Here is a 144179-nt window from a genome sequence, read left to right as displayed (position 1 = left end):
GGAATTAGCAGTGGGTGTGTGTGTGGCATCTTTACACTCTCCAGGTCAGACTCCACCTCTTGTGGTCTGAGCCATGTATCCAGGGTCTGCGTGTACGGTGCTCGCTGAGGTACCAATTTCTTCCCCTTATTTTAATTTGTTTGTGAAAGTATGTAACAGTCCTTTCCTTCAGTACATATTAGCCCCAAATTCTTACTACCTGCCCGGGGTGGGTGTGCAACTTTGCTTTTTTGCCCTGCTCGGCTAGATCTCCACACTGCTTCCTTGCACGCTGTTGCATCTTCTTCTTTTGTCTTTTTCTGTGTTTGGATTTTACTTTATTAATATTCATGTTATTTCACACCTCTGAGTTCTCATATATAACCTCATTTAAGTCCATATTTCTATTAGGCGAACTTGAAGGAAGCATCAGCAGTGTACCAAAATCAGAGAGTACGGATAAATCACAGCCCAGCTCCCCTCTGCTCTGTGGAGCTGTTTGCTAATATAGTATCCACACCCCTAGCCAATATAAGCTTCATATCACGCGGTTCCGGCATGAGTGTAGTACACATGGCAACAGTAGCGTCCAGCGCAGCTGCTCATGCGGACTAATGGGGGATGGCGGGGTCAGAGCCAGCCTCACATGCATCACTATTTCCCTTCGGTGTAGTTCTAGAATCACTAGTGAAGGAATCATCAGAAGTGGAAGACTGAAGTCTTTCCAGACCAGGCCTTACGGAGAGGTTAGTATTTGCAGTCCCAATGGGCGCCATGGAGGCCCGATTTGATGGATTATTCTTTTCTTGTTGTAAATTCATACATAGATCCAACAACAAATTGTTGTTGTCTATGGTAATGGATGCCGCTGGGGACACTAAGACTACGGGAGGGTCCCATGATGTCAGTCCTACGGGTCTCGGGCTCGCCGTTTGTTTTCTAGCTACGGGGGAGAGAAAGCCTGTTATTTTACCCGGTCTTATGTCCTTTACAGAATCAGCCGCTTTCACCTTAGTCTTTGCATTTCGAATCATCACGGAGCGGGGGGCTTTATTTGCAGGAACCCCCCTCACATGCGGCACCCCGATAAAATTGTCATTGATAATTGCAAGAGCAAGGGATTTGTACCACAAAGGCTTTCCTTGCCTTCATTGGGCCAACAGTCAAGGCTTTCCCATACCCAAGCACGGGAGTTCTGTTATGCATTGCAGGCAAAGGCGGCAAGGGAGGTTTGCTGACATTTGTCCTCCTACCCCTTGCTCAGCAGCAATGTGCCCACTTTTTTCACAATCGTTTGTTATAAGTGTTTGTATTGTAGCGGCCAATGTTAAGTAACAGGAAAAGGTTTAGGCTTTACCTTGTACCGTGCGGACCGACTCAACCCGACTCTGCTCCCAATGCTCCCAACACATGCAGATATTACACGGCCTGCGTTAGCGGGCGTGTAGATATGGTTAAGTTGCTCAACTCATAGGAAGAGCACTTTTTGGGTAGCTTATAACTTTGCTCCCTTTGGAATAAATCCTTACCAAACTTTGGGGAAATAAAAGTATATGCCCTGCTCTGAATAATTTTTGGTAAGTTTGTGAGCTGTCATCAAGGGGGGGCAAAGTTATAGGGGGGTTACCGTATTTCTTTTTCCATACAAGCAATGGAAAAAACTTTGCTCACGCCTACAGCCGAAACCGATTTTCACCAAATTTGCGGCAGGAGCCACAGCTTGGTCCCGAAAGCCTGCTTTTGTAAGTTTGGTGGACATCCTTCCAGTCGTTTTTTTTTTAAACAGGCAAAATGTAGGTGCCAACAAATGTGTGATATCTGGCCCCGCTCTGCGGACCTATTTCCCTGTTCGCTATGCGAACAGGACTCTGATTGGACCGGTGGGCCACGTGATGTCAGCGGCCATACGCCGTGTCCGCTGTTGGCTAGACAAAAATGTGATGTGCGTCACATTTTTCTGATATGCCCGCCATGTAGTATCTGTGGATTTTTGTGGATAGCGCTGCAGCGAACCGGGCTGGAAAACGTGTTTTGGGGCATTTGGTGTTGGGAAGAGGGGCTGGAAAGGGTAGAGGAATGAAAGGTGGTTCATATGATGTATTTGTTTAGCTGGAAGAAGGCTGTGTTGTGTCTGGGGCAGTCTGCGGACACCACAGCAGTTTGCGGGTAGGTCCTCAGATGAACACCTTATCTGGTATTGATATTGATGTTGATATTTTACTTATATCGCGCTCATACACAAGTGTTTCAGAGCGCGGCCAGGCAAAGGGACGGGAACAGTGGAGAAACAAAAACAATGCTCTTACTTGGCCCAGTGACATTAAGAGCGTGCAAGTGCATGGGGAAGGGGAAAAAAGGGGGAAGTACATGGAAAGTGGGAGAAGTGGAAAGTGCGGAACAGAGGAGAAAACAGAATAAATAATAATAAGTAAAATAAATAAATAAGGTGATAAACAGTGGTAGTGCAGCCAGCAAGTGGCTAAGTGCTAGGTTAGTCAGATAGGGTGTATCTGATAAGTGCAGAAGAAAAGAGTTACAAGACTGAAGTGACAAGACTGACAAGACTGAAGTGCTTTTCTTCCCTCCCAACACTCTCTCACCTTCCCCTCCCCCCTTCATTCACTTTCCGCCTTCCAATCTCCCCATCTCGACCCACGTCCGCAACCTTGGCCTCTATATTGACTCCTCTCTCTCCTTCTCCAACCACATCTCCCTAACCTCTCGTGCATGTCGGCACGACCTCTTCAACATCCGTAAGATCCGCTCCTCCCTCACCTTTCACGCTTCTAAACTCCTAATATCCTCCCTTATTTCCTCCCATCTCTTCTACTGCTCCTCTCTTCTCTTTGGACTCCCTGTCTCTCACCTCACTCCCCTAAAATCCATCTACCACTCCTCTATGCGCACTCTGTCTTCTTGGCCCTCGAGACTCTATCTCTTCCTCACCCTCTCAACTCGGCTGGCTCCCCTTCCTCTCACAATTGAAATTCCAATTCCTCTGCCTTGTCTACAAATCTCTCCACGACCTCGCCCCCCTATCTTTCCTCCCTCCTCTCATTTTACTCTCCCTCCCGCTCTCTCCGCTCAGCTGATCTCCACCTTCTCTCTGTACCCCCAGCCCCTTGTGCCTCCTCACGATTCCGCTCCTTCCAACTCTTGGCCCCCCTCCACTGGAACTCCCTACCTCTCTCTATCCACTCCACCCCTACCTACCCATCTTTCCGCTCATCCCTGAAAGCCCTTCTTCTCCAATCCCCCCGACTTTCTTTCCCTACCTCTCTCCCCCTCACACCCCTGTCCCCCTTCCCTTCCCCACCCCCGTCCCCCTCCTCCCGATGACCACAATTTGGATACTGTAACCACCTTAGTGCATTGGAGGTCACCCGGGTTCGTCCACCCCTTCCCCTCTCTCCTTCCCCTCCCTCCTCTGTGTAAATTGTTCTAAATACTGTATCACTGGTTTGTTTCATGTTTGTAAATTATGCTTCATTCATTACTATACTTGTTATTCTGTAAAGAGCTTTGGTGTAAAGCGCTACATATAATCCATAAACATAAACATAAACATAAAAGAGAGTAGGGGACTGTATGGGTACAGATACAGTTCCCAGTGCAGGGTGTGGCCCAGAGGCAGTGAACGAGGGAGGCAGGGTGAGCAGGTACCTGGACCCGAAGAACAGAGATGTCCAGGTGCATGGTGCCGAGAGAGAAAGCAGATCAGCAGGAGCGAAAAGGGGCAAAGGCAGAAGCAAAGAGGAAGGTCTTGAACTGCTTACGGAACCAGAGATGGTCCTCCTCAAGTTTCAAGGTGGCAGGGAGGCTGTTCCAAAGGGAGGCCCCAGCCGATGACATAGATCTACCGCCAGTTTGTTTCTTTGAAAAACGACTGACCCTGAGGGAGTTAGAAGAAGAGGTGCAGAGGGCTCGAGAGGGGAGGTATTTACAGAGAGATAGTTGAAAGTATTTTGGACACAGGCCCCAGAAAGCCTTGTGGACAATGCAGGGGTTTTTAAATGTAATCCTTGCAGCCACTGGGAGCCAATGAAGGGATTTCAGAGCTGGAGAGATACGATCCCAGGACTGGAGGCCAAGGACAAGTCTTGCAGTCCTGTTCTGGATTAGTTGTAAAGGGCGGAGAGTGGAGGCAGGTAGATTTAGAAAGAGGCTGTTACAGTAATCTAACCTAGAGAGAACCAGAGCTTGGGAGACAGTGAGCTTCTGAGGGAAAGAGAGGAAAGGCAGAGTACCTCTAAGGTGCAGTAAGAAGTTTGACTTTTGAGAGACGTCGGAGATGTGTGCGGAGAAGGAAAGTGTGGAGTCCAAGATATCCCTGAGGCCCGCAGGTAGGGGTAGGAGGAGAGTCCAGGGAGGCCGGCCAGAGAGTGAGGGGAAAGGATGGTGAAGGTGTACCAATGAGGAGGATCTCAGTCTTGTTGGCATTTAGACAAAGATCGTTGGCGGCACATCAATTTTGAATGGCGATTAGGCAGTCAGAGATGAGGGAAGGAGAGGAGGTGGCTGAAGGAAGCTTGAAAATGAGTTTGGTGTCATCAGCATAGCACTGGACATTTTTGCAGAAAATGGAAATACAGTAGGGAAGGGTTGCCAGGTATTGGTTGAATAGCCAAGGCGAGAGGTTAGACCCCTGGGGCACAAAACAGGGAGAGAGTGCGATAGAAGATAGGAAGGGCCTAAGTTGTAGCTGGGAGGGACGATCAGAGAGGAAAGAGGTCAGCCAGGCCAGAGCCTGTTCGGTGATCCCCACGTTGTTACGCAGACGATTGAGCAGGGTGGTATGGTTGCCTGCAGGCAGGCTTCATTAGCGTAGGGGAGTGGAATGTAAATGATACAAGGATGTTTGTATAGGCTGTATTATGCTGTGTTGGTTGGGGCAAGCCCCCAGATCCTTGGTTGCATGAGTCTGCCCACTGGTTGCAAGTACTGTAATAGTATGTGTACAGAAGTGGACAGGGCCTCAGGCGGCTGGCTTTGTGTGTGTGTGGGTTGTGACCACTGGGCAGATTCTTGGGTGCATGGCTGTATTATGCGGTGGTGATTGTGGCCAGCTACTAGACTCTTGGGTGCATGCACCCAAGAGTCTGCCCACTGGCTGCAAGTGCTGTAATAGTATGTGTACAGAAGTGGACAGGGCATGTGGCAGCTGCCTTATGTGTGTGGGTTGTGGCCACTAGGCAGATTTGTGGGTGCTCGGCTGTATTATGATGTAGTGGTTGTAGGCAGTCACTTGTGTCTTTGGTGCATGGAGTCTGCCTACTGGTCACAGGTTCTGCAATAGTATGTGTACAGAAGTGGACAGGGCATTTGAAAGCTGCTTTAGTGGACTGCCCCGAGATTCTTGGGTGCAGTCTCCCTACTGGCTGTAAGTACTGAAATAGTATGTGGACAGGGTTGGCGGCAGCTTCCTTATTGGACTTCCTTGAGATTCCTGGGTGTATGAGAGTCTGCCCACTGGGTACAAGTACAGTAATAGTATGTGTACAGAAGTGGACAGGGCCTCAGGCGGCTGGCTTATGTGTGTGGGTTGTGGCCACTGGGGAGAGTTTTGGGTGCATGGCTGTATTATGCTGTGGTGGTTGTGGCCAGATATTAGATTCTTGGGTGCATTTGCCTACTGGCTGGAAGTATTGTAATAGTGAGTGTACAGAAGTGGCCAGGGCATGTGGCAGCTGCCTTATTGGACTGCCCTGAGATTCTTGGGTGTATGAGAGGCTGCCCATTGGGTGCAAGTACGATAATGGTATGTGTACAGAAGTGGACAGGCTCTCGGCCGCTTGCCTTGTGTGTGGAGTCTGTACATTGGGTGGAAGCGCTGTCCTAGTAAGTCTACAGAAGTGGAAAGGGTCTTGGGCGCCTGTATTGTGTGTGTGAGTTGTGGGCAGTGGTGAGATTCTTGGGTGCATGGGTGCATTATGCTGCAATGGTTGTGGACTGGCCCTATCGTCTTGGGTGCATAGCTGGATTATGCTGTGATGCTTGTGGGCTGCTCCTAGACTTTTGGGTGCATGACAGTCTGTCCGCTGGTTGCAAGAAGAGTAATACTATGTGTATAGAAGTGGACAGGGACTCGGGTGTCTGGATTATGTGTTTGGGTTGTGGGATCTGGACAGATTTTTGGGTGCATGGCTTTATTATGCTGTGGTGGGTGTGGCCAGGCCCTAGACTCTTGGGTGCATGGCCGGAGGCCTTAGACCGAAAGCCATACATCCAAGAGTCTAGGGGCTGCGCACAACCACTGCTGCATAATACGGCCATGCACCCAAGAATGTGACACTGGCATATGGATTGCACAAACATGTGTATAGAAATGCAATTTGCTGATTACAAAGAAGCATGACACCAATAAGCGTAAACTCACTGTATATAGTGTTGAGGCACTCTATACTTTTTTGGAACTCAGTGACAGAATACTGTTGAAATGGCAATAGCACATTTGACTATTGTGGCACTGTGGGTATATATGTTCTTTGTTGCATGTGGAAATGCACGAGAAATCTTTATTTCATTGTCTGTGATAAAAAAAAATAACATGTTAGGGAAGGTACTTCATAATGTCGTATTGTACTCAATTTCAGACATTTCTGTACTTCGTGGACCCTCATAATTAGTACACTACAAGTACTATGCTTCAAACAAGTGTACTGTGCAATGTGCTCAGTTCATGTGTTTGCATAATCATTGGGTCTGTGGGAAAAAAATCTATGCACGATTAAAAGAAAACCTTCTACATGTATTTGATGTTATGTGGCACACTCTGTTTCATTGACGTGTGCAGTACTTACAGGAATGTTTAAGGTGCACATCTATGTGGTCTTGCTGTTATACGCACTGTTACAGTAGGAGGAATTGAAATGGTGTATGTGTTTTGCTGTTTGGAAGTGTTTTGCTGTTTGGAAGTGGTGGTGCTATGGTTGCCGTTAGATACCAGTTGCCGTATTCTAACTGTTTACAGTTTCACAGTTTTGCAGGGTATGTTTTCAAGCACCTTCATTCTTGTTGGCGGATTTCCATTTTCCACTATTGCCAAGTGCCATTGTAGTATTATATGTGTAGTTACATGCAGTTGTATATGTATTGCAGTGGTGTGGGCATATTTAGGCAGCTGTTGCCTTATACTAACAGTTGGTCATTTTACAGGTCATTTAGGACAGTTTGTAGACCCTCCTACTTAGTACTTTTCTTTTTGAGTATTATGGGTGAAACAATATTAGTGTGTGTTTTCCACAGTTGTTGTTTCTGTGACTATAATCATTGGGTCATTGGGGAAAAAGCTGTATAGCAGTGTAACTGATGCACTCATGAGCCAGTTGGTGTATGGTAAATTGTTCCAGTTTCACAGGGCAGAAGGTTATTTTTGTTTGCAGTTATATATCTGTTGGTCGGTATTGGGCAGTAGGCTATGCTACTTTTGTAGATCGGTGAGTACATTTTGGTTTCAAGAATATTAGGTAGGCATTTGCAAGATTTGCTGGTAATCTCTGCTTCAGAGTAATGGAAGTATCATTGCATTCAAACCACGCACATTTCTTTTTAATGTATGCAGTATAGTGACCTGCATACATTGTATCCAGGTATTATAGTGACCTTGTATAGTGGTTGTGGCACCCATGTGGTACATTATGCCTACTGTTGCGAAGGTTTTCTTGGCAAGGGATGCTTGCCCGTGTGTCAAGCTAGTAAGCTTACAGTTGTTTTTGGTACCATCTGTATTGTATCGTAAAAGCATTACTATTATGTATTAGCTATGCAAGTTTATCTGTAAGGTGGAATGATTGTCTGAATTGTAAGTAGTACATAATATGCCATGATTTGCATTTTGTACCAGCTGTTAAAATGGAATGGATTCACAGTTAGGTATAGATACATACACAAAGCGCTCGCTAGGGACTTGTTTGTGTGCCACATGGCTGCAAAGAGTGCAGGTATGCTTCCACATGTGAAATCTGGAAGATTTCATTTATTGGTATGTTTTTGCTTTCCAGTACTTGCAGTAAGTACATTAGACATTCTTGTGGATCTTCTTGTGTGTTTATAGTGAATTTCACCATTCCCGCACAGTAGTCCAATTTCTGCCTCATTCCTGAGACACTGTAAATGTTGTCAGGATTGTTTGTTGCATTTCTATGAAGGAGTAGCATTTTCAAACACAACTGGTCTGCACCGTTTAAGTAAATGTTTTCAACAATTGGTGGCAACTGGAATAGAACATTGATTGCTACATTTGCTTAGCAATTTACACCAGTTGTGTTAGAAAATTTTAATGGACCAGACAGGTCTGTGTCTGAGTCATTTGATGGAAGTCCACTCGCTTTTTTTGAGGCAATACTTCTCTTTGTTCGTGCAGTAAGATATGCATTTGCCTTTTCACTACATCCTTGTGTGATTGTGCTAATTGATGGAGTAGCAGCTGCTTTCAGTTTCTTTGGTGGTACTGTTGGGAGGTCACATATAAGTTGTGTTTTCACTAGTTTTATTTTACCAAGTTTTTTTTGTTGAGGAACAGGGTACATTTTGAGATGTGGTGTGTAAAATGCATGTAGTCTGTTGTACTATATGATGCGTAGATGTGACAGTGCTACCGTAACTCATGCCTTCTTTAATGACTACTGCCAATGTCAATCAATGCTTGATCTAGGGTTAGACCTAGTGATTTATGAATAGTGACTGCATATGCAAGAGACAGAGAAAACTGTTATCTGCGTACATACATGTCTTTGAAAAGAAGGAATTGGGCTGTTGAGTGTCTTATCCTTTTAACTTCTGAATGTTTGTCAAAGTGGATGTTGACAAACTGAATGCTGTTGTCACGTGGGTATGTCTGGAAGCCAACAACTGTACCAAGTGCTACATTAGCTAAACATTGCTCCACATTACGGTTACGCTTTAGCATTACTGTGCAGTTTAAACAAACATTTTATCCAAACCAGCTGTGTTGGAGATAGAGTTTTCTAAACTATTTAGTCATGCTGTGGCTTGTTGACACATAGGAACTGTCATACCATGCATGTCCAGTTTGTCTGTGGAGTAAATTTACACTATTGGTTGCAAATCTTTTTTCAACATTGTTTCATTTAATTGTGCACAGCTTGCTAGGGCTGGCATTCATGGCATACATTTAAAATGTTTGTGTGATAATTGTTCCATGACATCAGTAGCACATGTGTTATGCCTGTATAACTCATGGACGAGTCTGCTATTTAAGATAGACTGTGCTTCCTTAGAAAGCACACTAATCCGAATGCTTTTCAAAATGTTAGCATTGGTGAGGTCTGCAGACTAATTCATGTTTTCAGTTAGTTCTCTGTATTGGAAATGTTGCCAGAGATTTACATTTCCTATGCTGCCGAGTGTGTTGCGGCACAGTTTGTGTCCTAAGGTTTTAAAAATAGGTTCTCCTTTCACTGGTGTTAATTGAAGAAAATCTCCGAAAACAATAACGTGTTTTCCTTCAAAGAGTTCTTTGTAGTTCGTTTTAAGGACCTCTTGCAATCTTTGGTGAATCAAAGCCAACATTAGGTTGGAGACCATGCTCACCTCATCTATTAGAAGCAGTTTCATGTGTTTCAAAAATATGCGTAGCTCCATGGCAGCTTCAGCTGAAAGTGTGTAGTAGTCTAATTTGCTTTGGTGTTCTACTGGAAGGAGTATCAAACGGTGTAACGTAACACCACCTATGTTGTAGGCAGCTAAACCTGTGGAGGCAGTTGCAACATCTGAAAGCTTGTAGTTTGCTAATTGTTGGAGGAACTTGCTGATGATTTTTATTGAGAATGTTTTGCCTGATCCAGCTTCACCACTTACATACAGGAGTAGAGGTTTATAGTTTTGACAGGTACACATTTTAGTTTTGTGCTTCACACCATGTTTAATTCCTTTAGTTACTTCCAGGAAAATGCTACACTGGTCATCATTCAGTTGTGATTTCAGTAGAGCAAAGTTTTCTTGAGATTCCTCATACTGACACATGGTGTTTTTTACTTCAGTCATGGCTAATTCTGCCTCATTTATTATGAGTGGCGTTCATTGTCCAACATGTTTTTGTACTGTTTAAAATTTGTATCTGTTATGGTCCTTTCACTCGCATTGAAAGCATCTTCATAGGAGGCATGGGTGTCCAATAAATCTTCTATTTTCCATGGTTTAAAAAGTTTCAGTAGGCACATGTAGTAAAGTTCTCTATGTTGAGGAGTTTTAAATGATAGCTTCATATGATTAATGAGGCTGTGTTTGGTAAGTTTAACCAGGCTGCCCCCACAACTTCTTGACTATGTATTTACCTTTTTCTCATCTGGTTTAATATTATTTTTGTATGAGAAGTTTTGGGCTATGTGGTTTAGACGCATGGGGTAATTACAAGTGAGGCGGTAAGGGGTTAACGGTGCTGGTAAAGGTGCCAGAGCCGTCAACCCCTTACCGCCTCATTACGAGTCTGCTCGCGGGAACCCGCTAAGGACGCCTGGTTTTACCAGGCGCCCTTAGCGGGTCCCGTGAGCAGACCAGGGTGCTAACAATGGGCCCGTTATTAACAAGCCTGTTGTTAGCACCCTCCCCATTCCTATTGAGCCCTATGGGGGCTCGAATGGGAATGGGGAAGGGTTCCTCGAATGAGGAATTACCGGGGCCCTCCAAGGTTGAAATGACCTGTTAATTCCTCATTCAAGGAACCCAGACCTGGTACACAGTAAGGGGGTGGCTACCTCCTACCTTGTAATGACCCCCATAGTTTCTAAAGCAGTGTTCCTGTTTGAGTAGTGTGCGTCCAATAAATAGTTTTTCAAAATGCTGTGGCTTTTGGGATTGTTTTTGGCTATCGTTTCTATGTCCTGGTACGCTTTGAGAACACGTTTTCTGGATGCAGCAGGACCAAGGCATAGCCAGACTATGGCCCTCATTATGACCCTGGCGTTAACCAACCGTGCTATTAGCGCCATGGTTAACGCCGGTAATTTACCGGATCCGCCATGGTGACATGGAGAATTACCGCCCCATTCCAAGGTTGGCGGGACGGTAATTCCCCATTTACCATTGGCCCTTCCCCATTCCCATTTTTGTCCCATAGGGCTCAATGGGAATGGGGAAGGCAGTAATTACGGTACCGCAAAATGTGGTACCGTAATCACCTTCAAGGTCCTTACCTTAACGGCTGGTACAGACCAGCCGTTCAGGTCGGGACCCGCAAAGGGACCTCGTAATCAGGCATTAAGGGATTACCGGTACCGGTACCCTTACCGGTACCGGTAATCCCTTAACGCCAGGTTTCGTAATGAGGGCCTATGTTTTCAGATTTCCCATATAAGGCTGTTCCGGTTAAACAGTCTGTGGCTTCATAGCAACCACATTCTCTATGGGAGAGCTGTATAATTTTTGTGACAGTGTTTTATCAGATGATATGTCATCCCAGAGGTCTTTCAGCTCTGTTTTCTCAACTTTGGTTGAGTAGGCTGTGACATATCGTGCACCTGCAGTGTAATTGTCTGCAATGTACTGCACATCTATGTTTGCATTCCACAGGAGGGCAATGATTGCATTGTAATCATTGATGTACTTCGATGCTTCGCTTCTTTTATTGCAGTATGTGTTCTTAGGCGATTTGTCTTTCACTCTGTGTCTAACAGAAGACATGAAGTTGTTTACTTGTCCTTTTGCTGAATCTGGTATAGGGAATCCAAAGCGGCATTTGGTGTAGTGTTTGCCTTTGTTTTTATATCTACATCAACAATACTTGCCACATGTATGTCTTTGAAACCATAATATGTGTGCATGTAGCTCACTATGTGCGCTTTCTGAACGGATTTCGCAAGTGACATATTTGTGAATGAACTGCAAAACAGTGGCATTACTGTCCGGACCATCTTTAATCCACAAAAGCATGTGGATGTGTGGTGCTCCTCTGGATTGATATTCTTTTCTCCAAAAGTAGTGTTGCACTTCTCTGAGGGGAGGAATTATTTTATTAAAGATGAAGTGCAGCATGTCAATAAAGCAGTGATGGAAGTACCTTGACACATCTACAGGGTCAAGAGAGCAGAGTTCTCCTGGTGTTTTCTGTCTATCCCTGCTTTGTTTTCGTTTGCTATGCGTAGGAAATCGTGCAAGTCTTCCCATGCATACTCTGCACAACTTAAAGTGACAAAACATGTGGGTGGGCCAAGGTTATGTAACATACACCGTACATCTTTGTGACGTCGGAACCAGTATTCTTTTGTACCATGCATGTTTGCCAAGAGATTGTAATACTTGACTGTAAAAAAAATCTTTCTCTTGCACCTTTTGAGGTAGCTGCGTAGCAGACATGTTAAAACATTGGAACCTGTTTTCAATGTCTGTGCAACTCACACAGAGTTGCTAGTTCACTTTCAAACAGGAGGTGGAATATGTATTCAACATTTTGTCTGAATCTTGGGTCTTCAGAATACATTCGCAAAGAGCGGTATTCTGATGCTGTTATTTGTGTGCATCTTTCATCATACCTTCCACCTTTTCCAGTAGGAAAGAGTAGAGGAAAGGCTTGTGCTTCTACACTTTTTCCCATATGATGATTGGACATCCATTGGCTTGCCGCATTTGATATGTTTCTAGTACATCGTCTATGCTATCTTTGGAGTGCAGTGGGTGAATTGTATACCGGTCTAAAATATTGGATGCTGTAGTAGGATCTAGAAGTTCAAATTGGCCAGTTGATGAGGATTCCTGAATTATTTCAGAGGTTTCTCTCAGGTTTTCTTCAAGGTTTATTTCATTGTAGTATTCAATGTTCTCTTTAAGATATTGCAGGGCTTCTCTAACTTTCTTTAAGTCTACAAGTTGTTGCCAATTTGTTTTGTCTTTTGTAGGTACACCCTTCACTAGGATAATCAAAGATTGATCTATTGGCTGTGGCACTCCAAGAATGTAGACATTTTCTTTGAGATCTAATGGCAAATAAACTACTTTGCCACAAATGCCTTTCAGTAATTCAGAAGGAGGAAATTTGGGTGTTTTCGGTTGAAGGCATATTATCGCTTGAAATGGGTGTACTGTTTGGATTACAACGCTCTCATACAAATTAAGCTGTTGGAGTGATTTTGGAAGTGGGAATATTTCCAAGTTATTAGTGATAGCTCGTGAAGGCATTTGGTTACTATCAAGCTTTGTAGTGCAGTATGTGCAAAGTATTGAGGGGTTAGTAATGATGTATTTGTTTTCTGCTGTAAGATAGAGAGCTAATTGGAACAATTGGGATTCCTCATTGTCTTCTATTTTGTACTTTATATCTACAGTTTTGGTGCTCTTTGTATAAAAAGTTCTGCGACAACACACACATACTTGTTGTGGTACTTCAGCAGATGTGCTTTTAAACTTGGCTTTTTCTTTTTTGTACGCGTGTAATAGAAGGTTGGCTTCTGCAAGGTTGTCGCTACTCTGTTCTAAAGTTACTGGATTTTGTAAGTGCTCTTCACTTCCAAAATATTTGTTTTGGATGTTTTCTATTTCTTCCAGTCGTTTGGCTGTGCCATGTGGGAGAATGTGATTTAAATGCTCCAGTGCTAAAGCAGGACTTTTTGCATAGTACAGTCTCTGAACGAGATGTTGTATAGTAGAATGGTGTGTTGCTAACATTTTGATGTGGTGGAAGGTGCTTTTGCAAGCAAGCCCGGAAATGCAGGCTAATGAAAGTCCTCAGAGTTCTATGTATTTGCGCACTGGACAGGAGTTCATGGTTTGTAATATTTTAATTTTTAATTTGTCTTTGGCTTTCACATACTGATTGAGAAATTGCCCCAAAGATTTGAAGGATTGTTTTTGTATGTTACACATTGAGATTCACTGCCATTTTTATATGGGACGGATTGGTTCGGTAGAATGGAGAGTTGATTGTAAGTTTCTCCCCTGTTTTTATAAGGTTCTGAAGGATTCTATGGTGGAAATGTCTTTGTCAAACTCATTTTTTGGAATGCTTACCTGTGGTTATGTTAACATTGGTAGATGTAGTGTTAGCACTACTGGTAGTTGCATTCTTCTTAATACATTTACTTTTAGTTTTACATTTTGGAAGCATTCTTTTGTATCTGTTGGAGAAAAAAGGAAAGTGTGGGTTTGGAAGTTGGGCAATGTATTTGTGTGCACTGTGCATGCGTGTCTGAATTTGATGGTAGGCATGCATAGAGGGTTGTGTGATTGTAGAAAGGGCTATTACTTTTGGTTGGGAAGGTTGTACTGGTGTGTGTGTGTGTTCCTGTGTGAACGGTTTGCCTCAGTGTGGATGACAGTGTACTGTGCTTGAAGAAGTAAGGACATTACGATGTTTTCACAAAACTGGTGGGTATTTCCATACTGGTGTTCTGAGGACAATACAAAGAGTGGCTCTGCTAAGGTGCAATGAGTAAGAGTGAAGCAAGTGCTGCAGGGCTGGATAGAATTGTCTAGGCTACAATATAACAACACTACACTGTCTGAGTAACAAGAAGAACACACAGTACTGCACTTACTTTGTAGGATGTGAAGAGTAGGTTTCTTCTGCGTTTTATCTTCCAGCAGAGACGTCACTGCCTTTTACAGTTGGTTCTTCACTGCAATTGCAAAAGAAGGACGTTCGTGGGTATGTGTGCTAATGGTACAGTAATAGCACCAGGTGAACATATTATTTTAGATTGTAGGGGGATTTTTTGGCAGGAAGAGTTAGTGTGTGTGTCAATTGTACAGCACTGCATAGGAGTGGGGGCTTGGAACCATCAGCATTGTTGGTATGGGGATCAGTGCTGCCTTGATAACTGTGCCCTATGGGGCTGCCCTTTTGGAAGTGTGTGAGATATTGTTACACTCTTGCTTTGTAAATGGATTAGTGCAAGTGCTACTAGGGTGAGCCTAAGGGTAGAAAGATGTACAGATTGGAAAGGAGAATGTTACTGTGTGTGGAATTTTGTTAACTTAACTTTCTAACACATAGAGGCTTGCTACATGAGTGTTGAAATAGTCCTGATGAAGGCCATACCACCAGAGCTCAATTCAGCTCACCTTCTGGCCGAAACACTATCGTGTTGACTTGTTTGATTGTGTGTTTTGTCGTTGTTCAACCCTACATTGTTTTGATGCACTTTTTGCTACTTAATATGCTACTACCTTACTAAGTCCACTAGTCTCCTTCCCAAGGACTCCTTAGTGGACGTAGCAGCAAAAGATAGATACTACAAATATTCAATTTGTCTCCTACAAACTGGGTACTACACCATGTAAATGTATAAATGTTGATGTATTTTATGTTTGCACCACGTCAAGTGTATCATAACACTCACTGCAAATTGATTAAAATCCTATTGCAGTGTACAGAATTGTCCTGTCACATATTTGTCAGAAACTATTCACAGTACTTGGGGCCCACTACGTAACTGTGGAACCCACTTAGGAGTGTGTTCACTCTTCTCCCCTCAGCAGTCAGGTACTCATGACCTTGCTCAATCCTGTTCTACATACGATAGTACCCACCTGGGCAGAGCAAGGCATCAACCAGGTACCCGTCCTTGATAATTGCTCCAGTTCTGAAGAAGGCCAAAGGCCGAAACACGTGTCGTCACTGGACACCTGTAAATTAACCAACATTTCCCAATTGGAAATTTTGACCAGTGAATAAAAGTCACATTGGCAAACTGGCGCACACAGAGTGGGGGCATCTATTTCTACTGAGTATAACGAGAGTGCAGTGAGGTAACTCTTTTGCCCACATGCACTGCGACAGACAGGAAGGACTACATAAGAAACCCTATCTCAACATAAGAATCGTGTTGCCCTAAGATCCCTTTCAACCATCACACAAATGTTTCTTCTGTTGGCAATGTACACATGCATTTCTTTGCTTTCCTTGCAATGGTGCATTGTGGTACTATTGCAATGTACGCACTTGTCATGCTTTGCTAACATACATGCAGTTTCCCTTTTCTATGTGCATTCTGGGCATCTAACATAGGATCAGCCACTTGAATTTGTGGTGCAAACGTTCCCAATGTGGTCTTCTTTTTTGTTTTACAACAAGAACAGAGAGAGTGGTCATGAAATTGAAATATGTGGTTTGCAGCTTTTCTGCAAGTGGGCATTAAAAGACACATTTTAAAGCACACAGCATTGTAAGTAACTGCCACTTGATGTCAGGAAATGGGACAAAGGAGAGTATAATTATTTGTTAGGTTATGGGGGTAAGTGACAGGCAGCCTGTTCATATGAATTTGTGACAGAGTATTCTACAAAATATATGCATATCTGTAGTTTGTGTTGATGGATGCAGAGGTGGATGAATCTGGAAGCAGAAATCTTGGAGAGTTTTTCAGTAGTTTCTGATGGGGGTGCTTTTCAATTACAGTAGATCTGTACTCTGAGTGTTCAACAGTACATCTAAAGTGTTGAACTTTGATAACAGAGTTTGATGTACAGTTTTTGCCTGTGATTGGTGGATGATTCTATGACTGCTTAACAGTTGCCAATGAGGGAGTGCTGCAAAGAGTGAAGTGGAAAGGGAAGAAGGGCTACCCCTGTGTTACGGGGTCCACGGACACCGCAGTAGTTCACGGATAGGGCGTGCCACATTCGGGGCTTCTGAGCATGACTGGCATGGAAATGGGACTCTGGGGATCAGCCAATCAGGTGTTTAGGTTGTGCTTTACAGGAAGGGAGAGTAATACTTTTTTTTGCATTGCTTTGTTGGATGTGTAGTGAAGATGGCTGGTGTTGGAGAGAGGTAGAGACTTATTGTATGGTTAGTATGAGAGTCATTTGTGTATGATCTGGAGAGGTATACTCAGGCAAGAGGTGTTTATTGTGATCTTGGGTTTCCAGGCCTGCAGGCTTTGTGGTGCAGTGTGCCTGGCTGCAATTTGCAGGCACCTGGTTGCTTTGTGCAGAGACATGTGTACTTTTGGTAGTCCTGATGTTTTGGTGGTGCACTGTGGAGGAGAACATTTGGGCTACATCAGTGCTCCAAGTTTGGTTCCTGTACTAAAGTTGTTGGTGGAAGAACTGATGCTGCTTTTCCCTACTGCAAAGGTGGTTTTTTTTTTAAAATACCAACTAGAGCACAATGGAACAACCCCAATGTCCTTAATCCCCAGCAAAATGTTGGAAGGTGCCTTGGTAATGGATGCATGGTTATAGTTTTCGACGTGCTGAGATGTCTGTTTTCTCCAATGACAACATTGACTCCCTTAGTGTGCACTATTTATTTTAATAAGCTATTTTTATTTTTTAACACCACAAACAACCAAATAACAAAACAATGCCATTTCTTACAATGCATCAATAACATGACTTCCATTTTATATTGGGTCCCTCCCCACCCCCGAGCTTACACCATATCACCAATTCAACATCTATTCTGAGGGTACAGATTTGTACTTCTCCTGTTGAAGAGTCGTTTTCTCCTGCTCCGTTCTGAGCCGGTTCAAACAGCGTTGCCACTAGATGTCTCCAAGCCATCAGTATCTTTCCCTGGTCATCACCCCCTCTGTTAACTGCCTCACCCCACACTGCTGTCTCAGCCTCTACCCATTTTTGCAGGTCGTACCACCACACCTCTACCCTTGGCCTGCTACTGGCTTTCCAACGCATAGCGATCCTGCGCTTAGCAAGAATACAGGCCAGATCCTTAAGCTTGCATACATGGTTCATCTTACGCAGTCTGGGAAACCCACCTATCATGCACGCCCATATGGATTCTATTTCCGGTTTAATATCTTTCTCCGACAGGTAATGCGCCACCTCACGCCAAAACCTTGCTATTCCCGGGCACCCCCAGAACATGTGTATCATTCCCGCATTCACTTCTCCGCATTTAGGACATGTCTGTATTCCTGCATCTTTAAATCGCGCAATCTTTTGTGGGGTCATATACGTCCTGTGGGTTATATACAACTGAATTTGCTGCAACTTCGCATTTCTAGATACTTTTTAATTATATCTCTGGGCTCTCACCCATAGCCTGTCACTCATAGGTTCCCCGCCTCCTCTTCCCAGTCCCGTCTGACCTGGAGCACTTCTTTGCCAACCCGGCACATAAGCAGCTCGTAAATCCGGGAGATCTCATGACCTCCATCAGACACATCATAAATTGTTTCAATGACTGTGTCGGGCTCACCCTTCAGCACTATATCCGCCCTTGTATTTTTTACTATCCATACCAGTCTTGTGTATGTGATATATTGTCCTCGCTGCAGCCCAGTGTCTTGCACAAGCGCTTCAAATTCCATCACCTTCCCTTCTTGCCACATATCCCCGACCGTTGCAATACCATTCGGCTCCCAATGTCTATGGATTACCTTCCGTAGTTGTTCATCCACTAACCTCAATGTCACTAGCGGTACCTGTGGGGAGCACAGGGTGGGGTTCTCTATAGCCTGGCAAGCTCTCTGCCATATCTTCCCTCCCAGTCCAACATTCCTGTGCATCCCTTCTATTGTGCTTTTGGCAACCAAATCCATTCCTTCAGAAAGAACTGGGCGCATGCTGCCTTTAGTAGTCTAGATTCTGGTGTCGGGTCATCTGAGAGCCACCTTGCAACATATTGCAGTTGGCTGGCTAAGTAATAAGTCTCAAAGTTTGGCAACCTGATGCACCTTCTATTGTATGTGTTTTGCAGTTTCCACAGTGCTATCCTATGTCTTGTGCCATATAAATCCCCTACACAGGCTGTGGAGCTTGTCAAAGAATTGCTTGGGTATCATGTGTGGTATGTTCCCGAAGAAGTGCAACAACCTAGGCAACACCACCATTTTTAGCAATGCCACTCTCACCATCATGGTCAGGGGGTGCTTGGCCCAAAATGTCATGCTGCGTTCAATATTAGCCACCGCCCTCTCCGTATTGTGTTTGTTTAACCTCCAGCGTATGATATATATCGATCCCCAGGTATCTAAAGGTCTCCGTAGTCCATTGTATTTGGAGTGTCGGTAGCTCATTTTGTGGTATGCCCTTATATTTGTCCTGGGGGAACATACATGACTTCTTGGGGTTCAGTTATTCCAGAAAACAATGCATACCTATCCATCACTTATATAATATGTATGCTAGGTTTTCTTCCGGGTATCTCAGGTATAACAACTTGTCCTCCGCAAACATGGAGATCAAATGTAGCCCTCCCTTCGTAGGGATCCCCACTTCCTCATATTGTTGCCTCAAGTATACCACTAAGAGTTCCGAAGCCTGGAGTGCAAAACCCCGAAACCAGAGGCTACTCCTTTTACTCCCCCCCACATAAGGTCCATACCAGGATAGACTGCCTGTTCATTAGCGAAGAGCACGTGGCGGGATTTGAGGACACGCAGTACCTAGCCAGGGTACTTTCAGACCACTCCCCTTTGATGACCTCGTGGGTGACCACGACGCCCAGGCCCCCCATCCCCACGTGGAAATTGAGGAGCGAAGCGCTGTTAGACAAAGCCTTCAGCGAACAAATCAGGGAGGGTTCCACACATTACTGGCAGACCAACATTGATAGCGTCAGATACTTAGGCACAGCCTGGGAAGCCTACAAGGTGGTAACTAGGGGGGAAATGATAGCCGCGGCTGGAGGGGCCCTAAAATCCGTCACGTCCCTGCTAGCGCACGCTGAGACTGAACTCCAAGATCTCGAAGCCACCCTGTCCCCTGATCCCGCCCACCTGCAAAAGATGATTGATCTTAAACAAACATGCCTAACACACTGGGAGACGCTGGGGAAGTTGAGCTATACAAAATTCACGGAGAGGAATCATGCCCTGGGCGATAAACCCGGGAAGCTTCTTGCATGGCTTTATAAACGAGAAACCCCCAAATACCCCATTTGCTCCATTCGTAATACAGACGGCCTGACCCTCCACACGCAAGTGGGTATCAACGCAGTGTTCAAACAATATTACCAAACCCTTTACTCCGATCCAGCCCCGCCCCCTGACCATGCGATCGAAGACGCCCTAGACGCCATCTGGCTCCCACGCCTGGAGGACCACTTGGCAGATCCCCTCGGAGCCCCCGTCACCCCCGACGAGGTCACAGCCACCATTAGGTCATTGCCCTCGGGTAAAACGCCGGGACCGGACGGTCTCCCGAGCGAATTTTATAAGGCCTATGAGGACATACTGGCCCCCCTGTTGTCCAAAGTATATAACGAGGCGTATGACATAGGCCACCTCCCCGACACCATGACTGAAGCCACCATCATCCCCTTACTTAAGCCCGACAAGGACAGCTCTGACTGCGGCTCATACCGCCCACTATCCATGTTGAATGTAGACAACAAAATCCTCACCGCATTACTGGCCAGAAGGCTTCGTGCAGCCGTCCCGTATCTCATACACCAGGATCAGACGGGCTACATGCAGGGTCGCTCTATATCCGAGAACCTGCGAAGGCTGCACCACGTGATACACAGCACAAACGGCATGCCCGGTAAATATGCAGTTGTGTCCCTCGACGCCTCTAAGGCCTTTGATTCGGTCCGATGGACATGGCTTTATGCCACCTTAGCAAAGATGGGGATCGGAACGGCTTTCTTGAACTGGGTCAAACTCATTTACACCAACCCCACCGCCAGAGTGCGTACCAACAACACCTTTTCTGAAAAATGGAGCCTGGCCAGGGGCACTCGGCAAGGGTGCCCCCTATCCCCTCTACTTTACATCTTAGCGATTGAACCAGTGGCAGCATACCTTAGGCAGGAATACGGTGACGGGGGAATAACGATAAATGGTGTGAACCACCTTGTCTCCTTGTATGCGGATGACATGCTCCTCTACCTGAGGGATCCCGAACACCTTCTCCCCTACATCCTGGAAACCCTAGACGGGTTCCACAGATGCACAGGGGTCCAGATTAACCACAGCAAGTCTTGCTTATTCCCCCTGGCTGCACTTAGTGGAACCAAGGAAGAACACCTCCCCCCTCTGGCCCTTAAATGGGAACCCACTACGTTCAAATATCTGGGCGTCGTGATCCACCGGGACCCTGAGACCGAACATGTTCTGAACACGGGCAGGGCTAAGGAGGGACTGGCTAAATCAATCGACCTATGGTGCAAATTGCCCCTTTCGATGGCTGGTAGGGCGGGACTCCTTAAAATGGTAGCACTCCCCCGTCTCCTACATTTCTTCACCAACGTCCCCTACAACATTCCCCAGCGTTTTTTCAAAGACCTGGCCATGCTATGTAGGAAACTCTTATGGCGGGAGGGGAGGCACAGAGTTGCCCTAGACATTACTCAAAGACCGTACGAGAGGGGAGGCCTGAACACCCCTAACTTTGAGCTCTACTACATAGCGGCCCAGCTTAAGCACGTGATCCAGTGGATGGCTGATGATGCCATGACGGATACACGCCTATTGCAGCCCCCAGACGCACCATGGCTGCTCAGGGACCTCCTCTGGATCGGACCAATGCCCAAAACGCTGGACGCGCACCTCATCCGCCTAGGCACTCAAATTTGGAGTCGGGCCTGCAAGTTGGTCAAGCTGTCCGACCCCTACTCCCCACAGATCCCTATAGCCGCCATCATGTCCACTAGGCCGGAAGACCGGAAGGCGATCCGGAACATATGGGAACCCTCCGGCGTCGCCACTCTGGGCGATCTGATGGACGACCAGGGCATCCACACATTTCCCGAGCTGCACGAATTGACTGGGGTCCCACTGGGTCAGTTCCTTCTATACGGGGCGGTGCTGGACAGACTTAGGAGGCGATGGCCGGATGCAGAATCCCAATGCGCCGGACACGAGGCCATAGAGAACCTGATAGGTGTGGCAGAAGGGGGACACGAAACCTCTAGGCTTTATGAGATCCTAATTGACAACACCACACATAGCGAACTCACATGCAAGAGCAAATGGGAGGCCGAGCTGAACACACTATTCGGCGACACGGAGTGGGAAACAATAACACACTATCACAAAAAGGTTTCTAGGAATGCCCGATTCCAGCTTATCCAATTTTACATCATCCATAGGGCCTACCTTACCCCAGCTGTCATCTCGAGATTCAATGGCGCTGGTGTGGTGCGGTGCCCCAAGTGCCAAGAACCCGCGGCCTCCCTGACCCACATGTTTTGGGCCTGCCCGAACATACGAACCTTCTGGTCGCAAATTCAGACCAAGGTAGCAGAGGAGGACATAACGCTAGACGTGCAATCCCCCAAGGCATGTCTATTGGGCTCGTACCCACGAGGGAAAAAAAACAAACCTCTCAACAGGCTCAAAGACTTGATGTACATCCTCGCAAAAAGGCGCATCGCAATGGCCTGGAAGTGTCCCAGGGCCCCTAAACTTGTAACATGGTGGGAGGACCTTCGCAGATGGACTGTGGCTGAAACCGGGGCCTGGGAGCTGGCGCAAAGACAGCAAAAAATAAATGACTCGGAGGACCTCCTGCAGTGGATTGCCCTCACGACGGCCCTGTTCAGTCCTAAGGAAGCCAGCACCTCAGGCGAGGACCCGGACAGCCCGGGCTCACCCTAATGCCAGCAGCAGACTGCGCAACCCCGGTCCGGGTTCACTTGGGGAGGGAGGGAATGGGAAATTATTGTGGATATTTAATTGATTGTCGTGTTGATGATACTGGTTGTATGTTTTCTTGGAAAAAACAATAAAAATATATTTAAAAAAAAAAAAAAAGAGTTCCGAAGCCTGGATAAACAGCATTGGGGACCACGGGCATCCTTATCTGGTGCCCCAGCCAAGTTGCCAGCGCTTAGAGATGATCGCGCCCGTCTTGACCCGAGCGAGAGGTGCACTATATAACAGATGCACCCACCTCAAATATATTGGTCCCATCCCGTAGCTTCTTAGAGCCACCATCAACCAAGGCCATTTGACAGAGTCATTGCATCCAATGATATTATTGCCACCTCTTGTGAGTCCTCCCCTGTTTGTTCTATGATATGATGAAGCCACCTGAGGCTATTTTCTAAAGGTAAGCCCATGCGGGTATCTGCACCTATGCCGGCAACGAATTCCGGCGATGCATACAGTTGAACTACTTTCCACATCTAAATGATCTGATCTGGCTCAGAATCTACTGCGTTAATCTGCCGTCCTTTGAAGATTGCCGTATATGCATTGAGCTCATGCTCTTGCTGTTTTCCTGATCTCACACGGAGTGTATCCCTGACTAAGAATGCACTCCAAAATGGCCGACGGGGTCGCAATAGAGTGCTAACCCACCGCCAACAACACTGCCGCATCTGATTGGGCAGCAGCTGCACTTAAGGCTCTTTTTACCCCTGTTTGCCCGTGGGTGCCGGTGCCGCCTCTACACATTGATCTGCTCAAACACTGCCTATCACATCGCCTGACATCTGAGTACAAGCACTCTACATTCCTCACGTAAGACTGCCTAATAAACTGCTCTTTTCGCTGTCCCACTAGTCCAAATGCGCATCTCCCAAACTATTCATACCAGGCATAAGGTCCTCAGCACCGCAAGCAAACTGATTGTGACCACTCCTCTAGCACTATATACTCGCTTATAGTACTAATGAACACTTTCCAAAGACATTTGTCTATGATTGTGATCATATGTGTACCACGCCCAATCTGTAGCAAAAAGCGAAAGTACCTGTCTATTACATGATCACCACAGCTATATCACCTACTGATCATACCTGTATATCATTCCGTGCTGAACACTCTCATTCCATATGCGCCGCTGCAACGGAGGCAAGATGCAGTCAGCCTGACCCCCTTCCGCCACTGACTTCACCCTTGCGCGATACGCGCTGCATCAGCTGTGGCCCAGCATCCTTGTACTAATTGTGCATTACTAGGCAACACCTCGCACAGATTTGTATTTGTATTTGTTCATTTATAACGCTCAGACCATCAGGCATCAGGGCGCAAATTAAGCAAGGTTACATACAAAGCATAAAGACATACATGAAGATTTACGAGTGTGTGCAGGGTTGCATACAGAGCATATAAACATATAACAGAATAGTACATAAGATAATAAACAAGCAAAGATGCGGCAAGCAAAGATGAAAATACAAAAAATGAACTGCGAAAAACTAAATATGAACTAAATAAGCTCATTTCAAGCCAGGTTGAATATGCACTGTTTAGACAAAAGATTAACTATTTTGAGAATGGTGAGAAAGCGGGGAAGTTACTGGCACATCGGCTGAAGGTGGCTGACAGCGATCGCTTCATTGCCGCAATCAGAGGTCTTGATAACTCACTGGAGACACAACAAAAGTCTATTAACAATTCATTCCGTGGCTTCTATGAAAAACTTTACACCTCTGAACTATCCTGTGCAGATGGAGATATTGACAGCTTCCTTGATTCTCATGTTCTCTCTCGTCTGACGGCGGATGAGGCGGCAGGTTTGGAAGGGAAAGTGGAAATAGATGATGTTCAACATGCAATTTCAAGAATGTCAGTGGGTAAATCACCTGGCACGGATGGTCTCCCTAATGAATTTTATAAAGCCCTCCCTGATTCCGCACTACAGCTTCTGTGTGATGTTCTTAATGATGCATTTGAGTCTGGTTCCTTACCAGATACAATGAGACATGCATTGATTACGGTGCTGAGAAAGAAAGGCAGATCTGCTACAAGGTGCGAGAATTATCGGCCGATCAGTCTGATCAACTGCGACTGCAAAATATTGGCCAAAATCCTGGCTGTTCGCCTGAATAAGATCATTTCAACTCTGGTGCATGAGAACCAGGTAGGTTTTGTCTCTGGTAGGGCAGTGGCGGATAACATGAGACGCCTGCTATTGACAATTGAGAAGGGCCATAGTCAACCAGTTGCCAGTGCGGTCATCTCCCTAGATGCGGAAAAGGCATTTGATCGTGTTGAATGGAACTTTGTGTTCGCATGCTTGGGGAAAATGAACTTTGGACACGATTTCCAGCGTTGGGTTAAACTGTTATACAATAATACCTCTGCAAGTGTGCTGACGAATGGACTTATCTCTGATCCATTTGAGCTTCATCGTGGTACAAGGCAGGGTTGCCCTCTTTCACCTCTCTTATTTATTTTGTCTATGGAACCACTTGCAGTGAGCTTGCGGGCAGATGTAAGTCTTCTACCTGTTATTGGTAATGGTCGGGATAATTTGGTTTGGTTGTATGCTGACGATTTGCTGATTGCCCTGCAAGACCCAGCTGTTGGTATTTCGTATTTAATGCAAGATATTCAATCATTTTCCTTGGTGTCAGGATATAAGATTAATTGGAGCAAATCAGAGATCCTGCCTATCAATGGGTTATGTCAAAGACATACATGTGTTCAGTTTCAATTCAGGTGGTGTGCTGAAAAGTTGAAGTATCTTGGAATATGGATTGGAGCGGATATAGTGAAGTTGCCAGCCATTAATTTTTCTTGGATCCTTCCGATTCTTAGATCGGATTTGGTAAGGTGGAGTCTTTTGAAATTGTCGACCTGGGGCAGAATCAACTGTTTGAAAATGAACCTGGCACCTCGGATAAATTATTTGTTAAGCATGCTCCCCATTAAGATACCTGGAAACATCTTTAAAGAGATCAATAGGATTATGCAGAACTTTATTTGGAATGGGAAACCTCCGAGGCTCCCAATTTGGAAGCTTCAACTCCCATTGAAATTGGGTGGAATGAACTTGCCTAATTTCTCAGACTACCATTTGTCGTTTTCCACTCGTCATTTGTGCAGAGTTATTGACTCTGGAGATGTACAGTCTGAACATTCTGACCTCTTATCCTGGGAATGCAGTGCTGTTTCCCAATTGGACCCGAAAGCGTTGCTGACTACTCAGAAGAACAAATCAAAAAAAGTCAGCTCTCTTACTTCATTCTTGCGAGACTGCTGGTGTGAGCTCTCGAATCGTGTGAGTGCTGACCCATATTTACACCCAGATGCCTCCATATGGAATAATCCAGCCTTGAAATATCAGGGTAAACCTCTGTTTTGGGTTGAGTGGTTTGTGGCTGGCATCAAATATATTGGAGATTTGTTTGAGGGGGACAACTGGTTGACGTACGCTCAGCTTGGCCAGATGTATGACATGTCAGAATGCTCGTTTGCTGAATATAGGAAACTGAAGATTATTATTTCAGCTTGTGTTGAGATGCCACAATTGACTGGTCAGAGTCCTGCTTGGACAGCTCTATCTGTATGCTTGAGTGCCTCACACCCTGCTTCTACCATGTATGGAATTATAAAAGCTGCTAGGAAGGGTGATCCGAGATTGCCTGCAATTTGGGCGGAGGAATTGGGGGAAGATGTTAACTTCAGATGTTGGCGGAGGTGCTGTGAAAACACTCGTTTGGTAAGTTTGGATTGGTCCCTCAGAGCTTCCCAAACTAAGTTGTTGTTCAGGGCCTATTGGACGCCGGAGAAACTATTCAGGAGACGACTTTTAGACAACAATCTTTGCTGGAAGTGTAAATGTTCGAGAGGATCTCTGAGTCATTTAATTTGGTCCTGTCCCAAGACGATGCAATTCTGGGATATGGTTCGGGAGAGGTTGAGTCTGGTCTTAGATGTCACAATCCCCATGAATGCTTCATTACTGGTTTTGGGTGATGACTCTTCTCTGGAGGAAATTGACTTTGGTAAGAGAGTTTGGTTGCTTCGTGCATGCATGGTTGCTAAAAAATTCATATTGAGGTCATGGAAATCAAGTACTTCATTTAACATTGATGACTGGGTGGAGGAGCTACTTACTGTTTCAACATATGAAAAAGCCATTTACAAACTCACTGGTGACATTGAAAAATTTTGGGACATTTGGAGCTGCTTTCTTGATGCATATGGATAAACCTGATCTTTGACCTGGGGTATTATGTACTTACCCTTGAACACTCATAATCTGTATAATATCTATAGTTTGTGTGATGGTTTTTGTAATGCCCTTTTGTCTGAGGTATAGTATTTTGCATTGATATTTTTGGTTTATGTCTTCTACTCCTACGCTCTTATTCTCTTTCTTCCTTTTCTTTTTCTTTTTCTTCTTTTCCTTTCTTCCTTCTTGTTCTATTTTTGATGGTTATATGTTTGGATTGTTTATGGCGAATTGATTACTTTGCTTTCACTTGGTTGATATGTGTGTATCTCATGGACTGCTGTTCATTTATTTATGTTTGCTTAATGTGAAAATAAAAATTTGAATTAAAAAAAAATAAATAAACAAGCAATTCAATGTACATAAATAACAATGCGGGTAAGACACGAGACGTAACAAGTGTCTATGTATGTAAAGTGGAGTGTGGAGGCAGGTATGCAGGACGTGTCTTAGTGCTGATTAAAGGGCCAAGATTTGGTTTTGGCCAAGTTTTGAAAGAGTCTTCAGCTCTGATTGTAACAGGGAGGGTGTTCCAAAGCTTGGAAGCTAAGACAGGGAAGCTTGAACCCCCCGCTCTTTGGAGTTTGAACCTCAGGATCGAAAGACAGTGGGTCTGGGTGGTTCTTAGATGTCGGGATGTCGAGTGGCGGGACAGCCGACTGCAGAGGTAGGGGGGGCCTTATTAGCCAAGCATTTGTGTGTGAGGGCAAGTGTTTTCAGTGAGATTCTCTGTTTCACAGGTAACCACATTAGATTGGTTCTTGATTCAGAGATGTAATGGTTGCTAGGGATGTGAATGGCAGCTCTAATAGCTTGTTTTGGGTTGTTTAAAGTTTATTCAGGTTCTTTTGGCTGGTTCCTAAGTAGAGGGCGCTGCAATAGTCAATTTCTGCCATGATGAGGGTTCTAGCTAGTGTGACAGTGTTAGGAGTGGTAAGAAACGGTCTGTCTGCAGGCTGCAATGAGTTTACATGTGTATGCAGAGGCAGATCTGACTGCATTTATTTGTCCAGATAAGGATAGGGTGGCGTCAAGGTAGAAACCTAAAGTTTTGGTGTCCTTCGAGACTTGGATGGTGTTGCCGTCAATGGCAAAGGACTTGTAGGCAGGCTCTAGTTTGCTGAGGCGTTGCGACGGGCCCAAGATGAGGAGCGCAGTCTTGTCGTCATTTAGGCATAGCTGGTGTTGGGCCATCCAGGCTTGGCTGACCAAGTAGACGTCGTTAAGGGCCTTGGTGTCAGCTAGATAGCCACCTGTGATGGGAATGAGTATCTGGGTGTCATCTGCATAGTTTGTGTAGGAGACAACCAGATAGTCAAGCACATCGAAGAGTGGTTTCGTGAAAATGTTATAGAGTGTAGGTGACACGCAAGATCCCTGAGGAACGCCGCAGTGAATAGGAGATGGATCTGCGGATGCGGACGGAGCAAAGACCCTGATGGATCTGTTACTCAGAAAGGATTTGATCCAGGCCGTGGCTGAAGTGGAGAAGTGGGCAGCAGAGTGGAGGTGACTGCATAGGATCTGGTGGTTGACCAGATCGAATGCCGCAGAGAGGTCGAGAAGAAGTAGCAATGCTAGTTTACCCTTGTCCTTCAGTACCTCAATTTGGGTTTTTAAGTCTATCAAAGCCGTTTCGGTCCCATGTCTGGGCCAAAATCCAGATTGTCGTAGACCTAGTAGGTTGTTAGATTCCAGGTAGTCTTGGATCTGCAGGTATACTGCGCGGTCTAGGATTTTGAGCAAGAACGGGACAGTAGTAATGGGTCTGAAATTAGTGGGTATGTTGGGGTCTACGGATGATTTTTTAAGCAATGGGATCACCCATGCGTCCTTAAGGTTGTCAGGGACAATACCTGATTTAAAGGAAGTGTTTATGAAGGCTGTGATAAATGGGGCTAGGTCGTGTGCCGAGTCCTTAATGATAGGGGCTGGGCAAGGGTCACCTTGGCAGTTAGATGGTTTCATTCTCAGGATGATGTTTTCTACCTCAGGAGTAGTGAGTGGTGAGAAGGCAAATGGTTTAATGTTAGCCGAGTCTAGGCGGGGGGACCTTGCAAGGGAAGGTGGTTGGTTGTCAAGTATCAGACTGTCTTGCTTGTCTTTAATTTTGGATTGTAGCATAGAGATTTTATTCAATAAGGCTGCCTGTATATTGGCACACTATTTACTGTCTTTGGTGCAGGTGTCAGGGGGGGTGGCAGGCGTTTCTAACTCTTTTATGATCTTGAAGAGTTCCTTTGTGTTTGAGTCAGCTTGCAGGATACGGTTATTAAGGGACTCTTTTTTCGCAGAGATAATGGCATCTTTGTAGGTGAGTGAGGCAAGGAGGAATCCATCTTTATGCTCATCAGAGGGGTGGCTTTTCCAGCGATTTTCAGCAGCGCGTTTAGCTTTGTGGAGCACTCTTAACTGTGGGTTGAACCATGAGTTGAGATGTGCTTGTGGTTTAGACTTCCTGAGTTTGATGGGTGCAATGGAATCTATAGCTGTAAGCATAGTACTGTTGTAGATGTCTGCTAAGGAGGTGGGCTCAGAGCAGGTGTCAGTGGCAGCGTTGAGAGATGGAAGTAGCAAAGAGAGGAGTTTCTCCTTGGTTATGTCCTTTTTTCTTCTGGTAGGGATAGCTGGGGCTATCAGGGTCGGGGCCCGCAGGGTTGCTTCAATATTAAAAGTTATGATATGATGGTCAGACCATAAGCAGGGGGTATTGGCGAGGACCTTGATATTGCAGTTAATGGCGGCTAACCAGTCAAGGGTCCTACCTTTGTTATGAGTAGGTTCATGAATGTACATGGAAAAGCTGAGGCCAGTTAGAACATTCTCCAAGTCTAGTGCAGCGGGATCTTTATTCTAGTGCGGCGGGATTGCCTGCTTCCTCGCATATGTATAAATGTTGTATGCTAAATGTCTACCTAATTCCCAAATATTATTCACTGACAATTGGCAAAAGAACCAGGCACACACACTCCCAGTCTACTGTATCACTAGCCTTGTTAATCTGTAGAGCCTCTGTAGTACCAGCGCAAAAGCATTTTTTATTCTACTTTTGACACTTATTACATAGATTCCTCAGCTAAACAATATCTGACCCTCCTGGCATTAGATATTAAATGCAATGTTAGTTCATATGTCTAGATAGATTTGCCTTAAACGTTATACTGTATCTGTATTGCACAAAAGTATTCCAGCAGAACCCACACCACAGCACCACCCCATCAACGCTCCCCACCTAAATTCACCTTCTCCTCCCTCTTTATCATCACTCTCACCTTCTGGGCAACCTGTAGCTTGCCCCCCACACACAATAACCACTTCACACCACCAGTCCCCTATCATACTGCACACCCAACAAACAGCTGTTTCCCTAACACCAAAATGACTGAACAAGCACACTTCCAACACAGGCTCTGTCGCCTTAGAACTCGCACCCACCGCAGCATCCCACCTACCACTCACCTCAGGAACAGCAGACTAAGCTCTCGCACACAACACACTAACACACACCCCCAACATCACACACAAACACCACCCATCCCGCCAACACCCCTCATCCAAACAATACCATTCACCTCCTCACACATTCACCACCCCCTGCACCGGCACCATCCACAAATAACTTTCTCCGACACCTACACACACTGACCTCAAATGTGCCCTCATCAACGCCCGCTCAATCTCCGCCCATGCCATTGAAATCAATGACCTTATCACTTCCAACAAACTAGACGTACTAGCCATAACCGAAACATGGCTCCATGAAGCCTCCAGCCCATCCATTTTTCTCGCCCTCCCCCCAGGATACACCATCCTGATGCAGGACCGCAAAACATCTAAAGGCGGAGGCGTAGCCCTTATCTACAAAAATACCCTCTCCATTAGAATTTGCAGCCAACATTGGGAAAACAATGCCGATCTTCTCACTGCCAAACTCTCACTCTCTCCTAATTGTACCATAAACTTCATAATTACATACAGGCCACCAGGATCTCCCTCAGACTATCAGACGCAACTCCTGCAAATCATAGGCAACAACCTCAAAGCTCTACCAAAACCATTTTACTCGGTGACCTAAACTTAGGTCTACTTGACCCTAAGGACAAAACAGCTGCATCCCTTGCCAAAGAATTCACCCATCTAGGGTTTGAACACAAAATCACAGCTCCCACACACTGTAAAGGCCCAGCCATTGATTGGATCGCCGACCATAACTGCTCAGTATCCATTACTGACATCCTAGCCCTCCATAGACAGATCGCCACTATATGCAATTCTCTATTCCCACCTTTGCCACCCACAAGACCCTCACTCATGCCCCACCGGCTAAAGTTAGAAGCTCTAACAAACTCACCAAAACCAACCTCGCCCCATTTCTCAATATCCCAGAATTCAAGCCTCCCTTGAACAATGACCCCACCTCTCTTGCCAACACCTATGCCCACGCCCTCACCCAAGCCATTGAAGCCACAGCACCTCTAGAAGAAAAAAAAGAACAGAAATCCATGCACTCCAACTCTTGGTTCACTGAAGAACGTTCGACTCTCCGCACCAAAAAGCCCTTACCAAGTGGCAGTCAGCGCCCAACCAATCCTCCCTGAACGATTTCAAAGTGATCTCCTCCACTTATTAAAAAGCCATTTTTCACGCCAAATCTGAATCCTATCATCAAAGAACCTCTAACGCCAACTCCAAATCCAGAGAAATCTTCTCTTTCTTTAAAGAGCTCACCCCACCTATCTCCAGCCCAGATGAAATCACCAAGGACGAAGCCTGGTGCTCCAGCATCCAGACCGCCCTCCTCAACAAAGTTAAAAGACTCCAAAATAAAATAGCATCTCAGCGCAAAGCTCTGCCCATTAAAGACTCCACCTCCACACCCTTCCCACAAAACCCACTCCCTCAAACACCCCTCTTCGCCTTCAGAGACGTCACGAAAGTGGAAGTCACCGACCTATTCAAAAAAATCAAACCATCCACATGTAAAGGGGACATCTGCCCTCCTACCTTCATCATACTCACTGGTTCCCATCATTACTGCTTTCATTAATTCCTCATTTGCATCAGGCATCGTACCACAAAGCCTAGAAGAAGCATGGGTACTCCCGCTACTAAAAAAGCCCTCCCTTGGCCCCTCTTCACCCAATAACTACTGCCTTATCACTACAGTCCCCTTCCTCCTCAAAATCCTAGACAAAGCGGCCCATGACCAAATCCAACACTTTCTGGAAACTAATGCCATCCTGGGCAGAAGACAATCAGGTTTCCACAACGGCCATGGCACAGAAACCGCCCTTTTAGACTTAAAAAATCAAATCACAAAAATAATGGACAGTAGCAAATCTGCCCTCCTGCTCCTCCTCGATCTCTCAGCCGCGTTTGATCTTGTTGATCATCTTCACCTCCCACCTTTTCAACACAGCACACTTCTCGCACAAGGCCACCACCTGGATAACTTCCTTCCTTGAAGGTAGGGCCATGAAAGTGTACTCAGACCAGACCAACGCTTCCCCTGAGACCATCAATTGCAGAGTCCCTCAGGGATCATGCACTGCACCCACCTTTTAAAACCTGTTTACCAAACCTCTCTTTGACTTGTTGGATGCGCTCAGCGTAGCATACACCAACTATGCCGACGACACCCAAGTCCTCCTCCCCCTCACTGGAGTCTACACCCAAGACACAGAAGCCCTTCTTCAAATATATGCCACCATTCAAACATGGATGGCCATTAATGACCTCTGCCTAAACGGTGATAAAACCTAGCCATACCTGGCCCTGAATACTCACACTTCCCCATTGACAACACAAACATACCTGTTTCTACATCTGTAAAGACCCTGGGAGTCTATTTAGGCTCCGCACTTTCTATGACGAAACATGTCAGTGCCATCTCCTCCGCTTCTGCGCTCACCACTAAACTCATTTATGCCATAAAACCCCTCCGAACTGCCCAAAACAGCCTTTCCATCGCTAGGGCCACCATAGGAGCAAGGCTAGACTACTGTAATGCCCTCTTAGCAGGCACCTCAACTAAAAACCTCAATAAACTCCAAATAGTCCAAAACAATGCGCTCCGAGCCGCCCTGCACATTCCTAAAGCTGGTGGCATTGGCTTCCCCAACATTGCACCTAATCTCTGGAATGCCCTTCCCAACGCACTCAGAGCTGAACCATCCCTATTGGCCTTTCGCAAATCACTTAAAACCACTTTATTCACTTAACTTTCTACCTCCACATACACCCTAACCACCTCACTTCACACCTCTAGCTTTTCTGTATCGCATCCAAACTGTACTCCAATTACTATGCTTCTCAAAACTGCTCTGTAAATGTAAATATTCGTGTAACCATCTTGCCCTCCACTCTAACCAGCAAGCTTGTCTTCTCTGTAACAGCGCCATGATGCCCCCGAGTTGTTGTGTGCTTTAAAAATACAAATAAATAAATACAAATAATAAATAAATAAATCAAATCAGATATGTTCCTGTGTGGGACATACCCCGTCTGATCAGGGTGTACGAGTTTATTAATAACCGGTCTCAACCTGCTCTCCAGCACTGCAGTTAATATTTTGCTATCTTGGTTCAGCAAGGACAGTGGTCTGTACGACCCGCACTCCAGGCTGGGCTTGTTGGGTTTGGGGAGCGGGATAATGATCGCCTCCACTCAGAGATTCTGGCAACACTCCTATTTCTAGTGCTTCATTCAACATTGCTGGCATCGGGGGGAGCAGTTCCGCCCTGTACGTTTTATAAAATTTGCTAGGGAGTCCACCTGCCCCCGGGGCCTTGCTGGTAGGTAGGAGCTTGATCACCGCCTCTAGTTCTTCCAGGGTGATTGGGACCTCCAAGTACTCCCTTTCCTGTGTCCCCAGTTTGGGAAGGCCAATATCTTCCAATGTGTCTAATATATCCTCGTCTGTCTCCACTCCCGTGTCAGCGTACAGTTGCTGATAGAACTCTTTAAAGCCATCGTTAACTTCTGTTTGAGTGTCTAATGTATGCCCATTTTTGTCTCTAATCGGTTGCTTAGGCGTCTCAAATTTGTACAACCAGGCTTGCAGCCCGCCTGGCTTGTCACCCCCCGCATGATCATGTGGCGGTTTCTGTGCCATGGCCGTTGCGGAAACCTGATTGTCTTTTGCCCAGTATGGCATTAATTTCCAAAAAGTGTTGGATTTGGTTATGCTGTTTTACCACATACTTTCTGTAATTTAAGTTACACAACCTTCCCCATAGTCCTTCACAATCTTGTTTTAATCTGCCAATACTCTTACTCTCTTCCGTGGAGTGTTCCCCATTAAGCATGTTCCCTTCTAGTTTCTCCTCCATTGCGTGTAGCTCTCTAGTGATCTCATCCTGTAGGCCTTTAGATTTGGATATCGCTGCTCCCCGCATAACCACCTTAAATGCCTCCCGTAGTGCGCCGTCTGATTCCACACTACCCATATTCAGTTCAAAGTATTCCCCTATCTCTCTTCCCATGTCTTCCCTGAACCCTATATCTTTCAAGGCCTCCGCCCTCAGTTTCCATGTCGGTATCCATGCTCTGGATGGTGAGTACTGCCACTCCACGATCAATGGCGAATGGTCCGAAAGGACTTTCGCCTTATATTCTGAACCCATTCATTCTCCTGTCAAGCCTGATGTAGCAAATATGTAGTCCAGCCGCGTGTGTAGGTTCTGTGGTGCTACGTAGTACGACTATTGTCTGTCCCTCGGGTAGTGCATCCTCCATATGTCCACTAGACCAAAGTCCCTCAATAGGACTCCTAGCGCCTTGGCTGCAGGGGCAGGCTTAACCATCTTACCATCCGATCTATCCACATTGGGATCTAGCGTACAGTTAAAGTCTCCTCCCCATATGGCCTCTCCTCCCATGTCAGGGCCAATCTTACTGTAAAGAGTCTTAAAGTATCCCACTGTATCTTGGTTAGGTGCATACGTATTGATGATGCACACCTCTTTATTTTCTACCAGACCTCTAACCAGTACCATCCTACCATCAGGCCCTATAGTGGTCTGTAACTGCTTAAAGAGGACATGTGGTGCTAACCATGTGATAACCCCTCTGGCGTACGCTGAGTACATCGCTCCTATGGTAATGCCTCTCCACTTCCTCCCTACCGTCTCCAGCTTCTCCTTTGTGAGGTGGGTTTCCTGTAGTAGGGCAATATCAACTCTCTGCCATCTCAAGTACATCATTATTTTATTCCGTTTGAAATATCTATTGAGCTCCCTGATGTTCCAGGTAACTATCTTCAGGCATCCCATCTAATCCGTATCATGTTCCTCCCGCCACCCCCCTTCTCCCCTGTTTCATGTGTAATGGCATATGTGTGTAAGCCGCTTCAGTTAACACCCCTTCCAACTTTCCCCCCTCTTCCCTCCCACCACCCTACCCAACCCCAACTGTTGCCCTCCCTCCATCCCCCTCCAACCTCCCAAAACTGTATCCCAGCTCCCTCCCTGGATTTCAGGCCACCCCTCATCTAGCACCTTTCTTGGAGTAACCGATGCTCGGTACTCAGCAGGGGGATACCGCCTTAAAAGTATCCCGACTAAACTACCTCTGGGGGGGTTGGTAGCGTGTCTCCTGGTGTGATGTAAGCCATATACTCTAGTCCAACAGTCCCATGCTCCATCTGCTATAGTCTAGTCTCAGTGTCATCATACACATCGTACTTATCACTTTAGACCGTCGTCTAATGCCTCAGTGCGGCGCTTGCAAGACTCCGGCTCATTACTCTGCCGCACTCTCCATCTGGTCTTCCGCTCCCGTCGGGCAATTCCTCGAATTCCAGCCATGCAGTCACGTCCTCTGGCGATTCAAAGAACAGGGCTTTATTCTTTAGGAGCAGCTTCATTTTTGCCGGATATGGCAGCATATATCTATAGCTTTCCTCGCGTAACCTCCTCTTCACAGCCGCATAATTCTGGTGTTGCCTCTGTACCATGAGTGTATAGTCTGGGTATGCGGTAACTGATGCTGATGCTCTGCTTATTGTTCCTCCCTTACGGAAGTGTTCCAGGACCTTCTCCCTGTCTTTATAATTCCGGATCTTTCAGATGATAGGCCGCGGTGGGGCTCCTGGAAGCGGTTTCCTTGCCAGGGCCCTATGCGCTCTTTCCACTACGAACCCTTGGCTTAATGCTCCGCCTGTAATCTCCTGCAACAACATGTTTTCGCCATAATTCGTCGGGTCAGATGCCTCCCTCCCCTCCAGAGGCCCCACAATGCACACTTTGTTTCTGCGAGCTCGCCCTTCCGCTTCTTTAGCTCTAGTTTCAAAGTTAAGCATCTGTTGTTGCAACACATGGACATCAGACGCGGTACTCTTACATGAGCTTGTGTTATGTTTCCCTTCTTCCTTTTCCAAGGTTCCTGTGTGCTCGGCCAGTCCTCGTACATCTTGCCGCAGTAGGTTCACATCTATACTCACAGCGTCAATTTTAGCTTCGAGCATGGTCCTCAAGTCCCAAATGGCTGTGTCCATCCTACTTCCCATCGATACTTTCAGTTCCGCTATAGTTTCCAGTATCAATTAGTTGTTGAGCGCCACCTTCTCACTTTCTCTGGTACTCTGTCCTTTCCCGCTGGCTCCCTCCTTCACCTGCGGTGATTTGGCAAACTCCTCAATGGTAGATTGCTTCCACTTGGGCAATTTGGAAGCCATTGCCACACGCGAGCGGGCTGCGCTCTTGGATATATCTTCGCTTGGCGCTTTTTGCTATCAAGGGCTCTCTTTCCTGGACCAGGGAGCGTCTGCTTCCCCCAGTCCCCACCTGGATGCACTGGTGTTCTCGTGGCCCGCCTTGCCATGGGGGTTTGCTCGTGTGTAGGTTTGGCCACCCGCGTACCCATGCTTCCACCGGGACTGGCTGGTCTTATCAATTTGTCAAGAGTTCCTTCGTAGCTTGGGCCCCAGTGTCGGCATTCAGTGCTGCAGCTGGTTGGGTGAACTGTATGCCTTTTGTCTCTTGCCTCTCACCACCAGCAATGCACTGTTTCCATTCTATCACTATCATGCACAGGCCTCCTTTTAATGTTCTCAGTGACCTTGTCTGTGTCTTCTTACACCGTGACCCCCATTTCACACTTAGTGTCCATCTGCCTTGTCAGCGCATGCTGCTACTCATTTGAGCACTTTTGCCTTCCTCATAGCTCATCCTCTGCACTCAGGTAGCTGCTACAATATATCTATTGGAGTGTCTAGTCCATTTAGTTTCTTCCTTCTTCTTCCGCCAACATTTGATATGTCCATGGAGTGGCCCGTTCGTTTGGGTCTTCGTGTGCAGCCTTTTGTGCGGCTCAATTGCTGTGCGTTTACCCTGGTGTCCAGCTGGCGATGCTTGCACATCTGTGTAGTCTGCTTGGTCTGCAGTTGCTCCTGACGCAGGCCACCCCCGACCCGAGCGCTCCCTCTCTGTGTGCATCTACGGCTCCCATACCTCAGTGACACAGGAGAGCCGCGAGTCCTTATTTCTCCTTTGTCGGGTGCTGCAATCTGGTGCTCTGTCTATCCCGGCCGCCCCTCCAACGTGAACCTCTTTGTTTTCCGTTACCGCCTCTATGGTCGTATCCAGCAGACCTCTGTGTCATCTCATGCGGGGCGGTCTTACCGTCACAGCTCTGTACACAGGCACTGTGTGCATTTCACTTCGGTAGTACATCTATCTCACGGGCCACCACGAAGGTTCTGCGTGTAAACTGTTATCATTCGGTCTCTACTTTGTTCGCGTCAGCCATCTTGGTTCCTTTGTCTGTGCACGTTCGCAGTTTGTAAGGCTTCATTTCAAGTGAACCTTCTTTCCAATGCCCGCACAAACTTCAGGTTGTGGGCAGCGCACCTTCAGATGTCCCTGCCCTCAATTCTGGAGATCATCAGCTGCATTTAACATGTTTTGGTACGGATCAGCTCCGGATCTGCAGGAGCTTCCCTGGAAACCATGTCCTACTCCATGGCTGGATAGCCACGCCCCCTTAATGTGCACTATTTCACTCCAGATGGCATTTGGTTGTCCATTCTTGGAAATGCTGTTTTTTTCTGCAATCCAAGGGATGCTTTTCAGAGGTTGATGTAAGGCAGTAAGGAGGAAAAGAAGAGAAACACCCCCCCCCCCCCAAAAATAGAAAACAAAAGGTGTTTTAGTAGCATCTAAAAGAAAAAGGCTCTTTTCAGAGCCATCACAATAGGGGAAATCTCCTAGCCTGGGTTACATTTCTCTTCGCACCCCCTTGATTTGGCCGTTTTATCTGCGAACACTGCAGTAGTTCGCGGATGGTATCTGCCACATCCAGGACTTTTAAGGATGGCTGGCATGGAAATGTAACTGTGGAGGCCAGGGGATTGGCCAATAATGTTTCCTGGGTGTGGTGTACAAGGAGAGAGTGTGGCAGAGGCTCTGTTTGCTGAGAGGAGTGCAGATGGCTATGCCTATAGCTGTCTGTTTTAGGAGACAGAGTGTCTGGTTGTTGGGGGACTCTTGGATACATTGGTTGCAGGTGTATGCACAGCACTGTGAAGTCGCTGCACATCTTGGATTCCCTCATGTGGATGTGCACTGGTATGGAGTGCGTAACATGAAGTGGCTGGATTTGGTTCCCCTTTGTGCCACTTTGGTGACGCAGGATTATCCAGCCATTATTATTGTTCATTGAGGAGGGAACAGTTTAGGCCATGTTACTGGAATATCTCTGCAGTTTGCCATGAAGGAGGAACTTGGGAAAGTCATGGAAATGATTCCAAACTCTCGAGTACGTTTTTCGCGCTTTGCCCAGAGACAGATGTGTGCTGCGCTCTTCTTCATTTGGTCCGCAAATGGAGAAAGCCAGGTGCAATGTCAACAAGGCTGTCTGCACATTTTTGCAAGATGTTGGTATGTCTTCCTGTCATATCCACGGGTGCGATCGGTCCACGACCATACATGTATAGCCCTTTAAGAACGCTGCAGCCAGGTGCCTGGAAGTTGGCATGGCAACGTTGGCGTCCCGTCCTTTCCTGTTCCTGGTATTGTCAACTTCGAGTAGCACGTAACGTCGTCACATGATCTGTATTTAAGCACCTCCCACTTGTTGCCCAGTGCTTCTGATTTGTATTAGTGGTGTTACTAAAGTTTCTTGTGTATTTCCTTGTTTCCTTGCCCTTGTTTTCGCCTCCTTGCTTCTGGAACTCTTGTGCCTTGACCTGGACCGTTTTTTGGATTTTCGCCTTGGATTGCCCCTTGCTACGCGCCTGCTGGATCTGTGTTATGATCATGGAAAGCTAACGGAACTGCCTTGTCTCTGCCCCTCTTGTTGTGCCGCTCTTCGATCACAACCATTTCTGAACAGTGCTTTTCTTCATCTGCTGAACTTGGAATGTATGAACTTTGGATACCTGAGATTTTGGGATAATTTGGAACACTGACTTCTGTACACGGACTACAGACTGCCTCAGTGTACTTAGGCGTCCTCGTGCCGTCGGGTTAGGCTGTGCTTTTTCCTCTGGAAACTGGACCTGTCCCATCTTGCCTCTCTGCTTGGAACTTCCAAAGACTGCACGGACCTTACTCCGGTAAGCCCGTAAGGGGTTTCTTGTTTTTTGATTTAGCCTTGGATAAGGGGAGGGGGCTAGATATGTATTGACTAGGACAGCATCGGTACTACCATTTATGCATCTCGTCTAACTGTATATCATTGCAAACTATGTTTTGGGTTCCGAAAGAGTGGTTGTCCTGCATATGCACATTGTGATTAAACCTTGCACTTCGCTTGTAGGTTCACTGTGTGTTCCTGTCCTACGCATCTCGTCTTGCCTTCTCGACACCGGCTTCTACGACATTATTTATTTTATTTATTTATTTATTTATTAAATTTATATAGTGCGCAGACAGCCCAGGGGCATTGTGGCACTGTTACTTGCAAGGAAGACTTAGTTACAATGTGTGCAGGTTGTGCCTTGGGTTACAGTGAGGCAGTGACCTGTGATCAGATATACCACATAATACGTCATACAATATAATCATGTGGGCTAGGCCATGTGTTTGTTAGATGAACAGGGTCGTTTTCAGGGCTTTCCGAAAGGCGGTCAGTGCGGGTTCAGAGCGCAGGGAGCTAGGGAGGGTGTTCCAGTGTACGGCAGCGAGGTACGGGAAGCTGGAGCCCCCTGCTCTGGTCCTTTTTACCCTGGGTACTGAGAGCATGCTGGCATAGGGTGACCTAGTGGGTCTTGTGGAGGAGACCGGGTGGATCCTCTGGGACAGGTACATTGGGGCGGCAAGATGGACACATTTGTGGGTGATGCTTAGAGCCTTGAATAAGATCCTTTCCTTTATGGGGAGCCAGTGGGACGCTTTTCTGGCAGCGGTGATGTGCTCTCTCTTGGCAATGCCTTGTGCAGCGCGTAGGGCACTGTTCTGTATTACTTGGAGCTTCTCAAGATTTTTGTTGGAGGTCCCAAGGAAGAGAATATTGCAGTAATCAAGTCGCGAGCCGGTTATGGCCCTGTCTATGTTAGTGCAAGTGTCTTTTGACAGTTAAGGTCTGATTGCGTTAAGGAGTTTTGCATGGTAAGCGGCCGAGGAGGCAATGGCGTTTACTTGTCTGGTCATGGATAGGTTAGAGTCTAAGTAGACGCCTAGTGTTTTTACCGTGTCAAGTACTGGGATCGTGATTGAGTCAATGGTGAAATGACTGAACTGTGCGTCAAGTTTCTTGATGGTGTCAGGGGAGCCTACAAGTAGGAGCTCAGTTTTGTCAGAGTTAAGGCAGAGGCCGTTGATAGCCATCCACATTTGAATTGTGTTGTAAATGTTGTTGAGGGTAGCAGAGTCCGTGTCATAGTCGCCTGTCAGAGTGAGAAGGGTCTGTGTGTCGTCGGCGTAGTTGGTGTAAGAGATGCCCATGGCGTCATGGATGAGGAAGAGGGGGTGGGTGACGATGTTGTAGAGGTTGGGGGAGAGGCAGGAGCCTTGGGGCACCCCACATAGCATGATAGAGGGTGATGCAGTGGCTAGGTCAGAGAAGACCTGCATGGTCCTGCCTTGGAGGAAGGAGGTGATCCATGTAGTGGCTTCTTGGGAGAGGTTGGCTGTGGAGGAGAGGTGGTGGTAGAGGATGTCGTGGTCTACAAGATCAAAAGCTGCCGACAGATCCAGGAGAAGGAGCAGGACAGGTTTGCCTTGGTCCCTTGCGTTGTCCATTTGGTTTTTGAGGTCGAGTAGGGCGGTCTCTGTCCCATGCCTAGGGCGAAAGCCGGATTGTCTCAGTCCAAGGAGGTTCTGTTCTTCAAGGAAGTGCTGGACCTGCAGGTAGGCTGCTTTGTCTAGAATCTTGAGGAGGAAAGGGACAGTGGTGATGGGGCGGTAGATATTAGGGGAGGTGGGGTCAAGTGTGGGTTTCTTTATGAGGGGTCGGACCCATGCTTCCTTGAGGCAGGCGGGGACTCTCCGTGTGGTGAAAGACTCGTTGACGAAGGCTGTTAGGAAAGGCGCCAGGGTGTCTGCGCAGTCTTTGATGATGGAGGCAGGACAGGGGTCGCCTTTGCAATTGGAGGGTTTTATGTTTTTCATAATGTTGATCATGTCGATCATGACATGATCAATGTCATGATGTTGATCATGACATTGATCCTGTGGAAGCAGTCTCCTAGTGCAACACCTGGGTCTCATCTGGTAGCCTTCTTTCCTCTGATTAGCTGCTCTGGTTGTCTGATTACAACAACAGAGGGGTACATCAGGTGGAAGAACTCGTCCACTACACTACGTGGGCAACTCGGACCCTGACACTTCATTCCACAATGAAAATATTACATTTCGTAGCACCAACATTTTCTATAGAGATGGCATCCATCTTACTTATGCTGGCAATAACCAAGTATAGCAAGCATTTGTGCAGTAGGTGTTGGCCACTTGAAAATGTACGAGAACAAAAAAAGGCTCTTTTCAGAGCCACCACTTTCTCCCGGAAAAGAATGCAATGGTTTACATGCTGCCGCCTTCTGCATGCTTTGGGATTCCGTGAACTACTGAGCTGTCTGTGGACTTCGCGTACTGTGCAGGAGCCTGCATCATTTCATTGGCACTTCTATTTTTAAACTGTGAAAGGTGGCTCTGAAAAGAGCCTTTTTTGTTTTCTTGTTTTATATTTATTTTGGTATTTTTTTAACGAGACTCACAAGGAAGGGAAGAGAGGGGGCAGGTGGAGAGAGTAAGATGTTGGGTGGGCCTCATTGAGGTAGGGGGCATTTTCTGTCGTGTTCCCGGACCACAGCCTTGAAAGCACTGTGGAATTGCTTACCCCTGCAGAGTACTGTGTTGCAGTACACACACAAAACAGTGACCTTTGAAAGGTAAGGGTCTACTGTGGTGCGAATGGCCGGTGAGGCTGAGTCAGGGACCCACTGCCCCATAGGAATGTCCCTTGTGGTGATAAGAGCAGATGCTGAAGATGCTGCAGAGGAAGTCAACCTAGTACCCTGTTCGAAAAGGACCACCCTCGAACTGCTGCCTTGTGGCTCGACCTCAGGTATCGCTGCATGGAGGTGGTGCCATAACTGTACAGCCCAGGTTTACCGTGGCTTACTCATTGCAGCAAACCTTGGCTGCTTAAGCCTTGGCCACCCCACCCCACCAACAGTGGTAAAATGCCTTCACACACAAGACTCATGTCTGCAGCTGGTACTTCCTCTTCTTGTTCCCCCTCTGCATCATCATGCCTGTTCCCCTCCCGAGGCCCTTGGAAAGCTGGTGGTGGGGTGGTGCCGTGGCAGAGGCAGCAGATGCAACACCAGTGGATGCCATTATCTAGCGAATCCAGCAAATCAGCAATCCAGCAATCCAGAAATGTTGAGCAGTGCTCTATTCTGATCAGCCAAAAAAAGAATGAGGCGCAGCACTGGGGTGTTGCCATTTATAGGGGTTCTGGGGAGCACTCCACGAACAGTCATGCACTCTGCGTACTCTTCGTAAACCAAGGAGAGCTCAAAAAGTTGCAAAAAGTCTCTACATGCCAGGGGCCTGGTCTGGGACCTCTGCAAGGGTGAAGTTTCAGAGTAAAACACCTTGGATTGCTCAAAAAAGCACTTTAATGGTATCTTGGGCCTGGAGATGTTCGCGATTAAGGGCTGAAGCTCAGCGTGGTTGCGGTCACATGATGACATCACAAACGTTCAAATGGGACGGCTGTCCGTAGGACACCTATTGCGCAGGATCCATTGTGTGCATGTGCCTTGGTGTCCTACGGACAGGGTTGTGCTCCCCAAACTAATTAAAAGTGCAACACACGTGCGATGGACAGTTCCGAACAGGTGCAATGTTCGTAGGACCCAGGCGGTGTGATGCCCATGTGCCCAGGTGTCGGCCGTAAAGGGGTGGGCTCCCTGAACTAATTAAAGTATGTCACTGTTTTGCGGACATGCCAGACAAGCACTCTGTTCGTAGGAACCAGGGGACAAGATGCGCATGCACCCAGGTGTCCGCCAGACACGGGTGAGATCCCCAAACTAATTGAAAGTACGCCGGACAGGCACCGTGTCTGTAGGACACAGGGAATGTGATGCGCCTGCGCCTAGGTGTCTGCAGGACAGGGGTGGGATCTCCGAACTAATTAGAGGTACGTCACAACTTTGCGGGTATGTCTGGTGTCCCAAGGACACCTCCATTTTGATTGCAGACAGCCCGGACAGGCGCGGTGTCCGTAGGACATCGCTATTTTGAGTACAGACAGGCCGGACAGTCACGCGCTTCATGGACTCATGACGGGGCTTTAAAAAAAAGAAAAAACACACAAACAGCAACAGTATACACATAGAACTTTATTTACACACACAATTAGGAAAGGGACGGGGCAGCGGAAATGGAAACATATACAGGGGAATTGGGGTTTTGTAGAGGCTGGTCATCAGTGGAGGAAGGGATTGAGGTCTCATAACGTCTTTGCTTACAGGGGATTTGTAGGGATGGTCATCAGTGGAGGAAGGGATTGAGGTCTCATAACGTCTTTGCTTACAGGGGATTTGTAGGGATGGTCATCAGTGGAGGAAGGGATTGAGGTCTCATAACGTCTTTGCTTACAGGGTATTTGTAGGGATGGTCATCAGTGGAGGAAGGGATTGAGGTCTCATAACGTCTTTGCTTACAGGGGATTTGTAGGGATGGTCATCAGTGGAGGAAGGGATTGAGGTCTCATAACGTCTTTGCTTACAGGGGATTTGTAGGGATGGTCATCAGTGGAGGAAGGGATTGAGGTCTCATAACGTCTTTGCTTACAGGGGATTTGTAGGGATGGTCATCAGTGGAGGAAGGGATTGAGGTCTCATAACGTCTTTGCTTACAGGGGATTTGTAGGGATGGTCATCAGTGGGGGAAGGGATTGAGGTCTCATAACGTCTTTGCTTACAGGGGATTTGTAGGGATGGTCATCAGTGGGGAAGGGATTGAGGTCTCATAACGTCTTTGCTTACAGGGGATTTGTAGGGATGGTCATCAGTGGGGGAAGGGATTGAGGTCTCATAACGTCTTTGCTTACAGGGGATTTGTAGGGATGGTCATCAGTGGGGGAAGGGATTGAGGTCTCATAACGTCTTTGCTTACAGGGGATTTGTAGGGATGGTCATCAGTGGGGGAAGGGATTGAGGTCTCATAACGTCTTTGCTTACAGGGGATTTGTAGGGATGGTCATCAGTGGAGGAAGGGATTGAGGTCTCATAACGTCTTTGCTTACAGGGGATTTGTGGGGATGGTCATCAGTGGAGGAAGGGATTGAGGTCTCATAACGTCTTTGCTTACAGGGGATTTGTGGGGATGGTCATCAGTGGAGGAAGGGATTGAGGTCTCATAACGTCTTTGCTTACAGGGGATTTGTGGGGATGGTCATCAGTGGAGGAAGGGATTGAGGTCTCATAACGTCTTTGCTTACAGGGGATTTGTGGGGATGGTCATCAGTGGGGGAAGGGATTGAGGTCTCATAACGTCTTTGCTTACAGGGGATTTGTGGGGATGGTCATCAGTGGGGGAAGGGATTGAGGTCTCATAACGTCTTTGCTTACAGGGGATTTGTGGGGATGGTCATCAGTGGGGGAAGGGATTGAGGTCTCATAACTTCTTTGCTTACAGGGGATTTGTGGGGATGGTCATCAGTGGGGGAAGGGATTGAGGTCTCATAACGTCTTTGCTTACAGGGGATTTGTGGGGATGGTCATCAGTGGAGGAAGGGATTGAGGTCTCATAACGTCTTTGCTTACAGGGGATTTGTGGGGATGGTCATCAGTGGGGGAAGGGATTGAGGTCTCATAACGTCTTTGCTTACAGGGGATTTGTGGGGATGGTCATCAGTGGGGGAAGGGATTGAGGTCTCATAACGTCTTTGCTTACAGGGGATTTGTAGGGATGGTCATCAGTGGAGGAAGGGATTGAGGTCTCATAACGTCTTTGCTTACAGGGGATTTGTAGGGATGGTCATCAGTGGAGGAAGGGATTGAGGTCTCATAACGTCTTTGCTTACAGGGGATTTGTAGGGATGGTCATCAGTGGAGGAAGGGATTGAGGTCTCATAACGTCTTTGCTTACAGGGGATTTGTGGGGATGGTCATCAGTGGGGGAAGGGATTGAGGTCTCATAACGTCTTTGCTTACAGGGGATTTGTGGGGATGGTCATCAGTGGGGGAAGGGATTGAGGTCTCATAACGTCTTTGCTTACAGGGGATTTGTAGGGATGGTCATCAGTGGAGGAAGGGATTGAGGTCTCATAACGTCTTTGCTTACAGGGGATTTGTAGGGATGGTCATCAGTGGAGGAAGGGATTGAGGTCTCATAACGTCTTTGCTTACAGGGGATTTGTAGGGATGGTCATCAGTGGAGGAAGGGATTGAGGTCTCATAACGTCTTTGCTTACAGGGGATTTGTAGGGATGGTCATCAGTGGAGGAAGGGATTGAGGTCTCATAACGTCTTTGCTTACAGGGGATTTGTAGGGATGGTCATCAGTGGAGGAAGGGATTGAGGTCTCATAACGTCTTTGCTTACAGGGGATTTGTAGGGATGGTCATCAGTGGAGGAAGGGATTGAGGTCTCATAACGTCTTTGCTTACAGGGGATGTGTAGGGATGGTCATCAGTGGAGGAAGGGATTGAGGTCTCATAACGTCTTTGCTTACGGGGGATTTGTGGGGATGGTCATCAGTGGAGGAAGGGATTGAGGTCTCATAACGTCTTTGCTTACAGGGGATGTGTGGGGATGGTCATCAGTGGAGGAAGGGATTGAGGTCTCATAACGTCTTTGCTTACAGGGGATTTGTGGGGATGGTCATCAGTGGAGGAAGGGATTGAGGTCTCATAACGTCTTTGCTTACAGGGGATTTGTGGGGATGGTCATCAGTGGAGGAAGGGATTGAGGTCTCACAACGTCTTTGCTTACAGGGGATTTGTAGGGATGGTCATCAGTGGAGGAAGGGATTGAGGTCTCACAACGTCTTTGCTTACAGGGGATGTGTAGGGATGGTCATCAGTGGAGGAAGGGATTGAGGTCTCACAACGTCTTTGCTTACAGGGGATTTGTAGGGATGGTCATCAGTGGAGGAAGGGATTGAGGTCTCACAACGTCTTTGCTTACAGGGGATTTGTAGGGATGGTCATCAGTGGAGGAAGGGATTGAGGTCTCATAACGTCTTTGCTTACAGGGGATGTGTAGGGATGGTCATCAGTGGAGGAAGGGATTGAGGTCTCATAACGTCTTTGCTTACAGGGGATTTGTAGGGATGGTCATCAGTGGAGGAAGGGATTGAGGTCTCATAACGTCTTTGCTTACAGGGGATGTGTAGGGATGGTCATCAGTGGAGGAAGGGATTGAGGTCTCATAACGTCTTTGCTTACAGGGGATTTGTGGGGATGGTCATCAGTGGAGGAAGGGATTGAGGTCTCATAACGTCTTTGCTTACAGGGGATTTGTGGGGATGGTCATCAGTGGAGGAAGGGATTGAGGTCTCATAACGTCTTTGCTTACAGGGGATTTGTAGGGATGGTCATCAGTGGAGGAAGGGATTGAGGTCTCATAACGTCTTTGCTTACAGGGGATGTGTAGGGATGGTCATCAGTGGAGGAAGGGATTGAGGTCTCATAACGTCTTTGCTTACAGGGGATGTGTAGGGATGGTCATCAGTGGAGGAAGGGATTGAGGTCTCATAACGTCTTTGCTTACAGGGGATTTGTAGGGATGGTCATCAGTGGAGGAAGGGATTGAGGTCTCATAACGTCTTTGCTTACATGGGATGTGTAGGGATGGTCATCAGTGGAGGAAGGGATTGAGGTCTCATAACGTCTTTGCTTACAGGGGATTTGTAGGGATGGTCATCAGTGGAGGAAGGGATTGAGGTCTCATAACGTCTTTGCTTACAGGGGATTTGTGGGGATGGTCATCAGTGGAGGAAGGGATTGAGGTCTCATAACGTCTTTGCTTACAGGGGATTTGTAGGGATGGTCATCAGTGGAGGAAGGGATTGAGGTCTCATAACGTCTTTGCTTACAGGGGATGTGTAGGGATGGTCATCAGTGGAGGAAGGGATTGAGGTCTCATAACGTCTTTGCTTAAAGGGGATTTGTAGGGATGGTCATCAGTGGAGGAAGGGATTGAGGTGTCATAACGTCTTTGCTTACAGGGGATTTGTGGGGATGGTCATCAGTGGAGGAAGGGATTGAGGTCTCATAACGTCTTTGCTTACAGGGGATTTGTGGGGATGGTCATCAGTGGAGGAAGGGATTGAGGTCTCATAACGTCTTTGCTTACAGGGGATTTGTGGGGATGGTCATCAGTGGAGGAAGGGATTGAGGTCTCATAACGTCTTTGCTTACAGGGGATTTGTGGGGATGGTCATCAGTGGAGGAAGGGATTGAGGTCTCATAACGTCTTTGCTTACAGGGGATTTGTGGGGATGGTCATCAGTGGAGGAAGGGATTGAGGTCTCATAACGTCTTTGCTTACAGGGGATTTGTGGGGATGGTCATCAGTGGAGGAAGGGATTGAGGTCTCATAACGTCTTTGCTTACAGGGGATTTGTGGGGATGGTCATCAGTGGAGGAAGGGATTGAGGTCTCATAACGTCTTTGCTTACAGGGGATTTGTAGGGATGGTCATCAGTGGAGGAAGGGATTGAGGTCTCATAACGTCTTTGCTTACAGGGGATGTGTAGGGATGGTCATCAGTGGAGGAAGGGATTGAGGTCTCATAACGTCTTTGCTTACAGGGGATGTGTAGGGATGGTCATCAGTGGAGGAAGGGATTGAGGTCTCATAACGTCTTTGCTTACAGGGGATGTGTAGGGATGGTCATCAGTGGAGGAAGGGATTGAGGTCTCATAACGTCTTTGCTTACAGGGGATGTGTAGGGATGGTCATCAGTGGAGGAAGGGATTGAGGTCTCATAACGTCTTTGCTTACAGGGGATTTGTAGGGATGGTCATCAGTGGAGGAAGGGATTGAGGTCTCATAACGTCTTTGCTTACAGGGGATTTGTGGGGATGGTCATCAGTGGAGGAAGGGATTGAGGTCTCATAACGTCTTTGCTTACAGGGGATTTGTAGGGATGGTCATCAGTGGAGGAAGGGATTGAGGTCTCATAACGTCTTTGCTTACAGGGGATGTGTAGGGATGGTCATCAGTGGAGGAAGGGATTGAGGTCTCATAACGTCTTTGCTTACAGGGGATTTGTAGGGATGGTCATCAGTGGAGGAAGGGATTGAGGTCTCATAACGTCTTTGCTTACAGGGGATTTGTAGGGATGGTCATCAGTGGAGGAAGGGATTGAGGTCTCATAACGTCTTTGCTTACAGGGGATGTGTAGGGATGGTCATCAGTGGAGGAAGGGATTGAGGTCTCATAACGTCTTTGCTTACAGGGGATGTGTGGGGATGGTCATCAGTGGAGGAAGGGATTGAGGTCTCATAACGTCTTTGCTTACAGGGGATTTGTGGGGATGGTCATCAGTGGAGGAAGGGATTGAGGTCTCATAACGTCTTTGCTTACAGGGGATGTGTGGGGATGGTCATCAGTGGAGGAAGGGATTGAGGTCTCATAATGTCTTTGCTTACAGGGGATGTGTGGGGATGGTCATCAGTGGAGGAAGGGATTGAGGTCTCATAACGTCTTTGCTTACAGGGGATTTGTAGGGATGGTCATCAGTGGAGGAAGGGATTGAGGTCTCATAACGTCTTTGCTTACAGGGGATTTGTGGGGATGGTCATCAGTGGAGGAAGGGATTGAGGTCTCATCATAACGTCTTTGCTTACAGGGGATTTGTGGGGATGGTCATCAGTGGGGGAAGGGATTGAGGTCTCATTGTAATGTGTGGGGATGGTAGCCTGGGGCAGGGGCTGGGGCAGGGGTACAGGTGCATGTGGGGCAGAGGTACTTTATATTTTCCACTATATGCCTTTGAACAAGTAGCTTTAAATCTGCAAAACTGTCATTCAATTGGTCCATTTTTGCCCCCAGGCTCTCTAGTTCATTAGCCGCATTGTCAGTGTGGGTTCCTATGCGCTCATGCAGTTGTGTAGTAGCTGGTGCGTCCGGGCCATTCCCTTCATTTCCTGTATGTACTGTTAAACAAAAAAAACATGTTTCAGTTACATGTGAATCAATGTGTATTAATTCTATTACTTTTCAAACTTCACTGTGTACCATTGGAGTTAGTGTTCACTCATTTCATCAAGAGGGAAATTCTCCTCAAGCCACTCCAGGGTGCTCGCCATTTCTGTGTAAAAACAAGAGAAATAATTTTTACTAGTCATGTATACATAACAAACTGCACAGTTATAGGACACAATATAGTGTACTTATCACTTACTAGTATGATTCTGCTGTCACTACTTTGCACCTGTCCCGCTGACAGTTTCTTCTCAGTTTGTATTTAAAGCAGCACTGAGGTAATACTGTAGGAAGCACAGGTGATTTTCCTGCTTGGTGCATTCCGTTATGTTGCACACCCTATGCACTTGCACTGCTGCTTTTATAAGTACTTAGTTTGTAGACCTACTTAATTTTTCCTTATAATTTACTTATATGTTGCTCTTTAAACATTTCCAGTTTCTTTGCTGCACGGTACCATAATGTAAAACAACCCCTGAGCTATTGGGCAGTGTGGATGCTACCCGACGTCCACGAACAGTCGCACGGTCCGCAGATCCTGTGGTTATCAGCATTGGGCCAGCAGGTTCAGTATGTTGTATGGTACATCTAAAGTGTATCCTGGTAAAAAATCTTTGAAATTCAGTGAAAAAACTTTGTTAAAGGGATGTTATGGTTAAGTTGCGCCAATAAAAACCTATCAAATTCAGTGAAAAAATGTTAAAGGGACATTATGGTTCAGTTGTGCTTATGAAAACCTACCAAATTCAGTGAAAAAACATTGTTAAAGGAACATTATGGTTTGTATTTGTATTTATTTATTTATAACGCGCAAACCAACAGGCCCGGAGGCATCAGGGCGCAATTTGTACAAGGTTACAGATATGCAGGTATAACAGAGAAACATTAAACATTTACACATGGGATCCGATATGCAGGTATAACACAGAATCCTTATATACATTTACAAGAGGATCTTATATACATATGTACAGTAGTTTCAGTGCCGATAGGTGATAGTAGCGGTCGGCAAGTCAGGGTAGGTCAGGAAGAAGCGCGAAGCCGGCCTTAAAGCTGGTTGAAAAGCCAAGATCTAGTATTGGCTTTGAAGGTATTGAAAGAGTCTTCCGCTCTAATTGAAACAGGGAGGGAGTTCCATAACTTGGAAGCTAAGACGGGGAAACTTGAGCCCCCTGCTTTTTGCAATTTAAATCTGGGAATCGCTAGACAGTGGGATTGGGCTGTTCTTAGAGGTCGGGAGGTAGAATGGCGCGACAGTCGACTACCAAGGTAGATCGGGGCTTTGTTGGCTAGGCATTTGTGCGTAAGGGCGAGTGTTTTGAGTGAAATTCTCTGTTTGACAGGTAGCCAATTTAACTTATTTCTGGTTTCTGTGATGTGGTGGTGTCGGGGAATGTTTAAAGCGGCACGAATGGCGTTGTTTTGTGTCGTTTGAAGTCTGTTCAGGTTCTCTTGGCTGGTGCCAAGATAAAGAGCACTGCAGTAATCAATTTTAGCCATAATAAGGGTTCTCGCTAGCGTAACGCTGTTAGACGTAGTGAGGAATGGTCTGCAAGCTGCGATAAGTTTGCATGTGTATGCAGACGCAGATCTGACAGCATTAGTTTGTCGGGTTAATGAGAGTGTGGCATCAAGGTAGAAACCTAACGTTTTGGTATCTTTTGAGACACGAATGATATTACCATCTATGTTGAATGACTGATAGGACGGCTCTAGTCTGCTCAGGCGTTGTGCAGTGCCCAAGATCAGGAGCTCCGTCTTGTCAGGCTTGGATGACCAAGTAGACGTCGTTAAGGGCCTTGGTGTCACCTAGATAATCACCAGTGATGGGGATGAGTATCTGGGTGTCGTCCGCATAGTTGGTATAGGAGACACCCAGATAGTCAAGCACATCAAAGAGTGGTTTCGTGAAAATGTTATAGAGTGTAGGTGACACACAAGATCCCTGAGGAACGCCACAGTAAATCGGGGAAGGGTCCGCGGCTGCGGATGGGGCAAAGACTCTCATGGATCTGTTGCTCAGGAAAGATTTGATCCAAGCCGCAGCCGAAGAAGAGAAGTTGGCAGCGGAATGGAGGTGCTCGCACAGGATCTGATGGTTGACCAGATCGAATGCGGCTGAAAGGTCGAGAAGTAGTAGCATTGCTAGTTTGCCTTGATCCTTTAGAACCTCGATTTGAGTTTTAAGGTCTAATAATGCGGTCTCTGTCCCGTGTCTGGGGCGGAAACCAGATTGTCGTAGACCTAGCAAGTTATTAGTTTCCAAGTAATTTTGGATCTGAAAGTATGCGGCACGGTCTAGGATCTTGAGCAGAAATGGTACAGTGGTGATAGGTCGGAAGTTAGTGGGAATGTTAGGGTCTAGGGAAGGTTTTTTAAGCAGTGGGATAACCCAAGCGTCCTTCAGATTGTCCGGGACAATACCTGTTTGAAAGGAAGAGTTGATGAAGGCCGTGATGAATGGGGCCAACTCATGCGCTGAGTCCTTGATAGTAGGGGCTGGGCACGGGTCACCTTGGCAGTTAGTTGGCTTAATTCTAAGAATTATATTTTCTACCTCTGCCACGGTAAGCGGAGAGAATGCGAATGGTGTGATATTGGCAGAGTCTGGCAAGGGGGCCTTAGTGAGGGAAAGAACGTGGTTGTCGCGCTTCAGGCTGTCCTGTTTATCTTTGATTTTGTCTTGTAGTGTGGAGATTTTATTTAGTAAGGCTGCTTGGATGTTGGCACACCATTTACTATCTTTCACGCATGTGTCAGGGGGGGGCGACTGGAGTTTCAAGCTCTCTTAGGATTTTAAAGAGTTCCTTGGTGTTCGAGTCGGCTTGTATAATGCGGTTGTTGAAAGATTCCTTTTTTGCCGTGATGATGGCATCTTTGTAGGAGAGTGAGGCTAGAAGGAAACTGTCTTTATGCTCGTCTGAGGGGTGGCTTTTCCATCGATTTTTGGCACAGCGTTTAGCTTTGCGGAGCAATCTTAACTGTGGTGTGAACCATGAATTAAGATAAGCTTGAGGTTTAGCCTTTCTAAGTTTGAGAGGTGCTATACAATCAATGGCAGTTCGCATTGTTTGGTTGTAGGTGTGTGCTAGTGAGGTTGGATCAGAGTAAGAGTTGGCGGCTGTGTTAAGGGACGGGAGTAACAATGGGAGGAGTTTCTCCTTGGTTATATCTTTTTTGCTTCTAGTTGGGAGTGCTGGGGCTAATGGTAACGGGATTCGTGGTGTGGCTTCAATGTTGAAAGTTATAATGTGATGGTCGGACCATAGACAGGGGGTATTGTTAAGGACCTTGATATTGCAATTGGAGCCAGCAACCCAGTCAAGTGTTCTACCTTTAATATGGGTAGGCTCTTGGATGTATAAGTATGGATGTATGGAGGTTACAAGTAAAACCGAAAAACCCCAGAAATTTGCCAGTTATGGTAAGCTAAGCGACCATAACTCGCACCACCACCACCTTCCACTGCTAAGACTAACATTCAAGGACATCAAAGATGACATCACAAATGCTGTGCCGGGTGTGGTTCAATTAAAAGAAAACGTTACCTATGGTGAACAAAAATCAGCAGGTTCTAAGAATGAGGTTGCAGTACAATCCCACAGTTTAAATGAGTGTCTCGATGCATTCTGGTGGGCGAAGCCTAGATTAATACTCACGAGGCGACCTTGAAAATTTACTACCACTTTGAAAGCTAGATCTGAACTACAATGTCCCGTTTTTGGGTGAAGAGTTAATTGCCTCTCAGGTGTTTCCTGTTCAGCTCGCCATGTCACTGGACCACCCATGATCACTCGTTTTCTTTAACCATTCTGATATTTTTTTAGTAAGCCTCACTCACATACTGCCGGCATTTGTGGGTCTGTATGCATAATGGTAAAGCAAAACTACACGTCCCAGAGTTCAAAGAGGTGTCTTCTTAAGCTGTTTGTATGCCATGCATACAAACAGCTTAAGGCAATCACAGAGCACTGCATAGAAACAGCTTAAGGAAATCAAGGAGCAGTGCAAACAAATAGCTAAAGATAATCAAGGAGCAGTGCATACACACAGCTTAAGGCAATCAAGGAGCCGTGCATACAAACAGCGTAAGGTAATCAAGGAGCAGTGCATACAAACAGCTTAAGACAATCAAGGAGCAGTGCATATAAACAGCTTAAGGCAATCAAGGAGCCGTGCATACTAACATCTTAAGACAATCAAGGAGCGGTGCATACAAACAGCTTAAGGCAATCAAGGAGCAATGCAAACAAACAGCTAAAGATAATCAAGGAGCAGTGCATACAAACAGTTTAAGGCAATCAAGGAGCAGCACATACAAACAGCTTGAGACAATCAAGGAGCAGTGCATACAAACAGCGTAGGGCAATCAAGGAGCAGTACATATAAACAGCTTAAGGCAATCAAGGAGCAGTGCATAAAAACAGCTTCAGACAATCAAGGAGCAGTGCAGACAAACAGCTTAGGACAATAAAGGAGCAGTGCATACAAACAGCTAAAGATAATCAAGGAGCAGTGCATACAAACAGCTTAAGGCCATCAAGGAGCAGTGCATGCAACAGTTTAAGGCAATCAAGGAGCAGTGCATAGAAACAGCTTCAGACAATCAAGGAGCAGTGCATACAAACAGCGTAGGACAATCAAGGAGCAGTGCATACAAACAGCTAAAGATAATCAAGGAGCAGTGCATAAAAACAGCTTAAGGCCATCAAGGAGCAGTGTATGCAAACAGCTTGAGACAATCAAGGAGCAGTGTATGCAAACAGCTTAAGACAATCAAGGAGCAGTGCATACAAATAGCCTGAAACAAGCAATTAGCAGTACATACAAACAGCTAATGACAATCAAGGAGCAGCGCATACAAACAGCTTAAGGCAATCAAGGAGCAATGCAAACAAACAGCTATAGATAATCAAGGAGCAGTGCATACAAACAGTTTAAAGCAATCAAGGAGCAGTGCATAGAAAGAGCTTAAGACAATCAAGGAGCAGTGCATAAAAACTGCGTAAGGCAATCAAGGAGCAATGCAAACAAACAGCTAAAGATAATCAAAGATCAGTGCATACAAACAGTTTAAGGCAATCAAGGAGCAGTGCATAGAAAGTGCTTAAGACAATCAAGGAGCAGTGCATAAAAACAGCTTAAGGCAATCAAGGAGCAATGTAAACAAACAGCAAAAGATTATCAAGGAGCAGTGCATACAAACAGATTAAGGCAATCAAGGAGCAGTGCATAGAAACAGTTTAAGACAATCAAGGAGCAGTGCATAAGAACAGCTAAAGGCAATGAAGGAGCAATGCAAACAAACAGCTAAAGATAATCAAAGAGCAGTGCATAAAAACAGTTTAAGGCAATCAAGGAGCAGCGCATAGAAACAGCTTAAGACAATCAAGGAGCAGTGCATACAAACAGCTTAAGGCAATCAAGGAGCAATGCAAACAAACAGCTAAAGATAATCAAAGAGCAGTGCATACAAACAGTTTAAGGCAAACAAGGAGCAGTGCATAGAAACAGCTTAAGACAATCAAGGAGCAGTGCATAGAAACAGCTTAAGACAATCCAGGACCATTGCATACAAACAGCTTAAGGCAATCAAGGAGCAATGCAAACAAACAGCTAAAGATAATCAAGGAGCAGTGTATACAAACAGTTTAAGGCAATCAAGGAGCAGTGCATAGAAACAGCTTAAGACAATCAAGGAGCAGTGCATAAAAACAGCGTAAGGCAATCAAGGAGCAATGCAAACAAACAGCTAAAGATAATCAAAGAGGAGTGCATACAAACAGTTTAAGGCACTCAAGGAACAGTGCATAGAAACAGCTAAAGATAATCAAGGAGCAGTGCATACAAACAGTTTAAGGCAATCAAGGAGCAGTGCATAGAAACAGTTTAAGACAATCAAGGAGCAGTGCATATAAACATCTTAAGGCAATCAAGGAGCTGTGCATACTAACATCTTAAGACAATCAAGGAGCGGTGCATACAAACAGCTTAAGGCAATCAAGGAGCAATGCAAACAAACAGCTAGAGATAATCAAGGAGCAGTGCATACAAACAGTTTAAGGCAATCAAGGAGAAGCACATACAAACAGCTTGAGACAATCAAGGAGCAGTGCATACAAACAGCGTAGGGCAATCAAGGAGCAGTACATATAAACAGCTTAAGGCAATCAAGGAGCAGTGCATAAAAACAGCTTCAGACAATCAAGGAGCAGTGCAGACAAACAGCTTAGGACAATAAAGGAGCAGTGCATACAAACAGCTAAAGATAATCAAGGAGCAGTGCATACAAACAGCTTAAGGCCATCAAGGAGCAGTGCATGCAACAGTTTAAGGCAATCAAGGAGCAGTGCATAGAAACAGCTTCAGACAATCAAGGAGCAGTGCATACAAACAGTTTAGGACAATCAAGGAGCAGTGCATACAAACAGCTAAAGATAATCAAGGAGCAGTGCATAAAAACAGCTTAAGGCCATCAAGGAGCAGTGTATGCAAACAGCTTGAGACAATCAAGGAGCAGTGTATGCAAACAGCTTAAGACAATCAAGGAGCAGTGCATACAAATAGCCTGAAACAAGCAATTAGCAGTACATACAAACAGCTAATGACAATCAAGGAGCAGCGCATACAAACAGCTTAAGGCAATCAAGGAGCAATGCAAACAAACAGCTATAGATAATCAAGGAGCAGTGCATACAAACAGTTTAAGGCAATCAAGGAGCAGTGCATAGAAAGAGCTTAAGACAATCAAGGAGCAGTGCATAAAAACTGCGTAAGGCAATCAAGGAGCAATGCAAACAAACAGCTAAAGATAATCAAAGATCAGTGCATACAAACAGTTTAAGGCAATCAAGGAGCAGTGCATAGAAACAGCTTAAGACAATCAAGGAGCAGTGCATAAAAACAGCTTAAGGCAATCAAAGAGCAATGTAAACAAACAGCTAAAGATAATCAAGGAGCAGTGCATACAAACAGATTAAGGCAATCAAGGAGCAGTGCATAGAAACAGTTTAAGACAATCAAGGAGCAGTGCATAAGAACAGCTAAAGGCAATGAAGGAGCAATGCAAACAAACAGCTAAAGATAATCAAAGAGCAGTGCATAAAAACAGTTTAAGGCAATCAAGGAGCAGCGCATAGAAACAGCTTAAGACAATCAAGGAGCAGTGCATAGAAACAGCTTAAGACAATCTGGGAGCAGTGCATACAAACAGCTTAAGGCAATCAAGGAGCAATGCAAACAAACAGCTAAAGATAATCAAAGAGCAGTGCATACAAACAGTTTAAGGCAAACAAGGAGCAGTGCATAGAAACAGCTTAAGACAATCAAGGAGCAGTGCATAGAAACAGCTTAAGAGAATCCAGGACCAGTGCATACAAACAGCTTAAGGCAATCAAGGAGCAATGCAAACAAACAGCTAAAGATAATCAAGGAGCAGTGTATACAAACAGTTTAAGGCAATCAAGGAGCAGTGCATAGAAACAGCTTAAGACAATCAAGGAGCAGTGCATAAAAACAGCGTAAGGCAATCAAGGAGCAATGCAAACAAACAGCTAAAGATAATCAAAGAGGAGTGCATACAAACAGTTTAAGGCACTCAAGGAACAGTGCATAGAAACAGCTTAAGACAATCAAGGAGCAGTGCATAAAAAAAGCTTAAGGCAATCAAGGAGCAATGCAAACAAACAGCTAAAGATAATCAAGGAGCAGTGCATACAAACAGTTTAAGGCAATCAAGGAGCAGTGCATAGAAACAGTTTAAGACAATCAATGAGCAGTGCATAAAAACAGCTAAAGGCAATGAAGGAGCAATGCAAACAAACAGCTAAAGATAATCAAAGAGCAGTGCATAAAAACTGTTTAAGGCAATCAAGGAGCAGCACATAGAAACAGCTTAAGACAATCAAGGAGCAGTGCATAGAAACATCTTAAGACAATCCAGGAGCAGTGCATATAAACAGCTTAAGGCAATCAAGGAGCAATGCAAACAAACAGCTAAAGATAATCAAAGAGCAGTGCATACAAACAGTTTAAGGCAATCAAGGAGCAGTGCATAGAAACAGCTTAAGACAATCAAGGAGCAGTGCATAGAAACAGCTTAAGACAATCCAGGAGCAGTGCATACAAACAGCTTAAGGCAATCAAGGAACAATGCAAGCAAACAGCTAAAGATAATCAAGGAGCAGCACATACAAACAGCTCAAGGCACTCAAGGAGGAGTGCATACAAACAGCTTAAGGCAATCAAGGAGGAGTGCATACAAACAGCTTAAGGCCATCAAAGAGCAGTCCATACAAACAGCTTAAGACAATCAAGGAGCAGTGCATGCAAACAGCTTAATGCAATCACAGATCATTGCATAGAAGCAGCTTGAGACAATCAAGGAGCAGTGCATACAAACAGCTTAAGGCAATCAAGGAGCAGTGCATACAAACAGCTAAAGATAATCAAGGAGCAGTGCATCCAAACAGCTTAATGCCATCAAGGAGCAGTGCATGCAAACAGCTTGAGACAATCAAGGAGCAGTGCATGCAAACAGCTTAAGACAATCAAGGAGCAGTGCATACAAACAGCTTGAGACAATCAAGGAGCAGTGCATACAAACAGCGTACGGCAATCAAGGGGGCAGTGCATATAAACAGCTTAAGGCAATCAAGGAGCAGTGCATATAAACAGCTTAAGGCAATCAAGGGGCAATGCAAACAAACAGCTAAAAATAATCAATTAGCAGTACATAAAAACAGCTAAAGATAATCAAGGAGCAGTGCATACAAACAGCTTAAGGTCATCAAGGAGCAGTGCATGCAAACAGCTTGAGACAATCAAGGAGCAGTGCATGCAAACAGCGTAATGCAATCAAGGAGCAGTGCATATAAACAGCTTAAAGCAATCAAGGAGCAGTGCATATAAACAGCTTAAGGCAATCAAGGAGCAATGCAAACAAACAGCTAAAGATAATCAAGGAGCAGTGCATACAAACAGTTTAAGGTAATCAAGGAGCAGCGCATACAAACAGCTTAAGGCAATCAAGGAGCAGTGCATAGAAACAGCTTAAGACAATCAAGGAGCAATGCATAGAAACAGCTTAAGACAATCAAGGAGCAGTGCATACAAACAGCTTAAGGCAATCAAGGAGCAATGCATACAAACAGCTAAAGATAATCAAGGAGCAGCGCATAGAAACAGGTTAAGACAATCAAGGAGCAATGCAAACAAACAGCTAAAGATAATCAAGGAGCAGTGCATACAAACAGCTAAAGACAGTTAAGGGGCAGAGCATAGAAACAGCTTAAGACAATCAAGGAGCAGTGCATACAAACAGCTTAAGACAATCAAGGAACAGTGCATATAAACAACTTAAGACAATCAAGGAGCAGTGAATAGAAACAGCTTAAGGCAATCAAGGAGCAGTGCTACAAACAGCTTAAGACAATCAAGAAACAGTGCATATGAACAGCTTAAGACAATCAAGGAGCAGTGCATACAAACAGTTTAAGGCAATCAAGGAGCAGTGCTACAAACAGCTTAAGACAATCAAGGATCAGTGCATACAAACAGCTTGAGACAATCAAGGAGCAGTGCATACAAACAGCTTGAGACAATCAAGGAGCAGCACATTCAAACAGCTTAAGACAATCAAGGAGCAGCGCATACAAACAGCTAAAGATAATCAAGGAGCAGTGCATAAAAACAGCTTAAGGCAATCAAGGAGCAGTGCATACAAACAGCTTAAGGCAATCAAGGAGCAGTGTATACAAACAGCTTAAGGCAATCAAGGAGCAGTGCATACAAACAGCTTAAGGCAATCAAGGAGCAGTGCATACAAACAGCTTGATACAATCAAGTAGCAATGTTTATAAACAGCTTAAGACAATCATGGAACAGTGTGTGCAAACAGTAGACGACACGAAGCAGTGCCTAGAAATAGCTAAAGGCTTGCCTTTTCACCACAGCCTACTGTGGTCCCGGCTTTCTATGACCGCAAACATGTCTAGCGTCTTTCTTTCTTGCTCTCTGACATGGATGCTGTTTCCCTCGAATGTCCAACACATGCCAACAAATACATGACTTCATCAGGCAGCCTTCGAGAAGCCGTGTACAGGTCCAGCCCCTCAATCGTTTCCTTTCATCTCAGGTAACAGGTGCAGACCTCAACATAAACGAGGAGCTATGTGGCTCGAGGCACAGGCGGCACCTGAGCATCACGCATCTGGAGCAGCGGCAGCCACTGAGCAATAACTATGGAGGTGTCAGGGAGCAAAGCTGCATGGTGAAGGGATGCGCAGGCGGCCAGGCAAGGCCAGGGTGTGGACTATCCGAAGCGGCCAAGCCAGGGAAGCGTCAATGGCATCAAATGCTCTGCACAACACCCCTGTGACACACTATTACACACACTCCGTCCCTTCCATTCTTCCTAACCCCTTTTCTATTCCCTGTCCATCTATAATCCCCTATTTTCATTTTCCTCGAGCAGATAAGGTCTGGCGATGCCTTGGTAGGGGCAAAAGACACCCTAAAACCTCAGATAAGGATAGGTGCTTTGCAGTGGTGGAAGTGGAAAAGGGGAACTATTTGTACTCTGCATCCAAAAAGGAGGGAGTGGGATGGCTGGACAGCTGGCGGAGGGTGGTGCAAGGTGGTGCTGTGTTGGGTGTGGGGGGAGGCAGGATCACAAACTTTGGCTGAGCAGTGAAGCGCCACTCTTCAAATTCGACCACACACCTTCTAAGCTTTACGCAGTACAAATAGTTTGCATTAAAGGCCTACAGTAATAATGTCTTATAGAGTTTACTTACAAATTGCCTTAATTTTCTAATCCCGAATGGTAAACTATAAGTCCCAGAATGCAAGATAATGCCAACCTGAAAAATCTATTTAAGCCCACTCTACTTTCAGTGATTTTAGACACGCAATAAATTATGTTGTGTAATAAACTCAGATAGCTGTGGGGAGTCTTTGCAATAAAGCGCCAGCTCCTTGTTATTTATATTGTTGAAAATATTTGATTAGTGACTTAAAGCAACTTTATTTTATATATATATATATATATACATATATATATATATATATATATATATATATATATATATATATATATATATATATATATATATATTTAGTAAAGCAGATGATTAGCCAACAAATTGCGCTCTGCCTCATTACTGAGATGGTGCTACCGGGCAAGCGGAAGATCCGAGTAGTTCTGAAGTGGAGCTATCAGACACTGAAGGAGCATATTCAAAAAAATTGAATTTTTTAGACGAGTTCAAACTACTCCACATGGACAGCAGAATGGACAAAAGAGGACGGGGCCAACAAGCCAGTCAAGGAAGAGGACGAAGAGGAAGAGCAGGAAAAGTACAACCAGGCGAGGTAGTCGTGCCAAATGGGGACGATCCAACTGGAAGGGCAACAAGATCTGGGAGCAAACCACGGGGGAGACCAAGGGGCAAGAAAATGAACAGTTGAAAATCTATAACATTTCGACAAGGACCCTTGCTCAAATTGAAGAGTCAGTCCTGCTACTAGGTCTGTCATACAGCCCCACCCACGCTTATGACTATACATCTGCCAGGATAGATCTTTTCAAATTTACACGCAAACTGAAATTGACCAAATTTTATGCCACACAAGTTGGGGATACCAGACATAAAAAGGATCAAGATAAAGAAACTGCATCAATTTTGTCAGAGAGAGATTTGGGTACCCTGCTATGTTTAGATGAACTACAAGGGAATACTGATATATGCACTGGATATACAGATACTGTAGACAATGATACAATGGCCGAACAGTTTGGAATCAACGCTAATGTGAGCTGCTTCAGCAACTTTAGACCCAAATCGGTCTTTTGTCCGAACATTGAATGTAGTCCAATTGATATCTTTGAAAAACTAGTAATTAAGGATTTGAAAGAATTGTCAACCCTCAATTCTGATGCTATGAAATTTAAGAATCTGAAAACATCACAAGTCAGCGCCTTGGAAACACTGCGTAAAGACCATAATATTGTTATTCGACCATCGGATAAAGGGGGTAGCATAGTTATCATGGACAGTATTAACTATAACAAGGAAGCCATCAGACAACTGAGCAATACATCATGCTATGAAAAAGTTGACAGATCTATCCTTAATACCACTAATCAAGAATTCCACACTCTGTTACATATTTGGAAAGAACAGGATTTAATAAATGAGGATGAGTATTTCTATTTGAAGAACGTCCATCCCACTACTCCTCTCATTTATTTTAATCCTAAAATTCACAAGAGTCTTATAGATCCCCCTGGACGTCCTATTGTATCCTCGATAGGCAGCCTTTTGGAGAACACCTCGAGATTTTTAGACCATTTTCTCCAACCTTTTGTATTGAGTTTGAACTCATATATTCAAGACACTTCTGACTTGCTAACAAAGCTTAATGATGTTAATTGGGAATCTAATTTTCTTTTGGTTTCCCTAGATGTAGTCTCTCTTTACACTTCGATACATCATCAGTATGGGTTAAATGCATGTAAGCACTTTTTAGCGAGTAGATCTGTGAGCTATCGCCAACACAATCTCATGCTATTAGACATGTTGAGATTCTGCTTGGAACACAATTACTTCCTGTATGATAATGCTATGTATAGACAAATACAAGGCACGGCCATGGGGTCATGCATGGCACCAACCTATGCAAATCTATATATGGGATGGTGGGAAACGACAGTGGCATGGAATGAGGAGATGGAAGAATTCACCAAACACATAGTGATGTGGTATCGTTTCATTGATGATCTGTTTCTAATATGGGACGGTACTGAAAATGAATTAGAAAAATACATCTCTATTTTGAATTGCAAACCATATAATCTGGAATTGACTATTACTGTCAGCAGAAAGGAATTGGTCTTCTTAGATGTGTTGTTTAAAATAGAAGAAAACATGATAAAATCTACACTCTATAGAAAGGAAACTAGTTCCAACTCTACCCTCCATGCCAACAGTCATCATCCCACATCACTCAAAAAATCCATACCATATGGAGAATTCTTGAGAGCCAAACGTATCTGTAGTCAGGAGAAAGATTTCCAGGAAGAAGCCAAAAATATCGGCAGAAGGTTCGTAAGCAGAGGATACTCTAAAAATACAGTGACAGAATGCTTTGAAAAAGCAGACAAACTTTCTAGAAGTATTCTGTTCAAACCCAAAATTAAACCTAAAGATGAGAAAATCAGGTTCATAACAGGCTTCAACCAACAAGCCCAACAAATAAGAGTCATAATGCAAAAACATTGGAACATTCTGACCACCGATAGAGATCTGTGTAGAGTCTTAGAGATAAGAACGAGTGTTACTTTCCGCAGAGCCCCCACACTAAAAAACATCTTGGCACCAAGTATGGTAGTGACTAAGAATGAATCGTCAAGTTGGCTCTTAGGAGAGAACAAAATGGGTTTCAGAAAATGTTGCAAATGTAAAATGTGCAATTTTGTATCTAAGAGACCATTTATTGGTGTTGATGGCAAACAATGGAAACACAAACATAGAATAACATGTCAAACGAAGTTCGTTGTGTATGCCATTACCTGTAGTTGTGGCCTGAGCTATATAGGATCCACAATAGGCCCGCTCAAACTGCGCATCTTGCAACATTATAGGGCTATAAAAAATGGAGATCAAACCTATCCACTGGCAACACATTTTGCTGAACAACACAGCAATAATGTAAAAGAAATGAGTTTCCAGGGACTAGCCCATATACCACAACATAAAAGACTTGGCAATAGAGAACTCAAGTTACGTCAACTAGAAGCCAAGCTCATATGCACATATGATACTCTGAAACCCAATGGTCTAAATATAGACTCAGAGATGTATGTGTTCCTATATGAATGAGGAATTAAACATTGATATCCAGGTGCTAATCTATATTATCCAACACACCTTGATATGTCCATTCATTCTGCATATATGATTATCACAAGTTTACAAACTATTGTCTATAGTTATGATACCGATCTAGGTAGACCCTCCCTCTTATTGGCTGTGTGTATTATATGAATCAACACACTTCGATACTTTACAGCCATACTTTTGCACTGAATAGGAACTCAGGTTTCAGCTTTTGTCTTATATTGTATACTTTGTTCGATATGGTGACTTTATACTATATATATATGAGATTGGGTGCACACCGGGTGATTGGGTGCACACCGGGTGAGTCTGAGACTGGTATTCCTGGGTGGGCTGTGCTTAGCTCAGCGCTGTGTTTGGGCTTTGAAAATTCTGAGATTTACGCCTAGCAGTCTTAGGCGCAGAGCTGTGGCAGTGAATAGCGCAAGGGGAGCGTGCATGCCCGTTTGGCTTAAATCTATTTGCTCGAGAGCTGCACCTAACACTTTCTCCAAATAATCTTGACCTCCTACCTTCCCTTCCCCTCTCCTCCTGGCCTCTTACTCTATACCCGTAATGCCAGGAAAGGCCTCCAACCGCTGCAAAGCAGCGGGTACCAGGGAAAAAAAAACCTACGCACTGCGTTCGTCTAAACAGACTGACGCAACTGGCACTGAGCTGCAGAAAGGTGGCAAGGTCGGGGATACAGGGTCGAAAGTGCCCGAGGAGTTAAACCAAAAAAAGGCCCCTTGGATGCGTTTTTCCCTGTGAAAACCTTCACCCAGACAATTTTGGCCCAGACAACTTCTCTACCAGCGCCAGATACGATTCCACCCTTGGCTGAGGTGGACAATAGCTATTTACCATTGGACTTGGATAATGACTCCTTACTACAGCTATGCTATGCTTTGCAAGACCGCTCCTCCCCTTTTACAAGGAGGAGGACTGAAGAGTCTGTAGAAATAGTTTAACACGGCCGCAGTCCTCCAAGTCGGCCCCTCTATCTCCTAAGGAGATTCTAGCAAACTTGCTGTCAAGGGAGGTGATCACATTGGGAACCGTGCCCTCTACGAGTGTGGCAGTGGGTGTTCCAGTGGCTGGGGACACAAAGGAGTCCCCTTATCCTCCACAGTCCAACAAAAGGGAGGCAGCCAGGCTATCTGCCAGTCCTAATGTGTTTTATGGCACCGCTTTGCCCTCAAGCACACTTACTGGAGAGGAGTATAGTACCCATGAGACCTCTGCAAACCACAATAACAGCATTTTAAATTTTGCAGTAAAAATACTTCTAAAACTTTGTGGTACCATTCATGAAGAGTTGAAATTGCAGGGGGTTGCAATTGCAAGTATATGTGAACGCCTACCAATACAAAGTCAACTTAAAGAAAGGGCAAGTACTGAACCGCAGGAAATCTCTATCCAGAACTCCTCTGCAGCGAAAGGCATGACACAAGACTGCGCTATTGTGGAACCATGTGTAGTAAACCTGGATGCAACTCTATCCCCGTCTCTGGCAGACTTAATAAGGGGTGCATCTGATTTGGGGTCTGCCACTAAACATCAGGGGATGCAGACAAAACAGAAAGCCCCAACGATAAAAAAGAAGATCATTGCTGAGCTGCCGGATAACCAGGACCTGAATCAACCTGTATTAAATTCTACAATAAAGCTCGGTAGTGCCAATATGTCAAAAAAGCAACGCAAAAGAGCTGCAAGACGTAAAAGACGATCAGCGCAAACAGTGGGTACTCTCACTAGCTGGCTGATAGAGGAAGGTACGGCCTGTACTACGCCTCACCAGGAGGAGGATACAGCCACAAAACAGGTCCATGTAGATTTTAATCTAGTTGCTCGATCTAATGCTTCTCCTCATGTGACTCAGAACTTACTGACCAATACTAACACGGTACCCAGTAATACTGCTATACCTTCCGTCGACCCTTCGGCAGGGTTCTCATTTCTTACTACCCCAGTGACACTACCCCAGAGAACTTTAACTATTGCACCTAAGACAGCCGTAGAGGGGCGGCCGTTGAATCGAGCCGCTCTTTTGTCTCTGTTCAATAAGGTCCCCTCTCTTAGGATACTCAACAGCGGTGACTTTGATTTTGTGGAGCCTTTGAGACCTTTGAACACTATGACCACCAAAGTTCACTGTAGCTTGCCAGAAACTGCAGCTCTAATCAGATTACATTCAGTATCCTTGAGATATTTGGGATATGTTTTAGACATACAGCCAAAAACGGACGCGCCGGAAAAAGGTTGTACTAAATGCAACTGTCTAAAGCCACAAACAATAGACACTAAAGTTGAACCGAAGACAACTGCTAAATGTAATGACAAGCAAGGTTGGGAATGGTTAAAGAACATGATTGCCACTAAAAGCCGTTTAGATTGAACTTGGTCAGTGGTGAGCTGGAACACTAGGGGGTTTAGTCATTGGCTGACAGGGGGCAGTGCCCAGGAAGTGCTGTTCTCTCATGAAATTTTTGTGTTCCAGGAGACGTGGGTCACATTCAAGGTAGAATTTGATGGGTACGTGACTTTCCAAGCAGAGGCCACTAAGGGGGGAAGTGGTCGACCCAAGGGTGGTCTGTTAATAGGTGTAAAGTCGGTATATAGCCCTCGGCTTGTAAACGACCCCAAACCTGTGTGTTAGCTGTGGCAGTGACTATAAAGGAGAAAGAAGGAAAACATCAAGACTTGTTAATTATTGATATCTATGATCCCCCGGTACATCGAAGACTGAGTCTATTCTCGAGCAATTGGACTCCATTTTAGTGAATTGGTTCGCTGATCATGAAAGCAACGCGATCATATTATGTGGTGATCTGAAAGCTGCTGAAAGGGGTACGTTTGATGCTAAGATTCGAGATCGCAAAAAGGCTTATGAGGCAAGACATTCGAACCTGTAGACTCTCATCTATTAATACCGGGAGCCTGCAGGAGAGGCTGACTGCGATTAAGTACATAAAGCGACAGTACCACACATGGCTCTATCATTATCGCAAGTTCCAAAAATGTGAAAAATGGGAGGGCTTTATACAGACCCTTTTGAGCAGAAATTCCCGTAGAATCTGGCAACTATTAGCTGAGGCAGGAGGGGACCAGGGACTAAGATTAGTTAATCCTATTGGTGAGGAACAGTGGGTAGCACATATTAAGCATAAGTTTTTTAATGCAAACATACCCGCCTCCAATATGGTATTAAATACATCTCCCTGGCCCTTGCCGTTAAGCCATAAAGTGATAAAGCAGATCATCATAGCACTTAAACCCTCTAAAGCCCCTGGACCAAATGGCTTAGCAAATGTGGTACTAAAAAGTTACCCGGATAACTGGGCTCACGTACTTCTAAAACTCTATACACGTATTTGTAGGGCGACTGTAATCCCGTCTTCATGGAGTAGATCGGTGCTTATTCCAGTGCATAAAAAGGGTGATCGAGGAAATGGTGATAACTGCCGAATTCTCTCCATGTTTGACGTAATTAGTAAAATATTTATGACACTTGTCCTCAAAGAACTTGAAGTTTGGGTCACTAGAAACGACATCTTGAATTATGCACAGACGGGGTTCATACCTGGCTCTGGGACAGCCCATAACATCAGGGTCTTGGACCTTCTGATCAACAACACTCTGAGTAATAGAAACGCTACCCTGTGCATACTTTTTGTTGATTTTTGCAGTGCATTTGACCAGGTCAGGAGGGAGACCCTGTGAGACAAGTTAAAGAACTTGAAGTGCCCCGGCTGGATTCTGTAAGTATTGGTGAGCCTACATAGTAATAACAGCGCCAGGATCAGACTTAACAACGAGGGAGAGGCCACTGATCCTATCTGTGTCAACATGGGAGTAAAACAGGGCTGTGTTGGTGCACCTATCTGCTATAACTTGTACATAGCTGATCTGTTACCCCGGATGGCCGCCAAAGCAAATTGCCCACCAAAATTGGGGGTTACCCCTATTGTAGGGATGCTCTATGCGGACTATCTAATTTTGTTTGATCGTACGTTGACAGGGGTAAAGAGCATGTTAGAAGAGCTGTCTCTCTACTCAGCGGAGCTGGGACTCACCATTAATCCTAGGAAAACCAAGATCTTGGTAATAGCCAAAAGCTGCCCTCGTCGGTCAAGAGTTGAGACTAGCTTAGGGAGTGTAAGTATCGCCCAATCATATCCATACTTGGGTTTGGACTTTGATACTCAACCCAATTATAATTTGATTATCTCACAAAAAAAAGAGGCGGGCAAAACTCCTCACATTACAGGCCTGTAAATTTGCCAAAAGTACAGCAGGGTTTAGTATTGCGGGGATTATTAAACTATATCAATAGTGTTTAGTCCCCGCTATCTTGTATGGCTTGGAGGCATTAGCTATACAGGGTATGAATTGGCTTAATATACTTGAGGGCCAGTACTGGCGAGCAGTTTTTGGCTTGGGCCCGGCCTGTTCTGTCCAGTACATTAGGCTAGAACTGGGTTTAACATCCCTAAAAGGTATGGCACTGGCAGCCCGAGGTGTTTTCTACTTGAAAGCAATCTCCTCCCCTCCTTGTAAATTGTTAAACCTGGCCGGTATAAATTTTGACACTGAAAGATCACCTCAAGGAAACAGTTATAAACAACTAAATGAATCCCTCTTTGCCGATATAGACTGGTCCCATGATAAAAAGCGGCTTATGCCATTTATTCACCAGAAAAAATCTTTCATACAAAAATGAATAGATGGGACTGGACTCAGAATTATATACATCTGTCAACTTTGAAGGGGTACGAAGCTGTAACTCATGTAATCCACAGATACAGAAAGCCTCAACAATACTTGCTACTGTGCCCAGACCCTGAGGTACGCCAGTTTATGTTAAGGCTGCGGACGAATCAGCTACAGGTTCTAGCGGTCATTGGGCCACGGTTGGGTATTCTACCTAAGGACAGGAGCTGTCGTATCTGTGAAAAGGGAGAACATTTAGAAACGTCTAGGCACGTTTTGACCTCTTGCCCCCGTTTGGGCCCATTGTATATGAGCATGTTGGGAAAACTAGTTAACAATTATGAGACTATTAAGGGAGAGTCCTTTTGGGATTATTGTTTAAACTCAGTCTCAATTAGGACTCAACTGGCTTTATATAGGGTTTGGTTTGAAGTCAAAAGCTTACTACCCACTCTGCCGACTTTAGCGGACACGTGTGGGGATTCTAAGCAATCCCAGGTACCAGTTATTATGCTCGATGCCTGAAACTGAGGCTGGATTATTTGGTTGATACCTGGTTCCTAATTGTCTGTGATCATCTGTGCAAGGCATTTAGTTTTGCAGAGGAGCATGATGTCATATACGGAGTGGGCCACACACTTTACCTATTGCATCCCTGTATCCAATTCCTGCATTGCATTGTAGCATTATCCTTATCTTTGTATTGTATTGTATCTTTGTACTGAATTGTATCTGTTTATACGCATAACTTGATTTAATTTTATATAACTTTTAACTTTTATATAATTTTTATTCATTTGTAATTAAGGTGTAATACGTTTGTATGAAGTTTCTACGTATTTGCATTTTGTGTAAAGTTCAAATTTGAACTAAATCACAATAAATTAAATTAATTGATATAAACAAATCTTTAAATGGGTGCTTTGTGTTGCTCACTTTGGGTCTCCTCAGGAGGCTGGCGGGGTCCCAGCAGTAATACCGCCAGTGCAAATTGCGTTACCGCCTCTCGGTCTGACGCTATTAGCGCCGGATCACGAGTAGCGTTTGGGCAGTTATTGCCCATTCCCCATTGACCCAATGGGTGTTTGGGGGCACTATTACAGCCGGTAAAATGGGTGCTAAGTGGATATTTTTACCTCCAACTCTTTGCTGGAAGTAAAACTCCAATTTACCACCCAACCCGAGATTGGGCCAATCCTTAAATGCATCAGTAATAGCTTTACCCCCGCATTTAAGGGCTGAAGACCAAGTCGGGATGAGGCCCAATTTGACTAGCACAGATTTGCAAGCTAACTGTGCTTTGTGAGCTCTATGAGTTGGAAATGTCCCATCATGCATAGGGAAGGCTCTGCCTGTGATAAAAGAAATGTGTTTGCAACCAGAGCACCTTAAAGACCTGCAAAGCCACGGCAGATGTGTGTATGTGTGTGTGTGTGTGTGTGTGTGTGTGCGCGCGCGCGCGCACGCGCGCGCTCGCCTAGCTGTGACTTGGGGAATCTGGCAGTGCTTGAATGAAAACGCCCAGGACCCGTTTCTTGAGCCTTTGAACTAAAGGTACCCTCTGTAAAAAGAAAACTAACTAGTGGAACGGCGTTCCAATTATTTATATTACACTTCCATCTCTGGTGCTTTGAGACCACAACAGTGGTGATTTGCTGCAGTATAAAAGCTCAATAATTCATTCATTTAACATTCACTGATCAGATTTTAGTGCAAACTGCGCCCGGAATACTCACCCACTGTTACTCACCTTAAAATTGATCATGATTTATATAGCACTTTCACCAAAGAGCAGTACATAGAATATAGTTCCATACTTTTATTTTTGCATGGTGTCTTTTTCCGTTATGATATATGGCACGAAGGATAAAATGGAATGTATTTTAAAAGTTTGTAATAAACTGTAAAAAAATAATAATCTTTTAAAAAAAAGAGTTGCATGCAATTATCACCCAAAGGCAGCTGCTCCTCATTTACGGATCAGGGATGGATGAACGGCTGAGTTGGCTAGGCCGGGATTCGAACCTGTGGCCTGCAGATCACGCACAACCTGCTGTGCCAGATAGACTTACCTACCCTCCACATTTACCACTGCACACGCATAATTGGTACTAGGAACATCTCCCGATTCCCCTGAAATTCCCTAGGTCCTGCCCAGGAAGCCCCTTCCCCCATCTCAAGTTGGGCTTCTGTTTCCCCCAGCCCTGTATTTCGTGGGTTACACCTTCGTCGAGATCACACGTCCACGTGGAAGCGAAAGAAGGTGGCAGCTGAGAAAGAAGAGAGATGGCGGAAAGCAGAGGGACTGGATTGAGTAACCCCGCTGGAGCGTGACTCATGGCTTCCTGTGGGTGGGAGGCCCGTCCAGCCCTTGCCTGTAAGTGCTGGGGCTCGCACCACTTCCAGCCTGGGAAGGAAGTGCTCACATCTGCGTGTAGTTCAGGGCGGCCCCTTCAGCCGATGCTGTGAGATCTTGAGTCAAAGCACTACCATTGCTTTCAGCTGGGCTGCTGTATAGTGCCGGCACGGTTCAGCTGGGCTGCTATGCTACAGTACCGCCACTTCTCTGCAGGGAGGCTGTACTTGCAGTGGGACGTGCCGGCACGGTTCAGCTGGGCTGCTATGCTACAGTACCGCCACTTCTCTGCAGGGCGGCTGTACTTGCAGTGGGACGTGCCGGCACGGTTCAGCTGGGCTGCTATGCTACAGTACCGCCACTTCTCTGCAGGGCGGCTGTACTTGCAGTGGGACGGTGCCGGCACGGTTCAGCTGGGCTGCTATGCTACAGTACCGCCACTTCTCTGCAGGGCGGCTGTACTTGCAGTGGGACGGTGCCGGCACGGTTCAGCTGGGCTGCTATGCTACAGTACCGCCACTTCTCTGCAGGGCGGCTGTACTTGCAGTGGGACGGTGCCGGCACGGTTCAGCTGGGCTGCTATGCTACAGTACCGCCACTTCTCTGCAGGGCGGCTGTATTTGCAGTGGGACGGTGCCGCCGCGGTTCAGCTGGGCTGCTATGCTACAGTACCGCCACTTCTCTGCAGGGCGGCTGTACTTGCAGTGGGACGGTGCCGGCACGGTTCAGCTGGGCTGCTATTCTACAGTACCGCCACTTCTCTGCAGGGCGGCTGTACTTGCAGTGGGACGGTGCCGGCACGGTTCAGCTGGGCTGCTATGCTACAGTACCGCCACTTCTCTGCAGGGCGGCTGTACTTGTAGTGGGACGGTGTCGACAAGGTTCAGCTGGGCTGCTATGCTACAGTACTGCCACTTCTCTGCAGGGCGGCTGTACTTGCAGTGGGACGGTGCCGGCACGGTTCAGCTGGGCTGCTATACTACAGTACCGCCACTTCTCTGCAGGGCGGCTGTACTTGCAGTGGGACGGTGCCGGCACAGTTCAGCTGGGCTGCTATACTACAGTACCGCCACTTCTCTGCAGGGCGGCTGTACTTGCAGTGGGACGGTGCCGGCACGGTTCAGCTGGGCTGCTATGCTACAGTACCGCCACTTCCCTGCAGGACGGCTGTATTTGCAGTGGGACGGTGCCGGCACGGTTCAGCTGGGCTGCTATGCTACAGTACCGCCACTTCTCTGCAGGGCGGCTGTACTTGCAGTGGGACGGTGCCGGCACGGTTCAGCTGGGCTGCTATTCTACAGTACCGCCACTTCTCTGCAGGGCGGCAGTACTTGCAGTGGGACGGTGCCGGCACGGTTCAGCTGGGCTGCTATGCTACAGTACCGCCACTTCTCTGCAGGGCGGCTGTACTTGCAGTGGGATGGTGCCGGCAAGGTTCAGCTGGGCTGCTAAGCTACAGTACCGCCACTTCTCTGCAGGGCGGCTGTACTTGCAGTGGGACGGTGCCGGCACGGTTCAGCTGGGCTGCTATACTATAGTACCACCACTTCTCTGCAGGGTGGCTGAACTTGAAGTGCAAAGGTGCCGGCATGGTTCAGCTGGGCTGCTATGTTACAGTACCGCCACTTCTCTGCTCGGCAGCTGTACTTGCAGTGGGACGGTGCCGGCATGGTTCAGCTGAGCTGCTGTACTTGCAGTCAGACCGTGCTGGCATGGTTCACCTGGGCTGCTGTACTTGCAGTGGGACAGAACCGGCACGGTTCAGCTGGGCTGCTGTACTTGCAGTGGGACGGTGCCGGCATGGTTCAGCTGAGCTGCTGTACTTCCAGTGGGACCGTGCTGTCATGGTTCACCTCGGCTGCTCTACTTGCAGTGGGACAGAACCGGCACAGTTCAGCTGGGCTGCTGTACTTGCAGTGGGACAGTGCCGGCATGGTTCAGCTGAGCTGCTGTACTTGCAGTGGGAGGGTGCCGGTATGGTTCAGCTGGGCTGCTGTACTTGCAGTGGGACCATGCCGGCATGTTTCAACTGAGCTGCTGTACTTGCAGTGGGACCTTGCTGGCATGGTTCACCTGAGCTGCTGTACTTGCAATGGGACTGTGCCGGCACGGTTCAGCTGGGCTGCTGTACTTGCAGTGGGACCATACCAGCATGGTTCAACTGAGCAGCTGTACTTGCAGTGGACCATGCCGGCATGGTTCAACTGAGCAGCTGTACTTGCAGTGGAACGGTGCCAGCATGGTTCAGCTGAGCTGCTGTACTTGCAGTGGGACGGTGCCGGCATGGTTCAGCTGAGCTGCTGTACTTGCAGTGGGACTGTGCAGGTACGGTTCAGCTGGGCTGCTGTACTTGCAGTGGGACCATGCTGGCATGTTTCAACTGAGCTGCTGTACTTGCAGTGGGACCTTGCTGGCAGGGGTCAGCTGAACTGCTGTACTTGCAATGGGACCGTGCCGGCACGGTTCACCTTGGCTGCTGTACTTGCAGTGGGACCAAGCCGCCACGGGTCAGCTGAGCTGCTGTACTTGCAATGGGACCGTGCTGGCACGGTTCAGCTGAGCTGCTGTATTTGCAGTGGGACGGTGCCGGCATGGTTCAGCTGAGCTGCTGTACTTGCAGTGGGACTGTGCTGGCACGGTTCAGCTGGGCTGCTGTACTTGCAGTGGGACCATGCCGGCATGGTTCAACTGAGCTGCTGTACTTGCAGTGGGACCTTGCTGGCATGGTTCACCTGAGCTGCTGTACTTGCAATGGGACTGTGCCGGCACGGTTCAGCTGGCTGCTGTACTTGCAGTGGGACCATGCCGGCATGGTTCAACTGAGCAGCTGTACTTGCAGTGGGATCATGCTGGCATGGGTCAGCTGGGCTGCTGTACTTGCAGTGGGACTGTGCCGGCACAGTTCAGCTGGGCGGCTGTACTTGCAGTAGTACCGTGCCGACATGGTTCAGCTGGGCTGCTGTACTGACAAAGGGACCGTGCGGGCATGGTTCAGCTGGCCTGCTGTACTTGCAGTGGGACTGTGCCGGCACGGTTCAGCGGGGCTGCTGTACTTGCAGTGTGACCTTGCTGGCACGAGTCATCTGGGCTGCTGTACTGGCAAAGGGACCGTGCCGGCATGGTTCAGCTGGGCTGCTATACTAAAGTACTGCCACTTCTCTGCAGAGCGACTGTACTTTTACTGGCCCAATATTGGCACTTGTCAGTTGAATTGCTATGCTTTAATCAGACGGTACGGATAATTATCAACAGGTCTGCTTTATATTTATTAAGACTGCATCAGCAATTGTCATCAGTACTGCTAACCTTGTAATGAGACTCTACTTAGCATTACTTATTTATTTATTGGACATTTGTATGGCGCCTATACACAGGTGTTTCCAGACGCCACAAGACAAGATGAGGGGAGGGGGGACACACATGGGAATCACAAAACAAGAACAGCAAAGAACGGTTATATTGGCCTTGTCACAATCGAACTGTACGAGTGCATAACAAGGTGATAAGTGCAAGGGGGTGGGGGGAGAGAGAGAAGTGCAGGAGGAGTGGGTGCCCCCAAGGGTAGGGTGCCGGGGCCAAGGTGGCAAGTGCCAGGGGAGGGGGTGAAGGGAATATCAGTGCGGTGGACAGGGTGGACCAGTTGGGCTAGTCCGGGAAAGCGAGACAGGGGGCAACTGCTGGCAGGAGATGCTGGGGGGACTGCTAGCGGGTGGTCTGACCCCTGTATGATTCTGAACAGACCAGGCCCCAGTCGCAGTGGCACAGTGAGTTTAGCACGGGAGGGGGAGAGGGAAGGAAGAGGAGAAAGGGGAAGTATTGAAATGTTTCCAGAACTTAAGAAGATCTGGCTCAAGTCTGGGTGGGAGGGAGGTCATTACAGAGGGAGGAGCCAGCCGAAGAAAGGAATCTGCCTCCCAATCTCTGCTTGGAGAAACGTTTGACTTGCAGAGAGTTGGAGCCAGAAGACTGAAGGATTCTTGCTGGGAGGGATTTAGGAAGAGAATGCTGGATGTAAAGAGGTCCCAGGCCACAGACAGCTTGTGGATGATGCAAAGGGTCTTAAATTTGATCCTTGCTTTCACCGGAAGCCAGTGGAGAGATTTTAGGGCTGGAGAGATTCGGTCCCTGGGCTTGAGGTGAAGAGTAAATCTTGCAGTCCTAATCTGGATAGTTGAAAGGGGCAAAGGGAGGAAAGAGGGACGTTGAGGAAGAGGCTATTGCAGTAGTCAAGCCTATAGAGAACCAGGTCTCTGGAGACATTGAGTTTACAGACTTTTAATGGGACAATAAACAGCTTAAGTGTAATAATGTGCTAAAGGCCTAGGACTCTCACTTCTAAGCAAGATTGGACAGTGCCGGCACTTCTCAGCAAGTTTTCTCAGTTTCTCTTTTTTAATGGGACAGTGCTAGCACCACCCCACCTCAGCATACATGTTGAAAGAAGCATGTGATCATGTATGCCCTTCTTAGCGGAGAGGATATACTTTTGATGGGACATGTCATATGGCGAAAACGGGAGGAGGAGGCTGGGGTGACCACAGAGGCATGGGACCACCAACTGCTCTGTGATGCAGGTCCCAGAAGCAGTATACGGTGGGTCCCCCAAGTACCCCAGCATCATTTGCGCACTTAGCCACCTGTTACAATGCCCCCTCCCTGGCATTGAGGGTGTTTGTATATCAGGCTCAATTCCCTGCTGTGTGATGTGGGGCCCCAGGACAGTATGAAGAGAATCCCTTGTCCTCCCCAAAACACTGAGGGCCTGGGGCAGGGGACCGCCACATTGGATCTTCTCTCGCTATTGACCGTTTAAATTATTCCATATGGGAGGTAGAGACACCCACCGCACCCCATGTCTTTGCAGGTCCACAGAAATTATGTATTGAAAATGAAAAAGTGTGGATTATTTGAGTTTCCAACATGACTTCTTTCTTGCTGGCACTGAAGACTGTGAATACCTTAGAGAAAGTTTCTTGGTTCTGCCGGCACCCCTTAGCAGGCAATTCATGCATGTTCCAAGCGATTGAAAGTCTCAATATGGTGGACCAGCTTATTAAAGGCTTACTCCCCACAGTAATGCACCCAGTGGGAAAGCTAGTGTACACAACTGAACACTTATCTCATACCCAACACTAGACTAGTGTAGAGAGACGTGACCGAATCCCCGTACGATAAACAATGATCTAAAAGGCCAAATAACCACTGCGCCACTTTACAAGAGAAAGCAAGGTTAATTACATACAGAAAAGTCTCATGCGGCCCGTAGAACCGAACATACACGGAGCTCATCACACCCAAGAATTTACCGGTTATATAGCAGAAAAACCACATATTAGCATACGTGCATTGCAAAAGTCATTCTACCACCCTCATTGGCTATCACCAATGCTAATTACATGCTAATACCCTCTACAGACCCTGGACCGATTGACCACACCTTATCTACGCCCATTCCCCTATGCACATGACCTACTGCATCATCACTATTGAATCCTAGTACATGATTGGCTAAGAGGTATATTGATACACTAATAAATCTTGACCATCACATGATGTGCACCCCTCCGACTGTTACGCTCACCTGGTATCCACTGGGGCGCCTCACGATACTGGATGGAGGTCTAAGCACAATCCCAGACCCCTTTCTGCTTGGTTATGTGCCAGACTTTGGGTAGCGCCTATAACAGGAGAAGGGAGGGTTATGATACTGGTTCTGTGATGGGTGGAATCCCACCTCCATCTGGTCCAAATCCCCTCCTTTGGGGTTATTGCTCACCATAGGTTTTTGTGCGTTGAACTCTCCGTCCTGCGTCTCTGTGCAGGGGCGCGTGGTTGGTGCGGGCGTTCCGTGGACCTAGTTGCTTCACTGGTCCGTGTGCCCTTATGTCGGCTCCAGACCAGCTGTGACTCCGACTCTGCTTACTGTCTTCCAGGTGAGTAATAATGTCTTTTCCATCTTTATTCTGTCTCTTTCTTTCTCTCCGTTTCTCTGTCTTCTCGACGTCTTGCTCCACTACGCTGTTCCCTAACAATGGGCCTCATAACAAATTGCCCGGTATGGAAACAACGGTGGAGGTAAACCCGCTGCCACCGTTGTTTCCATGCCGGGCGATCACAACTCCTGCAGGTGGGAGGTGATGTTCCCGCCAGGTCTGACCTGGCGGGTTTAACACCGCCCACCTGCAGGCGGACGAGGAAACACTGGCAGCATTATGAGATGCTGCCGGTGTTTCCATGATCCCCATTCCCATTGAGTCCCATAGGACTCAATGGGAATGGGGATTAACACCATTCCGCCTCCGTGATTCCCGGAAAACCGGGGTTGTAATGCCCCGGTAATTCCGGGAATCACGGAGGCGGAATGGTAATACGAGTCCGGCGGTAACCATGCGGTTTTACTGCCTTGGTTACCGCCGGACTCGTAATGAGGCCCAATGTCTCTTTTTGTTTTCACAGGGGTGGTTGCGATCTCAGAGTTGCCGCGTCAATGGCGAAGACCACAGTGAGTTATTGATGCGCGGAGCGCTGCGCTGTTTATTGGTGTTAATTGCTAACCTCTGTTCTCTTCTCTTCTTTGTACAGGTTGCAGTGATGTTCCGGAGTGATGAGCGATCGAAGCACTGCTTGCCCAGGTAAGTGCTTTGTTGATGCTGAACTTTTTTCTTCTCCCTTGCAGGTTGCTGTGTAACCCGGAGATGGGCGAGGTAAGAGAAGCGCAGGGTGCTGCCAGGACTCACTGCTGGCCCAGGTAAGAATTGTTAGCGCAAGATGGATTCAAGGCCGGTTACTTCACAGGTAAGTGTTCTTGCTCGCTAATGCTGTTCTTGTTCTTCCAGGTTATTAATGGAATCCGGATCTAGGGCTTCAGGATCGGGCCGCCAGAGAAGCAGATGAGCAGGAGATGAACACGGTGAGCGTTACGCTGCAGGCGTGCAGAATAACGCGAAGCATGTTCTTCTGTTGGGTGTGGTTTAAATAGCCCAGGTAAAGTAGTTCCAGGCCAAGTAGTTCCAGGCCCAGCCACACCCAAAACACTAGACCGCATGACTTGATTCTAAAGAACTGAGCTGTGTAATAGGCCTCCATGTTGGATTAAGGTCCAAAACTGGTATTGCTTTATTCCTGATAATGAGCCTGGCGCCAAAGGTGCCAGGACTGACTCCATGTATGTTTCTGATGGAGTTTTAAGGCCCTTGGGGCCAGTGTGAAGGGCTTTAGCCCCAGTGCTGCCAGGGGGCTGTTATACCTGAGGGGTCAGGGGCATGGAATGTGACACCCTCCCAGGCACTTAAGTGAGACTGGCGAGGCCAACTCTTCTTCGATAAGACAATAGGCCTTCTCATTATGCCAGATGCCGTGGCGCACACAAGCTGCCCCCCCGACCTTAGACTAAATGTACTGCCATCACCTCTGCCAAATACCAAATCACTGAATGTTCCAGACACGCTCCCCCCTTGTCTCCTTTAAGCCACAGATTCCAAATAATGGCGTGACCAGGGCACCCCACTTGAATCTGAATTTCAGGTATTGGTTTTGGTTGTGCGTCTACTTATAATTCAAATGGGATGACTGCTTCTTGGGTGAGGGCAGTAGTGTTCTAAATCTTCACCTGGCCTCTTGGCATCACAAACTTTTGTGCCCTGTTCTCATGAGTTTGTCCATCAAAGGGCGCATCCCTACCTGCTCGATACACATCTAACATTCCATTCCCATCACCTTCAGGCTCTGCAGCTGGATGCAATTAGCATTTATCTGTACAACGCAAGTGCTTCGGGCATCAGTTTCTCTCTTGGGGAATGAAAAAGGAATTTGTCTTGGGAATGAGCTAAACAGAGCTGTAGCTCCACATCAGGGCCTTTGTTCTGTTCATTGTGTACTAGGCCTTAAAATCTAATATGTTGGCACCCCTGCCATGTCGGCCCGCTGACCACACTCTTACCACAATACCTTTCTGACTCCATCTTCTACCTACTCTCGCTCCCTTGTCGCATCGCACTGAAAACGTAACTTTGTGTACTACTTCTAAACACAGGTCCTATAACACACTACCCTATCTATAACCTCTACAACTGCAACATGAATACATGTGTTGCGCATACTGTGTTGCTATGTGATGTATTTAATATGTGTCAAAACTAACTACAAGTGATTAATGTGCCTTCGTCCATGCAACCTCAACCTGCTTACACTGTGGCACGTACTAAGAGGTTGTTCTCAGCCTGAACCTTTTTGCCTGGCTGGGATGCTGTAAGTGCATCCCAACATTCCCCCCTTTAGTTAACACTCCATTAACTAACCCAGCTGCTTCCCTTCTTCGATAATCATCGTTTCTGGGTACCCATGCCCTACACGCATGGCGTAAACTCCCCTCAGCCCCCTCAGGCATATTCTTCCAGAGTCCATGCCATAAAACAACAACGTGTTAGGAAAAAACTGACCATGTCTGGGTCTCTGTGGCAGAAACGGAAAGAATGCATCATCAGTATCTTTCATCGACCTCACGATGGCACCTCCTATACTCCTATACTCCGTAGTGTTCCCCTGCAAGAAGCTTTCTAGCTTATTTCAAAATGACGCCTCGCACGCCAGTATTTCAGGTCAGTGCTTGTCAAAGTGTGATAGTAAGCGATAGTAAGCGATGCCCAACTATGCAAGATGGACCGAATGCAACAACTAGCACTGAAAATGCCACGTTACAACAAATGGTTACGAAAGCTCCAACTCACCTGGACTTACTTCCTGGTCCTTTGGCTGGATGTAAGTTTGATGGCAATCCAAACAAATTGAAGGAATTAATTGACGCCTGCTTGGTACAATGTACATTGAAACCATTGTGTGTTCCATCAGATCGCTCAAAAGTGGGCTTCATGATCTCGAATATGGCATTAAGTGCTCTTGCCTGGGCAACTCCCTTAGTGACTACAAACAATTCAGTACTGGACTCACATTGAGGTTTTGTTAACGATCTTAGAGCAATGTCTGGTCTCCCCAAGCTAACCGTGTCAGCACATGAAAATCTGTTGGATTTTAAGCAAGGCACAATAGATACATTGACCTACTTTACGCAATTCAAATCGGTGGCTGCTAACACTGCCTGGCAAGATGATGCTCTCCTAATACTCTTTAGAAGGGGCCTCATTGAGGAACTGGAAGACAAGGTAGCCCGGGTTCTCTGCCCACAGAATTTGTCTGAGATGATTACACTAGTGATGCAATTGGAATACCATATCCAAGAGCTCCAAAGTGAAAGAAACAGAACAAGGTTGTTTTGACCCTCTGTTGATAGCAATCGATCCACACCCTGAAACACTGTTGAAGAAGAAGCAATGAAGGTTGGAGCTTCAGAAGGTTCATTAACTCCAGAAAAGCGTCATTGCAGAAGAACCCTAGGACTCTGCATGTATTGTGCTTCAAAAGACCATTTAGTCAAAGATTGGCCACTTTCCCCACCAAGGCGTTTCAGGAAACGCCACATCCGGGCCATGAAGGGAACCACGATTTGGGGCACCAAGCAAAGGTCCCTATATAATTCTAGTCAGGAGAATATCATGGTTGTCTTGGGTTCAAGGATGATCAACTAACAGATATTCCTGCATTAGTTGACTTATGATCTGCAGGAATATTCATGGGTAACAACTGGGCAAGACAACATAGCGTTCCTCGTGTATCTAAGACCATGCTGATGATTCCTGTGGAAGGGGTAGATGGTACTCACTTATCTTCTGGATCAGTCAAAGGGTAAAGCAATGAGCTAACAATGTATTTCTTCACATAAGGAGAAGATATGTTTTGATCTCATCAAGGCAGCACAGTATCCCCTTATATTGGAGTTACATTGGCTTCGATTAAATAACCCCTTCATAAATTGGACAGAAGGTATTATGTTTCTGGGTTCCGAACATTATTTATCTGAGTGCCTCTGACATGGTGCTGTGGGCTTGCACTCCCCACAAATGGCAGAAAAGGTTGCAGAGGTCTCTATAACCATTTTGTCCATACACCAATACAATTTTCCCTATTTTGTCAGGGGCATGCATAAGGGCTCCACCAGTGCAACCCAGTCAGTGAAGCCGTGCATGCCATGATGACAATCCTGGTCCTCGCATTGTCTCAGGCCATCCTCCTCGTGGCACCATGGATTGCGTCACGGATAGACTCTATATGATCACTGTGTGCAGTGGCAATTGTCCCCATTTGCCTCTGCCTTGCCTCCATTTCATTAAGTCGCTCCACAACTTTGCCCAAAGTGGCTCTAGGCTTGGATGGTGAGGGGTTGTGTTGCCTAGAGTGGCTGCCAACAAGGGAACCATATGATCTGGTGTTGGTTTCAGGTTCGGGGGAGTGTGCGCACCAGCGGCATGGTGGGCTCTGTGGCCTAGGGCTGCGCTCCATGACACAAATTGGGCTCTCAGTGTGGTGGGTGGTGGACGGTGCAAACTGTGGCCTGATGTCGGGGGTGTTGTCACTACTGCTGCTCTCCCCTTGTACCTTCAGAGACACGGTTGGCGGAGATGTGTCCTCCCTGGCGGTGTGGATTGCCACAGTGGTGTCCTCAGTGGCAACAGGTGTCATCCCAGTGGGCTGGGTTGGTGGTGTAGATGAGCCCCTGCTGCGGCAGAGTGTGGTGGAGTGTGTGTTGCACCAAGGAGTGGCATGTCATCCCCTTCACGGGATGCTTGTGGTGATGGTGCAGGAGGGCACCCGTGCAGATGGCCCCACTGCGTCCTCATCCCCTGACGACTCTGGTGATGCTTGTGTGCCTATCGAGGACATGGGGATTGGTGTAACAACAAAATCTCTCATGTGTTTTGGCATACATGGCGGTAAACGCATGGTGATGGGTGTGGCCCTGGGCTGTTGGACTGATGTGTGGGCCTGATCTGGTTGCATTCGGTAGTGGATTGGCAACGATGGGGACACATGCTGGATGGAGGACACATTGAGGGTTTGCATTTGGCCGTGGTGGCATGGCAGGAGTACATTGCTGGCCTAGCTGTGCTTGACTTGCATGCAACTGATCCCCATGACCAACTTCACATTTACACATGATGATTTAGGGGGTCTGTAACTTGTCACTTCCAGTTCCCAATGGGGCACTACCATGCCCCCGCCAGGGCTGTGTGGTGAATGGTGCTTGGATGTGCCCCTTTGCGGCCCTCCCCACTGCTCTGGCTCACAGGGGTGGTCTTGGTGCACTAGCACATGCGTGCTGCGGTAGGTGCCTGTAGTGGCTTCCACACACTGCCACAAGTCACAGTGCCCGGCTCATGGGTCATTCATGCAAATTTGTGGGGTTGACTCACCTTCTGCCTCCTGGCTGCCAGCACCCGCCTCGGCTCTTCCGACACCCTCGATCCCCTCCATATCGATGACCGAGCTACATTTTTCTTCTCAGAGTGTGAGGTGAAGTTCTGGTGGTGGACCTCCCCCTGTAGCCTGGCTGTCATGTTTGTGCCGTCACAGGAGACCCCAGAACCGCACACACAGGTCATTCCACCTTTTACGGCAGTCTTCCCCGTCCTGGGGGACACGGCCGACTGCAGACACCTTCTGGCTCACCACCTGCCAGATTTGTGTGCAGCGCTGGGATGTTGTTTTCCACTGTCTGGCGCCATAGAGCTCTGCATGGTGGGCCACAACCTCGTTCACCAAAACCACAAGCTCTGCCTCAGTGAATTTGGTCTTAAGCAGGCGATCTTGGTCTGCCTTGCCCCCTACCCTCTCCTGAGACATTTCAGATTCTCTGGGAGTGTGGATGGCTGCCAGGGGCTCTGATTTTTGATAGATTGTGATTTTCAAAATGACAGCTGCAATGCTTCCTCCTCCGACGGTGGCGTGTTTCACAACGACGCTAAAAGCGCCGGCAGTGGTAGCACTGTCAGCGCTGGGTTTTGGGGTGATAGCCCACTTTCCGGCACTGTTTCCGCCAAGCGCATTTAACGTTACCACCGGGGCCATGGGTGCGTGCACGCATACTTGTGATGCAGCACTATTTGTGCCATGGGTCCTGGTGGTAACGCTATTTCCGCTCGGTGGAAATAGCACCCGCTTACCACCCAACTCGTGATGAGGCCCTTTATCGCTCCAAGTATAGACTAAAGTTCAATCAGATGAAAAGTCATTCATTACGACCCAGGCGGTAAGGGGTTAACGGCGCTGTAAAAGGTGGCGGCGCCGTTAACCCCTTGCCGCCTAATTATGAGGTCCCTTTGTGGGTCCCTACCTTAATGGCTGGTTTTACCAGCCGTTAAGGATTGGACCCGCAAAGGGACCTTGGAGGTAATTACGGTACCGCAATTTGCGGTACCGTAACAGCACCTTCCCCATTTCCATTGAGCCCTATGGGGGCAAAAATGGGACTGGGGAAGGGCCAATGGTGAATGGGGAATTACCGCCCGCCAACCTTGGAATGGGGCGGTAATTCCGCCATTCACCATGGCGGAATCTGTAAAATACCGGCGGCAACCATGGCGCTACTAGCGCCATGGTTAATGCCTGGGTCGTAATGAGGCCCATTATCTTTCCAAGTATAGACAAATGTTCAACCCAACTGCTTCTTCTTGAGAAAATAAAAATACTTTCATATTTCTTCTGTATCAACAGCAGCATTTTGTCAGGTTGATTGCACCACAGTCATGAAACCCTTTAGTGATCTTGCCACCTATTTTCTCCACAGTTCTCAACCACAATGCAGTACTTCAATGATTTCTTCCTGGTCCACTAACCTACCAGGACTATCCTGGTATATTCGCCTGCCAGGACAAAAGTTCCTAACAATACTATGAGCACTCTGTGGTAAGGTCTACTTCTTACCTTTTGAAAAGTCTTTAACTTTCAACAATATCAAAATTCACAACTTCTTTTGGAAAAGCATGAGGCACATTGGTGCTGTTTGTTCCTCTGTTGTATCTGCTACAAGCAATGCAGGTTATGTTCCTCTCCTCCTAGATATTCTCTACTAAGAGTGCTTCTCTCCTGCCACTCTTGTTTTCCTTTGTTTACATCAAACAACTGCTGACAAGGTTTCGTTATTACATTTGCCCCTCTTTTGCTTAGGCAATGTTTGTGAATGTTCTGCTTGATTACTGCCTCTTCCTTACTCTGGCAATAATGGTTATAATTAACTTGCTTCAGTATTTTCCTCTCTTGGTTTTGGCAATGGTTGTTATGACTAATTTGTTTCAGTATTGCCCCCTCTAGGCTTTGGCCATCGTGGTTATGATTAAGTTGTCTCAGTATAGCCCCCTCTTTGTATTTATAACCATGCTGGCATTGATAGCAATGATTATAACCTTTCCTTCTCTTTTTACAAAGTTCTCGTTGTGCCACTTTGACAAATTCTTCTTTATATTAGTTTGGTATTCAGAATTAGTATCAATAGCCTGCGTTCCATTACTGAGCATACCGGGATTACCCGACAATGGTAAACTCACCGGTTTAGGCACACACGTCTGCTCAATCCGCTGCCACTGTTCATTCTGCTTCTTCTGCCACCTTGTGCATGTCAGACTGCTTCGGTTTGCTTCCTGTAGCCTCTGCCGATCGGGAAAAGAGCTTTTCCCGCTCCTTGTGCATCTCAGAGCTCGCCAGCCACCAGGACACACATAACACAAAGAGTCTCTCTCTCCTGGGGAAAGGCTTCTCACAATACCACTTCCCGCTGCATACCCTCCCCAATTAAGGCCATCAATATTGGAGACCCTCTCAGGACTGTCATCGGCTCCACAGATAGCGGCGGCTCTGGCGTCTCCTTTCACAACTTTATTCTATTTACACTGCAACTGTGACTTTCTGCTTCTAATGGCATGCACCTGAGGGTGCCTTAAAAATTCAAAAATCCCACTCATGTATGGGTAGTTAAAACCACTAGACTGCATACTGCAGATTAGTGGCTCCAAATCCCTCTTCCTCATCCCAGTACTTAAGACATTGTAGGACTTGAAGTCCCCAATGTTCAGATTATCCTTTTCTTCTGAAATACAAACTTCAACTTTATTGGATATATTCTGTTTATAAAATAGATCACTAGAGAAGGATTTTAGAGGAATTAATGGTTGATTCAAATGTGAGGGAGAACCGCTTTCATCAGTAGTAAGGGTATTACGGTTCTGATTCCTACACACATTGTTCCCCTGTTGATCATAAGTGTTTTTATAACCATTAATATGGGTATCTTTGTGAAGGGAAACCTTTCTCTGACAGCAAGCCATTAAATATTCTGGCATCATGGAGATCTCCCACTCTGAAGAAGACAAATACAGCGTCTCTACTAACAGAGCCCCCCTGACCCTTTGGGGGCCTTCTCCTCCCAGGTGTTCCTCCCATCTAAAACCACCCGCAGGGTTAGGATCATGTAGAAGCTGCCTTCCCCCAGCCACCTAGGGGGAGACTTCAGGCAGGGTTTCAGTGAGGGAGCTGCAGATTTCTTCACAGTATACACATGTTTTGTGAGAGGAGGAGCTCTACCCATTGTGATAGGTGCAATCATAGCAGGGTCTTTGAAGAGCATCTAAAAATCTGGCACCAGCAATAAATCACAAGCAGAAAAACGACTATAGGGACCAGTAACTTTACTGATATTTCCAACCACGACAGGGTCCAGGAGAACATCGGCCCAGCAGTGCATTTCCTGCTCCCTTCTTCATGGCAATTCTCAAGTCGTGAAGGGCCCCTATCGCATGGGTCAGGGACCCATTATTGTCATCATTTGGGGGGATTTATGTGCAACAAGACAAGCCCATTTTTGTTGCGCACGTCCCCCTCCATAGCCGTGAGCAAATGCAGAACCTATCGGTTCGGGAGGGTCATGAGCCTAATAGCCCATAATTCAGTCTTAAGAGAATCAAGACCCTGCTCTTTCGGGTTCGCTAATTGAAGCATCTCCCACTTGGTTATTTGCAGCCACTTGGCATTTGCTGCAGTCTGGCAAAGAATGTTTCTGTCCTGGTCAACAAACAAAACTGGTCTGGCTCGCCTTCAATTTGGGGGCTTGGTTGCTCCTGGGGGCGAAACATTTATAACTGTCAAATGGGTGTCAGGAAATACTAGGACTGTTGAATGAAATGTGGTCAGTGAACAGACTCCCATCCAAGATGGGGAGAGGTGGAGGTATGCGTATTTCCCTCACATCCAATACACACCTATCAATGCTGCTGTGCCTTCGGTCAGATCAGAAATAAACAGGGTTTTATTGCAGCGAGTGTTCATCCCTACAGGTATAGTGCTGTTTCCTCAGAAGCAAAAGGAACAATCCACAAGAGTGGTTATTTTACAACAGGCTTGTTCTTTTCTCTTGGCACACTCTTTGTCATCTCTGTCCATTATGACTGCTTGGACTGTGTGGCCTAGGAAAATACTTTGTACTCTGCACAGGGCCAGGTGTACTAAACATTGGGCTATAAGTGGTGGCATTTGTTGAGGTATAAACAAGTTGGGTGTACCCATTGTGTGAGGTATCAAAGAGCATACATAGCAGCTCTCGTTTGACCTCGCACTCCCCACTTCGTGCTTGTGATTACGTCACATCCTGGGGTACCTGGCGACTTTGGAACCAATGGTAACGACGCCCTCCATTACCGTTTCCATCACGTTCTGCAAAACGCAGAGTACAGGTCTAGTCTTTCATGCGACGCTGCCGACGCCGGTTGTCACTTCCGGCGTCGGGTGCGTTGCAACATCCTGTTTTCCAGTGCGTCTGCTGTTGCCGGCGCTTTCTCCGTTTACTCGTAGCTTTTGGCTAGTTTTTCTTCCTTGTTCTTTCCCTCCTTGCCCCTGTTCCGCTGTGCTTTCCTGCTTTTCCATTGCTTTCTCTCCCCTTGCTGAACCCTTTCCCTTTACCCTACCTCCCGTTTCCGCCCGCCTTCTGTTGTTTTCTTGCTGGTCTCTGTTTCTCATTCTAGTCTATCCATTGTTTTTCCCTTTATCCTTCATTCCCATCTTCTTGATTGACCTCCTGTGTACCGACTCGGCCTGTATTTAGGATTGCCTTGCCTCGCCCTGAGTTGCCTTTGCCTTTCGGATTGCCATCCAGTTTTCAGACTTTGCCTGTCCCTGGACTGCTTCCTCCGGTGTCCTGTACTGTGACAAGGGATTCCTTGCTGCGTCTTCTTCTGCAATCTACCTTTCAGAGTGGCCTCCCTTCTGCTCCGCTTCCCTGGTCCGCTGACATACCAAGACCATCGCTACAGTCGACAGATCTTCTTCGAGAGCAACCTAGTTCTGTTTCCTCATACGACTTCGACAGCTTTGGGGTTTTTTGTGCCTCCGGCTTTTTCCCCATCCTCAGGCGGCCGCAGAGGATTGCCACAGTTTACCTACAAGGTGACACTGTGGCGTCCTTCCACGGTCACCCTTATCTACACAAAGAAAAGGAGAGAACCAGACCCAAAGGAAATCAGAAGCCGGCACTTTGTTGGAAACACAGAGGTGAGGTGGAAGGGGAGGAGGGAGAGACGGAGTCTTCAGTAGAGGAGGAAGACATAGCAGACCCCACTGACAGATTGCAACGCCCACAAACCACAATGGCCACTCCACAGCAAATACAAGAACTTGTAGCAGCTGTTCAGACCCTAAACTTGGAAGTCCAGAATCTTAAAACTGCGAACACCACACTACAGCAAAGGGTCACTGAATGAGAACAACCTAAGACGGATTTACCTCCACTTCCCTTGGTATCAGGGAAATTTGACGGCACCCCCAAGAAAGTTAAGGAGTTTCTAGATGCCTGTAATTTACATTTTTCTTTTCGAACCCAAGCATATTCTTCAGGCCATGCCAAAGTCGGGTTCATGATCACCCACATGCCCGGAAATGCCCTAGCTTGGGCTAACCCTCTGGTCAACCGGGCTGATCCGGTTCTCCAAGATTATGATGCCTTCAAAACACTGATCCAACAGACGTTTTTGCGCACTGAAAATACCTACTTGGCATCTGAGGACCTTTCGGACATTAAACAAGGGAACACAAACTTACTGTCGTACATAACTCAATTTAAACAAATAGCAGCGGAAGCAGGATGGCAAGAACAAGCACAGTACGCCATTTTCCATAGAGGGTTGAAAGAGGACCTGAAGGATGAACTGGCACGCATTGAACGTCCTCTTACCTTCGCAGATTTAATCACTGCCACTCTCCATATTGATTTCCACCTAGCAGAACGGCGAGCCGAACGCAAGAAGACTAAAGGCAATTTTTTGTCTCCTGCTGACTCCCTTCCCCCAATACCACCTCCTTCTACTCGCTCCTCCATAGAGTTACCTATGCAAATCGGAACCACCCATGCCCCTCTCACGGCTGAAGAATGCAAGAGACGCCGAGAAGGTAGTTTGTGCATGTACTGTGGGTCATCCACCCATCTACTTCGAGACTGCCCTGATGTGCCTCCTAGACGGTCGGGAAACGATCACCCTCGGTAAGTGTGGGGACTCACTACTGAGGGGTGATTCCTAGTCCCTATGCCACCCTCTCCGTCACTTCCTCAGAAAGGACAGAAGACGCACATCTTATGGTGGTGGCAGTGTCTTTGCTTGTTGAAAAATCCACGATCCAGACCCAGGCTCTACTTGATTGTGGTGCCGCTGGGAATTTTATTGATACCCAATGGGCAGAACAGAAAGGCTTAGTCTGCATTGCCAAGAAGGAGGACCAAAAGGTTGAGGGAGTAGACGGTGAGCCATTGAGCTCAGGACTAATCACCCACACCACAGAAGAACTCACTATGTTCATCAAGCAGCACTCAGAACGTCTCTCCTTTGATATAATCCGAGCAGCACACTTCCCTATTATCTTGGGCATTGCTTGGTTGCGCAAGCATAACCCTACCATAGACTGGTCCAGGAACCTACTGAGTTTCCATTCCTCCTTTTGTAAAACCAACTGCCTGCCAAAACCTACCTATGAAGCTGTTCAGACTACATGCAGCAGCGAGTCCAAGATGGTTCACTGTCTGCCACCCCATCTCAACGAATGCGCGGAAGTGGTGACTGAAAAGATTCCTCTAGAATCACCTCCACACAGACCTGAGGATTGCTGCATCGATCTACATCCTGGGGCTTTGGTTACTTTTTGCCGAATGTATCCTCTATCTATACAGAAAAGGCAGTATCTGCGGGATTATTTGGACAAGAACCTGGTCAACGAATTAATCAGACCTTGTAAATCTCCAGCAGGGGCATCATTGTTTTCCATCCCTAAAAAAGGGACTCATGAGTTATGCCCATGCATTGACTACAGGGGTCTTAACAAGGTGACTATAAAGGACCGATACCCCATGCCATTAATCACAGAGATCATTCAAGCTGTCCAGGCTGCTACAATCTTTACAAAGCTGGACTTACGTAATGCTTACCATCTTCTTCGTATTCAGACAGGAGATGAATGGAAGACCGCTTTCAGGACTCCTTTCGGCCTTTACGAGTACCAGGTTATGCCTTTTGGTTTAATTAACGCACCTTCCATTTTCCAGCGCTTCATGGACCGGCTTTTTTCAGACATACTGGGACATACAACTATATTATACCTTGATGACATTTTAGATTTTTCAAGAACCCAAGATGAACACGACTCACATGTCAAGGAAGTCTTCCGAAGGCTGCAAGAAAACCATCTCTCCGTCAAGTTGGAGAAATTTGTTTTTTTTGTTTCTTCAATATCCTACCTGGGCTTCATCCTTTCTCCCGATGGAATCGCCATGAATCCCCAAAAGGTCAGATCTATCCTAGACTGGCCACCACCCAAATCAGTTAAGGATGTTTAGAAGTTCCTTGGTTTGGCGAATTTCTACCGGAAATTAATTCTCAACTTTTCTCAACAGGTGGTACCTATAACCTCACTTCTTAAGAAATCTTCCTCACCATTTCGTTGGTCTTCCCAAGCAGAAGAGAGCTTCCAACAACTCAAAAGATCCTTCTGTTCTGCTCCGATACTCCGGCAACCGAATCAACATCTTCCATTCATCGTTGAAGCAGACGCTTCAGCAGCCGCTCTGGGGGCAATATTACTACAAAGCTACCAAGGAAACGAACACCCGGTGGCCTACTACTCCAAGACGCTAAGTAGTAGTCAAAGGAACTACTCTGTTATAGAGCGGGAGTTGTTGGCTATGAAGATGGCCTGCTTAGAATGGCGCCACCTTCTCCAGGTAGGAGAACATCCTTTCACCATCCGAACGGACCATAAGAATTTGCAAGTTTTACGCCAATTTGAATGCTACAACACAAGACAGGCAAGGTGGGCCCATTTCTTCGCTCAGTTCGACTTTGATATAACGTACATCCCCGGCGAGCAAAACCTTGTAGCAGATGCCCTATCCAGGCGTAGCGATTATATTTCCGAACAGGAACGGACTACAGAATTGATGTTCCCAAAGTCCAAGAGGATCGGGATGGTATCCACTTTCCTGCAACAAGTCAAGGACGATTCTGTAGGGAGATTCGAGATAGAAAAGCACAACAAGAAAGCCGAATATATCATCCAGGACGGCCTATATGTAGTAAACGGCAAATTCTACCTGCCTTCGCCGACATTAAGAAAGACCGCCTTTTCTTGGTGTCATGATTCCAAAATAGCAGGTCATCGTGGAATTAAGGGTACATTGGACTTACTACAACAACACTTTTACTGGCCCGAGATGAGAGAAGAGACCAGCCAATATGTTCAGTTTTGCTCAACCTGTCTTCGCAACAAGTCTTCCACACACAAATCCATAGGACTACTGGAGTCATGTGCCATTCCTGGCAGCCCATGGAAAATATTATCGACTGACTTTATCTTCGAATTGCCCAAGTCTCAAGGATGCACATGCATAATGGTAGTAGTGGATTCATTCACCAAATTGGCACATTTCTCGCCCTTGCCAGGGGTACCCTCGGCTTCTAAAATGGCAGATATCTTCCTGAGAGACATTTTCAGACTACACGGTCTTACAATCAAAATCATCTCGGATCGTGGTAGCCAGTACACCTCCCATTTTTGGACAGCCTTCTGCAAGAAGTTGGGGATCGAAAGGGCACTAACTTCTGGGTTCCACCCTCAATCCAACGGGCAAACAAAATGTCTAAATGGTACTCTGGAGCAATATCTCTGTTGTTTTGTCAATCATCAACAGGACAATTGGGTCCAACTCCTCCCTACAGCTGAATTTTCGTATAACAACTCCTGTCATTCCGCACTAGGCATGAGTCCTTTTTTCTGTACTTACGGTTACCACCCCTGTATTATCCTTCCCCTGGTTAATCTTGATTCCAAAGTCCCTTCTGTGGATACTTCTTTAGCGCTGATCCAGGAAGCGCACTGCAAAGCCAGATTGGGTCTACAAGAGGCTCAAGAAATGAACAAGACTCAGGCTAATAGACACCGAAGACCGGTGCCCGAATGGGGAATCGGAACCAAGGTGTTATTGTCCACCAGATTCCTGCCACGATGGGTACGGCCATCCAAACTGTCCCCAAAATACATTGGCCCCTATAAGATTACCCAAGTCATAAACCCTGTAGCCTTCCGCCTCCAGCTTCCCAAGAGTCTACGACATGTCCACCCAGTGTTTCACGCTTCCCAGCTGAAACCGTTTGTGGCTGACAGATGGGCTCGTAGTTCAGGTAACACCCTGGTACCTCCTGATCCCTCCAAGGATATATATGAGGTAGCTCGCATATGCAACTCCAGGTATCGCCGGGGTCCCTTGGAGTACCTCGTCCATTGGAGGGAATACCCCTGGCCAGAAAATACTTGGGAACCCAGATCACATCTACATGCCTCCATACTGTTGCGAAAGTTCCACCAGAGACACCCGGGGAAGCCAGGAGGGGTGGGTCCTGAGAAGGGGCATACTGTCACATCCTGGGGTACCTGGCGACTTTGGAACTGATGGAAACGGCGCCCTCGATTACCGTTTCCAACACGTTCTGCAAAACGCAGAGTACAGGTCTAGTCTTTCGTGCGACGCTGCCGACGCTGGTTGTTATCTTTTCGTCACTTCCGGCGTCGGGTGCGTTGCAACGTCCTGTTTTCCAGTGCATCTGCTGTTGCCGGCGCTTTCTCCGTTTACTCGTAGCTTTTGGCAAGTTTTTCTTCCTTGTTCGTTCCCTCCTTGCCCCTGTTCCGCTGTGCTTTCCTGCTTTTTCATTGCTTTCTCTCCCCTTGCTGAACCCTTTCCCTTTAGCCTACCTCCCGTTTCCGCCCGCCTTCTGTTGTTTTCTTGCTGATCTCTGTTTCTCATTATAGTCTATCCGTTGTTTTTCCCTTTATCCTTCTTTCCCATCTTCTGGATTGACCTCCTGTGTACCGACTCGGCCTGTATTTAGGATTGCCTTGCCTCGCCCTGAGTTGCCTTTGCCTTTCGGATTGCCATCCAGTTTTCAGATTTTGCCTGTCCCTGGACTGCTCCCTCCGGTGTCCTGTACTGTGGCAAGCTATTCCTTGCTGCGTCTTCTTCTGCAATCTACTTTTCAGAGTACCCTCCTTTCTGCTCCGCTTCCCCGGTCCGTTGACATACCAAGACCATCGCTACAATCCACAGATCTTCTTCGAGAGCAACCTAGTTCTGTTTCCTCATACGACTTTGACAGCTTTGGGGTTTTTTGTGCCTCCAGCTTTTTCCCCATCCTCAGGCAGCCGCGGAGGATTGCCACAGTTTACCTACAAGGTGACACTGTGGCGTCCTTCCATGGTCGCCCTTATCGACATAAAAAGAAGGAGAGAACCAGACCCAAAGGAAACCAGAAGCCGCCACTTTGTTGGAAACACAGAGGTGAGGTGGAAGGGGAGGAGGGAGAGACAGAGTCTTCAGTAGAGGAGGAAGACATAGCAGACCCTTCTGACATATTATACCCCATGTTGTCCATTCTGGGGTGGTGCACATCTGCCACGGTATCCAAAATTACTTCTTTGTACTAATTGTACTCTACCTCTGTCTCAGTTTCCCTCCCAGTCCATGTAATCCCCGAATCCTGTACCTCTGTGCCATTCCCATATCCCCTGTATATGCCCCAACCTTATAAAATAACCACAAACACACAATACAACAACAAAAATAAAGCAACATATGCAGCATATTAAACATATCACACAACACTTACATTCTTGAGCCTGCATTTTAGATCTAAGTATATAGTGTATGCAATCATGTGTATTTGCAATAAAGTGTATATTGGCAGCACTATACGAGAACTACGGGTACAGATCAGGGAGCACTTGTCCAGTCTCAATAGTCAAGATCCGGAACTACCCTTGGCAAATCACTGGCAGGAAAAGCGTCATATGGACAACAAAGCGGATATCCAATTTATTGGTATACAGAAAGCTTCTTGCAGAAAATGAGGTGGAGATGTGCAGCAGAGCCTGAGACAACTTGAAACTAAGATGATATCCAGATTACGATGTACAACGCAGGGTCTCAATAAGGAAACAAGATGAATATTTTTCTACAATTATGCTTTTCCTCTGTTCTGATATTTCCTTGCAGGCGACTGTGTGGTTACAGTAGTCCGATGTTAACTAGTGTACTATATTATGGTTGAATATCAAACATGGAACATGTCAGGATCGTCAATAGATTGATGGACTGTCATGATTAAGTGTCAAAAATTATTTAGCCCATCGCTGCCACTGATTCAAAGAGTCTGAAGGATTGCCATAAGGGGTAGTCTCAATGTGAACTTAGACGACTTCCTTTATTGAGGAGATTGATTAAGTGACCTTGATGCTTCCCCAAGTATACAAAGCATCAATGTGCATTAATAGGAATTATGAGAATACTATTAAATGTGAATGATGATCTATCATTTAATTCAATAGGAGTGTTGTATAGGTAGAATTATTTGGTTAACTTGTTTTCATTTTATTAACGGTTGTAGACCGATCTGGTCTTAGCAATACATTTGAATGCAACTTAACACTCTATTTGTCACAGGTTTCCCCCCTTCTCACCTGTCTATGTTGTTTGTTGGAGTTCTTAGATGGAGTCTTCTTTTGCACAGTTCGGGTCTAGTATAACCCTGTGCGTAGGTCCTCGGGTTCCAGCGTGCGTTCAGCGTTCCGTCTCCTGGGAACGTTCAGATGTCCGGGCATGTCTGGGGAAAGTCCAGGAAACAGTGGAGAGTGCACTGAGGGAACGAGTGCATGGAGATCTGGGATGAAATAGAGGACAAAAAAGAGGAGGAATGAAGGAGGAGGAATTTAGCGGGACCAGGAACCAGGAATCAAAGGATAGGCAAAAGCGAACTACGGCAGCACACGTCTAGCCACGGCAAGCGGTAGCCTTGAGGCGCGCAAGGCCGTGGGGGCGTGTCCGCTTTATAGAACGTAGTGCATACGTCACAGAAACTGGTAAACAGCATTCCGCGTTTGGCGGCCATGTTGGGAGTACTGCTGAGTGCAAGCCCCTATCGGTCAGGGACCAGGAAGTCCAGAAAGGACGGGTTTGATGGTTCATGACAGAATGCCTCCTCCGAAGGCCTGTTCCTCTGGGTTTGCCCGGGTGTATAAGGTGGTAACTTTGAAGTAGTCTGGGGGCATTTAGGTTTGAGACTGGTTCCCAGGTGCGTCCAGTGGGTGGGTACCCTTTCCACTCAACCAGATACTGTAGCTGACCACGTCTGTACCTGGAGTCACATATTCTGGACACTTCGTATTCTAGCTGGTCGTCAACAACCAGAGGGGTAGATCTTGGAGCAGTCCGGGAGGTCTGGACGTATGGTTTCATTAGAGACGTGTGAAACACTGGGTGGATCCTCTTCCAGGAGTCTGGTAGTTTGAGTCGGAAGGCCACTGGGTTAATGATTTCCTATATTGAAAAGGGGCCATAGTACCGAGGAGCCAATTTATTAGGTCGTAAGTGTTGAGGCAGTAGTTTTGAGGATAGCCAGACCTTATCACCAACTGCATAGGAAGGTCCTGGTTTTCTTTTGGAGTCCGCATAGTGGTTGGTGTTAGTTCGGGCCCTTTCAAGGTGCTCTTTGGCTTCCTTGTGTACGTTGATGAGGGTTTCAATCCAGGAGTCGACTGTAGGAACTGGTGTAGGATGTGGGAGAAGGGATGGTAGAACCGAAGGGTGGAATCCTTGGCTGCAGAAGAAGGGGCTGGTCTTGACAGCCAAGTGATCCGAATTGTTGTATGTGAATTCAGCCACAGGTATTAAGAGTGACCAATCGTCCTAGACTTTGGTGGTGAAACAACGAAGATAATGCTCCAGGGTTTGGTTCACACATTCAGTAGCTCCGTTGGTCTGTGGATGATAACCTGAGGAGAGGGCACGTTGGATTCCTAGTATACGGCATAAGTGTTTCCAGAATTGAGATATGTATTGAGGACCTCTGTCTGATATGATCTTGGAAAGGAGTCCATGAAGTCGGAATATGTGTTCCAGGAAGATTCCAGCGAGTTCTGAGGAAGATGGTAGTTTATACAAGGGTGTAAAATGCGCCATGTGAGTGAATAAATCAATGGTAACCATGATAGTTGTGTATCCCCTGGAAGGTGGTAGTTCCACAATAAAGTCTGTAGCGATGAATTCCCAGGGTCTTGTTGGTAGCATTGGTTGGAGTAGGAGACCCGCCGGCCTCTTGTTATCATGCTTGTTTTGATTGCAGACTGCACAGGCTTGGATGTACTGCTGGACGTCAACTTTCATTTTTGGCCACCAAAACTGTCTTTGTATTAAACGGAGAGTGTTGGTAATGCTACAATGTCCTGAATGAAGGGTATCATGACAGAGGCCTGTAATCCTTTGTCGCAGTCTCTGTGTGGGGATGTTGTGTTGTGTCTGGACATTGTGTTGTGTCTTGACTGTCGTGTAGAACGAGGATACCTCCGTCCACAAGTGCCGCACAGGGAGACTGCAAATGTCACTCTCTGTACAGCCCTTGAGGCCACAGGTGGGAGATGATCTTCTGGAGCCACGGACTTCTGGGAACCTCTGGGCCACTGCAAATAAACACTGGTTAAGTAACTAGCCACAACAATAATCACAAACCAAACAACAAGAAAGGAACGATCTTACCAATGGCTGATAGATGCGGTTCAGTTGAACCTAGTGAGGGGTTCCGGGACCCACCAGTGTCTTGCCTTTGATGCAGGTTATTCCTCCCAAGAAGATAGGTGAAGTCCTTGAAGGCACCGGGCCCCACCTGTTGATGGAGTCCACCAAGAAGTCCAGAAAAAACAAAACCAAGACGAGTATCAGAATGGAAGACCAAAGGCAGTCTGTGATTCGTAACCAGAGTTCCAATATCCAAGAGCCAGAACACAGGGCAATCCAAAAAACAGTCCGTGAAACAATCCAAGATCGAATTCCAAGTGAGCCAAAGATGATCGTAGCGCCAAACAGTAGTCACAAGAACAGCTGTGAAGCACTGAAAACTCGTATCCGAGCGTTTAATTAGTGGGGCTACATTTGTTTTCCGGTCACATGGTCCGCACCCGCATCACGTGATCGTGTTGTTGTTACACGTGAGTGGGAGGTGTCGGCCACGTGACGTGGAAGCAGGAAACAAGGCCGATCCCGCAGCCGCCACGGAATACGCCAATGGAGCGGGCGTCCACTGTGGTGGGCTGACCGTTGGCGCTGCCGTCCTGGAACACGGGAGGAAGGAAGCGGTGGGTCCTGGACCCTAGCCTGCGGATGGGGCATAGTGGAGGTATGGGGTCTGGGGCTTTGGGGGATGACATCGGGAACAACGGGAACTCCTAGGGACGTGACACATTGTCCTTTGATAGATACCCGTCCTTTGTTTTAAGAGTTCATCGATTCTTCCCAGTAAATTCCTTCCAGATCTCAGAGGACTGGGTTTGAATCCAAATATCTTCCAGGAGAGTGATTGCTTGGGCTACAAAAATTGTATGGGGAAACATCTTTGGGAAGGATCGATCTTCAAGAGTTTCGTAGTCGGGACGTCGGGACAAGGCATCAGCAATTATGTTGTGTGTTCCAGGAACCTGATGGATTTGGAACTGGTACTGGGCAAAGAAGAAGGCCCAACAGGCTTGACGACAATTCCTACATTCCAGGGATTGTAGAACTTGAAGATTCCGATGATCCGTACAGACCTGAACAGGATGTTTTGCTCCCAGGAGTAGATGACGCCACTCTGTGAAGGCTTGACGGATGGCTAACAGTTCCTTTTCCAGAACAGAATAATGGGTCTCACTAGGAGTTAGGGTTCGCAAGAGATAAGCGATCGGGTGTTCTAACTTGTCCTCGAATTCCTGCTTTAGGACTGCTCCGATGGCATAGTTGGAGGCATCCGTCTCCACTAGGAAAGGTTGATCAATGTCAAGTTGAGCCAGGATGCGGGCTTGTGTAAATTCTGACTTCAATCGTTGGAACGCCTCGTCTTGGGCTGCTGTCCAAAGGAAGGGAGTATCCTTCTTCAACAATGTAATGATCGGTTGAACTATCTCTGAAAAGGAAGGTATACATTTCCGGTAGAAGTTGGCAAGCCCCAGGAAGGATTGAATCTGTTTCACAGTAGTTGGAACAGGCCAGGATAGAATGCAATTTACTTTTGAGTGGTCCATTCCAATTCCTTCTGGATTAAGGACAAATCTGAGATAGTGACCAGTGGAGACATGAAAAAGGCATTTCTCGGGTTTAGCCAGGAGCTTATGTTCACGTAGCCGCTGTAAGACTGCCTTAACATGCTCTTCATGCTTAAGATGGTCCTTGGAGTATATCAGTATATCGTCCAGGTAAACTATGACGACGAGGAACAGCATATCGGAGAACACCCGGTCCATAAAACGTTGGAAGACCGCTGCGGCATTGGCGAGTCTGAAGGGCATAACCAGGTATTCAAAGTGACCAAAGGGTGTTCTAAAGGCTGTTTTCCATTTGTCACCTTCCTTTATACGGATCAGATGGTAGTCACCTCTGAGATCCAATTTTGTGAAGATTACAGCTCCTCTCACCGCTTCCAGGATATCCGAGATTTGGATGGTCGTATGGTGGCATTTTCTAGGTTGGTATGCAAGTATTCTCGGAGGGCCCTTTTCTCCAGTTCTGATAGGATGAACATCCTTCCAAAGGGAATCACTGCTGAGGGTTCAGTATCAATAGCGCAGTCTTCAGGTCTGTGAGGGGGTAGGGCTTGAACTATGGCAGTTGAAAACACATCAGTGTAATCCTGATAGGCCCTGGGGGCCTGGATAATATTTGAGACAGTGAATGGGCCTTGCTGGTCTGTCAATGCACCTTCAGAGGATCTTGACGAGGAATCCAGGGATAGACAGTGAGACATACAATGTTCGGAGCCAAGAAACAAGGATCCTGCTGCCCAGTTGATGTATGGGTTGTGCTTCTGTAACCAGGGCATAACCAGTACCATTGGATAATGGGCAGACTTTATGATGTCAAATTTGATCATCTCTTGATGATGGTTTATCGAGAGCTGGATCTCTTTGGTTTGCAGGGTTATTGGTCCTGAAGAGAGAGGTCTTCCATCGATGGCCTCTACAGGTTGCATGATGTCTCGAGTTTCATATGGAATGTGGTGGGTAGTGACCCAATCCTGATCTATAAAAATCCCCATGGCCCAACAATCCATTAATGCCAGAATGGGGTAAGTTTCTTTCTTGGACGGCGATAGAAAGGCCTGCAAGATCACAAGGTTGTTTTGTCCAGGAGAGTTCAAGGATGGAATAGATGTGGAGCAAACATCTCTCTCCCAAAGCTGTGCTCCATCTAGGATCGGCAGCTGGCGTTTCCCGAACACCGTGAAGGGGCCAAAGGACATTCTCTCACAAGATGTTTATCTGAGGCACAGTATATACACAGCCCAGTGTGAATCCGTCGCAATCTTTCTTGCGGGGATATGGATCCGCGGAAGGCCCCCAGTTGCATGGGTTCTGGGTCTGTGGTCGGGGCAGGAGTGCACTCGGGTTTAGAGGAAGACTCCATAGAGGTCTTTTGGTAAGGCATTTTTGTTCTCTTCTTTTCCATCTTCCTTTCCTGGATACGAAAGTCTATTTGTAAAGAGAGATCCATAAGGGCTTGGAAGGAACCTGGGTGAGCAACCCTGGCTAGCTCGTCTTTTATCTCTTTGTTTAGCCCTCTCCGAAATAGGGTAAAGCAGGCCGCCGAGGACCAATCTGCTTCATTGGCCAGTTGCTTAAAGCGTGTTACATAGGTAAGCATATCCTGGGATCCTTGTTGGAAATCCAATAGACGTTCCTGGGCACTGTAAACCTGTTCTGAGTGATCAAACATGGTTTTTAGAGCCTGCACGAACCCATCATAATCATCCAGGAGGGCATCTCCAGAATTAACTAAGGGCGTAGCCCAGGTTAATGCATTCCCCGAGAGATGCAAAATCATAAAGCCCACCTTTGCCCTGGGGGTGGAAAAGTAGTAGGGCTTAAAGGTAAAGTGCACTAAACACGAATCAAGGAAGCCACAAATGTTCTTTAAGGAGCCATCATATTTATCCACTACTCCGCCCAGCAATACACTTTCCTTGGTCGCGGAATCACGTGACAGGACTAGTTGTTTTAATGCGGCATTCTCGGCTTTGAGATTCTGAACTTCTATGGTTAACTCTTGCATGCCGCGCATGAGGTCTTGAACTGCAGCCTCCATGTCCGTATCTGTATCAGTTTGTTGGCATCTCAATCTGTCACAGGTTTCCCCCCCTTCTCACCTGTCTATGTTGTTTGTTGGAGTTCTTCAATGGAGTCTTCTTTCGCACAGTTCGGGTCTAGTATAACCCTGTGCGTAGGTCCTCGGGTTCCAGCGTGCGTTCAGCGTTCTGTCTCCTGGGAACGTTCAGATGTCCGGGGATGTCCGTGGAAAGTCCAGGACACGGCAAAGAGTGCGCTCGGGGAACGAGTGCACGGAGATCCAGGATGTAATAGAGGACAAAAAAGAGGAGGAATGAAGGAGGAGGAATTTAGGGGGACCGGGAACCAGGAATCAAAGGATAGGCAAAAGCGAACTACGGCAGCACACGTCTAGCCACGGCAAGCAGTAGCGTTGAGATGCGCAGGACCGCGAGGGCGTGTCCGCTTTATAGAACGTAGTGCGTATGGCACGGAAACTGGTAAACAGCGTTCCGCGTTTGGCAGCCATGTTGGGAGTTCTGCTGAGTGCAAGCCCCTATGGGTCAGGGACCAGGAAGTCCAGAAAGGACGCGTTCGATGGTTCATAACACTGTTGGAGTACCAATTTCCCTTCATTCCAATGCATGACCAACGGTATTTAACGACCTTAATGTCAATACGTTTATGGAGCTGGACTAGCAGTGATGCCCAAAAGCAGGATCAGTTAAACGTGCTATATGTTAAACGAGTCTTCACGAGATCGCTGGTTACCTTTTCTTCCTGGAGACCGTGGAGTTGAGGTTGCCAGTCTGTCGGAGTATCTCTTGCCGATGAATGAGTAGCGCGAGAAATTAGCCCAATACCCTCCTGACGATATATGACAGGATGGCACTGAACCAACTCCCAATGCCACGGGTGGCACTTCTCCGTATTTGCGTGGCGTTGGGACAGTGTTTCCACTGGCAGAGAAGGCTTAATGAAGACACCGATAATGGTGGAAGCTGAACTCCGGAACATCCAAGAGGGTAGCAAGGCACAGGTACCGGCAGGGCACAAGACAGGTAAAGGAGGAAGGTCTGCAAGGTCCAACAGAACAGACAAGGAAATCCTACTATCCTAGCAGAAGGAAAGCAAACCAGGAACCCAGACAGGAACTCCCCTACCCTAACCCAGGAGGCAGGCAAGGACAAGGTAGAACTGGGAAGCAAGGGGTAGGAGGACTAAGGAGCAGGGAGAGGACAAGGAGGAAAGGCTGGACTAGGCAGGATAAGGCAGAGTAAGGAACTGGAGAGGCTGAACAAGGCAGGATAAGGCAGAGCAAGGAACTGGAGAGGCTGAGGCACGGACGCCAGGGCTCCAGCAGTGCATACACAGTAACAACCGTGTTGAGACGCGTTGTCCCTGTGTATGAGGTGCTCTTTTAAAGCCCGGCATCAAAGCGAGGCTTGGAACGCATGTTCCGACACTGCGCATGCGCGGGAAGTCGGATACTGACGATCCGCGCATGCGCAGATCCTTGCAAGATGGCGGCGCCCACGGAGCCTATCCGGACCGCGGGCCGGCGTGGGGAAAGACGCCACCGTGGGTACAGCCTCCATGAAGGAGGAGACCGCTGCGGCCGTGGATCCGGGACCCCAGGACAGGTAAGTGGCGTCCGCGAGCGAGCGCGCGGTGTGACACCATACCCCCTCCTGGATAACCCCGGAGCACCGGGTTTCCAAGGGTAGCGGAGATAGAAGTCCCGAACCAGGCGCGGTGCATGCACGAAGGAGCGTGGTTCCCAAGTGCGGTCACAAGCAGGATAACCTTTCCAGCTGACCAGGAGTTGCAGAGCACCCCGCCAAATCCGTGAATCACATATCTCCTGCACCTCAAACTCAGGGACCCCCCGAACCAAGACCGGGGCAGGACGGGAACAGGTGCGACCCATAACATCGGGCACATAGGGCTTCAAAAGAGAGACATGAAAGACAGGATGGACCCTCCAAGAACGTGGCAGAGACAAACGAAAGGCAACAGAAGAAACACGCCCAATGATGCGAAAGGGACCAAAAAAGCGGGGAGCCAGTTTCACTGGTAAATTGCGTACCGGTAGATTCTTGGAGGACAGCCATACCCTGTCCCCAACATGAAGGACAGGCTCAGGGCTCCGTCTCTTGTCAGCCTGTTCCTTCATACGTGCTTGTGCCACTGCCAAGGTACCGGCCGCCAGGCGATGTTGATTGCGGATCAGGGATACCAGGGCATCTGCAGATGGTACGGCACTGGAAGATGTAGGACGAACTGGCAGCAATCTGGGGTGAAGACCAGAAGAGCAGAAAAAGGGGCTGAGTCCGGTAGCAGAATGAACAGCATTGTTGTAAGCTGCTTCCGCGGTGTCCAACCATTCCGACCAGTTGTCTTGAGTGGCATTGGCATAACAACGTAGGTATTGCTCAAGGGTTTGATTGGTGCGCTCCGTCTGCCCATTGGTCTGTGGATGATAGCCGGAACTCAGGGCTCGCTGAATGTCCAAATGCCGACACAGTTGGTCCCAAAAAGATGAGATGTATTGAGATCCCCGGTCCGATAGAATTTTCTCCGGAAGACCATGAAGACGATACACCTCGTGTAGAAAACGTCGTGCCATCTGGGAGGCAGTGGGCAGTTTGGGAAAGGGCAAGAAATGAGCAGTCTTGGTGAAGCAGTCCACCACCACCATTATACACGTGAAACCACCAGACAAGGGCAGGTCAACGATGAAATCCGTGGCGATGGTATGCCAAGGGTACGGAGGCGTAGGCGTGGGTTTCAGGAGACCAATGGGCCTTTTGCGAGGAATCTTGATCTGGGCACATACAGGGCAGGAATCCACGTAGTGCTTTACCAGTGTGGCCCATCCAGGCCACCAGTACTGCCGTGCAACCAGTTCTTGTGTTGTGCGGACTCCACGGTGACCACAAACGACAGAATCATGGCTATTCTGTAGAACGATCTTCTGGAGCTCCAAGGTGGGAACGTACAGACGATCCTTAAAGAACAACAAGCCGTCACGTTCCCTGATGTCAGAGCGTTGTAGTATCTGTAATCTTGAGGCATCCGTTCGTGTGGCTTCTATCAACTGTTGGAGCTGGGGAGTCACCATCGATAGAAAATGCTTTGACGCTATCAGAGGCTCCGGTTCTTTGGCACCTTCAACGTTGTTTTCCAGAGCCCGAGACAGAGCATCAGCCTTCGTATTCTGGGAACAAGGAATGTACGTGACGGTGAAATCAAACTGCGAAAAGAAAAAGGCCCAACGAGCATGACGGGAGGTTCTGCATTGCAAAGAGCGCAGGAACTGTAGATTACGGTGATCTGTGCGAACCACCACCGGGTACCTCCCACCCAGCAAGTGATGTCGCCACTCCTTGAGAGCTGCTTTCATAGCCAGTAATTCCTTTTCAATCACTGCATAGTTTCTCTCGCTCGCTGACAATTTCCGTGAGTAGTAAGCAACCGGGTGCTCTGTTCCCGTGACTGAATCTTGTTGTAGTAAGACCGCACCAATTGCGTAGTCCGAAGCGTCTGTTTCAACCACAAATGGCTTTTCATCATCTGGATGTCTAAGAACAGGAGCCGACATGAAGGATTTTTTCAATTCCAGAAATGCCTCCTCGGCCTGCGTGTCCCAGAGAAATGGCACCTTGGTACTGGTCAGGCGGGTTAGGCTGTTGGCAAGTTGTGAAAAGCGTGGAATGAAGCGTCGATAAAAGTTGGCGAAGCCCAAGAACCTTTGAAGTGACTTCACGCCATGTGGCGGTTTCCATTCTCGTATAGCTTGCAGTTTCGCGGGATCCATCCGCACACCCGTGCTGCTGATCACATAGCCCAGAAATTCCATGCTTTCCATATGAAATTAACATTTTTCTACCTTGGCATACAGGCCGTTAGCTGTTAGTCTACGGAGAACTTCCTGAACATGCGCAACATGTGCAGTTCGAGTGTCAGAAAAAACCAGGATGTCATCAAGGTATACCCATACAGATATTCCAATAAGGTCCGAAAAGACATCGTCCATGAACCGCTGGAAGACGGCCGGGGCGTTGCAGAGTCCAAACGGCATCACCCTGTACTCGTAGTAACCGATAGGTGTTTTAAAGGCTGTCTTCCACTCATCTCCCTTCCTAATCCGCACCAGGTGATAGGCCCCTCTTAGATCCAGCTTGGTGAAGATTTGTGCGGATTTCAGGGATTCGATGATGTCCCGGATGAGTGGTAATGGGTACCTGTCCTTCCTCGTGATCTCATTTAGTTGACGATAGTCGATACAAGGGCGCAAAGTACCCTCTTTCTTCTTGACGAAGAATAAAGGGAATCCTGCGGGGGACTTGGACGGCACTATGTAGCCCTTGTTCAGGCAATCCTTAATGTACTCCTGTAGGACGCCTTTCTCGAGTTGAGTCAACGAATAGATCTTGCCGTGTGGAATGACCGCATCAGGCAGGATGTCAATGGAACAGTCAAAGTGCCGGTGGGGCGGTAATGGTATGTCCTCAGGCCTGGAGAACGCCTTGTGGTATCCGGCATATTCCTGAGGTACCAACTGGGTGGCACATAAACGGGCAGATACGTCAACAGGATTGAGGGACTCCAAAATTGCAGGAAAGGTTTCGTGAAGTCCACAGTCCCGAGGACAACGCGTCGAAGAGAACACCAGGGAACGAGCGGTCCAGTCGACCTGCGGATTGTGATATAACAGCCAAGGTAAGCCCAGCACCACCGGAAAAGAGGGAGACTTGATGACATCCAACGAAATCCGTTCGAGATGCCCTTCCACAGAGAGCCACAAGGGATCGGACTGTTGGCAGACTGGACCAGAAGACAAAGCAGAACCATCAATCACCTCGACCACAGTTGGTCGTTCTTTGTAATGTAAACGGATTCCATTGGCAATCGTGAATGAGGCATCGATGTAGTTGCCGGATGCTCCACAATCCAGAAGGGCCCAGGTTTTCATACACTTCCCTAGCCAGGCAACACCGACTTTCAGGATCAACAAGGGCACCGGGTTCATAGGAGGAAGGTCAGATTCAGAGAGGCGGCCCGCTGCTGCCTTCGCCTCAAACAACGGACCTGTTAGTTTTCCTGCTTCTTCAGAGGGCGTAGCGGACAGGTGCCTAGAAAATGACCCGAACCACCGCAATACAAGCACAAGTTTTGCTGTCGTCTTCTTTTCTTTTCGGCCTCGGACAACGGGCCTCGGATGGCACCCAACTGCATGGGTTCTGGGCCCACATCGGTAGAGACAGCTGGTCCGGGGTTCAGTACCGGAAGAACCGGGTGATACCTGTCAGATCTGCGACGTTCACTCCGTCGTTCAGCTAACCTGTGGTCAATGCGTAAGACTTTTTCCACCAATGCAGGCAACGTTTCTGGCTCCGGGATGTGCAGCAATTTGTCTTTGTACTCTTCTCGTAGTCCCCGACGAAACAAGGTTTTCTGAATGATTTCGGGCCATTGTGAATCGGTTGCTAATTGTCGAAACCGATTTATGTAGTGGATTAAGTCACCTGGTCCTTGTTTGATCTCCATTAATTGATTCTGGGCCATGGCTGCCAAATTGGGCGGTTTAAAGACATCCAAAAAGGCTTTCTCGAAAGCAGCGAAATCACCCAACAGGGGACTGTTGGTAGAGACCAAAGGTGCGGCCCAAGCAAGTGCATTGCCGGTTAGGTTTCCAAGGATATACCCGATCTTTGCCTTGTCTTGACCAAAATGACTTGACCTGAACTGGAAATGGATCCGACAGTGTGTACAGAACTCTGCCACTCGACGCGGGTCACCATCATACTTTATCGGTGTAGTGTAAACCATGGAGTTCTCAGGTGGTGTAGCTGGTTGTGCGGGATTAGCCAAACACCGGTCCAACGCTTGTCTGAGGGTGTTGTTCTCCTGGCGGAGGGTGGTCATTTCAAGACGCATGGCACGCATTTCTTCGCGTAATTCCTGCATGTCGTCCATGTCGAGACTGAAGGAAAGGCGTCTCAATCTGTTAAACGAGTCTGCACGAGATCGCTGGTTACCTTTTCTTCCTGTAGACCGTGGAGTTGAGGTTGCCAGTCTGTCGGAGTATCTCTTGCCGATGAATGAGTAGCGCGAGAAATTAGCCCAATACCCTCCTGACGATATATGACAGGATGGCACTGAACCAACTCCCAACGCCACGGGTGGCACTTCTCCGTATTTGCGTGGCGTCGGGACAGTGTTTCCACTGGCAGAGAAGGCTTAATGAAGACACCGATAATGGTGGAAGCTGAACTCCGGAACATCCAAGAGGGTAGCAAGGCACAGGTACCGGCAGGGCACAAGACAGGTAAAGGAGGAAGGTCTGCAAGGTCCAACAGAACAGACAAGGAAATCCTACTATCCTAGCAGAAGGAAAGCAAACCAGGAACCCAGACAGGAACTCCCCTACCCTAACCCAGGAGGTAGGCAAGGACAAGGTAGAACTGGGAAGCAAGGGGTAGGAGGACTAAGGAGCAGGGAGAGGACAAGGAGGAAAGGCTGGACTAGGCAGGATAAGGCAGAGTAAGGAACTGGAGAGGCTGAACAAGGCAGGATAAGGCAGAGCAAGGAACTAGAGAGGCTGAAGCACGGACGCCAGGGCTCCAGCAGCGCATACACAGTAACAACCGTGTTGAGACGCGTTTTCCCTGTGTATGCGGTGCTCTTTTAAAGCCCGGCATCAAAGCGAGGCTTGGAACGCATGTTCCGACACTGCGCATGCGCGGGAAGTCGGATACTGACGATCCGCGCATGCGTAGATCCTCGCAAGATGGCGGCGCCCACGGAGCCTATCCGGACCGCGGGCTGGCGTGGGGAAAGACGCCACCACGGGTACAGCCTCCATGAAGGAGGAGACCGCTGCGGCCGTGGACCCGGGACCCCAGGACAGGTAAGTGGCGCCCGCGAGCGAGCGCGCGGTGTGACACTATATCACAATTGTTCTCAGATTGAGTTTAAATGAACCCACAATATGCTAACTATCTTGGGTTAGTCTTTATTGGTGGAGCAGCACACCAATGTAACACTTGTGCATTAACCCTTCTTTGAATGGCTGCAGGCCGATTAGGACTATTTTCGCCAATGAAGGAGGATTTCAGGAATGTAGTGGTTATCACGTTGTGCGTCACGCATGCGTGATTTCTTCTGTTTCATATGAATTAATTAGGAATTAGTGTATTTAGCTCACAAGATTTGATCTAATATGGACAAGTCCTAAAATGCGGGAACGGTATACGAAGTAATTAACAAATGTCCACTTCTACAATTAAATTAATTACCAGTGTATTCAGTCCACATGATGCGTAATTCTTCATGGGTAATTTGCAAGTGCAGCAATAGCACATGAGGTAATATCATGGCAACAAACCATTCATGGCGGCAAGCCATAAAACAAGAACTCGCTGACCGCGGGTTAGCTCAGGTGTGCAGGGACTGTCAAGGAACGCGTCACACACACACGACGTCATCTGCCCTATATAATTCATTTTTAAAATGGTGCATGCGAGAAATTCTGTGCGGACACCAGATTGAGGGCTGGGACCTTCAATGAGGAGGTGCCTGACATGGACTGGGTTATCCTTAGAGATTTGTGGTAAGAGCTTATGAGCTTGAACAATAGGAAGAATACATTCTGGACAGGATGGCAATTTAGCCATATTGTATTCTCATCTCTTGATAAAGGCAGAAGATTTTTAATTAACTCTACATTTGCAGGGAATCCCATGAGGGCACCATATCAGTTTGGAAGCACTTATCTGTGATCCAGGAATCGAGGAAATCACAACTGGATCGGCTCACTACATCTGACTTTATTTCCGAAGACCTTTTCAGCCTAACATAGGGTGTGTAGCACTGGAGGTACCTCTATACACTTTTAAGCACATCTGTATACAGTTCATCTGGGAAACCTGAAGCAATTGTTTGTTTGTTTGTTTGTTTGTTTTAATCACTTGTAATGCGCACCAGACCCGGAGGTTACCGGGCGCAGCAGTACAGAAAATGCGAGACTTAAGTTGCAGGTTACAGATAATGTACAGTGACGAAGATAAATATACAATTATGACACGTTACAATAATGTACAATGATATACATGTCTATACAAATATATACAGGTTATGCGATGACTGGAGGGCAGAGATTATGTAGAGCAGGCCGGCTAGGTGTAAGTGAAGCTGTAATGCAATGGAGTGCGGTATAGGGTAATATAATGGCCGGCTGTAGCCAAGCTAAATATACATAGACCGTAGGGTCAACTAGGGGCCGGATGAACTGGCGAGGAATAGGTCCTGGCAAGCTTGCTAACACTAATCGGGGGGGTGCAAGTGTAGTGGCGGCGCAGTAGCCAGGTGGGAGCTGGCATGGATGCTGGTGTGAGTGGCAGGTCTGCACTGGAGGTAAAGGCATTGGGTGGTTGCAGGTTGACTAGCTTTTAGGAGATTGATGTAATTCAATCTAAATTTCAGAAAGGGCTGCTCTTCACGTAGGGTAGGTGACAGTGAGTTCCAGAGTTGGGCTATTGTACCTGGAAGCTGCTTCCTCCGGCCTTGGACAGTCTGAATCTCGGTGTGATGTGGCTGTTGGCATTGGAGGTTCTTGTTGGCCTAGTAGAGCATCTTTTAGTGACTGTATCGGTGAGATAGCTAGGAGCAGCATTATGCAGGGCTTTGTGAACCAATGATGCCGATTTTAGGTGGATTTTATCCAGAGTGGAGAGCCAGTTATTTTGGCACCTAATATGCGATATGTGTAGTCTTTTGGGTACGCCAGGAGCAGCTCGCAAGGCGTTGTTTTGAAGGGTTTGTAGTCTGTGTATGACAGATTTATTGGCACCAATGTAAAGGGCATTGCAGTAATCCAGCTGAGATAGGATTAGGGCTCTGGCTAGGATGATGCAGTTCTTATTAGATAGGAAGTGTTTGCCAGCTCTAATAAGTTTGCAGGTGTAGGCAGTGGCTGATGCCAGGGACTTCACCTGTTTATCGAATGAGAGGGTGGAGTCCAGGTAGAAGCCAAGCATCTTCACTTCCTTGGACACCTTGATGGAGTTTCCATCAATCACGAATGAGGCATAGTTATGGCCTAATTTTTTTAAGTTGGCATGAGTCCCCAGGATGATAAGTTTTGTTTTATCATCATTCAGGCATAGACCGTGTGAGACAATCCATGCCTGGATGATGATATATAACCTATTCACCAAGGCCAAATCCTTGTTGTAATCCCCAGAAAGAGGGAGGAGAATCTGGGTATCGTCTGCATAGTTTGTGTAGGTGATACCAAGATAGTCCAGATCATCAAAAAGGGGCTTAGTGAATATGTTGTATAGCGTGGGGGAGACACAGGAGCCCTCTGGGACCCCACATGAGATGGGGATCGGGTCGGCTGCTGCTGATGGGGAGAACACTCTCATCGTCCTATCGCTGAGGAACGACTCTATCCAGGTTATGGCCTCTTTAGAAAAGTGAGCGGCCGAATCCAGGTGGCTGCAAAGGACCCCGTGGTCCATGAGGTCGAATGCAGCCGAGAGGTCCAGCAACAGGAGGAGAGCCATTTTGCCTTTGTCTCGCAGGACGTCAATCTGAGCCTTCAGATCGATGAGGGCTGTCTCAGTGCCGTGTTGTGGCCGGAATCCAGATTGGCGTACTCCTAGGAGCTTGTGAAATTCCAGGAATTTTTTAATCTGATTGTAGGCAATGTTGTCCAGGATTTTGAGCAAAAACGGGACCGTCGTGATGGGGCGATAGTTTGTGGGAATAAGTGGGTCTAGGGTTTGCTTCTTAATCGGAGGGACTACCCAGGATTGTTTTAGATTAGTCGGTACAATACCTGTCGCAAAGGAGGAGTTGACAAGTTTTGAGATAAATGGGGAGAGGTCTCTGGCTGCGTCTTTTATAAACTGGGCAGGGCAGGGGTCACCCTGGCAGTTAGATGGCTTAAGGGCCAGGATGACCTTCTCGACCTCAAGGATGGTGACTCTAGAGAACGTGAAGCGTGCAATAGTGCCCTGTTCCTTAGGAGGTAGTACTGTATTGGCGTTGCTGGACTGGAGTGGTAGACTAAGGGTAGCCTTTTTCTTAGATATTTTGTTTTGGAGCATCGTTATTTTATTAGAAAGTGCTTGTTGGATATTCGAGCACCATGTTTTATCTTTAGAACATATGTCTGGGACGGGGATAGGGGACTCTAGTTCCTTGAGGATAGTGAACAGTTCTTTCATGTTTGATTTGGCATTCGCTATGCACGTGTTATAAGAGTTTTGTTTGGGCGGATAGATTTCTTTTTTGTATCGGGAGGAGATTTCTGTGAGTCTGATTTTATGGTCGTTAGAGGGGGATAATCTCCAAGCTGATTCACAGCTTCTTTTGAGGAGTCGTATGTCTTTTAATTCCGGTGTAAACCATTTATTTAAGTGGGCTTTGGGTTTACTTGGTCTAAGTTTTAGAGGGGCGATGTTATCCAAAGTGGTTAACATAATTTAATTGTATTCATCGACCAATGTTTCTGGGTCTAAGTGATCTGCTAGTTGGTTGAGAGTGGGTAGGATAGCAGGAATCACGTTCTCCTTCGTGATGCACTTTTTGTTTCTTGTAGGGCAGGGCAGGGCCATGATGGGTGCAGGTGTGATAGATCTGGAGGTCGATAATTTGAAGGACACCAGGAAGTGGTCTGTCCAAGGTTGTTGTGAGATGGATTTGATGTTGACTGTGCAGTTGAAGTCTGCTAGCCAGTCAAGGGTTCTGCCTTTGATATGGGTACGTTCGAGCGTTCTTTGAGTTAAACCCAAATCGGATAGTGAATTAGCAATGATGCTTGTATTTTTATCTAATGGGTCATTGTAGCCCAGATTGAAATCGCCCAATACCAGTAATTGTGATGTAGTTTTCATGTTGTTGGCGAGTAAGTTATGGAGATCCTCCTCGAAAGTCCCGGTGGGTCCAGGAGGTCTGTAAATGAGGTGGATAGATAGTGTCTGAGAGCTCACGAGGGGGATTTTAATGGAGAGCGCTTCGCAGGAGTCTAAGCCTGAGGTAAGTGTAGTTCTCATATCTAGGCTAATCTTAGCAATGATGGCAATGCCGCCGCCTCGCGTGCTGATTCTGTCCTGTCTCAATATAGTATAACCAGCTGGGATTGCTAATGATAGGAGGGGGCCTGCAGCGTCGTGTAACCAGGACTCTGTAATGGCGAGAAAGTCCAATTCCAAATTGAGGGAGAAATGACACACACCTTTACTTATTAACTTTTAGAGTCATTTGGACTTTTCTATTTACAGTCAATTACACCTTTATTATACAGAGAGGACCACACACATAGATTTAGGCTAAGTAGCTATTCAGTCATCCTAATCTACTATCGTGTATTTCTCTTAACCTCAATTGGGAATCTTGCTTTCGGGTACGCTGGCTTTATCAAGTCGCTAGGAGTAATTCATTCTTCATACGTTTTGGAAATAGGCCTGCCAAAGCTGCATGAACTGCTTAGAATTCTCAGATTAACTTTACATTAAGTAGATTATAATTCTTTCCTATGATGATTGGGATTGTTTTAGGAATATCTGGTGATTTGACGATGATGGATAACTTTTAGAATATTGAGTCTCAACACAATGTGACATGGCAAAGGAAAAAAAGGTTTTCTGACATGTAAAGATGTTATTCATTGGGAACATAAAGTGGCCTAATACTAGGACGTATGTTTGCACATGCAAGTGATTTAACGTTAATGTTTCTTTTTTTTTCTTTCCCCCACCCTCTTATTTTCTATGCCCCTATTTAGTCTCTCCTTCTTTTGATGCAAATTGACCACTAACAAAGGTTTGTCATAATTTGACAATTTTGTATGGTTATTTTCTGGCATGTATATATTTATTTGATTGTCTTTGATGTGATTGGTTACTCAAAAGGATTTTTTTGCCATGAAAAAGATCAAACTGGTCGAAACACGTGTTGGCAAACTTCAGTAACTACAAATTTGTTCAATAAACTAGGTTAACATATCCAATATTCTATGTTTCCTTGTGCAGTGTGGCAATAGCACTATATTCACTAGTTTGGGACAAACGCATTTGAGCTTGGCACATGTTTTGTAAACACATTTAGTTGTGGTTATGAATATGTTAGTGTAGTTGTGATAAAAATAAGTTGTAAACTGAAAATGTAGAACAATAGAAATAATTTCACTGCTTATCAGACCCTAAAAACAAGCGATTGGTGTCAATCATACGAGGTTACAAGTTGAGAAAGAATATAGCAAAATGAGATTCCTCGATTGTATATAATAAAACAGCAGGACAGTGAGAATCGATAGAACTGTAGCAAAGGAGTAAAATGAAAATTATTACGTTGGATTGAAAATTGTTTTGAAGAATTTTTCGGGGAAGTGGGCGGTGATTGATGGTGCTTGCCCAAAATCATTTTTGTTATGTAATTGATTAAAGTGATAGCAGAATAAAAGGTCTGGTAAGTATTGACAGATTAAAACGACTTGTCATCATGGAGAACACTCCTCTTCTACACTTGTGCAAAACATTGCAGAGGTACACACTGTAAGAACCCTGAGGGTATTCTCCTAAGTAAACCCAGAGAATCCCTTATTCAGGTGGCCACACAAGGGCGGCGCACTCAGATCCCAACCCTGGGGGCGGACGAGCGAGGGAGCATCACCTGGGTAGGGGAACCCGGGTTCATGCTTGGGGAAATGCACCAGGCGAGACACAGTATTACACCAGGGAGGAGGACGAAGTCCTTGAGGCCTTTATAGGCTATTCCAAATTAACCCCCCAGTCCCCGCAGTCATTCTCCCTAATCAATATCCAACAACCCCTCCTTGGCTGTGAAACGAAGTAGGAACCTGAACAACATTACGGTGGGTGACTACATCTCCTAGAGTCCCTATTTTACGGTTACCTACCCAAGTACTCCCAGTCATTCCTCTCCCCGTCCCTCTGATTATCATTTTCGGAACTCCCAGTCAACTGTGACAAAACACTATAGTTCCCACAATCCCTCCTACTCATTTCACAAAGCCTACAAAACCTAACCCTTCCGTCATCACCACAACACCTAGGACGAGTAATATCATTTCTTATGGCACTTTTCCCCCATCCTGCCCGGCAAGATATTTAGAAACTCTACCCCCACCCCCTTTCCTGACACGAACACTTTCTAATACCGTGAAAGACAACGGACTAAAAAAAAAACTGTTAACCTGATGTCCCAACACCAGGGTCAGGCAGAGTCAGGCAATTGCCAATAATTACACACACCTGACGGCCCGTTCTCTTCCCCATAGGGATAAAAGGCAGAGCACGAGAGCACATACTGAGCAAGGCCGAATGCACGATGAAACAGATACACTGGACCGGCAGTTCAAACGGAGGAGAAAGGTGGCGAGACCTGGAGGGACGACGTGGGGGAAACTGCCATTGCCCTTGTCAACTCAGATCCGCAAAACCTCTGAAAGGGAAATCATAACACCGGTATGTTCAGCTGCCGTGTGATGTGACAGGTATCAACAGCACACAGGGCTGTCCTTGACTCCCGAGACAAGAAACTCTAACAGTTCAGCACAGCCGGTGAGTTGGAGAAGACAGATAGTGAACCAAACTGTGCTGGGCCCAGGATTGCAGGCAGCAACCTTGTTGAACAAAGAACTTGTGTAATTGAACTTTAAAGAAACCCTAGTAAAAGGTTCAGAAGCAGAGTGGTCCGGCGTCGCGGGGGGCGTTCATTCGAAGGAGTCTGAATGAAGCCTTTTTGGGTTGTGTATTTTTTGTTGAAACTACAAAAACCAAGAGGCCTTAAGAGAGGCCGGTATTGTAAAAGTAAAAAGAGAATATCGAGGCTGAGAACCCCAAAAGGAAATACACCAACACGGGCTTACAAAGATACACATATCTTTATTCTACAACTGATCAGTTTTCAAAGGACAAAGTAACAGATAGCTATCAAGCCCTCAGTACAACACAGCGAATACCAGCCCTATTCGGTGTGTGAAGTGAGTGGGGCTGTACATCAGAATATTCGTACTTTTTATACAGTTTTGTAACATGTTGTTCAGCCCCTCTGTACGTTAATAATTCCCAATCTAGGGTTCGTGCCGAGTTCACCTCTGACTCGCCCAGCAATATGCATATGGATCACCTTCAGTTTATATGTTCAATAAGTCACAATAGCAACAGTATATTCTTAGATCTAACATAAGCCTTAGCACATATTTTAATGCAATGTAGTTCAACAAGTGTTCATGTTTAGTATTTACACAACATTGTGCTTAATATATGCTCACGGATTAGTATCGTTGGCACAGGTAATCCTCGACCTATAGGTCAACGAAGGACAAGGTCTCAGTGCATGACCCTAACATTTGGCCTACGGGCAGTTTAAGCATTAACATGCATACAGAGGTCAAGACGGCCATGTTACTAATAGAAGAACACTGTCCTCCATTTTAGAACACAAGGTGACTTTGGAGCGAGAATCAAAATGGCGGATGAACCTAAAATGGCGGCTAAATCGATCTAAGGTCAGAACCTTGAAGCGTGGATTTCTTCGCAGAGCGACTGGGCTTAGGCCAATATATACAATAAAGGAGGCACAATATGATTTTCCGTTCAACAAACCCTCCTTTTGGCCTAAGACAAGTCCTATACTACTTCTAGTTACTTTACGAGTAACTCCACGTCTCAACATCCATACATCCTGAATCACAATCAGAGATATCAATTGCCATAAAATCAGTTACTAAGATTTCTTTCAACACATATTCATTGGAGTTCTTGTCTGGGGCATATACCTTGCGTCCTAATGTACCCATCGCCTGTGCGCAACATCCCCCTAGCATCGAACATATACCAGGAAGACCTTGTATACAACAACAAAGAAACAACACAACTCCTAAAATGATCAGCAAGTCCGAAAGTAGCTTCCAACCCCAAGATCGTAAGAAGTCCCAGAACCAAGTGCTAAGATCCCAGTTTCCCTCGGGAATATGCACTTCTGAATTTAGGACATGCAGATTCTGTATTGCCTTGAAGATAGTTGGGGAGGAATCTGGCACGAAAACACAGCAAGCGGACCCCACTAATTTACATACCCCTCCAATTTCAGCCAGTATGACATCTAATGCCATCCGGTTCTGAAGTGCTACTAACCTTATTGCTTTCTGTTCTAGAGTCATATTATAGAGTATGTCAGTGGTCCAGTTGATGATCCTCTCCAGTACTCTCGCTAGTCTCCTGAGATCTTCAGAGTTCATTATTTGCCCCCAAAATGGCACAAAGGATTTCGCTACATCGCCTAGAACTTGTGCTGAAGTGTCACCACGAGCCTTTGAAATTTCTACAGTACTGGCTATGAATACCCTGGGTAACAGAATCCCTAAATAACAAGTTCCCTGTCAATCCCTGGGTAGCCATGGAAATGCTACATTACCGCAAACAAAGTAGACAGGTTCGCCGACATACAAAGGTCTGTCCTCACCAGTCAAATTCGCAACGTTGGCGCAACCTTTAAAATCACCCATTGACTGATTACCATTCCTCTGTATGCAGAAAGAAACTGAATCAGGACTATGGTTGATAGTATAGGAAGGAGGCGCGGCATCCTTATTGCCTATAGGAGCCATCTTGAAAGAGATCAAATATTGAAAGGGACGGGACAGTCTATCGGAAGGCCTAATAGAAGCAACGTTAAGCTTACTCCTATTTGCAAAGAGCGAACATCCCAAGGGAGTCAGAACACTTTTTTCAAACTGGTTCAAATTAGTCCCATCAAAATTCCCTGAGATGCAATCGTTCCAGCGACCAAATAATAGTGCTCTAAGAGAAGCATAACATGCAGTTGTCAAAGGTAGAGGATGAATATACCAACCTAGCCCCTTATCCCCGTGTTGCGGTAAATGTGAACAGACCCAGCAATTAGATTTGTTAAAAATGGCATGTGTAGCATTCATGATGAGTAATAGTGTATTATTATGATAGCTCTGTCAGTGCTGAGAGTCTCTAGGAGATAGAATGTGCAGATACACGAAAGGAGTAGAAACAGTAGGTACATTTTCAGTAGGCAACAAATTCTCAAGCAGATGTACTTCTTCTAGATACCAGAAACCTAAAACAATGACTATTGTAAAACCAATTAACATTATCACAAGACAGCAATATGTTTTCGGGGCCAAACATTTAAATGTTCATTTCCGTAGCTGGTCACACAGCCTTTTCCCTTTTCCATACGAGCAAGAGCGGTTGCAGGCATTGTAGTCTTCAAACGAATGCACCAGTGTTATTAGCTGGCGGCCTCCAGGCCGAGCGTTTTCTTAGTCCTTCCACAAACCCTAGCCAACAGAATCCCCTTACGAACAATCGATTGGGCCAAAAGGCAAGCCCTTGATGACTTTTTCTTCTCTGAACGCACAGCCGAACCGTGCCGTAGGTCTATTTTCTTGGACTCAGATCGTACCTTGTGATCCCTGGTACTGATTGATCCGTGACCAACGTGTTGTCACTTCCCGCTGGAAGCGACGAATCAGAAGTGGAATTAGATGCAATATCCGGAACAGTTTCCGGAAACAAAACTGTTGGAGAGTGTGAAGGCAGAATGGCTGTTTTCCCAGGCCCCACGGGCTCAGGGAGAATCTCTGATGCACTCTTGATGCTGGTTGCTGTTTTGTGGTTGTTGGTTACACCACTGGTATAGGAGTTCTGTTTCTTCTGTATCGTGTGGCACTGGGTGTGGAATCCTCTTGGTGTGCGTCGCGTGGATCCAATTCTTCCGGCCTGCTACCCGCACGGCAGTCTGTGTGACCAGCAGGACTTGGAAGAGGCCCCGCCAATGAGGTGCGAGGCAAGAAGATCGCTCAAAGGACTTTACAAGGATCCACTCCCCAGGTCGTATGCTGTGACCGGGACCCTCGTATCGTATAGGTAAAGCCTCTCGCACCTGGTGATAAATCAAATACAAGTTTTTAGTCAATTGGCTTCAGTAATCTGAAAGAAATACATTTTCAACATTTCGCAAAGAACGACACTTCGGAACATTCCAAATATTAGCAGGCCTCCCCATAACCACCTCGAAGGGAGAGAGCCCAGTCTTAGTTTGAGGGGTTGTTTGCATTGATAACAACACGATCGGTAAGGCGTCCGGCCATTTTAGTTTGGTGCCAGCACACGTCTTAGTCTGTAATCCCGTAAATATCTGCAGAATTACAGCAGTGATAAAGTGTGGACCATTGTCCGACCAGATGACTCTTGGTAACCCAAATCTCGGGAAGTATTCCTTTAACATAGTCTTTGCAGTAGTCATGGCTGAGGCGTCTTTGATAGGAAAAGCCTCAACCCATTTGCTAAAAGCACAGATGACGACTAGCACATACTTTAGATTATTGTAATGTTCCATCTCAATAAAATCAAAATGGATGACCTCGCAGGGAACAGAATGCGGACCAAAACTACCCCTAGGAGTTGATGTGCCCTTTCCCACATTGTGCTGCAAACAAATCATAAATTCCTGAACAAAGCGTTCAGCTACTGAAGATTTTGTCATTTACCCATACTTTTTGCAACATTTTCGTGATTTTACGAGCACATATGTCTGTGGGACCATGGGCCATAACAACCATCATCATAATATAGGCGTCAGGAAGAAGCCACTTCCCTTCAACTCTGTCCACCCAACACCCATCATCATCAAGTTTCCCAAGCCCTGAGCCCATTTCTTAGACTCTTCTAACATGGCGTCAGCTTGGATATCCCTTACGGAACCAATACCCTCATCCATAGTACAGGCATTTGTGGCATTCCTTGAAGTATACATGTCTGAAGAGAGATCAGTGGCAGTCTGTTTAGCTATCTGATCAGCAAAAGCATTCCCTTTTTCCTACATCATCTACAATCTTCTGATGCGCTGCGCATTTTACGATAGCTAGTTGAGTAGGGAGTGCAAGCGCTGAGAGTAGCCGTACTATCAAGGAGCCATGCTGGATTTTTCGTACCATGTAAGGTCAAGAACCCTCTTTCTGACCAAAGTCTCCAAAAGTTGTGAACCACCCCAAAGGCATACTGACTGTCAGTGTATATATTTACTGCAAGCCCTTCGGAAAGTTCACAAGCTCGGGTCAATGCTATAATCTCTGCGGCCTGCGCGGAGTTATGCGTGATTCTCTTGGTTTTCACGACCGTGCTCAATGTAGTGATTGTATAAGCAACTGTGGATGTACCACCCGGGAGTTTGAAGCAGGAGCCATCGCAAAACAGCTCCCTTTGTGGATAGTTCAAAGGAGTAGCTTTCAGATCAATTCTACCCTTTGTCTCTTGTTCGGTAGTGTAAAGGCAATCATGTGACTCTCCGTCACTGCAAGCAGTACCTTGCAGAAAAGCTAATAGTTCAGCCGGATTAAGAACACAACACCTCTTAATTTGTATGTGTGGTGCAAACAAGATCAATTCATATCTTGTTAACCGTGCGGAAGTGAGGTGTTGCGTTTGAGTTCTGTTCAGTAGAACATCTACAGAGTGAGGTACCATTAGGGTTAAAGGATGGCCTAGGACCATTCCCTCACTCTGTTTTACAGACGCAGCAGCAGCAGCGACAGCTTACAAACATCTTGGCAAAGCGCATGCTACAGGATCAAGGGTGGAAGAAAAGTAGCCGCACAGCCTATTCTTCCCTCCATGTTCCTGCGTTAACACAGCCAAAGCACATCCATCACATTCATGCACGTACAACACAAAGGCCTTTACATAATTTGGTGTTCCCAAAACCGGTGCCGAGCACAATGCAGTCTTGAGCAAATGAAATGCACGCTGGTGCCCCGTGTTCCACGGCAATGGTGAAGAAATGCCCTTCTTCGTCAGAGCCAACATCGGCTTAATCACTAGTGAAAAGTTGGGGATCCACTGCCCACAGTAAGATGCCATACCTATCAAGGCTCTAACTTCCTTCTGTCTATTTGGGATAGACATGCTAGTAATGAGTTTTATCCGTTCAGGTGTCAACCTTCTTCCCTCCTTTGACAGGAGATAGCCTAAATAGGCGACCTCCTGACAATAATATTGACATTTTTTAAGCGAAGCTTTGTGTCCATGTTTAGCCAGGTGAATAAGCAAGAACACAGTACCCTCTTTACAGGCGCTCTCTGAGTCAGCAGCTAAAAGCAAGTCACCGACATATTGAAGCAACGTACAAGTAGAGGGCAACTCAAGGGTATCGAGCTGCTCTTTCAAAGCCCTACTGTAAATACTAGGACTTTCCGTGTAACCTTGCGGTGCATGGGTAAAGGTAAACGAACGTCCCCCTAAGGTGAACGCGAACAAGTATCTACTGTCTTTGTGTATCGGAATACTAAAGAAAGCATTCTTTAGATCCACAACACTAAAGTAAGTAGCTGAAGCCGGGATCATAGTTAATATCGTCGTCACATCAGACACAATTGGAAATTGTAGGGCGACGATCTTATTGATTGCACGTAGATCAATTATGAAACAAAAAGGAATTGCATTATCGCCTTTTTTGTACATGGGCAAAATCGGACTATTGCACAAACTACCTGCAATTTCCTCAATCACCCCTTGATGCACAAAATGGGAGACAATGCATTTCAAAACTTGCTCACCGTCAGCCGAGATCTTATACTATGGAATACGTGGCAACTTTACTCCATGTTTCAAGACAATTTTAACAGGTTTCGATTTGCAAAACACCGACATCATTGTCGTCTATTGCCCATAAACACTCTGGAACATCACTAAATTCCAGCAGCAAAGGTCTGGTCAAGAATTGAGAGACAGAAAGTTGCTGTGGTTAAATCGTCACACGCACTCCATCAGAAGAACAATGAATTACCGCATTTAATTCCTTCAACAGATTCAACCCCAACAAATTCTCTCCACAATTGGTAGTCAAAAGGAATGGACAATGGTCCATAAAGGGACCCAAAGAAATAGGTACCGGCGAAGAAACAGGACAAACAACTGGTCTACCAGAAAACCCTACAGAAACGTTAGTTTGCCCTGAAAGTGGAATGTTTGGAGCCCGAGAATGATCAATGGAACACTTCTGTGCCACTGGATCTATCAAGAATAGATGTTTCCTATTTCCCACTAACATTTCAACGTAGGGACCTTTCTGATTAACGGGAATAGGCATTGGTTCCAAACCCTGCTTCGGGCAATCCTAGCGAAATAGAATGTCATTGAAAGGAAGTTCTTCAGAGAGGTAAGTGGCATAAGGATGATCAAAAATGTTCCTATTATCCACACTTATGCCTGATTGTCCTGCGAAAAAGGTTGCTGTGAATCCTGTGATAACTGACCTCTACCAGAGCCCAATACACCCGGGCGAGTTCTGGATCGTCTACCCATATTCCCAAATGTATTATTTGACCTCTGTCGGAGGATCGGGCATTGTGCACGCCAATGACCCTCTTGTCTACAATAAGCACACTGGTTAATGTTTACAGAACCCAATGTCACACCTTGGGGTAGATGGCGTGTTTGGGATTGCTGGCGCCGTAATCCGCCATTGAATGTCCCTTCATGTTTTCCCGAACGACCTGTGCAGGTCTAGCCTTTTCTGCTTCGCGCAGGCAGCCGGTAGTTCTTATTCCCCTACTTCCGGGTTACGTGCGCGTTGCAACGTTTCCTTGGTTTCGCCTTGGGTTGCCTTCGCTCTGTGCTTTCGCCTTCCGTGTGGTTTTCCGCTCTTTTCCTCTCTCGCTCGGTGATCCCCTTCCTGGGATCATCCTCTCTTTTGCTCCCCTCCTCCGGTGTTCCTGCCTTCTCTGTTCGTTTTGTTGTTTCCCCTCTTACCTTCGCTTCGGATCTCGGTCCGCCTCTTTTTCTTTTCCTTGGCTCCTTGTTCTTTTCTCCCCTGCTCTCTCTCGTGCTTACCTCCTCCTCCTTACTGGCTGGACCCGCTGATTACCTGTGTACCGGAGCCCGGCTTGCTTACGGACTCCTCTGCCTCCTGACCTGTGCTGCTTTGCTCTTCTGTGTACCAGTTCCCCTGCTCCTCTATTGGACTGCCTTTGCCTCCCGTATTTGTTTCTGCCTGCCTCCCTGTGTACCGGACCTTTTGCCTGCTTACTGGATTGCCTCAGCTTTTTTAACTGTACCTTCTTGCTCGTCCTCATGAGATCCATACCCTTGACAGCCTTCAGGTCTCCTTCTGCCTCATCGGACATCATCCACGTTCCAAGGACCCCGGATCTTCCTACATCCGTCCGAGCACTTCACACAGGGGTTTTTTGTGCCTTTGGCTTTTTCCCCTTTCTCAGACAGTCACGGAGGATCGCCCACCGTCCCACCTATACAGTGGCACTGTGACATCCTTCCGCGGTCGTCCCTATCTGCATAAAAAAAAGGAGAGGCCCGGTAGCAAAGAGAAAAGGAAACCCAGGAGGAAAGATAAAGGTGAGGAGGAAGGGGAGGGTTTTGAGACGGAGTCTTCCTTTGATGAAGAGGACATAGCTGACCCTTGTGACAGTTTGCCTGGATATCAACATGGCTACACCTCAACAGATTCAGGAACTTGTAGCCGCTGTACAGAACCTCAACTTGGAGGTACAGAATCTTAAGGGTGGCAACACAACCTTACAGCAGCGAATAACTGAGTGAGAGCGCCCTTTGACAGATTTGCCTCCGCTCCCTTTGGTCTCTGGAAAATTCGACAGAGCACCCAAAAGGGTCAAAGAATTCCTGGACGCTTGTAATCTACACTTTTCATTTCGTGCCCAGACCTTTGCTTCAGATCACTCCAAGATTGGATTTATGATTACCCACATGACCGGTAATGCCCTGGCATGGGCTACCCCGCTGGTCAACCAAGCCGACCCTGTTTTGCAAGATTACAGCGCCTTCAAAACCTTGTTACAACAGACTTTTCTGCGTACTGAGAGTGCCTTCTTAGCATTCGAAGACCTACTTGACATTCGTCAAGGCAGTTCCAATCTACTCACCTACATCACGACCTTCAAGCAAGTCGCAGCAGAAGCAGGATGGCAAGAACAAGCACAGTATGCCATCTTCCAACGTGGTCTAAGAGAAGATCTCAAAGACGAGTTGGCCCGGATAGCCCGCCCTACAACTTTTTGATGATCTTGTTACTGCTGCCCTTCGTATTGATTTCCGCTTGACAGAGCGCCGGGTGGAGAAGAAGAAGTCTAAATCTTATGTTTCTCATCTGTTGGACCCTCTTCCTCCCATTTCTTCCTCTACCTCGCGGCCTAACCAAGAAGAACCTATGCAGATAGGTACCACTCAGGCCCCTCTTACTCCAGAAGAACGGAAGAGGCGTAGAGAAGGGAGCCTGTGCATGCACTGTGGGGCTTCCACACATCTACTTAGAGACGGTCCTGATGTTCCTCCCAGACGATCGGGAAACGATCGCCCTCGCTAAGTGTTAGGACTCACTTCCGAGGGGCCTTTACAAGTCCTTATGTCTCTCTCTCCGTTTCTTCCCCGAAGACAACTGAAGATTCTCGCCTCATGGTTCTCTTTGTGACCCTACAAATGGGCGATTCCGAGATACAGTCTCAGGCCCTACTGGATTGCGGAGCCGCTGGCAATTTCATGGATACTCATTGGGCTGCCCAGAAGGGAGTGTCTCGTATCGCCAAGGAGGAGGATCAGAAGGTGGAGGGTGTTGACGGGGAACCTTTAAGCTCTGGCTTAATAACTCACACCACTGAAGAAATTGTCATGTCTACACAGCAACATACCGAAAAGATTGCCTTCAACATCATCCGCGTGGCTCACTTTACTCTCATCCTTGGTATAGGCTGGTTATGGAAGCACAACCCCACCATTAACTGGACTAAAAATCTCCTTAGCTTCCACTCCGCCATCTGTAAGGCGGAATGCCTGCCTGAACCCAAATTCGAAATTGTGAAGACAGCAAGCTGCTGTGAGTCCAGAGCAGTACACTGTCTGCCAAATCATCTGCAGGAATTTACTGAGGTAGTCACCGAAAAGGTACCTTTGGATCTTCCCCCTCACCGTTCGGAAGACTGTTGCATAGACCTCACTCCCCGGGCTCTTGTTTCTTTTTGTCAGATGTTCCCTCTTTCTATCGAAGAAAGGCGTTACCTCAGAGAATATCTGGACAAGAATCTAGCCAACAAACTAATCAGGCCTTCAAAGTCTCCGGCTGGAGCCTGTTTATTCTTTATACCCAAGAAAGAGTCTCAAGAATTAGGACCCTGCATAGATTATCGGGGCTTGAATAAAGTAACCATCAAGGACCGCTATCTCTTATAACGGAGATCATCCAAGCCGTCCAAGGATCCACTATTTTTACTAAACTAGATCTCAGGAATGCTTATCATCTGCTCCGGATCCAGGCGGGGGATGAGTGGATGACGGCCTTCAGGACTCCGTTTGGACTTTATGAATATCAGGTGATGCCGTTTGGGTTAGTCAATGCCCCCTCCATCTTTCAGCGTTTTATGGACCGACTCTTTTCAGATCTACTAAGTCACACCACCATAGTCTATCTTGATGACATTTTGGTATTTTCTAGATCATCCAAAGAACACGAGGAGCATGTCAAGGAAGTCTTCCAGCGACTAAAGGACAACCATCTTCTCAGCCTCCTCCATCTCTTATTTGGGATTTATCGTCTCTAGCAAGGGGATTTTGGTGGATCCCCGGAAGGCCACTTCAATCTTAAATTGGCCTTCACCTAAGTTTGTCAAAGAAGTGCAGAGATTTTTGGGTCTCGCAAACTTTTATCGGAAGTTCATCCCAAACTTCTCCCAAAAAGCTTTGCCCACAACCTCTCTGCTCAAGAAGTCCTCGGTTCCATTCTGTTGGTCTGCTACTGTTGAGGACAGCTTTCTTCTTCTCAAAAAAGCCTTTTGTTCTGCTCCTATTTTACGTCAGCCTGATCAGAAACTTCCCTTCATTGTGGAGACTGATGATTCCTCAGCTGCTATTGGAGCGGTTCTACTTCAGGAACACCGGAATAAAGAACATCCCAGCTCTTATTTTTCCAAGACTCTCAGTGTCAGTCAGAAAAACTATTCTGTCATTGAACGAGAGCTGCTCGCCATGAAGTTGTCATGTCTGGAGTGGCGACATCTACTTCAAGGGGGCGAATATCCCTTTACGATCAGGAATGACCACACGAATCTGCAAGTATTAAGACAGTTTGAGTGTTATAACACTTGGCAAGCAAGATGGGCACATTTTTTTGCACAATTCGACTTCAACATCACATACATACCAGGGGAACAGAACTTAGTGGCAGACGCTCTTTCCCGCTGCAGTGACTAAACCGCAGAGATGGAATACGCTAAGGAACTTTTGTTTCCCATACCAAGTGCATAGGGGTACTATCCACATTTCTAAAACAAGTCAGGGAAGCTTCCGGAGGAACGTTTGAAGTAGAACGACATCCTAAGGGGATCTCTTATGACATCAAGGATGGATTCTACCTGGAGAAAGACAAACTATACCTACCTTCACCTGCCCAAAGGAAGATGGCACTTTACTGGTGTCATGATACTAAGATTGCTGGACACAGAGGAATCAAGGGTACTCAGGACTACCTCCAGAGGTACTTTTATTGGCCAAACATGAAAAAAGACATTGAGCAGTACGTCCAGTCCTGTATTGTTTGTCTCTGAAACAAGGTGCCTCATCAGAAGCAAATAGGATTGTTAGAACCTGATGCCATACCTACTGGACCTTGGAATACCATTTCGACAGATTTTATTGTCGAATTACCCCTTCCCAGGGTTGTACATTTATCATGGTGGTGGTGGATTCTTTCTCTAAACTGGCTCACTTCTCCCCCCTGTCAGGGGTCCCCTCCGCAACCAAAATGGCAGAGGTATTTTTGAAGGATGTATTCCGGTTATACGGGATACCCTCTAAAATTATTTCCGATCGAGGTAGTCAGTACACCTCTCGTTTTTGGAAACCATTCTGTGAAAGACTAGGCATTGAGAAAGCGTTAACATCAGGCTTCCACCCTCAATCCAATGGGCAGACTGAACGCCTCAATGGGACTCTCGAGCAATATTTGAGGTGTTTTAATAATCAACAGCAAGATAACTGGGTCTCCTTATTGCCCTTGGCCAAATTTTCTCATAACAATTCTACCCATTCCACTCTTGGCATTAGCCCCTTCTTTTGCACCTACGGTTATCACCCGCATTCCATTCAACCTCTCTCGATAACCTCCACTAACATACCCTCTGTCGATACTTTCCTTTCACTCATCCAAGAAGTCCATGAGAAAGCAAAGATGAGCCTCCAGGAGGCACAAAATCGCTACAAGAAGCAAGCAGACAGACACCAAAGACCGGTTCCCGAGTTGGAAGTGGGTTCCCGAGTCATGATTTCCACAAGATACTTGTCCCGGTGGGTACATCCCTCTAAGTTGTCCCCTAAGTATATAGGGCCTTATAAGATTCTACACAAAATAAACCCTGTGGTCTTTCGTCTTCGACTCCCTGCAGGCCTTCGGAGAATACACCCAGTGTTTCATACATCACAGCTCAAACCCTTTCAAGAAGATACTTGGTCCCGCAGACCTATGCTCTGCCCTCTACCTACAGACACTACACAAAAGGAGTATGAGGTGGCCCAGATATGTTACTCAAAGTATCACAGGGGTAGACTAGAGTATCTGGTATGATGGAAAGGGTACCCCTGGTCAGAAAACTCCTGGGAGCCTAAATCCCACATCAATGCTCCCCTTTTGCTATGCAAATTTCATCATTTTCATCCCGGTAAGCCCGGGGGAGTGTGTCTCAGGAGGGGGCATACTGTCACACCTTGGGGTAGATGGCATGTTTGGGATCGCTGGCGCCGCAATCCGCCATTGAATGTCCCTTCATGTTTTCCCCGAACGACCTGTGCAGGTCTAGCCTTTTCTGCTTCGCGCACGTAACCGGTAGTTCTTATTCCCCTTATTGCAAAGTTTCCTTGGTTTCGCCTTGGTTTGCCTTCGCTCTGTGCTTTCGCCTTCCGTGTGGTTTTCCGCTCTTTTCCTCTCTCGCTCGGTGATCCCCTTCCCGGGATAATCCTCTCTTTTGCTCCCCTCCTCCGGTGTGCCTGCCTTCTCTGTTCGTTCTGTTGTTTCCCCTTTTACCTTCGCTTCGGACCTCGGTCCTCCTCTTTTTCTTTTCCTTGGCTCCTTGTTCTTTTCTACCCTGCTCTCTCTCGTGCTTACCTCCTCCTCCTTACCCGCTGGACCCACTGATTACCTGTGTACCGGACTCCGGCTTGCTTACGGACTCCTCTGCCTCCTGACCTGTGCTGCTTTGCTCTTCTGTGTACCAGTTCCCCTGCTCCTCTATTGGACTGCCTTTGCCTCCCGTATTTGTTTCCGCCTGCCTCCCTGTGTACCGGACGTTTTGTCTGCTTACTGGATTGCCTCAGATTTTTTTAACTGTACCTTCTTGCTCGTCCTCCTGAGATCCATACCCTAGACAGCCTTCGGGTCTCCTTCTGCCTCATCGGACATCGTCCACATTCCAAGGACCCCAGATCTTCCTACATCCGTCCGAGCACTTCACACAGGGGTTTTTTTGTGCCTTTGGTTTTTTCCCCTTTCTCAGACGGTCACGGAGGATCGCCCACCGTCCCACCTATACAGTGGCACTGTGGCATCCTTCCGCGGTCGTCCCTATCTGCATAAAAAAAAGGAGAGGCCCGGTAGCAAAGAGAAAAGGAAACCCAGGAGGAAAGATAAAGGTGAAGAGGAAGGGGAGGGTTTTGAGACGGAGTCTTCCTTTGATGAAGAGGACATAGCTGACCCTTGTGACACCCAAGGGGGCATTACCTGTGGAACATACAGACCTCTAAATTGTGAATTACCCCCTCTAGGGCCTCTAATAATTTGCTGTAATAATACTTTCGTCTTTAAGTCTACTTTTCTCTTCTCGACCCTTTCTTTTTCATTATTGACATGATTCTCATAGTACTGAGCCATGTGCAGTACTTCTGATTGAGACTTCACTTGCCAAGCGCTCTCAGAAGACATAATTTGCGACTGGATGTCAGGCAGCAATCCACGCACAAATTTGTCTACGAATAATCTTTTCCCAGACTCTGCGCCCCTAAGTCTTGTCCACTGAAATCTGAAAATACCTGTTCGTACCGATTAAAGAACTCGGTAGCACCCTCAGACTTCCCTTGGACACAGGCAGTAAGCTTGTCCCAAATAATTCTCTTTTCAGGAATAATAGTTTTCAATTTCGTAACTATTCTGTCAGGGAAAGTTAGTATCACCTGAGGCGGTCTTTCACCAGCTGGCCTTTCTCCATCGAACCTAACTATGTTAGTCCATGTATCTCCTAACCTTGGCACATCATCTACAGTTCTAATCTGTTTCCACAAGTCGACAGGCAGGAGTACAGGAAATAACAAGTCGATATCACTTAAGGTGAATACCGATGATTGCAAAACAGACTCTATTTCTTTGTATAACCTTCTCAGATTCTTCCTAATGTTGGGAATGGATTGTTTAATGGTGTTCACTTCCTGTCTCGAGAACGGGACGTGAACAAACTGTGAAACATAATGTTCAGGAATTTCTAGAGCAATTGTACCTGCTACAGCATCAGCGAGAATCTCTACTTTTGGGACAAATGTCGGAGGAACCTCTCTCATCGGCAACTGAGAAGTTGGCAACTCTGAGCGCTTACTAAGCAACAGAGCCAAATCGAGCGCTAAAGCAGCCGAAGAAGTGTCAAACGAAAAAGCTCTCTTGTAAATACTCAATAACTCTGCGGGACAACAAATCTTTCTTTTTACACACTCATGCTGTAAGTATTCTACCATTACCTGTATCACTCTCCTCTGCATTTCTGGCGCATACTGACTATACGTGTCATATACTTCAAAGGGAGTTATCGTTCTGTCTTTCGTGCAAATCCGTGTTTCCTCAGTTATCGATTTACGACAAGGAAGGAACCGTTTCTGGACGAACATAACATCCAAACTATCTCCATCTTCATCTTCATTCTGTAACCTTTCCAGCTCCCTTCTATACTCAAGTACCCTCTCAACATGCTCTTGCACTTTCTCCGCAGTGTCTCTAGAAAACGCCAAAATATTTAGATCCCTCAATCCTTGTGGAAGATCTGTATCATTTAGTCTGTCCCACATTACACATAAATGAATCCCTAAACCCTCAATAAAAACGTTTTTCTCAGGAGAATTGTCTATATTAGAGAGTGTGGCAAAAACATAAGCTTGATCACCCTTCTCCATGCAATGCTTAGCCCACGCAGTTAACTCACGTTTTTTCTCTGGTGACACAGTATTGCAAGTGACGACCCTCGATCCCGCTCCCCGGTCTACTACAAGTGGTGTAAAATCACTTGGAAGAGGGAGAGTAGGCAAGTTCAACAGAGGTGCTATCACTGGTACAACAGGTAAAGGTGGAGGAGCAGGTGGAGGAGCAGCGACAAAAGGAGGACCAACCATACGGAGGTGGCGCAGTGGCACCAGGCCTTCGTTCATTTAATAATTTATCAATAAGGTCATCAGAAACATGAAAGTCTTTAGAGGGATAGATCTTCTGGATACCAAGTGAGAAAGCCCTATCCATATTCCTAGTTGACTCAGACTGTTTATTTTGGTCATATAACAATTCTTTTTTGGCGTTCGTCTTATGACGGCGTGCATGTTTTTCTCTACACTTGAGCTGCTGTAAAGCTTCTTTTTTCCAATTCTGTAATACGTCAAATGCTGCAGGTTTAGCCTTTTTCTTCAATAATATAGATTCTATGTACTCAATACGAGGGATTTCAAAAATACCATTGATTGGCCACTGAAGTTCGGAAGCATGTCTAGTTTGTCTGTGCCAAATATCATTAAACACTATACTACCAATGCCATGCTTACAGTACATAGTACAAGCCGGCGACCCCTCCTGTGGCGCCGGACGGCTAAGTTCCAAAGATTGTCTGTCCTTGCGAAATAATGCCCTGAAGCAGGCAGACAATTTCCCAGGCACATCAGAATACTGGTGTTACCTGGTCGATAATTGCACTTGCAAGTGTAATACGCCAAAACCAATTATCAGGATACTTAAGAATCGGGTCATGACTCACCTGATCAAATCGTAAGGAGGTCCGATCGGATTTCAAAATTTTCTAACAAATTTTACCTCGTGTTTGGTGATTTCGGCAAATCTGCCCGCCTCGATATATGGACCATCGTCAAGATGCCGACTCGGACCGCGTGCTCACCGTCCAGGGATCGGGCCGTGCAGCTCTGCTGAGGTGTCGCTTCTCATTCAGGAAAGGGGCCCCCTTTATGCCATCCGATCCCGGTCCGATAGCCGCGTCACCCTTCAACGAGCTGGCATCAATCTTGAGGGTCCCTATTCGGGTGCCATCTGTAAAAGTAAAAAGAGAATATCGAGGCTGAGTACCCCAAAAGGAAATACACCAACACGGGCTTACAAAGATACACAGATCTTTATTCTACAACTATCAAGACTGTCAAGATTCTCAGTATTATCGCTCTGAGTTTCCAACTCGTCGGTCCCACTTCCCTCCTCCGACTCCTCACCTGATGAACTTGAGTCCGTGGAGTATTGCGGAGCTTCTCAATACTGGTGGCCGGTGGAGGCTGTAACCCAACCGCGGAGGGAAGCCACAGCGGCCGCTAGCGAACAGCAACCTCCGTGGCTCTGTCGCCGCAGGCGGGCGAAAAATAGGGGAAAAAGCCAAAGGCTTAAAAAACCCCTTCGATGGTCCAACTTGCAGGCGGAGGAGGTAGAACATGTATGCAGTCCAGGAAGGGCCAGAGTGGAAGGTCCGGGGATGCGGCACCACGGTCAGAACGCGGAGCCCGGGAGGACCAGGGAGAAACAGGTAAGAAGAACGGGAGAAGGGAATGAGAGTGCGGAGGAGGTTCCGATGGCTGCAGGGAAAAGAGCAGAGTAGCGACAGGAGTCGCCGGAGTGGGGAAAAAGAAGGAGAGAAAAAGCACAGACAGCGTACAGCAACCAGAAGCGAGGAAAAACCCACAGTTGCAATGCGCTGTTCACCTGGAAGACGCGGAGTAAGTCTTCCGGCAACAGCGACGTCATCACGTTAGAGACGTGCAAAGACTAGATCGCTTCTCAAGCAAGAGGAGAACCGTGTACATCCTAATGGCCACTCCAACGGAACAGCCGCCACAATCTCCATGCGGTGGATCGCATGACAGTATGCCCCCATCTGAAGGAGACTCCCCCCGGTTTGCCCGGGTGAGAGGTGTGAAATCTACGGAGTAGTCTTGGGGCATGAATATGGGACAAAGGTTCCCATGAGTCTTCCGACCTAGGGTATCCTTTCCATCCGATTAGATATTCTAGTCTCTCTTTATGGTATCTAGAATCAAAGATGTGAGAAACCTCGTATTCACCGTCTTCAGAAGTGGCTTGCAGATGAGTGTGGTTCGGTATGGAGTGTCCATTAGGTGGAAAAAAAGGTTTGAGTAGAGAAGCGTGAAACACCGGGTGGATACGTTTAAGATTGTGTGGAAGTTGCAATTTGTAAGAGACAGGGTTAATTTTGGCAAGGATGGGAAACGGTCCCAGATATCTAGGAGAAAGCTTGGAGGGATGTGCCCAACGGGCCTGTTTGGAATTAACACATTCCATTGACTCTAAGACTTTAAGGTTCTTGTGGTCGGTGCGAATAGTAAACGTGTGACTTCCTCCTGGAAGAAGATGTCTCCAGGTCTCACATGCTTGTTTCATCACCAACAATTCCTTTTCTAAAACAGAGTAGTACTTTTGGCTTGTCGTTAAGGTCTTTGATAGATAAGCTATGGGATGTTCTACACCTTCGAAGGTTTGGAGAAGAACTGCCTCAATGTCTGCTGCTGAGGCGTCTGTCTCGACAATGAAGGGTTGTGATTGGAGAGGATGTCGGAGAATGGGAGCAGAACAAAAGAGAGTCTTGTGATGTGTGAAACTGTCTTCTGCCTTAGATGACCATAGGAACGGAGAAGAGCTCTTCTTGAGGAGTGATGTGATTGGAAGTACTACCTCAGAGAAGTTCTGAATGAATCAACGGTAGTAATTAGCCAACCCCAGGAACTTTTGGACCTCTTTCACAGAATTTGGCGATGGCCACTTTAGGATGGCAGTGACTTTACGTTCGTCCATAGCTAGTCCTTCATGAGAGAGGATGTATCCAAAATAGGGTATGGTGTTTACCCCAAAGACACACTTTTCCAATTTGGCCTTTAAATGATGGTCTTGAAGGCGACTCAGGACTTCTGAGACATGGGTAATATGTTGTTCGGGATCCTTGGAGAAGATAAGGATATCATCCAAATATATTACAACCGATACAAACATCATGTCTGAGAATAAACGGTCCATGAACCTTTGGAAGATGGCTGGCACATTAACTAATCCAAAGGGCATTACCCGATATTCATATAACCCGAATGGAGTGCGAAATGCGGTCTTCCACTTGTCTCCTTATCGAACTCGGAGGAGATGGTAGGCACTTCGTAAATCAAGTTTGGTAAAAACTTTGGCTCCTTGCACTACCTCCAAAATATCGGAAATAAGGGGCATAGGATACCTATCGCATATGGTTACCTTGTTAAGTCCTCAGAAATCAATACAAGGTGTTAAGTCTGTGGAATCCCGTTTGGGAATGAAAATCAGTGGCGCCCCTGCGGGGGATTTAGAGGGCTGGATAAGACCATTTTGCAGATGACTGTCTAAGTAGGATCAAAGTGCTTTCCTTTCGGTGTTGAAGAGAGAAAACATGCGCCCAAACGGTACCAGGGCTCCGGGGATCAAGTCAATAGCGCAGTCTTCCAGTCGATGAGGTGGAAGCTCTATTGTGGGTTGCTCTTGAAACACTTGTTGATAGCGAAGGTATTCTGTTGGTAAGGTGTGAATCCCAACTGACAGAGACGGTGTAGAATTTGTAGTTTGGATATTCACCGTACCCATGGGTAAACCGCACTGTTTCTTGCAATACCCTGACTCAAAGGCCAGGTGGTTGTTGGTCCAATCTATCCTCGGGTCGTGACAGCGAAGTCAGGTTATTCCCAGAATAATCTGGAAATGAGCTGCCCGTATAATGTCAAAGTCCCTGTATGTTGAGTTGTAATGCCCCATTCGAATGTGTAATGGGCCCAGAAGATAGTGGGGTACCATCAACCCCTTCCACCTTCTGATCTTCAGACTTTTCCAGGCGTGGGATTACTTTACTGGTGGCCCAATGGACATCCATGAAATTGCCGGCAGCACCACAATCGAGTAGGGCCAAAGCCTCCTCCCATCTTCCTTTTATGTGTACTTTAACCCCTATCACCATGAGACGGGAATCTTCAGGGCTGTTTTGGGTAGGAGAGGAAATCGCAAGGGAAACATAGGGACGAGTGGTGGTTTGAAATCCTCGCTAGTTGGTCCCTCTCAACTCCGAGGATGTCCGTTTCCCGACTTGCGTACTGCTAACTCCTCACAGTTTGCTATCGAGTGCTTGTCTGATGCACAATATACGCATAAACCTCTTTCTCGACGGCAACGTCTTTCTTCATTGGTAAGGGGTCCTCGGGTCGTCCCAATCTGCATTGGCTCCTCTTTCGGGTGAGTGGAGGAAGAGGGAAGGACATTTGGTTGAGTACCCTCGAAAAACGTCCGAGTCTTGTATTTGCACCTCTCATTCTTCATACAAGTGGTATTCAATCTGGAGAACCGCGGAGAACGGTTCTGAGAGAGTCTGGGGTCTTGGCATGCGGGCAAGCTCATCTTTGATCTCTTCTTTCAGACCCCTTCTGAAAATCACATATTGAGCTTTTTCTGGCCAGTCTGCCTGGCCAATCTGCCTGGGCAGCTAAAGTCTTGAAGTGAGAGATATAAGACAAAACCTCCATAGACCCTTGATGTGCATCCAGAATCTCCTCACAAGCTGCATACGTGATTTCTGGATGTTCAAAGGTCTGTTTGATAAGGGTGCAGAATTCTTCATAGTCCTGAAGGGCGGGTGCATCGCCTATGGCTAACGGAGTAACCCAGAATAAAGCGTTGCCCACCATGTTAGATACCATAAATCCTACTTTAGCCTTGCTGGTGCCAAAGAGGACGGGTCTGTAAGTGAAATACAATTGACAGGAGTCCAGGAATTCCCCCACCTTTCTAGAGGATCCGTCAAACTTGCCAGACGATAATGGCATTGTGGGTAGTTCCGGTACCTGGGGGTTCTCTCTTGTGGTCATTACAAACTGAAAGGGCCTGAGAAAAGGGTGTCTGTGGCTTTTCGATAGATCCAGACGTACGAAAAGGGGTAAAATTATTTAGGAGAACCAGTCAAAAACACCAGAACCTATATTACATCCTGAACGACCACAAGACAAGTGGGATATGCGAGTGTGACAGCACAAAACATGACATATGATGGAGCACCATTTAATAACTGTAGAGCAGACATATGGAGGGCACTTAGAGTAAAGTATCCTGATATGGCACACATGGACACGATTATGACAAGGGAAATGGGTGAGAACGAATTTCCTGTTGCTTATATTCAGGAGGTTCAAGAACATTAGCGTCTTGAGACGAGAAAACCGTGGGATAAAACCATAGCATTATTTTATCATATTTTATGTTAGGGACTGCCCGAGCCAGTGCAAAGGCAGATGAAAAAACAGCTAGGGATGGAAGCAAACCCATGGCCAGAAATACAGTTGATTATTGTATATCATTGTTGATTGTTACAAGAACAAGAAAAAAACAATAATAGGAGGCTTGAGGAAGCAAAGTTAGTTCAGAAGAAATTGTTGAAATTTGCCATAGAAGGAGCAGTACTGACAAGCAGTGAAGGAGTGGTCACACAAAAATCACAGCCTGCACAGCCAATCAATACAGGGTACCCAGTAGATTAGGGTGGATACAATGTTTGCCAATGTGGTAGAGGGAATGCATCTTGAGGACAAGGAGGTGGATTTCAAAACCTTCAAGGAGGAGGAGGACTTAATGGAGGACAGCCACAGCAATGCTGGAATTGTGGGAGGATGGGACATATGGCCCGAACCTACAGAAGCAGAAGAGGCATGCAGCAAAACTGACATGCTCCAAGAGGGGTTACAGGCTATTTGTATAGTACAGAAACACCGGAATATTATGCTTAGGATCGCACGCAGTATCAGACACATGTGCCACAGATACAGCAAACGCAGCAGATTCCGCTGCAATCACAGTCACCACAAGGGTAACCACAGCAAGCGCCTGTGCAAACACAACAAGTACACCCAAGTAGACCGAACAGTGCACTCTGTCACAACAGACAGTACTACAACGGAATGTGAATACAGGAGCCCCACAAATACCTACACCAAGGCTATGGAGTGTGAAATTGTTGGGAGGAAACCCTTTTACGGGTACATCGATGAATTTATGTCCACAATAGGAGAGCCCACAGAGCGATCTGATGTGTTCAGTACTATCAGTGGCACCATACCCCCAAGAGGAACCAAGAGTCAGGGTAACGATAGGAGCCAAGACATTTGTGTTTCTTGTGGACACAGAAGCGACTCATTCCTGTGTTCGGGAGGGAAAGTATCCAATGTCTGGCATCGCCATGAATGCGCAGGGATTCTCTGGGCCTGTGAGTATGGTTCCTTTTACTAATGAATTACCAATTTTAATAGGAGAACATGAAATGCCTGTGCCACTATTGTATTCCCTACAAACACCAGGTAACATATTAGGACCTGAGTTAATGACAGAACTTAATATGAGGATATCATTTACTGACAAGGGGATAATATGTTCCACTCCAGGGATACATTACATGAATGTAAGAGAATGTAAACTAGCAATTTAGGCCAAAAAGCATTGCGAGGAGTTCCTCTAGACACAGAAGTATTTTTGTATGGAGTAAATATTTTGTTAACATGACTTTCTGGCTTGATGGGTAAAATGCTGAGGATACCTGACACATTTTTATTTAGATATATAAATGCGAGACAGAACTAAAAGGACAGGTACTGGTCACTAAAGAGTAAGACCTAAAGAATGGACCTAAAGCATATAACAAATTACCAAACACATTTTAATAATAATCAAGCAGCAGGTTAAAACCTGATTAAATTCAGAGGTCCACAAAAAATCACAATACTTAACAAAAGGAAAGGAACATAGGAATACGTAGTAGGCAAAAAATTGTTAGCTAAAACAAATACAGAAAATTACAAAAAACTCTATACACTTCAAAATACTTATTGTGTATCAAAATCCATTTGGATTATTATGCCATTTTTCACAACTCTGTTGTTAATCCAAAGGGATGTCTCGACATGTTTCTGTTCACAAACACAAGTCCCGAACATTCATCAGGAGAAAACGATTTCGACGAAAAAACCTAGTTCTTAAAGAGTCACAGACTTGATCTGAGTCAATTTCATAGCACCTTGTGGTGTGCTCGTGGGGGCTCGCAACTTCAAAAAAGATCAGTTGGACGTAGGGGAGAGAATCAGCCCTGCCAAAGCCATTGGGAGACAGGTCCTCTGGGGTAAAATATTTGGATGGGGTATCCACAGTACTCCAAGGGTGCGTTGCTACACAGGTAAGGAATCCGCCTTTCAGCAATTCATCAGGGTTCCTCTAAATCAAACTTCCACGGCACAGAAAAGGGCTATACTGCCGCATGGACTGAGAGCGGCAACGTCCTCATGTTCCCGTTGTACAAAAATGTAACGATTGGTATCAGTAGCTGAGTCAGGCGGACCGATCCGGGAAAGAGCTGTGTCATGCGAAGGTACGGCTTTTGTTTAGGCCAGAAATACCTATGGATGACGAGGAAGGACAGGGTATTCCCATGGATCTAGAGGCAGCAGTGGTAAGAGAGGAAAGGGTGGTTGTTCATGGGACGGATGATGAAGGAAGAGCAAGGAGAACAGTAATAGCGCTTAACAAAGGATATAGACTAACAGACCTGACAGACAAGGAGTTTTTCAGAGATGAGAATTCAGACGATGAATTCGTATTTTTCATAAGTCTCACTTTTGGATTAAAGTTGAGGAAAGGGAAATACCACAGAGAATGGCATTGGTAAGAAAGAAACCATAATTTTTCCACTAAGATTTAGAAACAGTGCCAAGCATCTTATGGACCAATAGTCCATATGACGTGAGTCTACTGAGCGGGGCAGTTCACATTAAGCTTAAATCAGGAGCAATTTTACCATGAGCAAAACAGAACCCCATGTCAGAGAAGCAGATCAAGGTACATTTTAAACCATTTCCCTTTTAGTACAGCAGGGAATACTGGTATCATCAGATTCTACGTGTAACATGGCTATGTACCCAGTAATGAAATCAACGGGGGTTGTGGAGATGTATTCAGGATCTATGCCCCGTAAACAATATTGTGGAAGCAGAGTTTCCTCTGGTTCCGAACCCAGCTACGATATTATGTAACATCCTAGCTACAGCTAAAGGTTTTACAGTAGTAGATTTTAAAAACGCTTTCTTTTCAATTCCCCTCCATGAGGACTCCCAAGATTTGACTTCCTTTTCATATAGAAATCAGTGGTGGAAACATACAAGATTACCACAAGGGTACCGTCAGTCCCCATCAATCTTTAATAGGGTCCTTCAAATATACCTAGGCAATATACAACTTCAGAGCACAATAATTCAGTACGTAGATGACATGCTAGTGTGCAGCGAGACAGAAGAAAAATGCAGTGACAATTCAGTCCTGTTAATGACAGTATTGGCAGAAAAAAGGTACAAAGTGGACGAAAAGGAACTACAGCATTGCCAGAAAGAAGTCCTATATATAGGGCAGCTAATCCCTCAAGAGGGGAGAAATGTGACACCTCATAGAGCAGAAGTAATCATGAAAACTCGGAGTTCTATGGCAGTTAGAGAAATGCAGCAATATTTAGGCCTATGTAATTATTGTATGGCCTGGGTTTTTGATTACAGTACATATATTAGACCACTTTTGAAAGGACTTAAAGAAGCACACATAGGTAAAGACGACATAACATGGACAGGTGAAATGACAGAAGGATTTAAAGAATTGAAAAGAGTGATTTGTACAGCCCCTGTGTTAGGGATTCCAGATTATAAAGAAGAGTTTTAATTATTCTCATATTCAAATGGGGTGGTAATAACAGCAGTCCTCGGGTAGAAGACATTAGACATGGACATAAACCATTGGCTTATTACAGAGGGATTTTAGGCCCAGTCATGAGAGGGCATTACCCTTGTGAACAGCCATTAGCTTCTACTGCTTTCGCAATTGAAAAAGCTGCAAGTATTACAATGGGGTGTTCAATGATGTTATACATCGAGTATTCCGTATTCGACATTTTGGAGAAACCTAAAATCACGGTGACTACACAAAGAGCGTCAGGTTGTGAGATGATCATTGAAACCCAATGATCAAAATTGTTAGATGTAGAGTAGGGAATCCAGTGACATTCATAGCAGGCCCAGTAGAGAAGGAGGATTATGTATATGATTGCGCAATGTATGCTGAGTTTTATGATGATATTCCCCATGTTAAAGAAAACGCACAAGGAGGGGTGGAAATTCTATTTATTGATGGTTTTCAAAAATTGATCAAATAATAGGAGAAAGGCAAATGGGATTGGCAGTAGTGAAGTTAACACAGAAAGGTGAATTTGAAGTAGTGACAAGAGCAAGATTGCCTTCCCATTGTTCAGCACAAGCTGCAGGATTAGGGGGCGCTTATTGCCGCACTTCAGAGATATGAGGATGAGGAAGTGACAGTGTACTCTGACTCCCCCTATGTGAGGTCAACCGTATATTCAGGGTTGTCACGCAGGAAAAGAGGGGCTTCCTCCACGCAGACGGCACACCAGTGCAACATGCATTGCTACTGGACAAGCGTATTAAGGTACTAAAGCTCCCATTGGGTATCACCGTGGTGAAGTGTGCAGTCCATACTAAAAAGACAGACATGATTTCTTGTGGTTACGAAGCCGTAGATGTTGAAGCAAAAAGAGCAGCATATTTTCCAAATATTTCAAATTTTGAAATAGAAAGTGTTAAGCAAATGTCAGAATGTTGCATGATGATGAAAGAAGGGTTTAATATGTTATCCAATAACAATATCTAAGTTGTCAACTCTGCATACGAAGATGGTGGAAGAAGTAGATGAGACTGAAGATGAAGATCGTGTTTCATCTGTTTTCATGGGTTTCAACCTGGATGGAAAATGCCGTCAAAATGTTAGGAGCAGTACTAGTGTTAGTGTTGCTAGGATTCTGTCTTATAAGAATAACCATAGGACAATGCAAGAAGACAGCAAAGAAAGGTATTGGGATGAAGATAATGATTGATGTGAATGCTGTGGCTGACGAGCACACACAGACCGAAAACACCACCCGTGAGCACATGAAGGGAAGTACCATGGCATCCCCAGGAACAAAGTTTCAGTATCCTAAGGACCATAAGAACAATGTGGGACGATGGGTGTTTTGTTCACCGACTGGGGACTGTTGTTACATGACATGGAGTGTGGATGAACACATACAGAATGCAGGTGACCTGAGGGGGGTGACAAAGATATGGATTCTAAAGAAAGCACAGTGCAAAGAAAAGTTGAAGAATATTGAGATGGTGGTCGAGGACTCGACCAGAGGGAGGAATGTAGAGAGGCAGATGTAGAAAGAGCCAACCTCCTCACCTCTATTATATTGGAAGAACAGCAAGAGAACACTGAGCATGACACCTGGTATCATCCCAATACCACATTGTGTGTATGAGAGAATGTAAGAGAGACCTTGTGCACTATCGAATGTACCCCCGAACTGATGGAGTAGACATGGTAGACATGAGTCTGCAGACACCACTGGACATAGAAGAACTATAAGTAAAATCTGACAGATGTGAAGTGACGCCATGAAGAAGAGAAGACACGTGGGCATACTATACCTGATGTATGCATATACAGAGAATGAAGATGCGACTAAAGTGATGAAGTAAACATATATGCGAAGATGAAGAAAAACATATATACTTAGAAGATAGTAAGTAACAAGAGAGGCGGTAGATGCATATATGCAGAAATGCAAGGTAGACAGGACAATTTAGAAGCTTGCTAACATAGGAAATAGAACGCGAGTAAAGCAGCCATGTTGAGAAAATGGACGTCGGCATCATATAATAGTAAGCAAGAAGCCTCGAGAGGAGAAAGACCAAGGCTGCAGAACTGACCGGTGCTGGAATATAGATCTGTGCAAGAACAAAGGATATTTGTTTTGCTCAGAATCAAGGATGCCTCAGCAAGAAGCAACTGCAAGGCACGAAAGGAGTCGAAGAGGATAAGGCATGTACGTAAAACATATTTGAGTGCCAGGTATTGTCATGAACTACAGAACACGTCCCTTTTGGACTTCCTGGTCCTTGTCACAACGGGGCTTGCACTCCATAATACTCCCAACATGGTCGTCCAGCGTGAAACCCCTTTCTCGCTCCACGTGCTGGACGTAACGTATTCTATTAATAGACCATGCCTTCCACGGCTCCGCGCATCTCAATGCTATTGCAAAGTAGCGATCCGACGTGTGTCCCGTGGCTCGCGGTATTGTTTCCTTGTACCTGTCTATCTACCCGTTCCTTGCCCCTTCCTTTCCTCCTATTTCCTGGACTCGTGTGCTAGTTGCACCTTTCCTAGTTCCCCGGATTCCTGGACCCGCATCCCGGAAACTGAACGCACTCTGGAGTCGGAGGAGACTCGGGCAACCTTGTTCAAAACCAGGTCCATCCACAAGAAGGCAGCGACCAAGGACTCCAGCAAAGAATGGACCCAGGTGAGAAGGGGGGAACTCCTTGACAGTTTGAGACGCCACCCGACCGAACTCGATAGCGACATGGAAGCCGCTGTTCAAGACCTGATGCGTGGCATGCAAGAACTATCAACCGAGGTCCAAAATCTAACGGCGGAAAACGCCACACTCAAACAATTGGTCCTATTCCGGGATTCGGCCACAAAAGAAAGCGTCTTGTTGGGCGACATTGTTGACAAATACGATGGGTCGGCAAAAACCCTTTGTGTGTATTCCTGGATTCATGTTTGGTCCACTTTACATTTAAGCCTTATTACTTTTCGACTCCCAGGGCTAAGGTGGGATTCATAATTTCCCACCTTTCCGGGAATGCCTTAACCTGGGCTACACCCCTCGTTAACTCCGGCGATACCCTCCTAGATGACTATGATGGGTTCATACAGGCCCTTAAAAACATGTTTGATCGCCCTGAGCAGGTCTTTAGTGCCCAGGAACGTCTGTTAGACTTTTAGCAGGGTTCCCAGGATATGCTCACTTATGTGACCCGATCAAACAATTGGCCAAGGAAGCTGATTGGTCCTCTGAGGCGAGTTTCACCCTGTTCAGGAGAGGACTGAATGATGAGATTAAGGATGAGTTGGCCAGAGTGGCTCGACCAAACTCATTCCAGGCACTAATGGACTTTGCCATGCAAACAGACTTCCGTATCCAGGAAAGAAAGGCTGAAAAGAAGAAATCCAGGGGAAATCCTTCCAAGGTGTCCTTTGAGAGCACCGTCAAAACGGACACAAACCCAGGCTCAGTCACAGAACCAGAACCCATGCAGGTAGGAGCCTTCCGTGGACCCATATCCCCGCAAGAAAGGATGAGAAGGATTCATACGGGGTTTGTGTATGTATTGTGCTTCGGACAAACATTTGGTTAGGGAATGTCCTCTAGCCCCCCCTCGGCGTTCGGAAAACGCCAGCTCCCCATCCTAGATGGAGCAGAGCTTCGGGAGAGAGATGTTTGCTCCACATCAATTCCATCCTTGAACTCTCCTGGACAATACAAATTGGTCATACTACAGCCATTTCTATCACCCTCCAAGAGCAAGACCTATCCCATTTTGGCCTTGGTAGACTGCGGAGCTATGGGGATCTTCATTGATCATGATTGGGTTGCTAGTCACCAGATTCCGTACGAGACACGAAGTACCTTGCAGCCTGTGGAAGCCATTGACGGAAGACCCATCACTTCAGGGCCCATAAGCCTGCAGACTAAGGAGATCCAGCTCTCAATAAATCACCATCAAGAGCTGATTAGGTTCGACATCATTAAGTCAGCCCACTACCCCATGGTATTGGGTATGCCCTGGTTACAAAAACAAAATCTGTATATCAACTGGATAGCAGGATCACTATTCCTAGGCTCAGAGTTTTGTATGTCTCACTGCCTATTCCTGGAACCTTCATTAACACCCCCTAAGGAACCGCATAAAGATCAAGAAACACCACTCATGGTTTCCAATATCATACAAGTCCTTGAGGCCTACCAAGGTTACGCTGATGAGTTTTCGACTGCCAAAGTCAAGGCCTTACCCCAACACAGGCCTGAAGACTGCGCAATAGAAACGGAACCCTCAGCAGTGATTCCCTTTGGCAGGATGTTCATCCTTTCTGACCCCGAGAAAAAGGCCCTCAAAGAATACCTGAATACCAACCTTGAAAATGGCACCATAAGACCTTCAAAATCTCCAGCAGGTGCTTTGTTATTCTTTGTTCCCAAAAAGGATACTCAGGAACTCAAGCCCTTCCTCGATTATTGTGGCCTAAATCAATGCACCCTCAAAGACCGATACCCACTACCCTTGATTTCAGATATCCTGGAAGCCGTAAGAGGCGCGGTAATATTCACCAAGTTGATTCTCCGGGGTGCCTATCATTTGATCCGCATCCGGGAAGGAGACGAGTGGAAAACCGCTTTTAGAACACCCTTTGGCAGTTACGAATACCTGGTCATGCCGTTTGGACTACTTAATGCCCCGGCAGTCTTCCAACGTTTTATGGATAGGGTGTTCTCTGACATGTTGTTCCTCTTCGTCATTGTATATCTGGATGACATATTGATCTTTTCCAAAGACACTCAAAAGCATGAAGAACACGTAAAGGCAGTACTACAAAGACTCTGTGAACGCCAACTCTTGGCCAAACCCGAAAAATGCTTGTTTCACGTTACCTCTGTTCACTACCTAGGATTTATCCTTAGCCCAGAGGGAATTGGTATGGACCCTTCAAAGGTAAAGGCCATTCTGGCATGGCCTGCTCCCACGTCCGTGAAACAAGTTCAATCCTTCCTTGGACTTGCCAATTTCTACCTAAAGTTCATATCCACCTTTTCCGAGATTGTTCAACCGATCGTTGCTCTCTTAAAGAAGGACACCCCTTTTATCTGGTCCACACAGCAAGACACAGCGTTCCAGCGTTTGAAGACCGAGTTTACACAAGCTCCTATCTTAGCCCAACCCGACATAAGCCGACCATTTCAAGTGGAAACGGATGCCTCTAATTACGCCATAGGAGCAGTGTTGAAACAGAAATTAGAAGATAAGCTGGAACACCCCATTGCTTATCTTTCACGAACCTTGACTCCGAGTGAAACACACTACTCTGTCCTGGAAAAGGAATTGTTAGCCATCCGCCAAGCCTTCACTGAATGGCGGCATCTACTTCTGGGAGCTAGACATCCAGTCCAAGTCCGTACGGACCATCGGAATCTTCAGATTCTACAGTCATTGGAATGTAGAAATAGTCGTCAGGCGCGTTGGGCCTACTTTTTAGCCCAGTACCAGTTCCACATCACTCATGTCCCTGGATCACATAATCTGATTGCTGACGCCTTGTCTCGACGTCCTGACTACGTAACCACTGAAGATAAGGCATATCCTAAGATGTTTTCACCCACGATCTTCCTAGCTCAAGCAGTCAACCTCCTGGAATAAATCCGAGCGCAAAGCCAATCCTCTGAGTTATGGAAGGATATGTCAAGGAAAAATCAATGGAATCTAAGAGCCAAAGAAGGATATTTATTCAAGGACAATGCACTGCTCATTCCTACACAGAAATTACAACGGAAAATAATAAACCTCTGTCATGACACACTTCATTCCGGGCATCGTGGTATCACCAATACCCTCCGTCTTATACAGAGACAGTTCTGGTGGCCTAAGATGAAGACTGACGTACAGTACTACATCCAAGCTTGCGTTGTCTGTGCTCAAAATAAGCATGATAACAAGAGACCGGCGGGTCTTCTACTGCAACCAACACTGCCAACTAGGCCATGGGAATTCATCGCTACAGACTTCATTGTGGAACTACCACAATGTCGAGGATACACTACTATCATGGTTACCATAGACTTGTTCACTCATATGGCTAATTTTACTCCCCTCAGTAAACTACCATCCTCCTCCGAACTAGCTGGAATCTTTCTGGAACACATATTCCGCCTTCACAGACTTCCTTCCAAGATCATATCTGATAGAGGACCTTAATACGTCTCACAATTCTGGAAACATCTCTGTCGAATTCTGGGAATTCAACGTGCCCGCTCTTCAGGTTATCACCCCCAAACCAATGGAGCCACAGAACGTGCGAATCAGACCCTGGAACAGTATCTTCGATGTTTCGCCACCAAGGTCCAGGATGAGTGGTCACTCCTGATACCCGTTGCTGAATTCGCCTACAACAACTCCCAACATTCAGCGCTCAAAACCAGTCCTTTTTTTTATTGTAGTCAAGGGTTCCATCCATCGGTTTTACCCTCTGTTCTTCCTCATTCTACACCGGTGCCTACTGTTGACTCCTGGATCGAAACCCTCGTCAACATACACCACGGGCCAAGGAATACTTAGAGAAGGCCAGATCGCAGACCAAGAGATATGAGGATTCCAAAAGAAGACCAGGCCCCTCTTATGCAGTCGGTGACCAAGTATGGTTGTCATCAAAATTACTACCCCGACATCTAAGACCAAACAAATTGACCCCCCGGTACTATGGTCCATTTCCCATCAAGGAAATGATTAACCCCGTCTCATACCGGATCAAACTACCAGACTCCTGGAAGAAAATTCATCCAGTTTTTCATACCTCTTTATTGAAACCCTACATTTCATCCTCCTGGAAATCCTGTAGACCTCCTCCTCTGCTGGTCGACAACCAACTGGAATATGAGGTATCTCGGATTTGCGATTCCAGGTATAAACAGGGCCAGCTTCAATACCTGGTTGAATGGAAAGGACACCCTCCTAGTGAAAGAAGCTGGAAACCTATTTCTAATACCAAGGCCCCTCGGTTGATCAGAAGATTTTACCTCATGCACCCGGGCAAACCTGGAGGAAAGGGTCTTTGGAGGAGGCATGCTGTCATGAACTACAGAACACGTCCCTTTTCGACTTCCTGGTCCTTTTCACAACAGGGCTTGCACTCCATAATACTCCCAACATGGTCGTCCAGCGTGAAACCCCTTTCTCGCTCCTCGCGCTGGATGTAACCTATTCTATTAATAGACCACGCCTTCCGCGGCTCAGCGCATCTCAATGCTATTGCAAAGTAGCGATCCGACGTGTGTCCCGTAGCTCGCAGTATTGTTTCCTTGTACCTGTCTATCTACCCATTCCTTGCCCCTTCCTTTCCTCCTATTTCCTGGACTCGTGTGCTAGTTGCACCTTTCCTAGTTCCCCAGATTCCTGGACCCGCGTCCCGGAAACTGAACGCACTCTGGAGTCGGAAGAGACTCGGGCAGCCTTGTTCAAAACCAGGTCAGTCCGCAAGAAGGCAGCGACCAAGGACTACAGCAAAGAACTGATCCAGGTGAGACGGGGGGAACTCCTTGACAGGTAATGAACAATCAAAGATGCAGAAAGCACATGCAAGATGGAGAAACCAAGTCTCCAGAGGCCGAGGAGAGTAATATCACCCAATATAATTGAATCAAATAGCACTAAATAAAAGGACAAAATTGTCAAAATCATGGTCTCCTCACAGGTGATACAAGACTAGAAGACAAGACCTATTCATGAAGCTCCAGACGAAGATAGCAATGTACCTTCACTCCCTTTAATGTTCAGAGGAAGAGAACAGCCAGCAAGGTCAACTACGGAGAAGAAGCCTTGGCTTAGGACCTAACTGATGAGAGATGGTAGGCTAATTAGCAAGGGAGGGCAGTTGTCTGACTTTGTTCCCCAGCACCTGGGTTTCGTTGCTTATGTGCTGCTAACGAGCTGAAATGTCCAAGGTTGGAGAAGAGTGCCAACCAATCAGGAGGGTCTATGTAATGGTGGACCATACATTGTTGCAGAAGCCTATCCACTGCTGTTGTTATGCTATTATCTGTATTTTACCTAATTAGAGGTTGGTCAAGGCGTGCCTACCAGATAAGGGACAGCTAATGATGATACTAAAACATATATGAACTATAGGTACATATGTTCCCTTAACCAATCCCTCTGCCCATTAGGTTTTTACTGTTTGCCACATAGGATGACATCATAGCTGGCGTACATCGAGGTATAAAGCTTTTTGGCATAGTTGAAATG

This window comes from Ambystoma mexicanum, chromosome 13 (assembly GCF_040938575.1).
Source record: "Ambystoma mexicanum isolate Mex_15411 chromosome 13, UKY_AmexF1_1, whole genome shotgun sequence".
Classification (NCBI taxonomy): domain Eukaryota; kingdom Metazoa; phylum Chordata; class Amphibia; order Caudata; family Ambystomatidae; genus Ambystoma; species Ambystoma mexicanum.
This window is presented reverse-complemented; position numbering follows the sequence as displayed.